Source organism: Gordionus sp. m RMFG-2023, chromosome 2 (genome assembly GCF_954871325.1).
Source record: "Gordionus sp. m RMFG-2023 chromosome 2, tfGorSpeb1-WG-v2, whole genome shotgun sequence".
Lineage (NCBI taxonomy): Eukaryota > Metazoa > Nematomorpha > Gordioida > Chordodea > Parachordodidae > Gordionus > Gordionus sp. m RMFG-2023.
This window is the reverse complement of record NC_088776.1, coordinates 24,652,467-24,758,752: the sequence shown is the minus strand read 5'-3', so window position 1 is coordinate 24,758,752 and position 106,286 is coordinate 24,652,467. Positions and strand designations below refer to the sequence as shown.

At 26.5% G+C, this 106,286-nt stretch overlaps 2 protein-coding genes across 3 annotated transcripts; one reads left to right on the top strand and one right to left on the bottom strand.

The window, feature by feature from the left end:
- Window positions 1–15,669: 15,669 nt before the first annotated feature.
- Window positions 15,670–20,395, top strand: LOC135923212 (collagen alpha-1(III) chain-like). The gene is made up of 12 exons (XM_065457847.1): window positions 15,670–16,012; window positions 16,069–16,195; window positions 16,313–16,470; window positions 16,721–16,849; window positions 16,981–17,106; window positions 17,301–17,426; window positions 17,529–17,654; window positions 17,870–18,250; window positions 18,368–18,547; window positions 18,808–19,066; window positions 19,154–19,429; window positions 20,020–20,395. The coding sequence occupies exons 1-12, from the start codon at window positions 15,752–15,754 to the stop codon at window positions 20,211–20,213; spliced, it is 2,343 nt and encodes a 780-aa protein (XP_065313919.1). The 5' UTR covers window positions 15,670–15,751; the 3' UTR covers window positions 20,214–20,395.
- An 11,094-nt stretch (window positions 20,396–31,489) lies between these two features.
- Window positions 31,490–97,199, bottom strand: LOC135925531 (myotubularin-related protein 13-like). 2 transcript variants are annotated; one of them, XM_065460912.1, is made up of 44 exons: window positions 97,113–97,199; window positions 93,598–93,683; window positions 81,910–82,082; window positions 81,583–81,751; window positions 81,371–81,485; window positions 76,222–76,338; window positions 75,151–75,283; window positions 74,682–74,790; window positions 74,374–74,487; window positions 74,139–74,216; window positions 73,916–74,029; window positions 73,723–73,851; window positions 68,490–68,567; window positions 68,015–68,149; window positions 67,568–67,759; window positions 67,339–67,491; window positions 61,643–61,711; window positions 59,576–59,713; window positions 59,451–59,516; window positions 58,215–58,380; window positions 57,874–57,997; window positions 50,906–51,105; window positions 50,042–50,115; window positions 49,689–49,872; window positions 49,124–49,338; window positions 48,607–48,869; window positions 48,034–48,537; window positions 47,677–47,757; window positions 47,484–47,614; window positions 46,975–47,187; window positions 45,814–45,894; window positions 44,285–44,418; window positions 43,908–44,178; window positions 43,290–43,459; window positions 43,052–43,156; window positions 40,561–40,749; window positions 40,063–40,452; window positions 39,666–39,908; window positions 36,147–36,549; window positions 35,629–35,787; window positions 32,978–33,208; window positions 32,629–32,888; window positions 32,302–32,457; window positions 31,490–31,700 (listed from the first exon to the last, which is right to left on the bottom strand). In XM_065460912.1, the coding sequence occupies exons 1-44, from the start codon at window positions 97,165–97,167 to the stop codon at window positions 31,611–31,613; spliced, it is 7,260 nt and encodes a 2,419-aa protein (XP_065316984.1). In that variant the 5' UTR covers window positions 97,168–97,199; the 3' UTR covers window positions 31,490–31,610. The 2 variants fall into 2 exon arrangements, 1 of the variants encoding a protein (XP_065316984.1); XR_010571664.1 differs by lacking the exons at window positions 31,490–31,700; window positions 32,302–32,457; window positions 32,629–32,888 and adding an exon at window positions 36,062–36,095 and having other exon boundaries at window positions 33,068–33,208.
- Window positions 97,200–106,286: the final 9,087 nt, after the last annotated feature.

Genomic DNA, 106,286 nt, shown 5'->3' with positions numbered 1-106,286 from the left:
ATATGTCAGTCATAAACGTCAATATCACTAAAAATGTAATATTTAATATATGCACGTCAGTCATAAACGTCAATATCACTAAATATAGGAGTATATAAAAAAACGGAGTATTTTTAATTGCCTTAAATATCATAGGTAATATTTATTATTCATACGTCAGTTATAAATGCCAATTGACTAAATTTATTATATTTAATATTTATATGTCAGTCATAAACGTCAATATCACTAAAAATGTAATATTTAATATATGTACGTCAGTCATAAACGTCAATATCACTAAATATTGGAGTATATAAAAAAATGGAGTATTTTTAAAACATTACACCGGCTTGGAATTTTTTAAAATTATATTCGACCTGGTATGTACAAAAATTCACCCATGAGGTATTTTACCATATTTTTCAGCGAGTATTATCGCTTATTATTTAAAAAATACATGAAAAAAGCTAATATTTTGAGAATATTATATTGAATTTATAAAAATTATAAAACTGTTATTTATAAAAATGGATATTTTGAATATTTTTTGCATTTATAAAAATAAAACTAATATTCATAAAAATGGTAATAATATTTTGAATATACTATATTTTATATTGCATTTAAAAAAAATAAAACTAATATTTAATTTATAAAAATGGAAAATATTTTGAGAATATAATATATTGTATTTAATTTACTATTTAATTTACTATTTAATTTACTATTTAATTTATAAAATAAAAATAAATCGCTATTTAAAAAAATGCATGTATAATAAATAGTATTTTGAAAATATAATCTAATTGCACAATATTAATATAATTTATTTTATAATTTTTAAATATTTTATATTACATTTATAGGTTGGTTTTTCAGGTGTAAAAAAAAATTATTAATTTTCATGGATTTACCATCACATTTATGTCTTTTTAGATGTGATGTACCATGTTTATAATTATAAGATAATATACTTGAACAATTCTTACATTGTACGTAGCCAATGTTTTTTTTATATTCATCTATGATGATGTTAAATTTAGCCCATATTTCAGATTTTAAATTATTATTTGTATTTCTAAAAGAATAAATATTATTTTTAATTTTATTAATTATATCATTAGTATTTTGTGCCATGATATTCCTTTATTTGATTGTTTTGGTAAATATTCAAAAAATTTAGATATGAATTATAAAAAATATATATTATTAATACTTGAATATTGGGGCTTATTTAAGATATTCCTTTATTTGATTGTTTTGGTAAAATATGTTGTAAAAATTTAGATATGAATTGCAAAAAAATATATTAATACTTTGTATAAATTTGCAGGAAATTAATAATTAGATCGATCTGTGGGTGTTAGGTGTGTTAACCATCACCCAATATTATATTAATCATAACTATAATATAATATAATCTTATAACCATTAACTCATAATGTAAAAATTTTTATAAAAAATATTAAGGCCCGGCCCGGGTTTAACAATCTTAGGCCCGGCCCGGATATATTTTTAAAAAAATTTTTTAGGCCCGGCCCGGATATATTTAAAAAAAATTTTCTTAGGCCAGGCCCGGCCCGGGTATATTTAAAAAATTTAAAATACGGCCGGGCCGGGCCGGGCCGGGTATAGGGCCGGGCCTGCAGGTCTCTGATATATATATATATTGGTGAGGTTAACTACCTAACACCCATATCATCTATTATAATGTGATATCAGACCCTACCTATTATTCGTATGTGTTATATGGATGAATAAATATTGTGTGCATACAATTATTCTATTTATAATATTGGCGCAGTTATGGGTGTAAATGTAAGTATGAATGGAATCTGATTTATTAAATTGACAAAGACGAGACTGTTATATAAATCTATTGATTGTTTTATGAAAATAAATATGGGGGATGATTGGGAAATATCAGGGTATGTATGAACTATTTTGTAAATGTGATACTTGTTTGAGTATGAATGTATTGGATATTTCATGAAATTAATATTGATAAAGATAAAATTGTGAATCAGAATCAAGTCAATAGAATAAATTATGGATAATTTGCAAAATATAATAAATTTATGTTGATAATAAACTTAATTTGGAAAATATATTAATGGTTCTGAATAGAATCAATTATTATAATTGCTGATAAAGAAAAATTGGTTGATGAATGAATTTTCAAAAGAAAGAAAATAATAAAACAAGTTATTTTTGTTGTAAATGATGATGTTAATGCTGCTTATATTAAATGAAATTGCAGAAGAATGAACACAATACAATTATTAAAATGAGAGTAATAAAATTATGATCATTAAATGATTTGTTTAAATTTGGGGAGTAATTTCATGTTATGAATAATTGTGATGATGATATGAAATTAATTTTGGATAATTGATGACACAGTAACTGGAATATTATGGGAAATAATATTATGAAAACATGGATACTAGTGATATAATGACATTTATATGACAAAAGAACCTAGCTTATTTGGACATTAGGAAAATGGATACTGATAAAGAAACCTGGTTAATTTAGACATAGAGATATAAGGACGTTGGTCTTTCAAATCACGTGACCTATGCACAAACTAATGGGGCATCCGGGAGCTAGGTTATAGCAGAAATTGGGAAAAGACTAATGATTATTTCTTGTACAAAGTAGGGGCGGGCATCTAAGGGTGATAGCGATCTCTTGGCCAGCTCTAAGTTAATAATGATCTAATGAGCCATCCAAGGATGATAGGGATCTCTTGGCCAGCGCGGATAAAAGTGACCTTGTGATTCTAGGATGCTAGCGATCCCTTGTCCAGCTCTAGATAGTACCTCGTGGGCCGTTCAAGCACAATGTCAACTAATTTACAATGAACTCGATAACCATATTCCGGTGTGAGATCTTCGAGATTGATATTCCGGTGAGAGATCAAGCATACAATGATTTGAATAAAGATACTCCGGTGGGAGCTCAAGCATACAGTGGTATCGATAACGATACTCCGGTGTGAGATCAAGCATAAAATAGAATCGATAAGAATAAATGGTGGGATATCTTTCGATAGTGATGCTTCAGTGGAAGATCAATTAACTAGGGAAACAATATCGATACTCTAAAAATGATACTCTAGGCGAGATCAAGAGCACCTAATATTGATGCTTTTTTGAGAGATCAAAATTTTAATAAGAGGGAGAAGAGTGAATTTAAAAAAGGACACGGTAAAGATAAATGGAGACCAAAGACAATGATTTTATAGGAGTAATTTTATGTCTTGGATGCCTCTAGGATTTGTAGGTTTCCTTTCAATTAATGAAGGGGAAATATAGTCATGTAGAAATATAATGTTATATACTATGTATACATTATGAATTATTAAATTCGTCATTTAAATATGGTTATAGTGATTTAATATAATATTGAGCGAGATTAACTACCTACACCCATATTATCGGTTACGATGTGATAATCCGGCCATTTATTTGTATGAGTTATATAGACGAATAAATATTGTGTTTGCAAATACTATTCTATTTATAATAATATATATAATTTGTTGGTGCTGAACTTTACTCAAAGACGTCATTTAACTTTACAATTCGGGGGGGGGGGCTCAACTAAAAAATTTTATGGGATGGGGGTTCACACCCCAAATCTCCATGACCGGTTTACTTTTAATATATTATGCTTTTTAAATTGAAATTTCTGAACTAGTATTCAAAATATCATTTTTTATCATTTATTATGCATAAATATTAATATGTACTAGTAAATATAAATAATGATAGCACAACAATACAAAACATTTGGTAAGCTAAAGGTAATATTTTTTAAAACAAAATATTTATCTATTTAATACAGTATGAAATTAACATAAAAAAGCAAAATATTTGTGATATAGATGATAAAAAAATTATGAAAGTAAAGAATTACAAAAGTGATAAAAAAGATATCCATTTTTTCCCACAATGAGTTGGGCAGGTCCTCCAGAAAAAATCTATATACAGATACAGATTCTTTATAAAAAAATGAATCTTAGATACAGATATTAATCTTTTTCATAATATCAAAAAGATAAAAGATACTTGTATCTTTTACTAAATTAGAGTATCTTAAATATAAGATACTTTTAAATTATCATTACCAATTAAATTAGAATAGTTTATAAAATACAGTTTTTATTATTTATTTGTGAAGAATATAGCATACACATATAAGAATGAATATTTACAATAATTAATAAAATATTTATTAATGAATTAATTATAATAACCAGGCCAGGGATTTTAATATTAGTTTTTGCCAATTAATTGCTTAAACAGGGAAGGGAGAGTAGTATAATGGGAGTTGAAAATTTGCAAATTAGAAAAAAAATTAAATTAAATGATTTATCCTCCACATTCTTTCAATAAGCTTTTGACAGATAAAAAAAGGCCAAGCTTATTGAAAATAAAATAAACCTATGCAATGTAAATTCAGCTATCAACATAGCCTGTTCAAGTGATTCTATGGCCCGCAATAATGATATAACTCTCATGGCCATGCAATCTAAACATCCTCAAGATTTTTCACAAATCATCCTTCTACTATCTATAATCTCATTCCACTAACCAAGATGGAAATATTGGAAGCAATATTCAAAAAAGATTCTTCATGAGGCATCGATGGCTTTCGAGCCAATTATCTCCAAGATATAATTAAACCAACAAATTCAAAACAATAGGGCAAAGGTTACGCTTAATCACAGATGACCCAAAAGAAAGCTTCTACCTTCGACAGAGAATATCAACTGAAATCTGCCGTTCTAATTGCATATCCATACATGGGTCTATAAGCCCCATTGATCATACCTAATTAAATGTTTAATTATTATATAATTTAATATAGTTTTTAAATAAATTTTATTTTACAAATAGTTTACATGTTATTTTAAATATATATAATTTTTAAAAAATAAAAGAAATACTATTATTAAATTTGCAGGTTATTTTCTATGTTGTTTTTAAATATTTATATTCGGAGTATATGGCTAAATGGCATCTCTAAAAAAAATATACTAGTTTTATTTTATTCATTATCTTTAATAAGTATTTATCATTACTTGGTTGTGATATTTAAGTATTTTTTAAATTAGTTTATTTTCTAATATTTTTTTTAAATATTTCTTACAAAATCATTAATTATATATAAAAAATATGAAAATAATGTACAACATTATATTATAATTATTAAATACATAACAATTTTCTTTAATGCATTTTAAATTGATTAAATTTTGTAAATAAATACTGTAATGTAATTTTATTTATATCATAAATAAATATAAGTAACTAATAATGTTAAATTCTACCTTATTATAGTTATTTTATTAAGAGCCTTTTAAAATTATCTAATGTTATATATCAATTGTAGCTTAAATATTTCCTCTAATAAGAACTTGCTAAAATAATTATATATAAAATATATTAGTGATGTGCCGATATTTACTATCGGATCGGGCCGATTTTACCCATTTTAAAATATCGGTTATCGGCCAATATTATAAAATTTGATCCGATATAAAATAGCTTTATTAACAAAAATAAAAACATACTTACTCAATTCACCATATTGCTTAATCATATCTTTCATAATAATACACCTAATCTCATTCAGCACATCATTTTTGGAACCCGCTTAATATCCTTAAATAAAACTAATTGGGACATCAGGCCTATTGCAATAGGGTCACTCTTCTGGCGAATCATCTCCAAAATAATTTGCTCCCGTATTATATCTAACCTATCCAATCTACTACAACCAAACCAGCTTAGTTTTAATGTTCCTGGAGGATGTGAGGCTCCATCCCACTCGACACGTGTCATCCTCCATAATACACATGATCAATGCATTCTCAAAATCGACCTACATAATGCCTTCAACTCACTTAAAAGGGAACATTTTATACCCTCCTTTTGTGAAACTTTCCCAGATTATACAAATGCATGTTACAACCAACCCACCTTTTTAAAATTTAATGATTCTATTATTCTCTATAAACAGGGCATCCAACAAGGACCTTTAGGTCCGGCATTATTCTGCCAAGGCATCTAATCAATTATAAAAGAGATCTCTTCCAATTGTGATCTTAAATTATTAGCAGGCCCTTATAACGAAATCATAAAAATTCCATCAATTATAAATCACTTAGCTCCTATTACAGGACTTTCACTAAACCCTCATAAGTGTGAATTATATTCCCCTTCTAAATCGGACTGCCCACCCGAAAATTTTATTTTAGTGGACAAAGCCAACTTTACCCATTTAGGTTCACCTATTGGAGGGGAAAAAGCTATATTTCATTTTAGAGATGAATTCCTTGCTAAATTTAATAGAATGAAAAATATTCTAAAATATTTACCTGCTCACCAGGCTTTCTATTTACTGAAAATATTTTTATTCATTCCAAAAATTTTACATGCCTTTCGTTCATCTACAATTTTCACATCCCCTGAGGTATTATTGGACCTCGAAGTCCACTTAAAAAATACTCTCGAATCCATATAAAATATCAAATTTTCATCATCCTCCTGGATGCAAGCCGCTCTTCCACCAAAGCTAGGCTGTATAGGCATACAATCCCCCATATACCTAAGCATTTCAGCTTTTCTATCCTCAGTGGCTAAATTTTGACACACACAGCAAAAAGACTGGAACTTTCCATTGATACAGCATTGCGTTGATTACTTACACTTCAATGCTGTTCAAAGAAAATCTCCATCGCTCTTTCTCCACCTAAACCCTAACCCAATTATACATAATGACAATAATATGACCCCTCTGCCAGATCCAATAATTCCAACTTCATCCATATACCATCTAGGATATGAATGGTTAGAAACTGTACCTAGTTCTAATCTAGACTTGCTATTTACCAACGAAGAACTCATAGCCATAGGCCTTCGCTTAGGATGTGAAATCGTAACATCTACATCATGCGTCTTATGTGAAACCCACATTGATAGTCTTGGACACCACCCCCTTCACTGTCGTTTCTCAAAAGACAGATTACCCAGACACCATGCTATCAATTCAATCATCAACAGAACCTTAAAATCCTCAAATATTCCCTCCACCCTGGAACCATTCGGCCTCAGCCCCGTCAATCAAACCGATGACGCTAGTCCCTTGGAACCAAGGTCTACCTCTCGCCTGGGATTATACTTGCGTGGATCGTTTTGCCAGATCTTTTTCTTCCAATTCTATCACGAAAGCCGAAAACACAAAAACAAACAAATATAGCAACCTTAATAATGTTTTGTTTGTTCCGGTAGTCTCAGATACCTGTGGATAATTTGGACCCCAAGCCCTAAAATTATTCAAAACAATAGGGCAAAGGTTACGCTTAATCACAGATGACCCAAAAGAAGGCTTCTACCTTCGACAGAGAATATCAACTGAAATCTGCCGTTCTAATTGCATATCCATACATGGGTCTATAAGCCCCATTGATCATACCTAATTAAATGTTTAATTATTATTTAATTTAATATAGTTTTTAAATAAATTTTATTTTACAAATAGTTTACATGTTATTTTAAATATATATAATTTTTAAAAAATAAAAGAAATAGTATTATTAAATTTGCAGGTTATTTTCTATGTTGTTTTTAAATATTTATATTCGGAGTATATGGCTAAATGGCATCTCTAAAAAAATATACTAATTTATTTTATTCATTATCTTTAATAAGTATTTATCATTACTTGGTTGTGATATTTAAGTATTTTTTAAATTAGTTTATTTTCTATTATTTTTTTTAAATATTTATTACAAAATCATTAATTATATATAAAAAATATGAAAATAATGTACAACATTATATTATAATAACAATTTTCATTAATGCATTTTAAATTGATTAAATTTTGTAAATAAATACTGTAATGTAATTTTATTTATATCATAAATAAATAAAAGTAACTAATAATGTTAAATTCTACCTTATTATAATTATTTTATTAAGAGCCTTTTAAAATTATCTAATGTTATATATCAATTGTAGCTTAAATATTTCCTCTAATAAGAACTTGCTAAAATAATTATATATAAAATATATTAGTGATGTGCCGATATTTACTATCGGATCGGGCCGATTTTACCCATTTTAAAATATCGGTTATCGGCCAATATTATAAAATTTGATCCGATATAAAATAGCTTTATTAACAAAAATAAAATGTTATAAAATATTTAAAAAAAGTTATATCTAAAATCATTTATTTTTATAAATAAAATCGAAACCCATTTTTATGTATATTTTTTTTAATATTAATAATTAATTAATAAACATTCTGACATATTGTTATTTTTTTTGCGCATTCTGTTTATAAAAGTGAGCGAGATTCTCTTCAGAATCTGTTTTTAGTGAAACTGGTGATATTGACAGTTATTATCGCCGCAAGCTGACCTCTGATAAATTGAAAATATACATTATGTTAAATATTATTTTAAATATTTATTTAAAATTTCATATAAATTTGTTTATTACTTATTATGTATATTGATTAATGTATTACTTATTATATAAAAGTGATTTAACAATAAAAATATTTTATATACTTTTAGAATTGCAAATGAATTGAATATAAACTATAACTGATCATTATAATATATTTAAATGACATAAGTTATGGTATAGTTAAATTATAGATGTTATACTAATAAAAAGTATATTAAAAATTAAAACCATTGGTATCTTTACAGAATACAAAATTAGATATGATATCGGATCGGTAATCGACCGATATAAATTAAATATCGGGAATATCGGATCGGCCTCCAAAAAGTGGTATCGATACACCCTTAAAAAATATATAAAAATGATTTTAATTTGATAATCAACCATCTTCTATTAAAATATTTAATAACAATTATCTAAGAGGACTTAAGTATAGGTATTATTATGTTAATAATTATAAATTAAAAATGTATAATATACTTAATATGTTTAACAAAGTTTGTAAAGGAGTTTGTTAAACCTTTAATAACTTTTTTACTTGTGCAAATTTGACATTCAGCTTGTACCTTGTTCTTTTTCACATGAATTACTTTATAAAATTTTCCATCTAGAATTTTAAGATTCGGATTTGATTTAGGAGAACCTATCTCCATAATTTAATCTTCACTACTATGATTGTTAAACATTCTACAAATTAAAAAATATTACATATAAAATATATCCTTCTCTTATTTAGTTTTGGTGTTGTTATTTTTAATCTATCTATCTTTGTGACCTGTAAAATTTCCAACTAATTTTGGTTATCAATATATTTAAAATATAGCGGGAAAATATAAAGAAAATAATACAAGATTTCACGAAGAAAATAAAGTTACATTGTGTGATATGTAAATGTTTTAAACATGAATATTAAAAAGAATCTGTATCTGTATCTTTTTAAAGAAAATGAAAAAGATACAAGATTCTTTTCAAAATAAAGAATCTTAGATACAGATACTAGTATCTTATTAAAAATGTCAATAAGATACTGAGTACAAGATACAAAAGGATCTTGTATCTTAGATACAAGTATTCGCGGTACTTCCCAACTCTGACAATGCTTTATTACATTATTAAATATTTGATATTGCAGATATATAAAATTTTGCAACTAATGAATTATATACAAGGTAATATATTTCTTAACAATTCATATTAACAAAAGGTCATATAATATATGACACTATAACTATTTTTTTTATATCTCTATCATTCATTATAAATCTTCTTTCTTTAATATTCAAAAAATCTAAATAAGATTAGTTTGAAAGTGTATTTCATTAAATGTACTTTGTTGAACTAACAAGCTTGACAGCGTCTACATGACAGAATTTTCACTGAATGCAACCTCCCCTTCAAAACCTATACCTACCACCCTAAAAAAAATTTACCGGGGTGATATTTTTACATTATTAATTATACCTTTTAATTCTAATGGTACTCGCTTAAATTTTAAAAAGAGTAACTAAATTATTAATGCTCTGCTACTAACTATCAAAAAATTGTGATGTAAAAGAGTTATTTTTTAGAAGATGAATTCAATTAAAAATCTCCCTTATTTACAATTGCATTATTATAGTATATTGTTTGGCATGAATATGAGTTTGCTCAGAATGTTTAGCCCTTTTAAATTACATTTAAAAATAGCAGAAAGTTTACTTTGCAAAATAATGTTTTTGACTGTATGCAATATATGGATTTGGTCGATGTTTAGCAATATCATTCTATTATAATAGGTCTATAATAAAAGTATTAATTTTAATAGCAATACATTTTGTTCTATTATATGTAAAAATTTAATAGTCAACCCCCAGTAAATTTATCCTACCCATAGCCTACAACCCTTAAAAGTCCATGAAAGTAACTGTTCATACCCCCCCCCCCTTGTTCATGCAAACGCTGAGCTTGACAATATCATTATAATTCATTTCAACTCAACTCCTTTCTTTTTCAATATAACTTATCAGACTTGCCATAACATCCTTATCAGATTCTGGACATATACCAATTTTATCTCCAGATTTAACCTCACATATAGCTTCTATTGCTTTACAAATAGAATATCTTAAATATAAATATTTACCTAATTTTTTCTCTTAACTTTTCTGCTTCTATTATTTATATCTCTCAACTACAGTTATTCTTCTTTTATTATCTAAAATATGGTTTGAAATTAAAAAACAGCATTTTAAATGTACTTTCTTGAACCCAAACTTTTTCATTATCTCCTCTTTTTCTATCTAAAATATCAACAACATTTAAAATATTCATTTCAAATTCAATATCTCTTCTTTCTTCACTATCTAATAAATATAAAATAAAATAAAAGATGTTTCAATTTAATATACTTCAGTGACGAAGTGTCAAGTTTAATACTAAAGAAGCAATTGAAATTTTTTTATTAATCAAACCATGCAAAAATTAAGATCTATAAATAATCTGAATTCGAGATCTGCAAATCACGACACGGTCTATATTCGGTTCGAACAGATTTTGGGCCGAACCTGGTCTATTAAAAACTTCGGGCCAGGTCGGGTTTAAATTCTTAAATATGTTATCATTACATTGTCAAATAAATTGATATATTTTAAAATTCTTGCAAGAAACAAGGTGCTAATATTTTTTATTTGTAAAATACTTTTTTTATAATCAAAATAAATATTAAATTTCCAGCACAAATTAAAAAAATTTGTTCGAGATCGGGCCATGTTGGACTATTTTTTAAAAAAAAATTTGGGCCGGGCTGAGCTTAAAAAATTAGGCCCGATGCAGATCAATCGGAATTCGTCTATGTTTTTAAATAAAATTTTGCTGTTATTTTGGACATCGAATCTATCATATTTTCAATTCTATTTTGCCAAATGATTGAACATCGACTGCAAATGAGTGGTTTAATCTTCATGCTGTTGAACTATCTTTAAAAAATTATTAATAACCGAAAATTATTTATCATTCCAAGCATATTTTTCTTTGAGAATAATAGGCATGAACAACAATATAGAGTAAGGAAATTCACATCCAGTGAGTCACTCATATTTTTCATATTTATCGATAATAAAGTTGGTTTTAGTCTTCCTTTTTGAATAATCAATTTCTTCATATCTAAATTTCTTGAGCTAAATGATATATTTAATCAATTTTTAATAATAAAGTTGCAATTATTAGACATAATTAATTAAATAATTCTTTTAAAAAAGTATGAATTATATTTAAAAAAGAAGAGATAAAAATAAAATATAAAAATTTTTTCTTCCTCTTTTATTTTTTTTAAAAATAAGCATTTTTTTATTTGCTTATATTATATATTTTTTAGCGTCATAAAAAAAATAACACCAAATATATATCGTATCCGAATGATTTTTTTCTTTCATTTATTCTAAAAAATAAGTAATATTTCTTTTACCTGAGGGTCTCGAATGATAGACTATGGGAAATATCAAAACATTGCCCAGTGCACGTGTCCATAAATAAAAAGCGGATTCAACTACTGGCTCATATTATATGAAACGCCAACCATAATATAGTCCACGTCTTTAATAAAAAAGCCTATAACAATTATAAAAAGAAATTTTATAGCAAAGTTTAAACACTCTTCTATAAATTTGGGAAAGTTTTGTGGGTATTTATTATATCTAGATATTATTTCAATCATGATTTGTCAATTTATAGCTAGCGGGGCTTGCTAAACCATGCATCTCAATTATGGCAGTTAAATAAAGAAAAAAATTTCAAAATCTTTAAAAGACAATTACATGGCTGTTTGTGATTGGTATTTAGGATTTATACTAAGAAATCATAATTTCTTCTTAAGATCCTTATATTTTATGTCCAAAATTTTTATTAAATTAACCAAAATTAAGTTTCAATTTTTGTAAATTAGCTTCAATTTATAAGTATTATGATATTTTGAAAAATAAAACAATAAAATTATTCTATACGTATCATTATTAATAAATAAAAATGCATTTCAATTTATTATGGCCTAAAAAAATCGATGGTTTAGGAAGCTCCTTAAAATGGTTGCCTCACCCCGCTATTGGAGTTTGTTGGATTAAAATTTTTACTTTTATAAAAAATAAAATTTAGAAAAAATGATTATATTCTTAAAATTTTTTATAAGGCACCTTTATAGAGTATAACTGTAGGTATCTAATCACATATAATTTTTTATGTTATTTAAAATGACCAGGGAGCTATTGCCAATTTTGTAAAAAATGGTTCTAACCTGAGTCTCCCCTACGTGTTTTTTTCAACTAAGTACGATTAGTATTAATATTTTAACATTATAAAGATTATAATAATTTTATTTAAGAATTTTTTAAGAATAATTTTATGGGAAGCATTCTTCCCTTGCTTCTATAGACGCTTCGTTACTGAGTTTAACAAATAAGTTTCCTATAATGGTTGGATCTTAAGAATTTTCTTAAGAAGAGGCATGGTAAATTAAATTTATAGTGATTGTGAACTCAACTAACACAAATCACAATATTAAATTGGAATAATTTTTTTTTTTAAGAATAAATGATTATATTAATTTAATTAGGATTGTAATATAATTTAAAAATCTATTAAGCTTCAATTGTTATGGCTGATTGATATTTAGACATAATGAGAGATATTAATATTCAATTTTTAACACAGAATTTTACAATTGTTATCATATTGAAATATAATTAATATTTAATCCATATTAATAAAAATAGCACTCATTTAACAAATATTTATATTGTCTTATTAATTTTTAAAAATAATATTAAATCTATACATAATGACCACACTAATTCAATTACGTTAAGACTCATGATTGATTTAATTATTAAATATATTTAATCAGTGTAAAGATAGTACCCCCCTCCCTCTACCCAAATTATTCTCTCAAGTGCATCTCCCTCCTCCAGTGTTAGAGGGTACAGTATCGACATATAAAATTGTAAAGCATAAGTCAAAGTTTATGTGTAAATATCATTCAGCGTATAATTAACTTCAATCTCCCAAACGTTGCTCTTCGAAATGTTTGTTCAATTCTATGCAAAACCACGCCTTTTAAAAATATATTTAATATTAACATCATGAAACGCTCGGTATCAGACTTGGTCGATCCTGGATTATAAGGCTTAAACATATAGATTTTATGATACTCATTTTATGAACCACAGTTATGAAATGAATCTTATGAAATAAATTTTACAAAATGCAACTATTTTATACTAAGCGGTAAGAATAATGATTTCTTTAATAAGCTTCCGTGTATACATAATGAAATGCGTTCCCATGTACATGTAACACTTGGAAACACATTTTATAAAAAGCATTTTATGTAACGCATGTAAGAACTATTTTGGACTATTGAATATAAGATAATATAAATTCATTTAAAAAACTTAAAGCCCATGCCTATGTTTTAGTTGAACCTAAGTTCTAGGATTCGAAAGGTCAGGTCAATTTTATTTTTGCTGAAATTAAGTGAAAATCTTTGCCCAAGTTTGGACATTAACCTTATACTGCTATGCCTCAATTCAAGCCTCTCACTATATAGACATTAATACTTATAGTTTCCCTCCAAATATAATATAATTAGAGCCTTAAAAACCACTATTCATACGATCCTCAAGCCTTATGAATTCTGTAGTTTCTACTCCGAAACACCTTAACAAATTAACCAGGACTTCCTGGAAGAATGTCAACTTTATAGCCTATAACTTCTCTCACGGCCCTTTCACACCTGAAGATGCCTTAATCAGACATCAATAAAACGCAGAGAATATTATTCCGCGTTACTTATTAGATACAATTTCATACATTTATTAGCAACTATTTTAACGGTTGGGCATTTTTTCTTCTTCTAAGAACTAGGACACTGAATAATTTATCAGAGGATTCCAGAGATACTATGGGAAAGATGGGCTATTAACATCATTCTTCTAGATAATATTTTAATTTATAAATCAAGATTATATTCAAAAAAATCTTTCTTATAATTATGCGAAACTAATTATTACTATTAATATCATATCATAAAATATGGCTCAAAGAGTATTTTAATCATAAATTATATAAATTCACTTAGTATCATTTAATATTGAAAGTATATTTGATTAAAATGGAGTAATTTAATTATATTGTAACTTTAACAAATTATTTGCGTGCTGTATATAATTAGAAGTAAAAGTAGTTTGTTTATATCATCTTATTTTAAATATAATTTTTTAAAACATTTTTATGACTATGAACTGTTTAAATTTTTTTTACCTTGACCTATATTTAAAAAATTATTAAACTTTTCGGCATGAAAATAATATTATATCGAACATTTAACACCATTCAGCAATTATTTAAAATTTCATAGTTGACAGAGTCACAAATAACCACTATAAGACATTTTGTGTAAAGAAAAGAAATCTGCTAATAATCATGATTTCTAACAATATTAGGATCCTATCCAATATTATCTCATGATAAATAATTTAAACATTTATAATGTAAGTAAAATTTAGAAATTATTTAACTTTCAATGGCCTTGTGAGCTATTATTATATGGGTGTACATTAAAAAAAAAATTAGGAATGCTAATTTTATGACAAATGGGAAATATTATAGACGTGCTAATAGTAAGTTTGCTTATTCTGAAGACATTTTTACCTCTCCTTAGACCTTAGTGATGCTATTAACTTATATTTGTCATTGACATGGTAGATAAATCATTAACCCCGTTTAATAATCATTTTAAATATTAATAAAAAACATTTTTAACATTTTATCATCTATAAAAATTTATGTCAGATCATGACACAATTATTTATATATTTTTTTTTAGATGAAAGGACATGAAATTTTTTTAAAAAGGCGAATTAAACAAAAAAATATATGATAAGATAAAAAATGGAAACTGAATATGTGACAAACAATGTTGGAATACCTAATTTAAATTTTAAATAAGTTTAATGCTTATTTTTTGGTTAAAATTAAGCCGATTCGATATTATGTTAACATGGGTATTATTATAAAGATAATTTAACTTTTTTAAAAATTAAAATAATAATGTTTTAAAAAGAAATAATACAAAAAATCATCTGATATACTTGAAAAATTCGTATATATAGAGCAAAAATTTAGGATATTTTTTCAGACATTCCATTTTTTAGAAATTTTTTAACGCTTTCTTTTATTACATAATAATAGTAAAATTTAAAAAAAATTATTATTAAATTTTTTAGAAAATTAAATTATAAAAAATAACGATGGGTAAATTTTTGGGCCTTGGAAGTTACTGTCAGCACCAGGAAGAAAAACATAACAATAACATATTTAGCGTTCTAGTAGTATCGTTCGTCTCATTTTTATGTATTGCCTTGGCATGTTGTGTCATGATACCAGTTTTTTATTATCAACTGGACAAAATAAAGCTAGAGCAAAATCAAATGGTGGAAACCTTGAAAGGCAAGATGCTTCAGAAGCAACAAGTCATAAATTTCTTGCATATGAAAATAACTGGACTCAAGGTAAGAGTTTAAAGCACCTCGATATATATTCTTTTAAATATTAATTTCAATACCAGGATGAATTAGGAAACAAGGTTGAAGATAAAATTAATATTAATGCTGCGGAAAACGATTTATATTTATCGAGGGACAAGAGAGATACATACGGTCGTCCAGTCAGCCCTTTTTCATACCATAAAGTCGGTATGTAAATTTCAATCATGAGTAGCTTATATACTATATACTTGTAAAATTAACCAATTAATAAAATTTAGTAAATAGAAAAGATATCTAAAAATATTTTAATTTACTGTATATTAGAGGCTTGCAGATCTTGCCCAGATGGAATCCCTGGTCATAGAGGAAAGGCTGGTAATCCTGGGAAACCTGGAAGATCAGGTAATTCGGGGAATAAGGGATCTGATGGCAGAGGAGGCTCGCCAGGAAATCCTGGATTAGCAGGAAGAGATGGCGCTTTAGTAATTTATCTTAAGTGTATTACTTAGATTTTTAGTTGATTTGAATCGTTAAATGAATCGTAGTAATTTGATGATTTTTACCGAGCCATATACCGAATAAAATACCACCGCGACCTTTATTTAATAATTACATATGAATTAATTTTTATAGTATTTACAAAAGTATTTATTGAGAATAGATAAAATTATTGATATCTTTTTTTTGTTGCTAGTATGTAGTACAATATTAGATAACATTTATTTACACCAGGGTCCAGCTGGGTATGCGGGCAAAGACGGAACACCTGGAAGAGATGGTAAACCAGGAGTAGCTGGTCGTAAAGGACTTGATGGTAAATCAGGTACCGACGGAACCCCTGGGAATAATGTTAACCAACCTGTAAGATATTTGAAAATTTTATGAAATTAGATGGCTTAGTCAATAAAAACCTTTTTTTTTGTCTTATTGCTTTAAAAAAAATATTCATCACAGTTATGATGAGTGCAAATATTATATTTATGTTTCAAAAGGGTCCGGCTGGTCAAAATGGTAAGTCAGGTGATGCAGGTACCCCTGGTAAAAGAGGTTACAATGGAAAACCTGGAGCAAGAGGCAACGATGGCAAACCAGGTAGTCCTGGATCCGCTGGACCACAAGTAAGAAATTTATTTAGCAAATGTTTTATTTATCATTAATATTTCAGGCTAAAATAGGCTTTCCATTATTATCAGCAACAATAAATATATAAATAAAATTACGAATTCTTTTTTTACATCAAATTTTAAAATCACGAGATATAGAGAATGTTAAGAATAATATTATTATAACAATTATATTTAACATTTTAAAGGGACCAGCTGGTTCCGCTGGCAAAAAAGGTAATGATGGACAACCAGGAGTATCTGGGAAGAATGGAGTTGATGGTCAAGATGGTGGCGCCGGAAAAGACGGGATACCCGGAAAAGCTGGACAAAAAGTTTATTTAAAGATACATATTTCATATTTTCAAAAAATAACATTTATAGAAATCAAGATAATGTAAGAATAACAATTTGTGAAAAAAATTAATAATCCTAAGGGGAGAAATGGAAATAATGGAGCTGACGGAACACCGGGAGTAGCGGGAAGTGCTGGAAACGATGGAAGTGCGGGAAAAGATGGAAATCCAGGATCTGCGGGAACACCTGGAATTGATGGTGCACCGGTATATTATTAAAATATTTAAGTTAAGTATTTCATTCCTTTATGATGAATTATACTTTCAAAGATAATGTTTACAAAATTTAAGTTATTGCTTTTAAAGTTTTATAATGCCTCCCCTTCCCTTTATTTCATCGCAAAATATCGGATTGATTATTTAAATTGTGTAAGATCTAATAACACCTTAACATCCAAATCATAAAATTGACAAATATGCAGGGTTCTAGCGGTTCTCCAGGCAAGGCAGGCTCTGATGGAAACCCTGGAAACGCAGGAAGCTCAGGTCAACGTGGATCTGATGGCAGTTCTGGAAATGATGGCTCGCAAGGTACTGATGGCCAACCAGGCCCCACCGGTCCTGCTGGATCCGATGGAATTCCTGGCAAAGATGGAAACAACGGTCAAGATGGTGCGCCAGGATCTGATGGATCTGCCGGGAACCCAGGAGTTCCTGGAAACAGTCCTGGACCAAAAGGACAGCCCGGAAAACCAGGAATAGATGGAAGATCTGGATCTGATGGCCAACCCGGCAATAGAGGATCCAACGGAAACGATGGAGTTCCAGGAAAAGATGGTACTCCTGGCGGCAATGGGGAAACGGTAAAAAAAATTAAATGAAAAATTATCATTTTAGTCTATATTTCTCAATTCTTTTTTTATATGCATAAATAATGGTAATAATAAGACCTTTATCTAACTGTAAAATAAATATTTAAGGGGCCCACCGGAATAAGAGGTTCACCCGGTAAACAAGGTACCCCAGGTAGAAATGGTATTCCAGGTGCCAGAGGTAATGCTGGAGATCGTGGTTCAGAAGGCGCCGCTGGATCTGATGGCAAAGCTGGAAGACATGGGAATGCTGGGAGAGATGGATCCAGAGGAAATCCTGGATATGCTGTATATAAATATTTTCTTATATAATCCATATTCATTACTTTGAATTTACAAGTTAGTAAGGAATAAACTCGCTTGAAAAGAAAATGAGCAGATAAATGTTGGGAAAAATAAGTATTATCTTCTATAATCTTTTGTTTAAAATAAAATTTATTTTTAAAGTAATGAAGATTTACAAAATGTTGTGTGAATAAAAAATGCATTTTTAAGAAAATATACTTTAATAATAAATATTATATTTATATGATTGAAAATAATAAAAGGGTGATGACGGAAGGCCAGGAAGTAATGGTAGACCGGGGTCAAAGGGTCAACCCGGTAGGAATGGTAATTCAGGAAGGAGAGGCAATCCTGGTAAATCGGGAAGACCAGGCAAAAAAGGTAGAGATGGAAATCCAGGTAAAAATGATCGTTGTGATTGTAAGAGCCACGGAGCTGGAAAAGGAGAAGGTGCATCTACTTACGTACGTTACGGACGATCTGACTGCCCCTCAGACCAAGGAACCTCATTGTTATATGATGGTATGAATCCTAAATTTCTTAAATAATATTAAAAAATGCATTATATATTTTTTAAATATTATATAATATTATACAAATAACAAATAGGAACGATCGCTAGCGGACATTTCTTCTACACAGGTAGCGGAGGCGGTTATATATGTTTACCAAACAACCCCGAATTCTTACAATTCACTGACAAATTCGATTCGAAATCCAAGTTGTTTGGAACAGTTTACAAAACTTCCCACAATTCTAACTTGAAATACGCGAATTTTGATTCACACATAGCTACATGTGCCGTATGTCACGTAAGGCGAAACGCTATTCTCATGATTCCTGGTTACACTAGCTGCCCTAATCCTTTCCACCAGGAATACAAAGGTTATATCGAAAAAGTTACCTTAAATAAAATAAATCAATTGAAAAAAAAAGATATGATATATATAATTTTAATGGGATTAAATCTAAATATATATTAAGGAAAATTTTTACCAATTATAAAATAAAAAAAAATCGTACTAGTTAAAAATGAAAAATAATAATTAAAATAATGGGAGTATTATCTTTGAAATAAATCACTATGAGTTTGAAAAATGACACTATGTCAACTAAAAAAAGTTTTATTTAGAATGGCTAGGATTAAATTTAAATTCATTAAAGAAATCTAGGTTGATTTCACCTGAACTAGGTGTAGGCTTCAGGGTTAATAAATTTTTTTTAAAAAAGTTGGAAATAGGCTTCATTGTCGAAGTTTATTTTCTTTAGATTTGTTCAACCTTTTTTTTTTTTGATAAAGTTGTTTTTTAAAAAAAATTTTTATATTAAATATATTTTTGTATATTTTACCTATAGGTTAAATAATGCCTAATCTAAAATAAAGTGTAAAAATTGAAAACAGAAACTAATCATTTACATTATTTTAACCAATACATTAATTTTTTATCAACATTTAAATTTTGAATGGTGCGAAGGTTATTTGATGTCGGCTAACACACAAAAAACTCGTACTAGTTACATTTGTGTTGACCAAGAACCTAATTCTGGAGGCTCTAATTATGACAAAGATATGTCGGTATTGACGGTTGTTGAAGCTGATTGCGGAATATTACCATGCGACAAATATCCCAGTGGGTGCGAGATCCCTTGCGTTGTTTGTTCTGCTTAAAAAAATGATATAATTTATAGAAGATTTTCGTTATGCTTAATCACATTTTTACTTATTTAAAAAAAATTACATATTTATAATTATCATTATTTTTAAAATACGAAAAATTATTTATATCGAGTTTTAACACTCGTCTCTTATTAATTAATCGGGTTTATTGTGTTTATTAAACAGAAATAAAATTTTCTTCAGTCTTGCATTAATTCGATGAATTTGTTTATGTGGTATATTAATGGATTTAAAATAAAAACCCTCGATCGCTGCACTGCGCTGCGCTACATTTGCGCTCTCACTCTGTTTCACAAAGAGCAAGACTCATTGGCATATAATCTCAGAGGGCATAATATTTGAGATGCTATTATATTTAGGGCTAAAAATCGTTAGGGTAAAAATATATAGTAAGCTTGAATTAATAAAAATATTAGGTATTTTGCTTAAATATATAGTGCATATTTAATTTTGTCTCAAATTAAAATAATTATTAATAGTATAATAAACAATTCATTGGCGATTTGTACTTGTAATATTTTTTTTAAAAGAAATGGAATAATTTGTTGCGTATAGTAAAATTTATTCTTATAAAGTTGTATATTTGTTGTGATAAAGTAGTCGATTAATATTAATTTCAGATTTACTTTAAAAATTTTCTAGGAAATTCAATTATTAGCGATTTTTGTTTTCGCGATTCAGAAAATTTTGATCACCGCTTTACCACATAAGCAGATGAATTATCTGCATGGCTCACGACCATATCTTTTATGGGTTTCCTCTGGAGTAATTTTATTCCTTTCAAAAAAGCATATATATATAAGACTTGCAGATGCGGTCCGGAAATGGTTAGAAAATGGTAAGATTTTTAAAAAATCCAGATTCGGATAAAAGATTTAAAAATTTGGGCTGGGCATAAAAAGTGAAAAAAAAATAAGAATTCTGGACGAGCTGCTTTTAAATAAATTAATAATCAGTTTGAAAGTTGGGTAAAATCGTATAATAGAGTATTCAATATTCATTTTCAATTTCCCCTGAAACAATGTGCAAAACTGTGCCAAAATTATATTAATTTAAAAAAAATTAAATGATAAAAAATAAAAATCCAGGTTGAGACTAAAATTGATTTAGGTCTCTTAAATACTTATATAGTTAATTTTACATGTCTGGAGCCCCATATCCTCTCCCAGTAGTAATCCCCCACCCCCCTCAGTTAATTAACACATGTCGATTATATTTCAATTTAATTAAACATTGGTCTAATTTTTTTTAAAAGTTATAACTCAACAAGAAGCTCATATATTGCAAAAATAGCTCAAAAATATTCCATCTTAAGTAAAGTTTGGCATATCACTAACAATAGCAGGAATATTATATTTCATCGTCAATAAACTTTACCAGAACAGTATGCACTCTCCTTTGGGAATATAAATAAATGGAACTCCCGTAATTAACTAACTTAACCATAAAAGTTATTTAAAAAATGTAACATGCACATTTGGCGAAAAATAATTTTATATATGTAAATCAATAATTAACGCAAAAAATTATATCTATATGTCCTATAAATCTGTACTTATTCACGATATTTAACACTTAACTAAATTTGATTTTTAATTTATTTAAATATTTTGTTTGAATCGAAAATGATATGATATATTATACTATTTATATTTAAATTTGTTTAATATTAAAATAATTTTGAAAAATATTATTAATTGACTGAGATGTGTAAATTTTTAAAAATATTTTATCATAAATCTATTTTCGAAGAATGAGTATAATATTTAAATTTCTATAGGGTTGGACCGGAAAAGATTTGAGAACTTTAATATTAATGATAAAACTAAGAGTATAGAAATAAATTATAGAATTTTGAATTATAAATGAATTTTTCTTTATTAAAATAGGTTTAACCAATTTGTTAGGCGGCGGCATATTCGGCATGCATACAATTGTCGATCAAAAAATACTAAACCACCGCCATTAATTTATACTTTAGCCAACAGGTTTATTCAGTGTCGTAGCCAGGATTTTATCATGGGGGGGGGGGGGGGGTTAAAAATTGTTGGGGGGCTTCGCCTCCAAAACCTCCCATTTTTTTGAACACGCCCCCCAAACCTCCCATTTTTTTTGAACACTTAATTGCTTATATTTTTGGATTTGTTAAAATTGTTTTATATTTTCATATAACAGAATTTTAGGGTATTTTATTATATATTTAACATTCCTTTATTTAATCATGTATATATTTTTATTAATTAAAATATTTTCAAAATGTTAATATTTTCAAAATGTTGATATTTTATATAATACAGATTTTAATATTAAAAATTATAATGTATAAAGACTCTATTTAAAAAAAAAGTAATTTTTTACAATTATATAAAATATGTGTAATTCTTATGCAAATAATGAAAAAAATATGATATATTATCTTATAAATAATACTTTTTTTACAAAATAAAATTGATTATATATTAAAACTAATTAAATTTTATTGTTATTTTTTGATTTGAATTTAAAAAGAGAGATCTACTTTTCTCTGAGATTTTGCTAATTCATCTAGAATCAAATTTTTATCTAAAATAATCTCCTTATAAATATTATTTAAACGTTTTTCACCGGTTGTGTTTCTTAAATAAGTTTTTAACCTTCTTAAAGTTGAAAAAGACCTTTAATTAGTGCAGGTACTAATTGGCAAGGTAGCTAAAATAATTAATAATGTTTAGATATTAGGCAGGGAATCTAAAATGCAATTACACATGGAAAGGGCCTGCAGAGCATTTTTTGGTCTCAAAGAATACCCTATTCTGTCAAGATTTTTATACCAAAATTCGACATCACAAAGTAACTTATCATATGAACCTACTAAATCATCAGCATAAAATTCTGAGATTTTTTATATCCTCTCGTGTTTCAAGTGTAATCAACAGTTTAGACTCAACCGGCAAAAGAAAATAAAAGCTTTTTAAAATATAATTATGACTAATAAATCTTTCTTTTAATTGAAATTAAAATGTATCAATAAGGGGAATAAAAATGATTTTATAAAAATCCTCAATCGTAGATGCATCAATATTTGATCGATTGGATTGTCTAGAGATTACTCTAGATGCATCAATATTTGATCGATTGGATTGTCTAGAGATTACTCTAGGTTTAAAAATTTCAATTCCAAACATATTAGCAATCTCCTTTACTTTTTCATATATTTCATGAAATTTTTCATCCACATTCTCTCTGATATTTGTTAATATTTCAACAATATCCTTTGCTCTATTCATAATCTCCCTTAAATCCAAATCACTTTTTTGTAGCATTTTGCTAAAATCATATGTATAATTAAATAAAAAATAAACACATTGAATTGAAATAAAAAACTGTGGCTTAATAATAGCCTGCAAAAGATTTTTGGCATCTGCTGAATCTTTTTCCTTGCTTGATATATAAAATTCTAGTGCTGCAAAGACAACATCATATAGTTCAATAAAAACTTTCACCGACTCCTGTCTTTCGATGAATCTGGTCGGACAATATCTTTTTAGTTTTTTTTTTGATTTTTTGAGTCAATATCATGATACGTTTGAATTAATAACTCCCTTTTTTTGGGTGGTGTGAAATTCATATTGAAAATGAGAAATATATATTTTTATAAAATGGAATATGACAAACTAGACAACTTCTAGGAAATGCAAAATAATATAAAATTTATTTAATAAATATAAAAATAATCAAATGTGTATATCTATTATTATTTATAATAAATTTAAAACATAAAAATTAAGCGTTTATTAAGAATTTATTAAATTAAAATTAAAAATTTTAAAAAAATTTTAAAAAATTTAAAAAATAAAATTTTAAAAATAAAATTTTAAAAAATAAAGGGTGATTATATGTTTCTATGTTAAATTTATTTGGTATAATATAATAGTAAGTATTAGAGAAACCTGGCATGACTTGTCAACCCGGTATATTTTTAATTTCTCGCCCGTTAAGAAAAGTCTGGACCCACCACGAGTATTTCGGCAAGAACATTTTTAATATCTAAATCTAATTTTTTTCCCAATATCTAAGGCTTTTATATTTCTCCTCTATGGTTATCTATTTCTTACAAGAACCCTTTCATAAATCGATGTATGATGTCTGTATTTTATATTTGTAATGGAATCTTTTCATATATAACTTGTTTAATATTTTGTGAATTTACAATATTATTTATAAATTTATTATTTTTATTAGAGAGCCCTTAAAGTAAAATACAAAGATAAACATATTGTAATTTATTTTCGAATAAAATAGTATAAACATAATATTAGTTTGAATTCAAATAATAGCATAAATGCCATCGAAATCAACTTGCGAGGAACTGTCTGGTTTTATATGTATAAATTGTCTGGCCTAAAAAATTTTATGTATAAATAAATTTTCAGAGATCTCTATTAACTATACAAAATATATTCTACGACTACATATAATTAGATTCTATAATATTTTGATTGTTATATTCAAGAAATAATATCTTGTTTTGATAGAGATTTATTACGGGTTCAATAATTTATAAACATTTTCTTTTATATTTTTAACTCTTTAAAAGTCCAACTTTTTTTTAATGAGTGAAAAAATTTTTTTAAATAAATTCTTTATTTATATATTCCTTAGATGGAAAATTTCTAGTTTAATTTTAAATTTATAAAAAGATAATACTATATGGCATCTATAGGCCCCTTCACACAAAAATTATGTTCTTAAGAATAAAAATGCTAAGCATTATGATTAGTCTTGTTAAACGACTCGATTTTTAAAAACGGCTAACCCAATATTTTAGCCAAAAAATACTACGCAAGCCTAGAGATTTCGTTAATAAATGTCATAACCCATCTACCATCTTTGAGTAAAATTGCCGGGTTAGCATAATATTTTTTGGCTAAAATATTGGATTAGCAGTTTTTAAAAATCGAGCCTTTAACAACACTAATTATAATAAATATTATCAGATTTTATAAGAAATAGAATGTTTATAATTTGACCAAAATCGGAACATAAAAATGAGGAAAAGTGAGAATGCAATAAAATACAAGCATAAGCCTATATTAATCTGAGAATTAATAAAATACGATCGAAATTATATAATTATATTGTAATGTCAAATTAAATCATTAAGCGTTCTTAGTGGTTACAAAATAACGCAAGTTAATGATGTCGTCAAATTAGCTAGCAGTACTTTAAAGGGTTAATTAATTGTAATTTATAACCAATTTTTCTATTAAATCATTAAGCGTTCTTAGTGGTTACAAAATAACGCAAGTTAATGATGTCGTCAAATTAGCTAGCAGTACTTTAAAGGGTTAATTAATTGTAATTTATAACCAATTTTTCTATAGTCAGTCATAGAACCGGATTCAAAATATTTTGCATAGCGATACCGCTTTTACATCGAAAATTTATTATATCAGCTAAAATGACTTAATTATCACTACCCTGCAGTATTCCTAATTCTTTTATTATATTATGATTCATCAAATCTCTTATTCGTAAAATGCCGATCATATTATGAAAATTAGATGACATTGTTTTGAGATTTTTTTTTCTATGAAACATGTTTTTAATTTCTTCTTCTTCTAGCAGAGATGTAGAACCATAACACGATTAAATAATATTATATTATTTGCTTTGAGTTAAAGTACATTTATTACAATGACATGACTAAACGGTTGAGTATATTTATAAACTTTAAATTCTTTTATCTAAAATTTTTCATCATCTAAGATATTACTATTTAATCTTGGGCACAATTAGCAATTTACCTAGGAGTTTTAGTTAAACTATCCAAATTTTAACCTTACTTACTCTAAACTCGTTCAAGGCTTCCAGCAGAAACTTTACCCGTGACAGGGACATATTTATAACTCTTTGATCACCAATCGATATGAGAAATTTACAAAAGGTAATTCATATGATGCTCATTGGCTTCTATCATATGCCATTTTTTTTATCCTGAACATATTACTTTTAATCATATTTTTTTTACTGATCAATAACCAAATAAATATTAATTTTATATTGGTAGAAATAATTATAAAATTTCGTATAAAATACTGAATGTTAATTATTCACCGTTAATATATATAAAATTTGACCTGCTGCTTTTAATCAAATTATTTAAAATTAATTAAGTTCATATTTTTGGACTTGTTTCTCTTACATCGGAGTTCATTAGTAATAAAATTCCTGGTTAAATTTATTTTTATTATTTTTTCTTCTAAAAATAAATATAAAAATAAAATTAAAGTTGTTTTTTCCGGAAAAACTCATATGATAAAAACAAACGCTACTTTTTGCTTATTTCTGCTTTAATCTAATAGAAAATATAATCTAACAATTTTGTTGGATATTTATTACTATCATTTTATAACCCTCACATTTTTTTAAATATTATCTTATCTAATTAACATTTTTTAATTTAATAAGTTTTAAATTGATTATCTGTTAATCTCAAAGGTACAAAAAGAATTATTTTGCTAATAAAAAAAATCATTACAGAAGTCAGCATCCTGCCTAATTTTATCTTCTTTTTTTAAATACTCTTTCTTTAGGGTATGGGGCTTAATTTGGATATTTAATTGATTTTTGATAGGTTTTATGTATAATTGTAATTAAAAAATTAGAAATAAAATGTTGGTGGATATAATTAGAAAAAAATATTTCTCCGGTTTTTTCATTTTTATTTTACTCAACATACGAGTAATTTTATTGAATGTCATAAATGATTTTATACATATTAAAATAAATTGCAAATTACTTAATAATCGGAAATAGCAACTTTTTTTTAATTACATAAAATAAAATTAAAGTAGGTTATATAAAAAAATTAGGTTATTAAAACGACACAATTTTTCTAGATATAAGTTATTTAATTAAAATTATATTAAAATTTCTTGCTTTTTAAATAGACATAGAATTTTAAATAATTTTTTTTTAGTATTTATACTAATATATCATTTTGATTAAGAAAATATTTAATGACACATCCCACCATGACATATACTGTTTCATTTATCATATAATCCATAATTATCATAGGAAAAACACCAACAAATATTTATAATTAATTTATGAGCCAATTCAATGTCATTATACCTCTAATAAAAAGCAAATTTATAGAAATTGTTTTTAATCTAGTCATGAAAGATAAAATTTTCATCTGGGGTAGAAACTAGAGTTGTTAAAAGATACTTAAATATAATGTTAACATATACATTGCTAATATATATCAAGATACAGATACAATTTACCCATGATATTTTTATTATTAACATGTGTGCATAATGTCAAAAATATATCGTTAAAAACTCAAATTGCGAAGAGATCCAAGCATTTTTATACATTGATATTTTATTCATGTAAAATATTATTGTTAATTTTTATTAATAAAATATTCTTGAATTTTCATCATTAAGATATCTCAGTTTATTCGTAATCACATTTTTATCCATACTAAAAAGTATTTTAACTGATGCGGTGGAAGATAGTGTTATACTTTATGAATTTCATCTTTAAAGTAGGATAATCTTTAAATAAATTAAAATCATAAGCACGATATTAATTTTTAAAATAATCGGACAATTGTTACATATTCTTTTAATTTGAATCTTCGGCAAATTCTTATTTATTTTCACCAAATGACATATTTAGCTTATCAGTAAATTCTTTTCTGATAAAGGATATACCAGAAAGAATCTCTATATCAATTTTGTTAACATTTAATCAAGTTATATTACCTTCATTTTTAAGGATATTCATTAGCCGCCTATATTACATTTTCCAGGGAAGCAGGGTCATGCTAAGATTATAGTGGGCCCTGGGCAAAAAGGTGCAAATGAATTTGCGGTCCTTTATAAACTTCAATTTTCCCCTAACCTTTATTTATATTTTCAAATTGATTAGCGTATAAGCATCTTAATATACGATAGCTAATATTTAGGCGAATGATAGTCACTACCAAGTCAACTAAACTACGGCAATTTTCTAAATACCAACCAAATTTGCTAGATAACGACCAAAATTTATTAAAATGTAATAAGTCCCTTATTATTTAACATATGGTCAAGTCCGGCTTCCTATATATCATCCCTCCAAGGACGGAACCACTAAGTTAGATTAAGAAAAAAACATGATTATTGCTGAGTTTCGAACCTATACATAACCATAGGATTGGTAAGCGACGCTCTTGCCGAATAGGCCACAAGAGTCTTTCCAACAATCACGATTTTTCAAATATATATTATAATTATAAATAAATTTGGTAGTGTCTATCTAAATGAAAAATAAACAAAATACATATTTTATAGGTATTACCTTAAGGTAATAACTAAGAGATCTGCAAAAATAGGCCTGGCCCGTACCTGGTCTGGCCCAAACGGGCTTCAGGCCGGGTTCGAGCCTAATTTTTTAAAAAAAACGGGCTCGGGCTGGGTTGATCCTAATATTTTTTATGAAAATTCGGGCCGGGCCTTAGAATTTTTTTTAAATATATCTATTTTATGTTGAATTTTTTATGTAAAATAAAAATATTTGATTTAATTTATAGGAACTAGACGCTATATAACATATATTTTTAATTATTTATAAAAATTAATTTCTATATTTATAATAAATTAGGGCAGGGCTGGTAAATTTTTTCAAAAATAATTTCGGGTCGGGCCGGCAAAATTATTTTAAAAAATCTCGGGTTCGGGCCGGGGCAAAACTTTTTTAAAAAAATTTCGGACCGGGCCGGGCTTGAAAAATTAGGCCCGATGCAGATCACTAATGACTATCATTAACCTAATATTTAAGCATATATTATATAGTAAAATACAAATAATTTATTGAATAAGGTAACTATAACCCCCTTGTTCCTCATTGGCATGGGCTTGCAGGGAGTTATAAATAGATTTGAATTTAATATTACAAGTGTTGATAAATTTTTTAATATAAATTTAGTTACTGAATCGAGCGACCTTAAATATTTTACATAATATTTGAATTATAAAAATTCAAGTCATTGCCTATTATGAATTAGAATCTGCAAAGTTAGACCCGGCCCGATCGGGCTTGGGCCGGGCCTAATTCAATTTAAAACAATCGGGTTCGGGCCGGGCCTAATATTTTAAAAAAAATTCGGGCCGGGTCGGGTTGGACCTTGAGATTTTTTTTAAATATATCTAAATTTATCAATTTTATATTGAATTTTTTATGTAAAATAAAAATATTTGATTTTATTTATTGAAACTAAACGACATATAACATATATCTTTTATTTTAAATAATTATAAAGATTAATTTCTATATTTAAATAAATTAGGGCTGGGCTGGGTCTGTAAATTTTTTTAAAAAAAATTTCGGGTTCGGGCCGGCAAAACCTTTTAAAAAAATTTCAGGTTCGGACCGGAGGCAAAACTTTTCTAAAAAAATTTCGGGCCGGGCCGGGCTTGAAAAATTAGGCCCGATGCAGATCACTATTATGAATATCCTTAAAGGATTGAATAACTTGCATGCTTCTTTTAATAATATTTATGCTCTGTATATGGTAATATTTTTGATTTGCAAGGCATGAATCATTTGAAATGACTTGCCCAGAAATATTTCTGCCAATTCAAGTCTGGTATAAGCATAAAGCTTGAATGGTCATTTAAGTTTAATAGCACGGGGTAGAGATCTGCAAAAATATGCCTATCTTTAAAAAAAGAAATTAGGTTCGGGCTAATATTTTTTAAAAAAATTCGGACCGGGTCGGGCTTTGGAAATTTTTTTAATATATCTAAATTTATCAATTTTATGTTGAATTTTCAATGTAAATAAAAATATTTGATTTTATTTATAGAAACTAGCCTATAACATATATCTTTTATTTTGAGTAATTATAAAAATTAATTTCTATAATTTAAATAAATTTGGCTGGACTGGTAAATTTTTTTAAAAAAAAATTCGGGTTCGGGCCGGCAAAACTTTTTAAAAAATATTTCGGGTTCGGGCCAGGCTTGAAAAATTAGGCACGATTAGATCACTAACACGGGGTACTTATTGCTTAAGCGTGTAATATCAATTGATTTCCAGTCATTATATTTATTTTATCTATAATAAGATTTATCTTTTTTGTTGTAAAATCGAAAATAAAGGTATTTGAAAGGCTGCAGCGATTCTTTCCTTCGTAATTTCAATTAAAATGCTTTACTGGAAATTGACGCCCTAAATTTAATATATAAAATGAATGCAGATTAATTTAAAGCTCGTCTAGTTACATATTGTAAAAAAATAACGGTAACTAGGTACTTATGAAAAAAATTAAATTTCTAATTTATTATGTTTAATATGATTTTCCAAATTAAAATGACTGTTTATTAAAAATAATGACCTACTTACATAAGGTTTACTGTAGAAACTTTGAAAAAAGTTTATTGTTAAAGTTAAATTAAAAATTATTAAGCTCAAATTTTTATGAATAATAAATATTATATTGTGGTATTTATATATTTTTTCGGAACAAACACTATATTATTTTATTTTTTTTCAACGCAAATTTATGTGGTAATTTTTTTCCGGGTAATTTCTTTGCTTAAATCGTGTTTTCTTAAATTTATTTTGATTAAAATTTGTAAAATTTTTATATAATGATGAGTTATATTATAGAACATTAAAAAATAAACCTGCATTTGAAATTTAACTAACTGTAAATAATAATTTTTCAAAAGTAACATTTAACAACACGAGTTGAATTGTAAACTTCTAATTAGTATTTATTCATTGACACTAAACTCTGCCTCATCGCTTTAAGCCATAAGTGGTAGATGATTCAGATTAAAACCTTCAACAATTTTTTTTTAATTAGACGAGAGTGCTCAGCTTCTCGCTAAATCTGATAGGGCTAAAAACCATAAATGACAATTCATAAACTTGTATATTAAAAGATATAATCTTATAATTATGTTGCATTGAAAAGCTAATTGCTCTAAAAGTTTCAGGTTGCCCAGCCCGGTTCGTAACATAATTATATTTTATGAAAGATAAAAAATTTGCATTATTTATAAAAAAAATAAGTTGCCCGGATTAAAACTATTTCTTAGCCTGGATCGCAAGCTTAGGGTGGTGCAGAATCTCTAGTAGAAACATCAAAATTCGAAAAAAAGAATATTTATTGCGATTTTAAATGTTATAATTTAAAGCATGATTGACATTTTTATACTATAATACAATTCTACTATGCAATACATGTATAAAAAATATAAAATACTGTTTTTCTAAAAAAAAGCCTATAGTACAAACAATTCACACTATATTATTACAAATGTTAATATATTAAATTTATAAAAGTATTCATTATAAAGTATATATGCACCTAATTAAAACTTATATAGCTTTAAATTTTTTTTATAGACAATTTAATATTTGTTGAATCCATTCTTTGGCTGAATATTCATCAGATGCCAAAAATGTGTACAATCTTTTCGTAGTCTTGAGCTAAAATCATAAATATTATTTTAGTGATTAAATCTATAAATTAAATAAACGCGCCTAAACAGGGATACAAATCGAAATATCGGCTCGGTTCCCGTATAAATAATGATTCGGGAATTTATCATATAGATTGTAACAAATTAACAATATTTTTTAACATAAAATAAAGAATTATTTTTAATATTTTCCTAAAAACTACTGAGCCTTGAGCCGTATAATTAAAATATTTTCAAGATTTACTTTTGTCAAATTATAAGGAGAATTTTTATAGTTTATGTCAAAAAGCATATACAAAGAATGTCGATTGATATTCAATAATCAAAAAAATTACAGTTCAAACTAATTTTTCGAACTTTTCAGAGGTACAAATGATTATATTTTTAAAGTTCAAGGTTCGGTAAGTAAAAACGGTTTATCGTATAGATACACTTAAGCTATAGTATAGAAAATTAAGATTTTTTTTTAATCTTCAGAGAAACAATAAACTCCTTGTATCAAATTTTACTAAACAAAAAAAAAGAGAAACAAAATTTTAAATATTTTAAATTATGGAATTTAATAAAACATTACAACATTGAAAAGAACGCATAATTTAATTTTTTACGTCAAAATAGGATTTTGCATTCCCAACACAATTATCATCCATAACCCTATGAGTATTTATACATTGAGAATAATTGGAAGGAGACACCGAGACAATTTCTTTTAATGAAATGATACCCTTGCAGCACCTGTCTTGATAACTATCGTAATATCTCAACTTTAATTTAATTTAAATAAATATAGTATATAAAGTAAAATAGTGATCTCAAACGTGCCTAAAATATTCCCCTAAAATGCCGAAATGAAAACAGCCTAAGATGCAAAGAGGGTTAAATAGAGGTTATATAGTAGTTGAAACAAAAGGCAGTAGATTGTATTAATTATAAACCTGATAAGCAACAGCGTCTAAAACAAACCAGCGTTGTTTCCAACCTTTGACTAATGAACCACATTTCTTGTATAAATACCCCTGGTAAGTGGTGAAGGATATAGTCGCTTGACTTACATGACCTGTATCATCTGTCGCATTAAAATCCTCCGATAATTTATTATTGTAATTATTAAAATTTTTAAAGGTCGATAAATGAGGATTGTTATTGTGTGACTCGTTGCACGTAATTCCAGCCCTGGTGCTAAGAGTGCTTATACCTTTATATATAATTCATTTTAATCTTGAGATGATATCCGTCCATCAATAATAAAAAAAATCATAAATATTTTTAAAAATACTAATTTACCAGAGGTGTTTATGGAGGATGTATCGCTTTTATCCACTAAACTCCCCGTGTAAGGGGATTTTGTGTGAATACTCAAGAATATATCATCAGTATCTTCTTCTATTTTGTGGTCTTCTAGGTGCTTTAAAATGTCCTTCAAATCGACAAATTTTGTTTCCGGTTTATCGCCATCCGATTTTTCATAAGATGTATTATTTTCAAAGGACTCTGAAAGGTGTGAATCAGCGTGAGCTATGGATTAATATTATTAATTATTTTTAAATTCTAAAATAAAATAATTGCTAAAATAAATTATTGAAGTTTTTTCAAAGTGTCTCAAATTTAGAGTTACCAAAAAAAAGATGGTAATAAAAAAAATCTCGTTTTGTATCTTTCCACGGAGTTTAAAGCCTCTCGAAGAATCCTGAGTTGGTGTACAACATTTAAAAAATTATGTTGCTTTCTTTTTTAATATAACATTTGATTAATATAGGTTTATAATTATAATTTCTAAATGATGAAAGGGGGGGGGTACAATTTTTTTATTTATTAATATTTGTGATTTGGACATAATCAATTTATATTTCATTTTAATTTATAAATTATGGTACGAATATTGTGAAATAAAACAAATTTTTAACAAATATTTTTTTACACTCGATCAGAGACCTTTATGGACCAGACCGGCCTGCAGCTTATGGGCAGTGTATGGGTAGAGCCCTGCGCGGGCTGTATGAAGTTTGATCCGACCCGAGCCTTAGGCGTGGTTAGGACATAGACTTTTTTTAGGCCTAAAAATTCTTCATTTAAATTTAGTTTATTTAAAACAGTTGATAACTTAAAAATTATTGCAATTTCTCTCTTTTAATAATGATAAATTGCAGAACTGCAAACAAAATGATTGTCTAAATACACTGAAATATTGCTTATTTTCATTTAATACAATAAACTAAATTTTTGGATACGGCCTGGGCAAGATTTTTGAAACTTATTATGTGCTTAGAAATTTTTTTAATACTAATGAACCGGGTTTAAGCCCATAAATTTTTTTACTAGTGGGCCTGGTCAAAAAATCTAGGCCCATAAAGGTTTATGACTTAAATATCTAAAACTAAATAAATTCAATTTAAACATCAATTTAATCTATGAATATGATGAAGTTCGTGCTAGAGGAGAGAATTTAATAGCGTCCAGGAATTTTCAAAAGAAAATGTAAAACAGCAATATATGTATATTTCCAAATTTCAATTCATGTTTTCTCTCTTCTGCATACCCATTAGTGGATGATGTAGACATTTTAATATCTGATCGAATCATTCTTTTTTTAAAAATAGGTTTAGCGGTTATTTGTTCTAAATTTACCGATCCAATATAATAGGGGTAAAAAATATATGGGAATTCTTTTTAAACTCTTAAATTTTATTTCATTAATTATTTTTCAATAAACGTGAAATCGATAGCACTTTATACGAATTTTACCTAAAAGGGACTCATTTTTTTTAAAGAAGTTGAGCTTAAAAGGGTTACTATGATTATCCACTTCACTAGAGTAAGGTGGCAAGATTTTCATCAAGCTTGATGCCGACATCTGATTAATGTATATAGATTTTACCTCATTCCACATATTTCCTATCAAGGTAATAGCTTTTACATCGAAAATTTAATATATCCGCCAAGATAAAATAATTACCACCCTGCAGAAATCCTATTTTTAAAAAATTAAATCATATGCTTATCAAATTTATTATTCGCAAGATGTTAGCCTTGATAATGAGGATGGAATAAGTAAGTAGCATTGGGGGTAATTGTAATGGGGTTTATTTCAAAATATTTTTATTTTTGGAATATAAGCGGGGTCCCTATTAAAATTAGGAGTATTCGGCTGGACAATATTTTTTAAAAGGCAGAGCTTGGTAAAGTTATTATTTATTTAAAATTTGTTCAATATATATTTATATATATTTTATTTAAATTTATTGTATTAAAGATATGAAAACTTCTTTTATAAATTAAATTTTTACATGCCTGGAGTAATCATATATTATTTATAGTCATTTATAAATACTATTGCAAATGAACACAAAAGCATTTTTCGCCAAATATTGATAATATTAACCTATAATCTTATTTTTATATGGATTTTTTAGATATAATTAATAACATAATGTTTGTTCTTATTTGAATTTCCAATCTTATCCATTATCATATGTAAATAAAGTATATAATTGGGGTTGTTTTGGTATTATGATATATTTGCCGTGGGCTTAAATATTTTTTTTATAAAACTCTTTCTAGGCTATATTTTCCAATTGCGCGTGATGCCTGAATTTTTTTTAATCATGGGGAGGGGGGGTATAAATTTTATTTTTCTAAGGGCCTGGTATAAAATTTTATATTAATGGACTAGATGAGTAATTTTCTTAGACTTAAGGTTGGTTTAATGCTTAATTTTATATTTTCGAGCCTTAAAAAATCTATTTTAAATGTTTTTTGTGCATTAAAATATAGTTCTTATTCCTCTATTAATATTCAAGATAGGGCATGTAAAAATTACTCTTCCGTAAATAAAATGATCGAAATGTTAAAAGCCTATAACAATAAAACGAAGTTATCCGATATAAAGTACACGTAGTAAATTACATGGATATATAAAATAGACTTTTTAATTTTACTGTTGTTAATATTGCCTTCTAAAGTTCTATCTTGCATAGATTTGGTTATTGCAGATAAAGAAGAACTATCGGAAACGCGTGGACAATGAGTTTTAATGAGTAGAATTGAATTTTTACATTTTTCGTGACATTTGTAAGCGCAATATTTGCATTGAAAACCTGCGAAATTGAAAATATTTTTTAAAAAAAATAATAATAAAATGTAAGTGGAAATCTCTTATAAGTATATTTAAATCTATTTCAGAAATCCATAGATAATTTAAAACCCGGTGGATTAAAAAATATTTTAAGGCGCGACCCGGATTTTTTTTAAGATTAATGATTGCCCCGGATTTTTACAATGTTAAATAAATTTGTATATTGTTCTACCCAGGTTTTGTAAAAAAAAAAATTATTTTTAGGTAAAGCATGGGCCGAATTTTAAAAATTATACCATTTTACGGCCCGCTCCAAGCTTGCTGATGTCTCTAAGGAAAATATTAAGTTGTCAATTTTATAAACATATATAAAAAATGTACCTGTCTTAATAACTCCCCACAAAAGTTCTGAGCAAGAATCGCAATATGTAGGTGTATTAAATTTGCACTTAACAAATACGTGTGTTTGAATGTATAGTGAACTTTCTTCCTCGCAAAAATTATGTTGAGTGTAGGCTATGAAAGGTTGAATGAAGCCACCTAACGGGTACTTAAGGTCCTGATAAAGTATACCTTGTGTCAGAGCTCTGATGAGATCCCAACCAGTTTTTGAGGAAGTACTTTTAGCAGCATAACCATTAGTATCAATGGATAAGGAGTCGACGAAACAGGTTAAATCCTTATCAAAATAATTGAAGGGACTGGTAAAATTGATGAGATCGTTCGATCTATTTGAAAGTTGACATCGCAGTTGGTTGCAAGTGGTCTCTAAACGACTTATTTTCTATAAATGGGAGGGGGGGGGGTTAATAAATATAATTCTGATATAATTTCATTCGAGTAAGCAACAGAGACCTTCATGGGCCAGGCTGGCCCGCGGTCTATATTATATTTTTTAGTGGGATGGAATTTTTAAAATTTTTTTTAAAAGAGCTTGGGCCTAAAATTATTAAATTTAGATTGTATAAAACAGTTGCTAATTTAAACAAATATTTTTCTTCTAATAATAATAAATTTCAGTATTGTAAACAAAATGATTGCCTAAATATATTTAAATATTGTTTATTTTCATTAATATAAAAAAGATTAAATTTTTAGATATGAGTTTGGGCCGGGTTTGGGAATTTTTTTAGAAACTTATCATGGGCTTGGGAATTTTTCTTAACATTAGATATGGGCCGGGCTTGGGTCTAGAAAAATTTTTTACTGCGGGCCTAGGCCGGGCTTTGTCAAAAAATTAAGGCCCATGAAGGCCTCTGTTTGTAATGAGAGTGCATGCTATAATTAACCTTAAAAAAATTATTAAATACCTTCGGCTATAAGTTAGTAATAACAGAAGGTTTGCATAATTTATTTTCAAATATTTCAGGAAATAATTAAGCTAGGGTAGTTATTCAAAATTTATTATATACAGCTAAACCTGTAGAATTTGGGCACAAGCGGGACCAAGATTTTGTCTAATTTAGACAGTTGCCGAATTTATCAAGACTTTTTATTTTTTTAAAAAAACATCTTGACATCTGTTACATTCTTAGTTTAGTAAAAAGTGAGATTATGTTCAACCATTAAAAAATAATTTTTTATTAAGTACAATATTTTTATATGCGGTTGTTTGGATTTATCAATATTGTCAATTGGTAAAAGCAGTGTCATATTATTACGGTTTAAAGTAATTTTATTAAGATTTAGCAAAAATTATATTACAGAAATTAAAAAGTTGTTTTAAATTGGTCAGTGTTTAATAATATGTTAGTTATTTCTAGTCTCAAATCAATTTTATTAGGAGGGGAGAAAATATAGTTCTAAACTTATTTATACATATTGCATTTGGGTTAAAAATGTGAGTTAGTTGTTAATAATATAGATCAAATAGCTGTACTTTAATTTGTATTGAATTAAAAGGTTTTCCAACTCCTTATGTGCCTAAAAGTTAGAAATTATTGAGTATACTTTAGTTTATAGTTTAGTTATAATTTAAGTTATTTGGAGAGTTAAAAAAAACCTTAGATGAATATGTGCTCATTTATATCTATTACCTTTCTATATAAGTTCATAAACTGTGCGAATGTATAATCTTTATAATTTCAAAATGCTTACTAGAGTCAAATAAACAAATGTTATTGAATTAAAGGATTGGTTTAAGTGTGTAAACCATAGATAACAAAAAATCAATTTATAGATAATATAAAATTAAATATAATAAATGTAATTTGAAATGTATATGTGTAAAGTAAATTTATCTAATAAACCTTAAACTTAATAGTCTATATTCATATAAGCTTATAAGAGAAAATTTTTTTTGGCCAGGTAACCCATACCATAGTTCCATTTAGACACAAGGTTATTAGAAAAAATTAAACTTGGGAGATCATCTGAAATGGATAACAATAAAAACCTTTGTAGCTATAGTAGTACACCAAGTAATGCTAATATGTAGAGATCCATTTCCATTTAAAATCCATATTACATCTGAAGTCCTGAGGTAGTTTAAACTTGTGAAACCATATATTTATTTGGTTCTTTGAGAATTAGGCATGATCCTTAATGATAACAACCACCGAATAATTTCATTTTAAAAACTGTGTTTGTGCTACAAAATTTAAAATTGGCCCTCTGACTATCTTAATACCCCTAACATCCGAAGCATCAACACCAAAACCATACAAATAAATTCTTTGGGAGTGTATAAAAATTAAGAGCATTCTAATAGTTTTTCCAGTTCTAGGTGCTCCATAAAATAAAAGATGAGGTAACTTATTCTCTTTAATAAATTTATGAATAGTTTCAACGATATCTTTATGTGCAATCACTTCATCGAAATTTTTAGGTCGATATTTCTCAATCCAGGGTTGTCAAATACGTGTATTGAAAAAGAAAAGTTATTTATAAATTTAAAAATAAACAGTTAATTTGTTAAGAAAATTGAAATGTTTAAATTGTAAAGGTAATTGGAAGGTTCAAATTGTAATCAAATTAAATGACAATTATATGAAATTATCAATGATATGTAAATTTTAGTAGTATACAAGTGAGATCGAAGATGTAATAATTGCAAGAAAAAGAAAAGAGAAAGATACATAATTTTTAATTTTTATTTTGATTTTATATCTTTACGTTTTAGTTAGAATAATTTTGATTAATATATATTTTAATAAATTAATTTATCATTTTCAATTTTGATCATAATGATCTCTAATGTTTTAAACAAGGGCAAATTATAGTATTGTTTACTTTACAAAATGCATAGGTGAATAAAAATTATATCTTTTCCGAACATAAAATTAAATAGATTAATAAAATCTGTCAATCTATTTCACAATCTCCAAATTTTTTTGAATCGTAAGAATAATATGAAAAATCAGTAAAAATAAGTTAATTATTAAAAACAAAAAATTATATAATAAAATATAAGTCATTGCTCTAGTCTAATTATTTTCCGAAATATTAAAAAGTAAATGATGTGATTTTTTTAGGAACCTTAATCTCCGGAAGTAAAAAATATTTTCTTTCATACTAATAGATTAGATACTATCATACAAAATTTTTAAAAAACTCCTAAGATATCAGGTTAAAAATCAACTTTTTTAGTTGATTTAAAATGAACTTCAAAATTATACATCTAAAGAAATTATATAAATCTAATATTTAATCACGTTTATCAAATATGAAATTTCAAATATCAGTAATTTATAGTTAGGAGGACTGATATAAAAAAATAATAGACAATTAAAAATTTCAGCATTTAGCATTTTTTTTAAAAAAAAGAAGTTCTCAAATGGATAACAATATTTTATATCGGATAGATTCTTTTGAATACTAATTTAAAGGTCGCTTCAATGCTAATACGCTATGATGTTAAGATATTGAAGAGACCCAAATAAATAAAAAAAAGATTATAACCCTTAATAAATAAGTGAATATGGTCGGCAGATAATCTTCAGAGGTTTGGTATAGAGAATTGAGAACAAAACTTTGATAAGGGTCTTTATTAGGGTCATCTTTAATAGTATCGTATTCGTAATCGTTGAGTTCCTGGAAAATAAGTTCTCTATCATAAGGGCTTCCATGGGCCAGGGTATTATTGTGCGTATAAAAAGACCAAACCTTTAAATCCGCGTGACTTAAAAAAACGGGTCTCAATATCTAAAAAAAATATTTATGTTAATAAAAAAAAAACTAATAGCCAATAATGACAAAAAAGATGACCTGGCCCTTAAAAAGTGTCAAATTTATTTTTGCAGAGAAAATAGGATTATAGATTAAATTATATTTTGGCCCCAATTTATTAGAATCATACTTCGTAGTTGAATTTATCGTCACAACCTGGTGTCAATTCGCCGACGGTTTCGTCCCTGTATTTAGATGGCCTAAAAGACGAGCGGTTGTATAAAAAATTACGAAAGAGGGTAGGATGACAGCGATTTAATTTGGAAACAGATGTCCAAATATGGAAGCATAGCCCATCTTCCATATCGCCTTTGGTTTTATTATTTTCCTCGACTGCACTAGTTTTACTAATAATGGCTGCTTTGGAGCTGAGATTGAAATTAAAGTCTCTCCAGACATCTAACTTATCTTTTTGGAAATTGGACACGAAATCAATATACCTTTTTGAAGAACTGTGGTATGCCAGGTAGCGGAGATAAAAATGGTTGAATTCGAAATGGGTGGTGTATTTATTCATGATCTTTATAAATAATTTGTGTAGAGATAATAATATGTAGTTTAAATTTATGTGAAGTTTTCACATAGTACATATTTTTTTTATTTTATTTTAATTTATAATATCGATCACTTGATGAATCAAGTCCAAAAATTGTAAAAATATGGGAACATATCCATCGTTTTGCGAATTGGAAGACTGAGTGACATTCCTACGATCAAATTTATGACCAAATGCGCCCCATTCTTTTTCGACCAAGACTTGAAATCCGTTAAAGGTTCGGTAATAAGGATCCATCATTATTTGAACTACGGATACTATCTGAATGTTATATAAGAGGTAGAAAAAAGTGATTGGAAAATTGCCCCCTCAAATTTTTTAATTATTCTTTAATACCCGAAAATGAATATATGGAATCTAAAGATATTAATAAAAACTATTTTAAATAGATATTCATATGTTCTTCGTAAAAAAAGTATTAATAGTATTAGGTGAAGATGCTTGAAATAGAGCAAATTAAAAACAAACAATTCATAAAATAGAGTCTATGATACAAGAAAAAGAAATCTCTAAATATTTCCCAAAGAAGTTTCTAAATTCGATAAAAATGCAGGCAAAATGCTAGCAGAGAAATCAGATAAAAGAATATCAAATAGCTAAATTTGAAGATATTTAAAATAATATTCATATATAAAGTGATTTGAAAAATTGTTCAGAAAATTATATCCGTTTATTTATGAGGCTTCACCGATCCCCAATTTTTTAATCGATCTGATATTTAAATTATTTTTTTGCAATTATTTTATATTTGGAATAATAAAAATCTTTGTATAAATTTTTTTAAAAAGCGTTTCATCCAAAACTGGCTCTTAAAAATCAAAAAAGTCATAAAGCTTTACAATTCTATAAATATATCTTATCTTTAAAATGGTAGAAAGGTTTGTATTTATAAAATAATTAGTAAATAATGTCTTATTTTAACAATAGCCTTTAGAGATTAATTGTACATATAGTTTCATGACAAATATAAATACACAAATTTTTTATTTCTTCTATCGTTAAAAAATGTAAAAATATATTAAACATTTTGATTTTATAAGACACTTTTGGAAGTTATGAAGATTTATTGCGAGGGAAATTGGTTCAAAAATAAATAAAAAATATATATATCGGCATCGGTTAAATTTTCAAAAAATATGGGCTGATCCAATATTCTCCTAAAAATCTAATATTGGCGCAGATCCACCGTTATTTAATATTAAAGCCTTGGTTTTTTCCTATCATACAACGAATATTTTTCTTACAGAAGAGATAATAATTTTTTAGAAAAAAATAATTCTTATAATCTCTACCCGAAATCGTATATTTGTATTATTGCAGACTGGGAAAAAATAAAAACCCAAGTCAAAAAAATACTAGAAATTATTTTAGCTAAGATCATAAACGAAATATTTTTCCAGATCTTTCAAATGTGGATATAGAAAAGCACGCGATGGCAGAAAATGATTAACAAGGGGAGACAAAATCTCAATTCATTGCACGTTGTGCTAAGTCAAGATATTGGCCTAAAAAAGGTAATGTATATAAAAATATGTTATCAGACGTAGATAAGATAAATAACTGGTGTAAAGGTTGGGATCGGTTTTCCTAGGATGCAAACTTCTCTATATCGCAGGACTCACTCAAAAGATGCGACGCGAAATTGGAGTGGATCAAATAAAATCGGAAAAATGGGGTATATTTATGCTGATGAATTAGAATAAAAAACGAGTAAGACATAACAAAACAGAAGGATATTTTAAAAAACTGCGAAGAATTTAGAGATGGGATTCCCACCTTACCGAATTTTCTGAGCCATTAAATTAAATTAAAGACGTGCAGGTCTACCCAAAAACTACCCAGTCTGGGGGTAGCCGTAGAGTGGTATTTTAAAATCCTGACCTGGATTAAAAATGAAAGAATTACAAACTCGGAGTGAAATAAGCTCAATTGTTTTGGCCGATTTTAAAAATATTATTATGTCAATTAATCAGCTGGAAAATCGTATAATAGATCGTTTAACATTCATTTACACTATATATATTTTAAATTTTCCTTTGAAATGATTTACAAAATACAGCCGATAATTTAAAATAGTGAAACTATAAAATCGAGGCCAAAAAATATTTATTTGATTGGCTTGAAAATTGAATGTTAAAATATGTTACACAATGTACGATAATATGTAGCACTGGCTTTGCCAAATAGTGTCCCTTTCCAGTTTCTTTAATGCTAACATACCTCTCGCGAATTCGTGGCGAATTATATAAAATATGTTGTACTTTTGTATTCTTCGCCGAGAATTCGAGCTAACAAATAAAATGCTTTTTTTGTCACGGTTGTTTAATTGTATTGTTTGCATTCTTAACTTAATAAAATCAAAAAATTTAGATTTTATTTTAAAGGAGTGAAGGGATTCGGAGGCCAATATTTTAGAAGGACAATTTTCTGGCATTTATAAAAAACATATACGCTATATTATTTTATAATACAATGTTCTAATAAATATAAAATAATTTCAAAAACAGGTTATAATTTTTGCCCGACATATGTATTTTACTTTTGTATGGCATATATATTATACTTGAGAGGTAATGTCTGAGCCATCTTCTAGACCTACAATGACAGACGATCCTATATCATTCAAAATTTCAACTATTATGTTAGAGATCCTGATAATATTGTAGAGCTATAAATAAAATATAATTTTTAATTAATTCCAATTATTAAATATAATTTCGGTTTTAGAATAGAATACTTAGTTAATTATAAAAACCGTTAATTGATCCCAATCGACTGTAATAAATGGATGAATAATTAACCTGTCGGAACCACCCTGAAGCCTCGATTCCTGAAAGAAATTTTCTGTGCGAACCAGGCTTAATATAGTTGTATTTGGAAGAATTGATTGTTTGTGTTTTAATTGGTCGAAGATTGTTGATTAACAATTTTTTTGTGTACGCGTCAATATAATTTAAACCTTTGATTTTAGCTTTTGACAAAATAGGTATAAATGAGAGTGTAGAATTAATTGAACGTGAAGCAAATTAATATGCTATATTTTAAATTTAATATCTCAACGCTATCTACTAGACAAATCAATTTTTTATTCAGGAGTATTAAATCCAGGTGTGTAGAGAACACTCCCCTCCACAGTATCTACCACTATTTTTAAAACAAAATAATTATAATCCTCTGCATATAATTCTCGAGCAAAAAGATGCATCTTAAAGGATCATTATTATTTTTATATTAGATTCTTAATACATTCGGTAATGAATCATAATCACAAATAAAAGATTATTTAAAAATTTTTGTTGGAGCCAAGGGGCACGTTACTACCATTATTTTCATAGGTTTGATGTGGGATAAGGTGAGTATATTATGAGATAACTAGGAATGAAAATCGCTGATAAATTTGTTATAAGAATAATCATTACAAGAATTTGACAAAGATGCATCGTCATCATTTAAGATGGGATTTGCGAGAAGGCTATTGTAGGAGCGAGAGATAGTTTTATCGTTGACGAGTTTAAAATCGCTATTCGGTTCTTGATTAGAGTTTAGATGATTTTGGTCGAGAAATGATTCGCTGGCCAAGCAAGCTTCCATTAATTTTTTAAAACTAGCTTTAACATTCCTAATACCTTCGTATTGAAATGGGATGAACTTAAATTCATTGGCGGGAAGTTGAGATTCCAGCTTAAGATTCTAAGAATAAATAAAAAATCTGTGTTTCCTTTTTGATAATTTTGTTGTATTAATTCATATAAAAATTCTATAAAATTCGTAATTAAAGAATTTAGTTTTTATATACTTTTATTTGAAATTTCTCCCCTACTATATAAATCAAGTGCGGCCTGTGATTGTTATCCATATTATAAGTACGACGAGTAAGAACGGGAGAAAAGTTGTTACATTGACTAGCGCTCATGGACGTGTTATTGATGGCTTGGTGGTCATAAATACAAAATATGCGATATGATAAGGAAGTAATTCCATGTGTCAAATAGATCATAATTCTTCGGAATCCTTGGGTTTAAGTGAAATTTTGTATACAAACTAAAACACAACTAAAGCTGTGTTTAGATATTAGAATCATTATTTATAATACTGTAGTTTTTATTATATTACACGCAAAATTAAGTTATTTTCATGCTTTGACTCTTGATATCTCTAAATATAAGAGCTCAGACGCTAATCCGAACACTGCTTTAGTTACGTGTACTTTAGTTTATAAAGAAAATTTCACCCAAATTCAAAGGGATCTTGTGAAAATCATATTTTTCATTGATTTGATATGGAATGATCCAGTGTGTAAAATGTTATTTATTATAATTTTAACATATGTTATATTCCATATCAAATCAACTGAAGATTCAACCCGACCCTCTTCGATTTTTAAAAAAATTTTTATGTTGGTAGTATACACACTAACTAATAAAAATGTAAAATTTTACTTTTCAAATCGGCTTACTTCATGAGATATGGACATCTTTAGAAACGCGAAAATTCCAAAATACACGATATTTAATTTTAAATATCTCAAAAAGAAATTAAGCTAAAAACACAATTTAAATCTTATTAAATAGCTCTAGAATAGCCCTTTAATATGATATAAAATTTATTTTATTGAAAATAAGTCTATTACCAAAAACCGGAAATGGCTATAAAATAAAAATTTCTCTTTTTTTTCCTTTCAAATTTTTTTACAGGTAGACATTATATTTCGTAATGTTTGTACAATCCTAGATTGTGACGAGTACTGGGTCAATAGTTATTACACTTTAAATATAAGTAGTATGGCTTAAATCCTATATTATACCAAATATAGAGTAATTATTTTTTTTTAAAAATGTGGGCAATATATGTGAATAATAGCATTAAAACTAAAATCCTAAAAAATCTTATTATTTTGCGTTTTTTAATATTTATAAACGCAAAATAACATTTACCAAATTGTAATGTCTAATTTTAAATTTAACGCAAAACGCCTTAAATTGGAAGGATTATAAGGAATAAATAATAAGATATTGTAAAAAGTAATAAAGTAAAAACAATATCATAAAACCAAGCAGGTCTCTGTAAAATATATCAGAGACCTGCAGAGGCCAAATTTTTAGAAATGGTACAAACTTAATCCCTACCCTGAATTCTAAAATATTTTTTGCCTGACCCAGAATTTTAAAAGCTTTATTTTATGGCTCGACCCAGGTTTTTTTTAAATTTGATTTAAAATCATTTCAACTGTATTTGGTAAGAAAACGATTTTAGCTGGCTATATTTTAAAATTGGGCCCGGCCTAGACAGCAATATATAATTATTAAAGAAAGAAATTAAAATTACATTTATCGGAACGGCCCTTAAGATTGTTTAATGCCCTGTAAAATGGTTTATACTTCTTCTTTTCGTCTAGTCTCGTATGTCCTAAAAAATTCAAAAAACCAAAGTTAAGTGACAATATCAATGATAATTAAAAAACAATCAATTTAATTTTTAACAGAAAAAGAATGTAGTTAGTTCTTTTCCTTTTATACATTTTTGAATATAAAAAAATAGTATTAAAATTAGCTCTAATTAATGAATAATTATTTGCAAAACTAATTTCACGGCTAGGGTTGGTTGATAAAATTACATTTGATTATAATCACTGTTTTTTTAAATTTTAATAATACGATTTTATTTAATAATTTTGATCAAAATACAATATAGTGAAATATAAATACTTAGATTACTTTAAAAGTTAATTTTTCTAAAATAAAAAATACCAAATCGCATTAGTAATAATTAATAGCCTCATGGTTCAGGTTTGTAAAAAATAATGATATCGGTTGATTTGAACCATTAAAATCGCTTCAAACCATCTTACCTACAAACTTAATAGAATTATGAGAAGCACATTAAAAAAAAATTTTTTATCATTCAAAAAATAATTTTGACTGTGATTTGCAATTAAAATATTTTAAAGTCTTGGCTGTCAAATAAACTCCATACGGAAAAAGAATAAATTATATGGTTGAAGACACTTCTATAAGCTAACTTGGATATCTAGCATCGCCAAATAGCAATATACTAAAATTCTATAAAATATTTACTGTTACTTATCAATCAAAAGTCAAAAATAACTAATAATAATCATTATAAGAGAAAAGGTTCAAATCTGTTCATAGACCATTATAAAAGTTCGGCTCAGATGACAAATTTCTTAATAATTCAAATTCAATTTAGGCTTTGAAAATAATACCGGTTTAAAAGTTCAGTTCGGATCCCTGTTTATAATATGTATAGAAACAATTATTAATTCTAATCTCAATGAAAGGAGAAATTATTTAATACTCTGAATTTGAAATAAAATATAACGTTTTAAGCTAATATCAATCTACATAAATTTCTTTAAAATTTTTTGCTCCTATTTTCAACGTGTTGATTAAAATCGCGTTTTAAATTGATCTTTTCTTAAAAATCACATTTTTTGCCAAACTTACAAGGATAAGAATTTTTATTTACCCATTTGCATCGAATTTATGCTGACATACGATCCCCTCATGTTATAAACCAAGGATGGTGCATAGTTTTGATCGTATTTTGATTCTGTACTTTTATTATATTTGCTACATTTAGAAGCATTGATAGAATCTAATAAGGCTCGAATGTATTTCCTCTGATCCCCAAACATGAAATTTGGCTCATTGTGAATCACCTTATTGGAGGAGTGGAGAGCTATTGTTAACCAAAAAAATTTACAAATGAAATGATCAAATTTTAAAGCGAATAAAATAAAATACTAAAGTTAAAACGAATAGTAATAGTACAAACGATGGGATGGATGACTAGAAAATTTAATCGCTATGCTCATTCGGGTTTTAAAATTTTATAAGGAAATTTTTATTATTTTTGGTTAATTTTTTTAGGTTCGGTTCTTTTAAGAATTTGTATCGATTAATAATCGGGAAATTATAAAAGTTCGTTCCGTTTAAAAGGAGGATTATGAACGATAGTTTTTCATAATTATGTACCGCTTTGTATGGAATTTAATGGGAGATGACTATGACTTTTGAAGAACTTGATTAGATTGTTGGAACTAAAACTGCCAGATCTCAGCAATAAAGCTCTATTTTGATGATTTTTCCATGAAACGACAGGGAAACTATTATGCAAGAAATATTTAAAAAAAATATATATAAATTTTTTAATATAATAATGTCTTACCGATTATGCTTATATCCTTTCGAAATTTTATACAAATCTTCGTTTGTTAAGGATGAAGGCATTACTAAATAAGCGGGATATCTGTTTAAAAATAATTATTTCAAAAGAATATTAATGATCGAATAAAATATAAAGTACAATATTTTCCCACAAGTCTTCCCAAGTTATTTATTTAAAAAAATAATAATAGCATTATTCCTAATTGAAGGTCAACGATTAAATCCATTTTTTGTCATAGGTTTTCCGTCAGGTATTTTAACAAAGACTTTGGTCCTGATCGTGAATTTCGTTAATTATCCCTGATTCTAGTCTTACAATATAATAAAAATTAAATAATAAATTGAAAAGGTTGATTACGTGGAACAAAGTTGAAAGGAGATATTCGTCTCGAATACCTTAAAATTATTTTCCTGGTTGTTACAGGTAACCTCGCTTCTGTTACTAGCGTCCAAGTTTTTATCCGTTTCAGAATAATTATTATTTGCTATCTTCTGATTGATGGACTTGATAAGGCCCAATCTTTCGCAGTCATTTAAGTAAGGTAGGTTTATTTCAGTTTTAAAAGCATCGAATTTATGCGAAAGAGAGTCTACCGGTGATAAACCAGTTTTCACGTCGCTATTTATAGAGGTTGTTGGGGAAGTTTTGTTGGAATCCCCGCTAGATTCATTATTATCTTTATTTTCTTTGTCATTTGAGATGAAATTATTTCTGGCTGTGACAAGGGGGGGAGGCAAAGTTTTGCTACCGTGAGATTGAGAAGCTAGGAAAGAGGAAGGATTGTGGATAGAGTTGCGTTTAGTATGGAGTAGAGTTTTTTTGGAAGAAGATATAAAATTGGTAGTTTTTTTGGCCAAATTTCTATTGAATAAAAATAAATAAATTTGATAATATGGTCGTATAATATTGGTAGAAGAATCACATGATTACTTCAATGTATGGGCCTTGTTTTTCTTGGGAAAATCATCTATTCCATTGAGATCCAATTGGACAACAGGAAAATTAATTTCCCTTTTATCGTTATTCAAACGTAAACTTTGGGAATTTGGAGAGTTTTCGTGATTTAAACAACTAAATGCGAAAGTAGATGACCTATTTTCGGGATATCTAAGAGTATTCAGAATTTTGCAAAGCCATTCTATAATGTTTTCCTGAGATGAGCAAATGTCGTTCTCAAAGGCAATGTTCATTACCTGAAGGATAAGTTTAGAGAAATTTTTTAACAAAATAAAAATTGTTTTCCTGTGCAAGATCAATTAATGAGTTTTAATTTAAATAAATGTCGCTGTTTAATATTATAAGGGCTTTCTTAATTTAGGGGGGTATGGGGGGGGGGGGAGTAAGAATAAAATCGTCCGTAAAGCAATTTCCAAAAAAAGTTAAGTAAAAACCCTATAATAATTAAAGGACGATTAAACTTTTTTATTAAAAAAAATATGAATATAACTTGAAAGGAGCAAGATTTTAACTGCAATACGTATCGTATATCTTGGTAGAACATTTTACCGTGATTTCCCAGATTAACTTGGTTATTTGACTCCTTGCGGTGGTTGAGAACAAATTTATTGGGGTTATTTATGATGTTGTAATGATTAAAGTCTAACTTTTTAATTTTTACTAGGGATGAGACAGGAAAGCTAACGATGATATTTGACTCGCATACTGCAAAAACAATAATATTATTATTAAGAGAAAGTTTATGGTGAAATCAACATGATGACGGAAAAACATTTTTCAAAATAAAAGTTATATGGGTTGAAAAATTATTTAAAAAAATAAAATTTTAAGTTCGCGAGTAAAAGTAATTTTTTACATATTCGCGTCAGGTCTGTAATAAGCAAATTCGAACTGGCCCTCACAGTTAAACAAAAGGTATTTTATTCAGATATTAAAATACCATATCAAATTTTTGATATTGTTTAGACGATATTAATATTTTTTTTTATTAAATTAATAGTTATGAATTTTTTTTTTAAAATTAAACACTAAAAATATTATTCAAATAAATTTACCCATTGTGTCACAGGGAATGCCTTTAAAAATTATGCGATAATTGGTAATGAAGAAAGCGCCTTGAGCCGGCAAATATCCATATATGTCGGAATCATGCAAGCTAGAAGGCATCAGATAGGATCTCAAACCATCTTTAATAATAATCTTCTCTCCGAGGAGTAGAAAAGGGTAGGTTATTTTTACCTATTTAATAAAAATGGATCATAAATTAAAAATAATTGATTGATGTTAAATTAATATCGGATAATTAAATGAATGTCCAAAAATTCTTATTATTAAAGGATTGAAATGCAACAAATATTAATAAAAAAATGTTACATTTCAATGTTGCAATAAAATATTATTTTAATACCTTGGTTGTAGGGTTTAAAGTAAGAATTTGACGTTGAACCGTTTCCAGTGTTTCTAAGTGCATAGTAATTAAGCCTAATGTACATAATAAAACTATTAGATAACTGAAAGTTTAAAATATTTTAACAAATGTATTAAAAATATTTAAGAATTGTTATCATAATAACTTTAGTAATTAAGATATAAGTAGAAAATTACTAAAGGACGATCAAAGAAGCTGTAGTTACCTTTATAGAAACTTTCACAAAGCATTTGATCCAATTCAAAGTGTCATTCTTTACAATTCCCCAAAAATAGAAAAAACACATGACTACTAATTAATTTTAAATGTGACAGGGGGTATTTTAAATGTAAAATGTGGAAAGTGACCTTGGCAATTCGGTAGATTGAGCCAATTTTACCCATTACCCAATTACAATAATCATCAATATTAACATTTTACCCATATTTCCTTATATTTTATTAACGAATCTGTGAAAGCTTCCTCCTCGCTCACTAATTAATGTTCTTTTACCTCTCAAAATCTTTGCGAAATCAAAAGCACAAAAAAATGATTTAACTTACAAGTTTTGGATATCAACTATACTATGATAATAATGAATAATAAGGGATTATGCAAAATATTTTCAAATTAAGTCAAAAAGTTTATGTGTGCGGGATTGTTGGAAATGTAGGAAAAATTATAGGAAACACAAGATATTTGGTAAGGTAAAATGGTGTATTTGTATATTCTCCACATCAGGATCAGTTAAAGAGTTGGTCAAATTGGTTGGAGGGAAATTTCAAAATTGGGAAGATGCAATGAATAGTTATTTTTTTAAATTTGATATAGTAGGTTCTTAGGCATATATATTTTTTAAAATACCCGGTATCATTTGATATAAGGCATTGATGTGTTCCTTCTTGACGGCCAAGTCGGGTCCACACACCTTATCTACGAAACGGAGAATAAAACGTTTTAACTCGAGCGCGCTATCGTGGTGATCACTAACGCTGTTCTTGTATGAAATAACGCCTCCTTCTTCAAATCCGCTTTCTATATCAAGGCTTTGACTACCGTTCATGCTTATTTATATTTAAATATTTTAAAAAAAATAATTATAAGAAATATTATATTTTGAACAATCATAACGTTATCAAATCCCTTCGTTAAAACTGGTTTACCAGGGTAAACCTAGGAAATCGCCAATAAACGATAAAGTTGTACTTGCAGCGGAAATATTTAATAACAGATATCGGTTTATATATTTGTTACCAACGATCATATTTTACAAACAAAATCAACCATAATATCATATATTTTTAAATAAGAAATTGAGCACAGAATTTCTAACATGAAGGGGTGGGTTATTTCATGAGAATTTTCTAAGTAAATACTTCAAGAGGGAGGTAAAAAAAATTAGCGACTTATTTTTTTCATAATTAATAAGTGTATTTCTTTATAAAAACTATTATAAATATTTATATTCATCCTACCCCTCTACATTCTATTTCTAATCCTAAATTTAACTTAATTTTCCATTATTGGCTAGAAAATTTTTAAACTCCGTTATTTTATTTATGCCGAGCAATACGACGCAAAACAAATATGCCTGGCGACTTATTTTTTTCATAATTAATAAGTGTATTTCTTTATAAAAACTATTATAAATATTTATATTCATCCTACCCCTCTACATTCTATTTCTAATCCTAAATTTAACTTAATTTTCCATTATTGGCTAGAAAATTTTTAAACTCCGTTATTTTATTTATGCCGAGCAATACGACGCAAAACAAATATGCCTGCCAAATATTGGTGAGGTGCATATCCAAGAATATTAAGTTTTGTTGGAGTCAATAGCAAAATCGATCAACGACTTCTACTTTTCTTTAGATTTAGTTATCATCAGTGTGTCAAGTCAAAAAATTTGCTAGAGGCTAACTCCCTCCAAAACTTACCTCCCCCTCCCACCCTCAAAAATCATTTTGCGGTCCGGTAATGTTATACAATAGCAAATTGATGATATCAATAAAAAAAATTCTTATCCTTTATAATAATCCTCAAAAAATGTCAATCAAATTTAGCCAATAGTATTCTTTTAAAAAATATTTGTCCAATAAAAATGATTATAGCGTATTAGGTCCAATGGTAATCATTATACCAAACTCAAACATTCATCCATTTAGCTACCATTTCTAACACATTTTACCATCTTCATAAGGTTTAATTTTTTAAAGTTATTCTTTTAGTCATATTATTTTTTTTAAACAATCAATTCATACTACGAAAATTAACTTTTATATACTCAACCCACTGAAGGCGTTAAGATATTGGGTTGCAGGCTAAATATTCATTTTTCATAACTATAAAATCTAACAAATTTTATTTAGATAAATTATCAATAAAAAGAAATCTATCAAATCAGAAAATTTAGCTTAGCTACTTGCATTTTGTATGATTATATATTTTTGCATGGTAATAGGAAAAAAACCCCCGGAAAAAAAATCCCCGGAAAATAAACCCCCAGGAAAAAAACCCCCGGAAAAAAACCCCCAGGAAATAAAACCCCCGGGAAAAAACCCCCAGGAAAAAAACCCCTTGGGATTATTTTTATACATTCTCATATTTAAGTATAATCTAGCAATAATTTATATTTAATTGGTATTTAGACAATTGCAAGTTAATAATTTGTTAAAAATATTATTGTTCAGCAACTAGTTAAATGAACAGATATTAAAATGTATTTTGATCATTAAGTTTTAAAATGTATTTTTAATCAAAAGAATAAAAATTGTTTATCAATTAAAAACGCTATAATTGGTATTTATTTATAAAATTAAACAATAATAATTTGGATCTTTATGCCGTATATAAAGACAAAAAAAATTTTTTAATTTACAAAAATATTTTATTCATATTCTTCTTTTAAATGCCGAGCAATACTTTTTTCAACACTCGATAATCAAGACCCGGTTCTTGATACAGCTCATAATCATCCATCAAATATTGATGGACTAGTAGCAATGAAATCCATTGCTAACATGAAGAAGCGATGTGCAGACTCTTTGGCAAAACCTCTTCAAATTTATGCAGAGGAAATTGTAAAATTAGACCAAAGAGTTCAGTCGCATATGTTATCAGAAGATTCTTTAAAAAGAACTCTAAGGAATCACAAAGCAATGCAACACCCTTCAAATCTTGAGAATTTGGAAGACCTAGTTATTGAAGGTATTAGTTTAAATATAATTATATTTTCATAAAAATTTAAATATTATAGGTGATTGGGCAAATTGTGGCTCCCAGAACTCAAAACGATTTTTATTATTTGATAATGGCCCACAAGCTGAAGAACGCATAATAATGTTCGCAACAGATGATTCCTTGAATCTAATATCTAATAGGACAGAGTGGTATATACAGGACCGATGAAACTAAGTTTTTTTTGTGGCATGATGGACGGCTTAGCATTTCCGTTATGTGATATGGGCAATGCAATGACATTCCTGAGATCGGTTACTCCGAGCAATGGTAAGGATATTCTTGATTATTTCGATAAAAATTATGTCAATGGAGTATCAAGGGAGGTCATAAGAAGCAATTCTCAATCCCAAACACGTCGAATTGAGCCTCGATTTCCTCCAGAAACCTGGAACGTGAATCAGAGCACTCTCTCAGATGAAGAACGAACAAATAATCAATGCGAAGGTTGGAATCATCGTTTTTCTGATCTGGTTAGGAATAAACACCCATCAATCTGGGTACTCATTAAAAAAATGAAATGCGAGGTGGCTGCCGATGAAACCAAACTTGAAAGATGGCGCATAGGTAGTTGGACATCGAAAACAAAATCGCAGAGTTCTAACAACCAGATTCGGCTAAAGAAACTTTGCGAAGAAGACCGTGATGGGGTGCGAAGCCTTCCAGATTTTATAAGAGCGATTTCCTTCAATATTCGATGTCAACCCATATAATTATTATTATAAAATTTGTATATACATAATCATGATTTACCAATAAAATGAACATTTCTTATTTTGTCAAATTTAGTCTATTTAATATCATATTTAAAGATTGTATTTTTACTATAGCAAAATTTTTTTACAATACATAGTTATTTTACTGAGGCATTTTTTCCCAGTACCAATTTGAACATCAGTTTTTCTTATTTAAGCATTTTTTTATGAAGAGTAGGCCAAATAAAAATATGCCTATATTATTAGGTCTTAATTAAATTCTATAAAAAGGAAAAAAAATTCTGGGGGTTTTTTTTCCTAAGAGTTTATTTACCGGGGGTTTATTTTCCGGGGGTTTTTTTTCCTGGGGTTTTTTTCCGGGATTCATTTTTGCATTTATATCATTCTCAGTTTAGTTACACCCTTGGAGTTGTTATATTAAAAACATCATAATTTATGAGTTATCACTTCTATGAAATATAATAGGTCTGTTATTTAGCGCTAATTGTTATTATTGGAAGCAGTTTGGATTTATTAAAATTAAGTCTTTTAAAATTGGCTTCAAAAAAATTTATACTTCAATTATTTTATTTTTGATGAGATCACGAACACCAAGGTGAAATAAGAGAGGACATGTGCCCCCTGCTGGATCCTTTCATCAGTCTATGACATGTGGGCTGAATAAAATTTAGGAGTAAACAATTAATGAAATGTTCTCGAAATTTGTTATTAAAAGTACTTTTAATATACTTTGATAATATCCATGTTAGGAGAGGATTCTGAATATAATACGAATGGCATGCTATTTTGACGTATCCCTTAAACACTTAATCCTAATTGCTATTATGCCTAATAAGTTAAGACCATGGGTTTTGACCCTTGGCAATTATTTTTGCTAATAATCTTAAATAGCCAATTGCAATGGGACAGATAATTTATTCCTCTCATTTGGCTACTGATTAAAGAAAAGATTATTTCAACGTTGGCATTATGAACTGATATAGAAAAAAAATAAAGCTTGCTATAATAGCAGTTAATTACATTTTTAAGGATAGGAATATAAGAGAAATCAGACCCATTTTTAGTGAAGAGCAGATTTTGCATATTCAACTATCGGATTTTATTTTTGACTACATGGGAACATTTTTAATTTCTATCCATTGGAAACATTCAATTCTTCTAGAGGTTCTGACTAAAGGGCAAAATATAAAATGCTATGTCTACATTTAATAAATTATCTTTCATTGCATCTATTTAATTTTTTGTCCATTTTTAACATTTGTTTCTGTTACTTATTAGTAACGATTTTATTTTGTTAATATATTGTAGATAATGAAGGTTTAAGGCTATCGTGTGATATATAGAATTAAACTTTTATTTTATATTAATTTTTATAGAAAACGTTATTTTATATAATATATAATTACATAATTGATTTACTTTGGATATAAAAAGAGATCTTATATTATAAATTCAGTTAACTTTTCATAATAAAAATTCTTATTCCTTACTACTCGCCTGAGAATTATATTATTCCATCTCCACTTTTCTCTGTATTTTGAATATTAGAAATGCTTTTTTAATTTTTTTTTTAATTTAAGGATGTGTATATTTAATACTCCTTATCACTTAATTATATAAAATACTATGATATATTTCTTAAAAAATCATTTTATTATTAAAAATATTATTCTATTCTCCAATCAACTTCTCTTTAAATCCAAAAATTCTATTTAAAAATAATAATTATTATTGTAAACAAGACAGATAAAATTTTATTTTAAAAATTTAAATAAAATATTTTAATGGAATGAAAAAATTTTGGTAATATTATTTATCTTAAAATAATAAAAAATATTCTTTTTAATTTTTTGAACCAGTAATATCAGGATCTTTATATAAAACCATACAATCAGGTAAAATAACACTTAATTTCATTTACATAATACTTGAAAACGTTTTAAAGGACCATGCTGGATGGATTGATTATTTTTTGTAAATGGAATAATATAATTTTAACAATAAGAAGAAATAGGGAGATAGAAAAATCTAATACTAGCTATAACTTATTTTATAAGTTAAATTTCTAAGATTTTTTTTGTAAATAGATTAATATATTCATAAATTTAATCTAACAAAAAAAATTATTTTTGACAAAAATGGAGATAGAATAACCTCTAACTCAGGTGACAAAATATTTTAATGATTTAAAATGGTTTAACATTTCAATCAGAGATCTTCATGGGGAGGCTTGCGGCCCATGAGGTGCCAGGTATAATATATTTACTAACGAGCCTGTGCCAGGACTGGGATTTTGACAAATAAAAAATTTTCATTAAATTTTGCCTATTAAACTGTGACTAACTTAAAAATATATTGCATTTTTTTTCTCTTCTGCACTCAAATATTGTATATTTTCATTTAAATAAATTAAATTTTGGGATATGGGCTTGGGTAAATTTTTGAAACTTATAATGGGCTTGGGTTTGAATTTTTTATTAAATATAGAATAGGCCTGCAAATTATATTTACTGCTGACCTGGGCTGGAGGCTAATGAATAAATCAAGGCCCATGAAGCTCTCTAATTTCAATAACTGAATTATTTTATTCCCATCTGACTTTATTTGAAATTAAAGGAACGGGCAAACCACAGATATGCCTTATTTAAATCATTTGCAAAAAAAATTCTGATAATTGCTGGATTCAAGAAATTGTTGGACACAAGGAAATAAAGAAAGCTATTGTGAAGTATATATATGGAGGAAATAATAACAAAAAAAAATGCCTGTTGTGACCTTGCTTTAAATTTAAATATATTTTAGGGATTTTATAATAACCCGTTATCAAAAATATAAGTTACTAGCTGATAGCCCGTCAAGAATGATGGGGAATCAGAATTTTCCTATCTTATGAGGTGTATTTAAATATACATTTTCGATTATTTTAATTTATGTGCACTATCAAAAATCTTTTAAACTAAATTTTTATTCATTTATATTGTAATTTATAATCTAAAATATATATTCTTGCTAGACATTAACATATAAAAAGTATGGAAAATTTTAGAATAACCCCTTATCTTAATAAATATAAATTTCTGAATAACAGCTCATAAGATAGGAAAATTTCTGATTTATCCATCATCAAATAAAGGATAAAATTCTGATTCCCCGTCATTCGTGACGGGCTATCAGCTAGTAATATATAATAAATACAATTCAATATCAAAATTATTTAAGGCATCATAAATTAGGATAGGAATAATAAATAACTATTGGTTGGTGATAATCAGCTGGTTATTATTAACCATAATCTAAAAATTAGTCCCGAGCGTGTCCCGTTTTTTGCTTCTTAGTCATTTCCATTTTTTTATTAAAAAATTTGCAATAAGCTTAAAGATTTTGAAATAATATAAAATTATTATTTTTTTATGAATTATAATATTTTTTGGATTATTTTCTATAAATTACTTTAAAAAATATATTATATTTGATACAGACAACTGTGCTATTAGGATATATATTTTAATGAAATATAACGAGATTGATTATGTTAAATTTTAGAAAAAAATCATATAGAAAGGGTTAATTTTTCACTTCATTGAGGCCCAGGGCGTGGGGTTCAAAAACCCTTAAAGCGTTGAATGTTTATTCTTATTATTCGTGACAGTTAAAATTAGTTATTGCTATATTTAAATTCTTCAGGTTAATCAGTATACTAGCTATAAACTGTAAACTAAGCTATAAAATGTATAGAGAAATAATTGTATAAAATTATTCATCTTATTCCATTTTTTTTAATGTCAAATTTAATTGATCCAAACGTTTTTACATTAATAAAAAATTTAAAACAGTTAAAGGAAATTATATTTTTCTCTGTAAAAATTAAATATAAACCTAGCTGTCATTAAGCTGGGCGAGCTTGTGGTGATCGTGGTAATGTTATCGTTGACCAGTAGATATCCACCATCATGCCACTCGTCATGTTCGATTTGCCGCTGTTCTTGATCGCCTATCAAACCTATAGGCATTTGTTTAAATTTGTATTTCGACTTTTGAAGAATAATATAAGCAAATTTGTTGCAAAACATTATATCTGGACTTCATGAGCTTGTAAGCGATTTAATTTTTTATCACATGATTAAAGCCATAGCAAATAACGTTATATTTTTTGTGCCAGTAATTATTAATTTAAATGTTTTATTAAATAAAAAAATAATATTTTAATTTTTTTTAACTTATTAAATTTTCGGAAGGAACCCGGCGAGAGATAGAAGGTAACAAAGGGAGACGCATGTATACCATTTGATTTACATGATGAATTGCCAAACTAAATATAATGGACTCCTCGGTGTCGGTAGCCTCAGATCCCAAGGCTAGACTTTCCTGTTCGGAAAATTTAATCTTTTTTGTAAAAAAATAGGGATTTGGCACCAAATACTAATAAAATTATTGAAATATTATCTCAATCAAAAAGGAGATTGCTGCATATACCTTTTCCGTAAATAAATACCTTGCCGGTTTATATATTTAAGCTTCTTTAGAATATTTTTGTGTATTAATCTATTATAAAAATATATCATAGTATTTTTAAAATACTTATCCCGATGACCCATTTCTATTGGCAGGAAGGTCAACGTTGGTTCTAACGGTCTTTGACTAAGACTAAACCGATTTTTGAGTTCAAATCCGACTAGTTATGGGCCGAGGTTCAGTCAGGTATTTGAATTTAAATCAAACCTAAAAACCGGAGGATGACCTCCCTATCCTTGTATTTAACAAAAAGTCAATGTCGAACATACAGGAATTTTAATCTAAGTTAAAAATGTTTTCCTAAAAATTTAACATTCGATGTCGTAAGGGCAAGGAATTCATTTTTTTTTGAATCTATATACTTATTTAAAAAATCATCATTTTGCATTGAAATAAAAAACCGACATTTAGATGATATTTTAGTTATCTTGTCAAGGAAACATAAAATTAAAAATTATAATGAAAATATTGAAATAAAAAAGGAAGAAAAAATTCTAAAATCAATAATAAAAGAAATAGGCAAAATAAATAATATAAATAAATAATATGGTAAAAAAAATAATGTTAAGTAGTAAATAAAAGTTATTCCAATTGGTAGGTTATGTTTATCTTCTCTGTTGCCTATTATTCCCTATCTAACCTAACATATTTTTTTTGCTACATTAATTATTTTGATTATTTCATTATTAATTTAAAGATTTCTTCTATTTTAATTTCTATACTTTATAGGAATTTTATGTGTCCTTGACAATGATAATTAATGTTAGAAACGTAGAAATAAATTTTAAATTTATTTTTCCAAACGGGTTTTACCATTAAAATAATTATTTTTAAATATAATATTAATGCACGTTAAAAATATAAACACTTTTAATTATCATTTTAATGTTTAAATAAAGCCTGTTAAATAAAAAAAAGGATTTATTTTGATATTCATTTACGTGTTGCGCTGCAATATCCAAAACAATTTTGCAATCTGATCCATTCTTATCAACAGTGTCGAAATTCTATATAAATAAATTTTTATAACCTATAATTTTTGTTATGAATAAAAAATGAAATATACCTTTAGGGAAGAATAGTGATTCTTCAACTGTTTCTGAACATCATTGTAAAATGCATACTCCCAAAATTGTAAATTTGTCCAAACTAAATGGTCTTGCAAACATGTATACGCGAATTGCAGAATACCAGTGCACAATTTCTAGATAAATAAATATTATTTTAAATATGTAAATATTGAATCTCAATGCTATCTAATTAAGACGTATTTTCTTTTTAAGGGTATTCCATAGGGGGTGTTATTTATATGATTCGAAATATTCAGTAACTTGTCAAATTAATCAATCTTTTAGTTGTTAAAATATTTTTTAATAACTAATTTATTAAATATTCTAATATTCCTTCCTTTATCATCAATTTGCTTTTGATATAAACATAATAAAAAAAAATTTTGATAAATTGTCCAAAAATCAAAATTATGTTACAATGATTAAGGCGTATATTTTAATCAAAATTAGAATTATGCCTATAACGAATTATGAAAATTCGAATCATAATATGAATAATGAGAAAAAATATTCGTCGAATAGTAAATTTTTATTATTCAATTCGAATTAGTAGAAATTATTTATAAATATTCATTTATATTCGTAATTTTTAGGAAATATTTTATTTTTTCGTTAGTATTAGTAAGTAAAAATATAAAGTAATTATTAAATTTTCCTAGTAGATTTTTTAAATTTTATTTCTTCTTTTTTTATCTTCATAAGAAGTAAAACATTTAATTGTTGTATATATGATAATATTAATTTTTTTAAATATTTATATTATTATATATTTGTTCGGATAAGGTTATGAAATCATTAGGTTTTATTTCGGTAATTTTCTGTAAATTTTAATATGCTAATGGCAATTAGCTTGGGTTTACTAGAATCCTTAAAGGTGTCATTTTAAGCATCCAAATCTGTATACAATTTTATTTACAAAATATAATCTATTTTTTATAAACATTATAAAAAATTTCTAATCAAATCGAATTGAATAATGATTTAAGTAATCGTAGAATATGAACAATGAATTATTCGATTCAAAAATTCAAATCGAATACGAATAATAGTGTTATTCGATAAGATTCTTTTTTTGTAGGCCTAATTAGAATATGAATTAATAATTATTTAGAACTCCAATTATATAAAAATTTTAATATTGGGGTCCATTATTTACCGGAAATGGTGGATTTAAGTTTTAGAAAAGGTTAATATCCAACCCATAATAATACATAATGGCAGTGACGAAGCATTCATAGAAGCAAGGAAAATATTGCTTGCCTTGTAATTTTTCTTCTAAAATTATCAAATGTAAATACTCTTTGGACCATAGGGGAATAATATAAAATTGCTTGTTTTTTTATTAAATAAAAAGAAAGTTTAGAAAAATTAATTATATATTTTTTTAAATCTTTAATTATTTTTCATACACCCTCAAGAAATTGATCATTGAAAAAAGAAGATCAACACCAACTTTACAAAATTTGGAAAATAATAAATTAAAAATTTTATTTGTAAATTTTTTTTTAGATGAATCAAAAATATGAGTGGCACACTGTCCAAATATTTCACGAAAAATTATCAAAAAAATTTATTGGTTATTTAAATGAAGCTTATTTTCAATTTTTAATTTACATAAACAGGTAACCGAATTAAAGGTAGTGTTTCGGGACGATGAATTTAAAAAGAATATCAATAAAATGCTGAAATTTATACACCGAATAGATTAAAACTTTCAATTTTGAAATTATGCAAATTCATCTTAACTTTGGCTCCAAAAACCGAAAATGAAGAGCAGGGCTTTTTATCTTTAAGTAATAAAAATTTATTGTGTAGACTCAGGATGAGTCAAAATTATGAATCCAATCCATCATTGATTTCAAGTGAAGAATTATAGAAAAATTTAAAAATAACTTTTAAAATTCAAGTAGTTAAATTTTACTCAAAAACAAAGATAATCTTAGCATTTTATAAAGTTTCACTAATAAAAAATTAATCTTCCTTAGTAGTAAACTTCTTCGTCACTGCATGGGGAGGGGAGAGAATATTACCCATGTTTTTTAAAGAAATAAAATATAATTTACCCGACAAAATATGGATGATAAAGGTAAAATAGCAGCTGCAACGTCATTTTCATCATTAATGGATTCGTACTGTTATTTTTTTATATATAAAGTATGATTTAAAAATAAAAAAAATTATTTAAAAAGATACATTTATTATATCGATACTCATGGTATTGGTTAATATTAATATCGGTCAATACTTCAAATTTATAACCTTCATATATTTTAGAAAAACTGTCTTACAATAAGCCATGAAAAAAAACTGGTCTATAAATTTCTAAACCGAAAAGAAATTTCATTTTTTCCCCTTTTTTTACTTGTAAAATTTAATTAATTGAATAGTAATAAAAAGGTACAGTGTTTGCCTTTGTTTTCGAGAAGCTTTTATAATGAGAACACAAAATATGTAAACAATATCCTTTAACATCATAAAAAATAAATAAATAAATGTTATTAACCCTATTTTTATCGTTCATCCGAATAAATTCTCATTTAAAACGAACATTTAATAAAAATAAGCTAGATATCTAAGATTATTTTAAAAAATTCAAAATAAATTTATTTGCTTAAAATAATCTTGCGCATCATTGGTAATACATAAAAATATATTTATAAAATACTCCAATCTATATTTTTTTTAATAAAAAGAATATATATAAACTTATTTTTGAATAAAAATAAGGTTGTGATTTTTTATAGAAAAGAATACTCAACGAGGATAAGTTTGCCTTATAAGATTTAGTAATATAGAATCAAATTCTTTTAATGAAGGAGGTTTAAAAGAATGGCATCAAGTAATTTTATTTTCTAGACCATCATTGTATAATCTTGGAAACACTAAAAGGAAATATTCATTGATATAAAAAATGTGAATCGCATATGCATAATTCATTCGAACTTGGAAGGAATCTATTTTATTGATGAATATTTACTTTTTATAAATATTTTTTTAAATCAATGATGAAAAAAAGAAAAATATCTATTATTAAATTGAAGGAATATATAAATCCATGCTAAGCCATGGCATCCATTAATTATTACTAAACAATATTAATTTTTTTAAGATTATTTCGATATTTTTATGCAATACCAATGGCGTATCCAGAATTTTCTTATGGGGGGGGGGGGGGGATTTATAATTATATTTCTATTTTTAACTATTATTTACTCATTCGTTCCTATGGATATTACAAGCCTTTTATTATTATTTTAAGATAGGTATATTATATTTAATAAAGTTTTTTTAAATGTAAAGTTGAAATAAAGTTTAATGCCATTTTTTTAATAAAATTTGCTTTAAAAACTAGCCTCAGCTTAAATTTTCATACAATATAAGTAGAATATAATTTTTTTATTGAAAATACTAATAGTAGTGTGTATAAAATATTGACTAGAAAATAATTTAAAAAACATGTTTTTGTTAACTTCTTATCAAATACAATATTATACAAAAATTTTTATTAAATACATTAATTATAATATGATTTTTAATTTTCGTGGGAATGTTGTCAATTCATCATGAATTTCGTTTGTCGTTGGAACCAAATCTCTGTGGATATTAGCGCTAACCCATTTAGTCGAGATTCGAAAGTAGTACTTCGTAAATATGTTTTCAACCTTCTCAAGTTGGAAAAAGTCCTTTCATTCGTACATGTTGTAATAGGTAAACATGCAAGAATATAAAACAACTTCAAAATATTAGGAAATTGAGCCAAGGTTTCTTTACACCGATTGAGCGCATCAATAGCATGATTAGGTAAAATAGATAAACGTAGTAAATATTTATACCACAATTTGAATTCACTGATTAAATTTATTTCAGTATCAATATCATAAGAATAAAAATTTGCTAAATATTTAATTTTACCAATAGTGGCATTAGAAAACGAAGAAGGATTTTTGGGTAATAAAACTTGAAGATTGCTAAAGACTTGTTTTTTTATCTAAAAACCGTACTTTTATTTGCGATAAAAATGTATCTAAGAATGGGATGAAAATGGATATATTATAATATTCTTCAGTTGAGCCAATATTTATTTTATATCTCAATAATTGCCTAGGTGCTAGACGAGGTTTAATTAGTGTTATATCATAAAATTTAGCCTTCGATTAAACGTCTAGAAAAATATTATGAAAATATTCGTCTACATTCATTCTTATTGTATCTACCTGTTCATATATATATTTTCCGCTAAATCAATAACCTGAACTAAATCTAAATTTGGTTCTTGTAAATTTCTACAAAGTAGTGAGCTATAGGTAAATAATTTATCGATGCTACTAGTAGCAATGATAAACTCTGATTGATCAATTGAATTATCGCTTCTGACGACACATTACTTTTTTTCATGCTAAGCCTTATTTAACTTTTGTATTTCTATTTCATTTGTTATATAAAATGGAAGTAAAAATGAAAAATATTTAAAAAATTATAAATATTTATTAATAATTAAAATATTATTAAAAATACTTATTAATTCTAACTCACTAATAATTATGAATTTAATAAAATAATTATAATATAATAATAAAATAAATTACCGTTTGATTTTAATCTCTTTGACTAAAAATTTTTCCATTTTATTAATATTTTTGAATAATGGCTAATGTACTCACAAGGAAAGGAATAGTTGGAAAATTGATATTCTAAGCCATGACATCCATTAATTATTACCAAACAATATTAATTTTAAGATTATTTCGATTATTTTTATGGAATACGATGCACAAAATTATTTTAAGCAAATAAATTTATTTAGAAAATTTTAAAATAATTTTACAGATCTTCAGCTGATTTTTATAAATAAATTATAAGTTTTATATTTTTTAATAGATGCTCGTTTTAAATGGGAATTTGTTTGAAAAGAATGGTAAAAATAGAGGTAATAACATTTTTTAAAATATTTTTTATAATTATAAAAAAAGGTCGTTTACGTATTTTCTGTTCTCATAATAAGAGTTCCTATTCGAAAACAACGGCAAACCCTGTAATATAATTTGCTAAATTAATTTATATATTTAATAAAATAGAAAAGATAAATTTATAATCTTTGAAATATTATAATTGCATGGTGGAGTTTATACAAATAAAGTTGAAGTTTCCCAATGATCGTGCAAATATGAATTTGATTGCTATGAACGATAAGACATGATATGATTTTAAAAAATCCATGAAATTATGCTAATTAAAAATTGACACGCCTTATTTAATTGTTCTCTTCCATTTGACTTATAAAATTCTTATTTTCAATTGATATTCATTGATCGAGAACATGAAGTTAATATAGTTTATTTTGAGGATGTTCGGTCATCCTCTGTTGTAGATAGTATCTCTCGTTGGGATCATTTGCTATAACTACTTAAAAAATACTAGGGTTAAGAGCCAAATTACGTTGCAATTACGGGCATGAATGTAAAGTTAGTAGGAAACTGGGAAATATTTGGCGAGTTTATTCATCTTAGCGTCCACGAGAGCATGACAATTTATATTGGATGGCGCAAGAAGATCAATGCCTGAAAAATCTCAGGCAAAAAACTCGATATTCGCCTTTTTTCCAAGAGATCATAGTAGATATTCATCTGTGTGTTTGCCATCGAAACTGTATAGTCGGAATGGCCTCATAGGTTGATGGAAAACCAGTGGATTTTGAGGTTCTGGCTATAGTGTGGTTACACTTTGAATTCCTGAGGATAGGATAGATTGCAATATAGGGAGTAGATGCCTTTGGAGACGATTATGACGCAACACTTCGTTGGTTAACAGCGAGGACAGATTTCTCGTTGGGAAGCGAAAAAGTCGTAACAGATCCCCGCAGAGATAAAAAAAAGATTAAGTTAGGCTCCTCGATTTATGATATGCAACGGAGTTGCAAACTAAAGGGCTATCCCAGTCCTATTGTCGTGTAGATGAGGGGGGGGGGGATCTAGCAAGGAAAGAGATTTCCAAAGATCCATTGCCTATTGAAACAAGAGGTCACGATGTGTATTTATGATGGGCTCACATGATTGGCGAGAGAAAATGAACGCGCGAATAAGTAAGGATGGCGACCTAATGCCAATGCCATCGGCTTTGGTCGGTAAGGCAGCCTGTAAACATGTTAGATCTCCAATTTAAGATTGAATATCTGTTTTCTTAGGCGCTTAATCTAAAGCTCATGTGTGGCAAGAATGGCACAATATTGAAAGATTCGTGAGATGGTAGTGTATACAGAATCTTTGGAATGAAAAGACAGTTCTTCAATAAGAAGAAAGCTTAGAAAGCAGGGAGGCGCGACAGGATATAGCAAGTGTTATCTCTTGTGTAGTTTTAGCAAGTATTGATAGACTCATTATTCCCTACCGGAATTCCCAGAGGAGTTAAAGAGTATAGGTTTGTGTGATTGAACCTAAGACATGATTAAGATCAAAGATGCCCAGGATAAAATATTCACTCATATCTGGATTAAGGCTTAGTCTCAGACTATTCTTGATGGATCAGATTATCTAACTGCCTTCTCCACTTCCACAAGTGGGCAACTTAATATGCCATCAATATACAAATAAGGACATTTTGCTCAAATTGGTTGTTGATTTCCCGAATCAGCTCTGAAGTCCAGGGAGAATAGATGAAACCCAGAGTGTCGCCCTGTTGGATTCTCTCGATAGAAGGAATCAATCTTTATCCGATCTTAAGGTGTGAGTGATTAGCTAGCAATCAAAAACAAATTGAGAACATTCTAAAATGAAGAATTTAGATTCTCTATCAGCTTAGGACTAAACTGGGCCATTGTAACACCTACTATCAGTTATATCTGCAAAAGTCTAGCAATAACCTCGAGTATCCCTTTTAATGTCACCTTTCAAGAGGCTTAGTACTTATAAACTTGGTCATACGGCTCATTTTGAGCGGATTTTTCAAAACGGCTAACTCAATATTTTAGCCAAAAAAATATTGGATAAGCCTCGAGATTTCGATAATATATGTCTAAACCTTTGTTCTTACTATGAGCAAAATCTTCAGTCCTAATATTTTTCTGGATGAAATATTGAGTTAGGCTTTTTTAAAAATCGGCTCAAAATTAGCCGTTTAACAACACTACATATAAATTTATTAATATCTATAACCTTGAGAACCACCAATATCCCATCCTCTTTTGAACCCTCCGGCCTCAGTTCTGTCAGTAAAACTAGACCGAATGGGATGACTCTCACCCCAAGGAATCAATGAGTACCCATTGCTTAGGTTTACATAAACGCAGATCGTTATGCGAAATCCTACCAACTACATCCTAAAACAAAAACTACAAAAAATTAACAAACACCTTATTTTCGTTCCGGTAGTCACTTACACCTGTGGTTCATTTAACAAGTCTTTCAAAATAAATGGAAAAAGTTATGTGTAGTAACAAGTGATCTAACGGAAGATTATTATTCGTGGGGAATATATTGAATTTCAATCCATAGATCATTAAATCCCTCCGTTTTAATTATCCTCAGGATTATACCCATACCCATGACTCTTCATGAATGGTTTAATTTCGAAGGGGAAATATTAGAAATCTACATAAGTCAAACCCATAATATAATTATTACTAACTATTATAAGCCAGAATTAAAAGCCAATTTTTTTAAAAAACATTCCTCATTAACTAAAATCCGGAGTTAATTTAAAAAAAGGTAAGGATATTCAAAAAAAATTAAAACCAAACCTTAATCTAAAATTTTAAAAAGATTACGTTTAAAGCGGTGTTCATAAGCTCGACAACCATATCGAATTGTTGGAAAGTTAATATACTCCGACTGTTGTTCTTAGAATGATATACCAACTGAGAACACAGAACGATTCTCACGTTAACGCTCCCTAGCATGCGAAGAGCGGACAAAAAAGTCTGTTTAATAAAAAAGAATATATAAATAAAATGCAATTTAATGTCAAAAGCCATCTTCCAAATCAACTTATATTACCTTTCTAGCTTGAACCAATTTATCTTTGAAGATATCATCCACGCACGCTCTAAATGTTATCAACCTTTTAACGTTAATGTTGTTACCATCCGGAGTATAATTAATCGATAATTCTGCATTAAAATCGGGGCCAAAGGGAACTTTTTGCATCAGAATCGTAGGAAAAGATGGGATAGGAAGATTTGATGATTCCTTGTGGTTGATATTGTATTAAAGTTTATATTTTAAGAAGTAAAAAAGATATTATTAAATATAATTAGATAAATTATATTAAAAAATTATCAAATAGTGGGGTATTGAAGAGAACTTTATATAGCCATCTTTAAATTTAAAATATCGCATATACGTTTATTTCAATTTTTACCGAATACTTATTAATTATGGCATTTATTAAAAAAATTCTACTTTGTGCCACAAATATTTAAAAATAAAAGGTATCGAACTCACTTCTTCATTTTCTCGCATAAAATCAGACACGCAATTCTCGCTAAGAACCGGGAAAGCCTTGCGGTCATAAAGACTGTCTGATAAGAGTCGGCCGGGTTTAGGAACTTTTTGAGTTACAGATGCATTAAGACATTCCTTTAAATGAATAAATGATATCGTATAATTGTTCGGTAAAAATTTTAATTGATTCTAAATATAGAGTTATTATGTAAATGCTATATATATAAATTCTTTTTAACAAATATATAAATATCCACTTTCATAATTATACCATAGGTTTTAAATTTGTTTATTATTCAACTTTTTCATTTATTAAACCACCTTTAATGAATATCTTAATAGTGAAATAAATAAAAAATTCATTCCTTTCCTTTCCATTTTACAGTTTGAAACTATTTCTTCCGAACCCCATCAATATTTATATTAGTTTGAAGATATGATTAATGTAAATAATTAATTAATACAGGTTTTTTACATTTTGTGAAAGCTGAAGAGCTAAATAACGGATTTCGTCCCCGATATATTTTTCATTTTTGTAAATATTGCCATGAACCTTTGATTCAAAATAAAAAATATTTGCAAAATAAGTATATCAGGCAAAAAAAAGCCCAGGAATTTGGTAAATGAGACTATCTTGATAAATCATATTTCAAAGTTTGATCAAAAAATAATAACTTGGTTACTCCAACATTTGTAAAATAATAATAACCGGAATGGATTGCTTTTTTTAAACCATTAATATCGAAGTATATTTAAAACAAAAAAGGCTTAATTTAATAATGAGGGTTAATTTTTTTAACTAAAATATTATGCGTATTTAAAAACTAAAAAAATATTGTTTTAGGGTCAACACATTTATAATTAAACAAAATAAATATATTTACAAAACTAAAATATTAATTGAGATCAAATTTACAAATAAAAATAATCTTCAGATGTGGGTAAAACTATTGGTACGTGATGTACAAATCTTTATTTGTCATTCTAAATTCGAACATAAAACAATCTTTTGATTTAGGTATGTCTTTGATTAGTAATATCATTATGAGTCTTAAATTCAAAGACCGAATCGAACTTTGACTTTTAATTATAGAAACGAATTATTTTTACACAAAATATCAATAAAGATAAGGTGATGATAATTAAATAATAATAAAAAAAAGTTGATGAAATTTTTTATTATTTATTAACACAATGGCTATTCTTTGCAGTTTTTCCCTGTTTTCTTTAAGGATCCTGTTCATCGTATTCGTGATATTTGGGAGGTGACTTGCTTCACCTAAGACGTATATTTACAGAATTTATCTACTCAATAATAGAATTTTCAGAACCTGGCGATATTTCAATAGCCTCTTATGATTTTAATGTTTCTTGAGTTGATCCATAATCTGGGTATTTCTCTGTTTAAGTGGCTCTGGATTTTACTTGATTACCTTCTATATTATACGCTAATTCCTATTTTTTGTGTTAAATGATTCGCGATATCCACCCAGTTAAATTTTCTTTCATAACAATATTGTATGATTTCCTCAAATCTCGATCTTAAGTCGGTTTGCCTAGTAGAACTTTTGTAACCATAGCTTTCCATATATGCTAGTCCGTAAATCTCAATCCAGATGGATTTCTGCGGGAGTACTGCCAGTGGTTTTATGGGCAGTATCTCGATTTCGGCATTATGATTATCAACGTTTTTCGATGGAAATCTCCATATATAGTAACGGGATTCTGAGACAGAAAGGTTTCACTTTCTTGTGATACAAATTGTCGAGTATTGCTTGAATCACAAATGGGAAAGCGGGCCAATAAAAATTATATTATACTATTTGAGGTAATCTACGTCATGATGGCTATTACAACCCATCTTGATCAATTAATAATATCTAACATTTTCTGCCTATGAGACCAGCGATATTATGTACTCTTACCCATACTGTCGTTTTATGTTCTATGAATAATGAGGTTATTTTATTTGCTACTGGTAAATTTTTCTGACAATCCTGGTATACTTAAATAATTTTTTTAATATCTTAATTTCAACCACACATAAAACCTAGATAGGCTTTTCATGTGATACCTGAGATCCTGAGTATCAACTAAAAACATCATTAGAGTATTTTAATTTGATTGCATAAAATGATTTCAACTTTTGGAGATAAAAATTGTTTAAAATTTGTAACATTCTGATGTATAGCGATTGGACGAATGCAAAGCAATCAATCTGCTTCCATAAAATAAGGGAATTGGGTGAGGTATCTCACCATTGGCTTATAGAACTTCATCAGTAGTTAATATGATAGAAGATATATTTAATAATGAAAATGAATTGTTAATATTTGCCGGATATATATGAAATCGTTTATAAATATATTACATCCTGTAACAGGAGCTATTGAATTATATTATAGTTAGAAAAATATTTTAAGTAGTGCTGTAAAGTAACGTCAAAAAAGTAACGTCTTTACCTTTTTGAAGAAATGGAAAAGCATTCGTTACCCTCTTCTAGAGGTAGCGAGTAACGGCGAATGTTAATCTAATTAATATTCAATCAAAATTCAAAGTAAATATTAATAATAATATTATCATTCTATTTTATAATTTATTTTAAGAATATTATATCCATAGTACTAATTTCTTCAGAAGATGATTTAAGACTTCCATTGCCCCAATTTGAAACATATTTTACATCAATAAAGAAAATTAAGGGTACAAAGTCTACACTTTGTAAATGTAAATTATGTCCTAACGCAAATATTTCAACCTCAATGTCCAGCAGTTCAAGCTTAAAAAAGCATATGAAGGAAAAAAGATGAATTAATATATTATTATTTTAAACATTACTTTAGTAATAGGATATTAAATCATGGGTAAGATAAAATAACCATTAAAAGAAGTATTCTTTCATAATATTTTGAAAAGTTTAATCATGAAATTAAAATATAAACAATTAAATTATACTATAGTATAGGGCTGGGAAACATTAAAAACCCAATATTAACAAAATATTGGTATTGGTTCAAAATATAATATTGGGTTTAAACAATATCTTCTATTTCTTGTTTTAGTATTGCTATTGGTTTAACTTCAAATTGTTAATAAATTTAAAAAATAAAAAGTGATTTTAAAAAACTTTGTTTAAATAAATATGTATTTTTAAATAAATATATATTATGAATAAAACTATGAAGTATTGTTTTAGAGAACTGAACCTAGATATTTTTCCTGATTCCTTTTAAAATAATTCTGAATAATGAAAAAGATAAGAAATTGAAAAATTATCTTTCGCAATAATAATTTCATTTTTCAATGTTTTCCTTGACAGTAAGCTTAGCTAGGGATTAAAAAATGCAATTAAATTTTTAAAAGATTTATCTTCAATTATTGAAAAGTTAAGTTATTTTTAATAAAAAATTCAGGAATTTATTTTAATTAAAAAATTATAGACTGTATATTCCTCAAAAATGAAAGATTATTGAACATTTGAATAGTAATAAAAAAAATTGAAGCCAATCATCTACATTAAAGATAAAAATAGCACAATCAGCTGTTGGTAAATTTATTTTAAATTTTGTAATTGAAGAATACAACAATTCTCAATTGTAGAAAGTAATGCATTTATTAATATTATCAAAAAATTGCAGCCAACTAAAAATATGATGTCTAAAATTACTCTCGTATTAAAAATTAACACATGATACCATGGCAAAGAAATTAGTGGATTTGTGTATCCCAAAATTGTCCATAGATAGTCTTATTAAGGAGAATTAAAAATTTGACGAATTTTGTGATAAATCTAAATTATAGAGATTTTCAGATAACGACAAGTCCTTCGTGGATGAATATTGTATGGTTAGTGCTAATTAAGAAATATGATATGTGTATATATGATTTTATAGGTTATGGATCCGATTGCTACGGTTTTTTCAATTTTAGAGAGGGGAGAAAAAATGCATTTGGGATATCTCACTCCCACCATAACTATTATAATACTAAAACTTAAAAAAATGGCTTTAAATTTACAAGTTTTGTAAGCCGCTTATTAATTCAATCCTGGAAGGCATTGATAAAATGTTTACAATTCAAATATTGCTTACAATTTATATTTTGATTATTATCTTCAATAGATTCAAACACATCTATAATGAATATATACTATCCGCAATAATTCATCCGATATTTAAATTGAATTGGCCCTGGCTAAAATTAGAGGTCAACAAAGGAAGAATGTTAGAACATATTTTCAGTTTGAGAAAATATCTTAATAAAGAAAGAGCAGACTTAATTCCTTTATCCAACACTCGCATCAGGATATTTTCTAATAAAGATAAAAAAAATTTGATGAGGAAATGAATGAAGATCCTAGGTAAATATGATCTATTAAGCTTTTTTCAAAATAAGGATAATTCTTTAAATATTTTTAATAAATTCCCCAAATTATTATTTAATTTATTAAATATAATACAACTTTCCCATCTGCGACAATTGAATATGTGTTTAACATGGCGAAAACTGTGTTGAACACTAAGCGCTCTTGTTTGTCTAATAAAAATTTTGAAAATCAATTGTTGCTTAAAATAAATTAAAAAATTGTTACAAAAAGATGTTATCTTATGAATAATATATATTTTTGTATAATTTTATTTATATTATATATTGTAAAAAATAAATATTTTTTTTGTATATAATATTTAATTTTTTAAATAACGATTAAGCCTTTTGAATAGTCAGTAACGCGCGTTCCTTTTTTCAGACGTAACGAGTAACGATAACGCATTTCTAACGTTTACAGCACTAATTTTAAGACTGTTGAAGTTAAAATTTTTATAGATAAGTTCAGCCAATGATTAGTCAGAATATTGTTTTCAATTGAATTTAGGTCTGAATTATTATTAAATATTTGAATTATATTATCTTATCTCTTTGGTAAATCTTGATATGGGACTTCTTCGTCTTCTGAAACCTTTAGGAATATGAAAAGAATGGGACTTCTTTGTTCTGAAACCTTTAGGAATATGAAAAGAGAACTAGGATTTTACTTATTTTGACATTTTTGCCCATTTTCATATCCATTATGATCAACATGAAATTGTTGAGAAATAAATTCAAAAATATTTCTAAATATCTATCAAGCGCATATTCCTGCCTATAGTTGTCTGAACTTCTTGACCATTTAGAAGAGAAACTCAATCATTCTTCAAACTTATTGGTCAGAGGAGAACAAAATCAAAAGCCACTAAGACCTTTTCAATTGAATAAAAAATAGTTTTGAAGCTATTAGTTATAATTTTAAATTATTTAAGGACTCCTAGCTATAGATTGTAGATGATTATCCGTTATTTTTAAATTTTATATAAATATTTTTAAAGCCTTTTTTAGTTATTTTGTATTAGAATTTTAAGTTGTTAAAAAATAATTCATTTTTTAAAAAAAATTAGATAATATAGGCGATTACAAAAATATTTACTAATCGATCGATATGGGCAAAACAATCTGGCATTGTGCATCTCTAATTTATTGGATATTGGTATAAAATTTTTAGTATATGTGTCAACACCTCGGTATTCCTTATGAATAGAGGGAGTACTGGTTTAAACCCTTAATAAAAGTTTTTATGGTTAATATCCTAATTTTAATAATATCATAGGTCGTTGTCAGGTGATGTTGCCTCGATATTTTATAAATAATATTATAATAAATATTGAAGTGGTTACTTGGTCAAAAATATCAGTCGTTCTATAAGGAAGTCCTCTCTCTGTGATAAAAAAGTTGAATGCCATACTATCGAAGAGCTTATTGATAAATTCATTTCCTATGAAATTCCGGAATTTCATAAACTTGAACTATATATTTTTTAAAAAAATTTTAAGTTAAAACGTTACACAATTCCAATAAGAAAAAACTAACTTTATTAAAAGTTATAAATGGATGAGGAACGATCCTACTAAGCATCAAACATGACCTATAGCCGTAAAATAATTGAGCGAAAAGTCTCAAGAATATAGCCCTTATTTCTTTATCCTAAGATATTTTTTTGTAAATATAAATTAATATATCATGCATAATTATATAAATATATTATAATAAATTTTTGCATGAATAAGCAATACAAAATAAAAGATCTACTTACTAATAGTGATGGAGGAGATGGGGAGGAGTATTCCTTTGGAAAAGCTTGATCGGCATATTCTAAACCTGGATTCATAATCTATTTAATTATTTTTTTTAAATAAAGATATAATATGAAAAAACGAATCAAATTTTAAATATATTTTTATTTAATAATAAATCCTAATATAATAAAAAATTAAGAATAAATTTATTATTATCTTAACAAGATTTTAATAGCTAAAAAATTAAAATACCAATGATAGTGAAGTGATAGCATTATGGTAAATAAATTTGGGCATGAATGATATAGTGACATTGTCAGGGATGATAACGTTACCAGCGTCCAAATCGCCAATTATTATGTCGAACTATATTGTTTATTATATATTTTTAAGAAATTTAATAAAATTATTCAAAAAATAAAATTGGCAATTTTTAAATCTAAAATTTGAGACATATGGAGATACATATTTATAGGACTAGTGCGGGTGTGGTGTACCCGAGCAGGTCTCTATTTTAAATAAAAAAGGTACGTCACACGTAAAAGGGAACATTTTATTACCATTTCGTTAGAGTCGTTTAAAAGTGAGGAGTGAACGCCAATCAAGAAAGGAGTAGGCGTACTAAGGACTTCGATTAAGGTAGCGGGTAATATCGGTATATAAACGTTGCTAAATAAAAAAAAATATTTAAAACTTTAATTATTGTAAATTTATTATTATGAATAAAAAAACGTTGCAGAAATATAATATATCTAATTTTATAAAATTTTACTCAAAAACTAGAAGAAATTATATAGCAGTAGCACATTCATGAAATCTTAAAAGGCCAATTTCCTTTATTAAGCAGTGACCAAAGAAATGTTTTGCTCAAATATAAAATATTTTTCGCATGAATTAAATTTTGAGCAAGCTTTTGCTCCTCGCTAGATACGCCCAAAATTAAAATAATAATTATTTTTCGGTTAAATTATGTCGATCCAAAAAAAGCAAATTAAAAAATGATAAAGGTCATTTATAAAAAAGATATACTTGTATTTTAAAGGAAAGAGAAGACAGCTTAATGCGTTGCAGGCATCGGTTAAACGCTGGTAGCTTATAGAATGCATAAGGATTTTATGATCGGTTAAGCACGCGTTTACCAACAGGATGGAGTTATAGATGCCTGAACATGATATTATGAAACAAAATTTGAGTCAAAAATTTAATTAAGAAGACACGAGTAAAAAATACCCCAATTTAATAAAGTGTTTAAAACTTTTTAAAAAACGAATTTAAATTGATGACTAGGGTTACTCTATTTTTAATATAAATAAGTAAATTGAAGCATTTCTTTATCATATATTTTTGCCCAATGTCACCTTTTCTCGGTGATATTTTTGTTAAAAAGAAATACAAATTAAAATCTCCTTTACATTGATTTATCTCCCCTACCTACTCCCATTTTATTCTGATAATGCTTCCCAACTTCCTATTCCCCCTTAAATTTCTTTGACGATCTTGTCCATATCCACTCTTCTTGGTATAGGTACCGGTGAGGATATGGAAATGATATAACCTATCAAATTTTTAATACCTTAAAAAAAATAAGTATAGTGATTTTACTATATTTAAAAACAATAGGACTTTTTAGTGTGTTTAAAAATTGTTTAAGGATAAACGGCGATGACTCACTGATATAAACATTCACGTTTTATTATTAAAAACTAACAATATTTTATATATCAAAAAAATATACACCTTATATCATTATAAATTTTATCTGTGTATCTTGTAAGAGTGTATCTAGATTTGAGGTCGTCGCCGCCCGGCAAGAACGGGTCTTGAAAATTTTTTTAAAGCTGACGATTAGGCAAATTTATGTGGTTTACTTTCATAAAAAATTGCTACGCTAAGTTGTACATTCCGGCCAGGCTGACCTCTAGTATAGATATATTTAAAGGTATCTTTAAATAACTCTGCCTACAAATCCGGCTCCATTTAATATCTGAACCTTATTTGGAAATCCGGCCTAAGCCGAAAAATAATATCATAGGAGCCTGACAAGATTATTTTTTTAAAAAAGCCTATTTATTTTCCATATGTATATATTTTAAAAGAAACCTAATTGTTTAAATAAGGTAGCGACGGCACAATGGCTTATAGGTAATGATGGAGACAATGCAGGTTGAATGATTTGCAAATCATTTTTTGTCAATGAAAAGGTTATTTGATTTCCACCTATATATTTTTTTTAAAATAATTTTATAGCAATTGTTATTTGTCTTTTTATTTATAGTGGGAAAATTTTATTAAAAAATTTAAATTATTTCCTTTTTTTGGTAAGATTTAAAACTTTGAAAGGCTAATTACACATTTGTGGTCTTCCTGTATTGTAAAAAATAGAACACAAGTCGAACTAATATTATAAACATTAGATTCTATCTGATATTCTCAATCAGTATATCTTTTATTTCAACTTTTAGATTCATTTATAAAATATTGAACGGAGGCTAATGAATTTATTTTGGAATGAAGGCTTAAAACTGTTATATTTATTTATTAAGGAATTTGCTTTATTATACTGTTTTTTACATATTTTATATGATTATTAGGTAATATGATAATTAAAATCCTTTTTTAAATGGATTTTACAAATACGTAACCCCAATCTGGTGCGATGGATATTGAATATGGAATGGATTATTGATTTCTAAGCGTAGATATAAGAACTATTATTGATAAGTGATGGTATTTGTATTTTGTATTGGTATTTTTATTTTAATTAATCCTAAGTTTTTCTAGGTTCTCACAATGCCAAATAAGAGTAAAATTAACATAGCCAACATAACCCTTCCTTAATTAAACCTTTTATTTAATAATGCATGGGCTTTTCCCCCTCTCTTCTTATTTCCCAGGGGGATTTAAATTTAAGTAAGTGGCTTTGCCTCTTGCGTGCAAAGATAACTGCAGCTTGCCCAAAAAATGTGGATGGCTTTTCTCTTATATTTTCCGTCTTTTTTATCCTAGTTTGATGGAATTTTTCAGGGAATCAAGCGTTAATCTGTTGAGCCTTATGTATATAACGCATATAGGACTAAATACTTAATATCATGTAAAATCGTTATTTTTTAAAAAATATAAATCGTTTATCAATCTGATTAGAGATACTAACATCTATAATCCTAGGTGATATATTTTTCTATTTATTCAGAATTATTCATGGCAGATTAAATCTCTTTTCATCGCCTATCATTATGTAAAACAAGATTGAAAACGCGGGTGGGTAATTGCATATTAAATTCCTTATAATAATTATTTAAAAAATCAACATATTTTTGCTTTTGGGCGATTTTCTAAAACCTTAGAGGCCCTTCCGAGCCGCGAGATCTTCTACACATATGTTAAACTACATTCTTGATCATAAAATACAATAAACAAATATTATTCCAAACTAAAACCAGAGAAATTATCAAAAATTGGATTAACTATTTCATTAAATTAAATGTATAGTTATAAATCTTGATAGTTTTTATTGATAGATATATGCTTATAAGTTATATTGGTGCATAAAGAAGATTAAAAAATAAATGGAGGTATAAGCAAAAAAAAATCACAAAATTACCCACATACCTTTTTAATCCTGTTTTACACATGATAGGTAGAATATATGTAAAGACATTGATAATACCATGAATAAGCAACGGACAATAACCGTAAATAAATAAAGAAATAGACTATTTTATAAGTTATTATCTTTAAATAGATGAATGGTTTAAAAAGTATAAAAATTTTGTCAACACTTATTTTAACCTAATAAATCATGTAAAATTATTTAACAAAGTCAATTTTCTAATATAATAAAGATTACAGCAATTCAAAATGAATTAGTTTCGGCTCAACATTTATAAAGAAATCGAAAATTGGAATACAAAATTTGATAATGCTTATATTATATTGCTTGAAAATATAGCATTCAATATTCATGGTTAAAATGTCATGGCTTCATTTTTAGTACCAGTGGTGTATGAACCTAAAGTATGTAATTTTTCAACGTAAAGATAATTTAAAATCCTCTTGGTAGTTTAATCTTAGGAGATTAAATAATTTTGATATGCATTGTGCTTATGATCTCCAAAAGACTACAATAAAATTTCGTAGCAATTTAGAAAAATCAAAAAATGATATTTTAAATTTTATTAATTAATATCTTTTGTAATAATAATGTAATCTAACTTTATATGATTTACAATAATTAAAATTTAATGCAAAAGGTTATATTTTTGCGTAAATTGGGTCATATTTGACTACTCTATATAAATATGTAAATTTTTAATTTGGGTAGGGTCTAGACCTGCCATATTCTACAAGTCAATTTGCGAGTCTAGTCTAAAATTAGTCTTTCGTTAACTAGGTGGGGTTTTATATGATCAAACATTCTTTAAAATTATTATAACATTAAAATTATTTTAATCCTGCATTATTCGTAGCTCATAATTTTATCTAAACAATATTCATGCAAAATTTAATACTTTTTGAGACATTATGGATTATTAAATTAAAAATTAAAATCCTATGATTTCAATAGGAATCAATATTTTGAACTAAAAGTAATTTTATTTAATAATAGGAATATATTCTGATATATTCGTGTTAAAATAATTTTTAATTTAGAAGACAAGTATTAATAAAATAACTGATTGTACTATTATTGAATAAAATTTTAAAATAATAATCATGTTAGATAAGACAAAATTTTATTTAATATATACAAAATATAAAATTTTATATCGAGATAAAGCATATTTAATTGTGTTTTCAAAAACCCCAAGAAAACACTTTTGAATTTTTCCTATTAATTAACGAAGAAGGGTTAAAAAGGTGGACTACGTGGGGAAAGCGTTATCACATTTTAGATAACACGTTTATATTAAATTTTTGTCTAATTACAAATTTATGTATCTTTACTTATATATAACTCTAATTAGGGATGTACCGATATTTTATATCAGATTGGGCCGATATTTCACCCATTTTTAAATATCGGTTATCGGCGAATATTATAGAATTTTCCGATTCGATCCGATATAAAATGGCGTCTTTAACAAAAATAAAATGTTATAAAATTTTAAAAAAAAGTTATATCTAAAATCATTTGTTTTTAATAAAATCGAAATCCATTTTATGTTTATTTTTTTAATAATAATAATTAATAAACATTCTGCCATATTTTTATTTTTTTTGGGGAATTCTATTTATAAAAGTGTGCGATAATCTCTTCAGAATCTGTTTTTAGTGAAGCTGGTGATATTGACAATTACCATCGCCGCAGGCTGACCTCTGATAAATTTGAAATTTTGGTATTTCTAAAAAGAAATCTTCAATATATTAATGTTAAATATTATTTTAAATATTTATTTCAAATTTCATAATATGTTTGTTTATTACTTATTAAGTATATAGATTTATATAAGTGATTTAACAATAAAAATATTTTATATACTTTTAGAATTGCAATTAAATTGAATATAAAATATAACTGATCATTATAATATATTTAAATGACATAAGTTATGTTATAGATAAATTATTGATGTTATACTAATAAAAAGTATATTAAAAATTAAAACCATTGGTATCTTTACAGAATACAAAATTAAATATGATATCGGATCGGTAATCGGCCGATATCAATTTAATATCGGGAAAATCGGATCGGCCTCCAAAAAGTGGTATCGGTACACCCCTAACTCTAATCATAAATTACAAATTGATTCCTTTATTTCACTATTAATCATATTTACGAGTCAAAATTTAAGAAACAAATTTCTATATATTTATACGATTAGTCTATTATATTTAACAGTGAATTTTTGGAAATTAATTTAACACTTCAAGAAATTATTAATTATTTATAATTTGTTTGCATTAATTAAACTTCTAACAAAAAATCCGTTTAATTTTTTTCCTTATTTAAGTAAATACAAATACAATTGAATCACATTTTTTTAAAACGATTTTATCTTCATGATCTAGTAATTAAGCCTAAAATGCGCTCTTGTGGCTTTTGAATGAGGAATTGGAAAACATGATCTAGTCGTTAATCTAAAAATGTGCTCTGGTGGCATTTGAACGAAGAATTGAAAATACAAAAATTACATCTTGTTAGGTATAAAGCTTTATATTATAATTTAAAAAATTTGTCCACATTAAATATATTGTATAATACTATTTTTTATATGCTTCAACTTAATATAGATAATATTACTTAATTAAAGATTCCACTTTATACAAAATCTATGTTAATATTGAACTGTTGCGATGTTAATCCAGGTGGGTGAATTTTCAAAAAATTGTATTAGAATATAAATATAAATGCATTTCGAGAGAAAAGTATTTTAAATAAAAATACTAATATAAATAATTTTGCAAAAATGTATATATTTTTGGAAATTAATTTTTGTCAGAAGCTTGACACTCATATTTTGACTAAGTTATAGGAAAATAAATGTTATAATGCATAATAAAAATACCAATAAGATAATAGTGAGAGCACCTATATATTGAAATAAAATAAGGGTTATAACAATGAGATAATAAGGATTCGAATTTATTATTAAATAACTGAATCTCATAATAAATTGAAACATTTTATTTATATTTAATTTATATTTCATTGAATACTTATTATGTCAGATTTCCCTTGCTACATCACTTGACAAATAGTTCATGAATAATATTTTTTGCCTTTTTTATAGTATCATTATGCAGCTTGTGGCAAAAATAGCCTACTGGCAAAATCAATTCATAATTTGTTGAGATTCAGTCATTATGTTAATTTTTACCAAAATGAACACTGACAAATTCTGCACAATAGACAACAATTTTAATTACTATATGTTCAACACTAATTAATATTTTTTATTAGAATATTTAAAGTTTCCAAATCAGAGTATAAAATTTGCAGCTAATTTTTTATAATGTATAAAAATAAAAAATATTTTATGAAATTTCATAATTTATAACAGTTAACGGTTGTAGGATTTTAACCATTTGGTGGGATATTTAGTCATGTTTTTCATGCTAGTCAAAAGTTCATTGGGACGGCGTAACCTACAGTGGAACGTATGGCAGGTCTCCTAGAAGTCCCAAATTTTTGTGGGAGGAACCCAAAAAAGTTGCTAGGCCACTAACTTAAGGTTATAAAGATTCAGTAAAGCTTAAAATTATACAGATTAGTTCAACCCCAAATATTATTAAATTAGATAAATACCTGTTTTAGGTATTTTGATTGTATTTAATAATTTGGCAACCAAGAATTCTAGATAATTTTCTCTTTGGCAGCTATGATTTTCTAGATGGACCATATATAAAATTCCCAGGCAATTCTTTACATATTTTTTTTAAATATATCATTTATAAACATTATATAAACTTATTTAACAATGGTTATAAAACAAGTTCTAAAACTAAATTAAGTTTTACTCTAAAAGTATCGAAAAAAGGCAAACGGGATACGATGACTAAGCATTTAGGAGCCAAATAGGATGGGCCAGTGAGATTCAATGAGGATTGAGTATTTAAGGCAATAGTGGAGATGGATAAATTTTTGTGTTGATGCGACAACGGGGATCTTCGATCCGGTGATCCATTCCTAAAAAATAAATATTAAATTAATCAACCGTTTTTAACTAAGATCAAATTCTGTTCTGATTATAAATATTAATTTCAAGATTCCCCGTATTTGATAGTTGATATTTATTAATTAAATTATACTAATTTTGACTTAGAATAATTATAAATTAATAATACTGAAGTGCTTCCATATTATCATCTTTAGGGAGGTTATAAGGTTCCAAGAAAGTAAGGCAAGCACAATAGTGTTTTTCAGCATCCATATCTGTCAAAACTGATACAAAAAATGTTGGAACATCCTTTTTGCCCAATTCGTGGGGTGTTAGGCTCCAACCTCTGGGTTGACAAAACTAATAAAAATTGAAAATAATAAATAAACATTATAAAAGTTAAAAGAGTGATAAGAACCTTAAATCTTATTATTTTTATCACCTATTGGACATATTTTGTAAATCTGAACAGAATCTATTTTAACACTATCGAACCCGAACTCAGCCTAAAAAAATTCAGTAAGTTTGGGTCGGATTATATTCAGTTATGAAATAAAATGCTATATAAAAAATATAGGCTACCAGCAAACTCTGATAAAATTATTCTATATCCATTTAAAACTTGAAAATATTTTTTAAACCAATAACAAAATGCTTTTAGGCAAGTTTGAAATATTTAAATATAGTTATATATATGTTGAGATTTAAATTCTCCTAATAGATAATCTCAAACTAAACTTGTTATTTATTATCGTGAATAGACTCCAGTTTATTCCTTAATTATGATCATTTAGTAATAGGGCTGTGAGAACTAAATTCAAATAATGTAGTGGCCGTTCTTTGACTATCTTTTATATATTGGCTTTGAATTATTTTTAAAAAAACTGTTTTGTTTTGATATTTTTTTGCTTTTAGATTTTTACATAGTATCATTATTTATATATCTTATGTTTCGAACAATAAATATATAAAATTATTAGAGTTATTTTGATTTTATTAATTTTTTGAAAATAATAACAATCCAAAGCAAAAATATTTTAAACATACTACAAAAGAACAGGATTCATAAACCTTTTAAGAAAAAAAATACTTGAACTTCCTATTACTTAGTATAGCCAGGTAAAGTTGTTTATATATATCAAAGACCTGCAGACCCGGGTACATGAGCAGAGCCAATTTAAAATTTTTAAATATATTCCGACCGGGTCTAAAAAATTTTTTAAAAATACCCGGGCCGGACCGGTGTAACGCGTGAAAGTGAAATCATGAGATTTTGATTTTTATGGCTTCAAATATATTGGAGATCATTTAAATTTACAAAATCTCACGAGATTTTTTTAAGATCTCACATTATGAATTTCAGAACGCTTAATAGCTTAAATTGTCTCAAATTTAAAACAGATTTGAAATAAATTATGATGTGCAATATAACCACAGAGATGATTAAAATGATAAATAATTACATTTTTGCATGAAATTTTTATAAAATATAAATTTAAAAAATTATGTATAAATAAATTTACATCAATAAAGTTCTTCGTCTATCTTCTTATTCTTTCATTGAATTTTTGTATAAGATGCCATATTATGAAGTTTATTTTAATATTGGTGACTAGTAAAAAAATAGAATAGAGATGAATTATCTTTAAAATATGTTTTTAAGCATTTGAATTGTTTCATATAATAATTTTTGTCGTAACCCAGAATTTCCGAAAAATAATATATTAATTCTTTTTGAATAATTCGTATTTATATATTCAAAAAAAAAATCCCCCAATTTTTAATAATTTTTCCGAAGGTAAACAAAATAAGCATTAATTAAATATAATTATATTTTAAGATTAGCCATTTAGGTAAAGATTTTTTCTTATTGTTTCTTTACAGTATACATGGAGAAGGGGGTGGGTTACTGATTTATAGAGGGTATGGTACAATTTAAAGAGGGTTTACTTCTAGTAAATTTTCTTAGAAACTATATCTATCGCATACTAATTTTTCTCAATAAATTAATGTCAATCGAGAAGATGTACCTTGTTAAGGAAATCTGAGGAGGAAATATTAAGACGCCAGGGTATAAATATGGGATCGGAGTCTTCTATTCTAGACTTACTTATTCAGCCCCGATTCTAGTTCCACCCATTTGGAGGTTGCAGGCAAAAATATAGGAAGGGACAGTTAAAAAAAAATTTTTAACATTATAGAACGAATTATTTGAACACAAAATTGAAATTAACAATAAGAGTAATATTAATATTTGCCAAGATAACACTCAATTGATTCCATTTTCTGAACCATATATACCCAGACACTTTTTGGTATAAAATATATAATACAAATGAGATATAAAATACAGACTAGAAATAAGCGGTATCGAGCTTTTAGATATAATAACTAGTTTAGTTTGGATAACTTAAAAAGCAAAACAATCTGATTTACAATTAAAATAAAAAAAAATTATATGGATGTACATGGATTCGAACCCAAATTTCAGGTTAGGTAAGGTAGACTGTCACCAATAAAGCAACCCATTACACTTATAAGGAGTAATTTTATTTGTTTATAATTATAAATAATCGTCTATTTAATTATATGCGATTTATATTAAAAAAAGTATATTATATCCTTTTTATTGCTTAATGATGTTTATTGATTTTATATCTCCCATTATTCGACCTAATAATCTAAAAATATAAAGATGAGCTCATGAAATGAAACAATATATCTCTTGCAAAGCATTATTAAAATATTATTCTTAGACATAGATTTTGATTTAACAGTTAGGTTTTATACCATTATTGTCTCTATATTATAATCTTAATAATTTAAAATTCATGTCATGAAAATTTTTACTCCAGATTTATCGCTTCAAAAACATTGGGGGCCATTCATATCAAAATCTCACAACCCATCCGTAGAATGTGTGATTTCGAAATCTCATAGATCACTTTCACATGTTACACTGTGCAAAAAAATTTTTTTATAAAAATAACTGGGTCGTGCCGGGAGGTATATTTTAAAACCAAATATCTTAAATCGCCATTAATAACTATAAAAATTAAAAATAATATATTTTTTAAAAAAATCTAAAAATATAAAACCCGGGCAGGGCCGAAATTTTTTTTAAAAAAAAATCCGGTGCAAATGATACCTATGCATGTCTCTGATATATATCTAAACCAACATATCCAGCGAAATAATCTTATCAATCAGTGGATTAATATTGATTGCCAAAACCTCATCTAAAGTCACAAATTTCAAAAAAATATAAGTAAATTTGATTCCTAATTATTAAAATATTCTTACCTTATATTTTTGTATTAAAATTTATAAATAAAATATTCTTAATCATGATTGATCCGTCACATCACAAGGGATGTAGTCGAGAGGCAAAAATTTGAGCATGCCTCAGAAATTTCAAAAAAGTTAGGGGGCATGGCATGCCCCTTCCAAAAAATTTTAATTTTTTATAATGGTAATTTAGTGTATTATTTTTTATCAAAAAATAAACTTAAAATATTTTATAAAGAAAATGTTGGTACATTATGTGATCGTGCATTTTTTAATTTAAAATTGGTTCTTAAAAAAGAATAGCCAATTTGTATTCGTTTGACTAGTCGTTTACTATCAGTTACCCCGCTTCCTCGCAAGGACTGAATATATCACTGAATAGTACAATTATGCAATTAATAACAATAATTTATAAGACGGTGGAATTTTTCTCCGAGGCTTCACATAGCAAAATCTTATTCCAAGAATTTAACATGTCTGCCTTTTATCGCATTCTTTCCGTGCCTTACAAAACCTAATCTATTTAGCAAAAAATAACTTACTCAACAATAGAGCTGTGCCGATCCACAAATTTTTCACTGATCCGATATTACTACAAAACCGATATTGATCTGATATTTGAACTGATTCTATTTATCACTATCTTTGAATCAATATTATAATAATTTTTTTAAACTAATTTCTAAGGATTATTAAGTGTATTTTGTTTTTTTATTATCAAAAAGTTAGTCATCTCATTTAAAATATGGGCAATGTGTATGGCCAAATAGTGTTACTAAACAACTCGATTTCGATTATTTTTAAATATGACTAGCAAAATTTTAAAATATTATTACCAAAACCATTGTCCAAACCTTTCTGCCAATGGACGAAATCTAAGCTTGGATAATTTACTTTTGGCTAAAATCTTAAGTTAGACCATTTCTAGACAGGTCGTTTTGCGATTATCTAAGCATGTTTCCAACTAATATTTTAATTATTTCCAAACAAATAATAATAATTTGTCGAATTAATTTTTTGCTTAATAAAATATTTGACCAAATCATACCTGCAGTCTCTCTCCGACACTATTTAATCAATAATATGACTTATATTGATGAAATAGTGGCAAATTTATAATATGAAAAAAATTAATTTAACCAAATTTTTTCTTTGTTTGGAAATAAATAAAAAAAATTGTTAGAAACATGATCGCTTTGAAAAAACAATGGCCTTTGATATTTTTAAAATCGGCTAAATCAAGCCGTTTAACAACACTAGCTAAATTTGAAAGTTAGATATTTTAAAATCCTTTTCTTGTTTTATATTATTTATGACGTTTTATAAAAAATATTTTATTTATAAGATCCTTTGGGGAAATAAATATTAATTCATATTTTGTAAAAATATTGTAATGGGGAAAAGGAAATGTAGAGAATAACTTTATAGAAGGGAATAAGTTACGCGGTTCAAGCTTTGATGGGGATAAAACTCTTGGGAAATATAGACTTATAAATTAGAATTTATAAAATAAGTTAAAAAACATAACATAAACTATATTATTAATTTTCATACAATATAAAATGAACTATTATGACATGAGCTTTTGAAATTATTATATTCTATTATAAAAATTATCAGGAAATAAAATTAGGATGGGATAGTAGCAAAATTAAACCGAACCTGATTTATTATTATTTACCGCGCCGTTAAAATTTGCCATCCTAACTTGAACTGAACTTCTTAAAATCTGCAAAACGGGTTGAACTTTTCGATATTCTAACTCTTAAAAATGATTAATAATAAATTTTGACTGATAAGTATCAGTAGATAGGTGCCAGCTACCCAAGTTAGCGTATAGAAGTGTTCTAAGCAGTAAGATTTATTCTCCCTCCTTATATAGATAATTTGACAATATAATATTGAAAATATTTCAATTGTGTACGATTCAATATTATTATATAGAGAATAGTATAAAATTTAAAAAAAATATGCTTTTCTACATAATTCTAATATGCTTGTATGAGAAAAGGTTTGAACCGGGGTTTAAAAGTTCAAACTGAACCGATATTATACAGAATTTGAACCACTATTTTTATCCGAACCTAATCCTAAACCGATATAGGAGTGTGTGCCCCTTGCCAAAGGTAATGCATCTTGGGATGCAAAATAAATTATAAAAATAAATTTCAGGCATAAGGATTTTTCTAGAGATATGCGATTTTTGATAATTTGTTTTACATAAAAAATAAGCCTCATAAGATGTAGAAGACCCTATTATTTCTTCTCGTTCTGATTGATAATTTTACAATTTATATATATTTGTTCTGATTTAGTTTTAGGAAATAATAACTCATTATCACAATAAAAAAAAATCAATGTCGCTACTTCCAAAAAAATAATATTTGATTGTCAGTGGCCCTAATTTTTTTTTTAAAATAATTACGAATAGTTTAAATTTATGATTGGTTCAAAAATTTAAGGAAATTTACGAATAATACAAATAATTTAAATTTAATTGAAAAAAATTCTGAAAAAGTTTAGGGGCTTTAAAAATAAAATTCAAATTACAAATCCGTTTATTGATATCAAGAATAATTTTAAACTTATCCCTGAAATCAAACAAGATTAGCTATGTCCTAACATAAAATACAATCCCGATTTAACTAACGTGGGCGTTTTAATCAAACCGAAAGTTTTTTCAAAATGTGTTTTATTAAAATACAATTGTGAGTGTGAGTGAAGCAATAATTAACCATATCGTGAATCCCGAAAACCAAATCGGAATTGTATTAATGAAGAACTTTAATATAATAGGATAGGCCAATAACTATGGGGAGAATAGTTGCCCGTGAACCCGGTTCCTGTAATATTTTTACGCTCTGCTCTTCCAAAGAAATTCGGCAATTACTCTCAAGATGCTTTATACTATCCTCATTCCTATTCTCAAATTGATGTGAAAATTAGGACTGTGGGTAATTCCATACCAAATCGATAACTTTTCAACCCGACCTTTTTAATTTCAATAAAATTTTGTATGCTGATAGAATATCATTAGAAAGCATCGAATCCAAAATTTTAGTCTGAGATATCAATGGTCAAAAGTGCCAAAAATGACCTTTTTTCGAAAAATACGATTTTTTAAAATGGAGATAAGTTTAAAAATAATGATTTTAAAAATATAAGTTATATGTCATTTTGTAACTCTATAGGCCTTTTATTAAATATTAAGGATTTTTTTGAAATAATATTGTTGCGGTTTTTATTTACGTTATAAATTTTAAACATGAAAACTCCAGGTGTTTCGCTTTCCAAATTTTTTTGAATTTAATATTTTTTTATTCTCTAACCTTATATCTATTCAAAAAAAATTTAAACTTGGGACAGCCATGGGTTTTTTTAGTTATTACGACTTAAAAAATCAAAAAATAAATATTTTTTTCAAAAATATATGGCGCTCCTTTATAAAATAACGTGTTTTATTAAGATTATTATTTTTTTAAACTTTTTTCATTTTTAAACATAAATAATAAGATTTTCCAGCATTACTATTATGAAAAAATAGTATATAGATAGTTTGATAGGCTTACTTATTATTATTATTATATTGATAACTTGTAAAAAATAGTTGTTTTTATAATAAATGATTAAATTTCCTAAAAATAAGTTAAGATTCCGATATCTCCTACAAGAAAATATATTAATTAATTGTTGAAAGATAAAAGCAAGTTTTCATGCACCTGCCCTAATATTAATTAATTTTTATTTTACAAATATTTTGATATTAATTATTTTTATTTTTAAAATTATTTATAATGTATAAATATAAATGCGTTAAATCCTTTTAAAGAATCTAAACACTTTAATTATAAAAAAAACCCGCGTAAAGTCATGACGTGGATCACACAATTTCCAAACATTGACGCGGAACACTATATTTGTGATAAATGTCGTAAACGGTTATCACAAAAAAATATTGAAAATATAACTATTCTGATAGCTAATATGTAAATAATATCAACACAGCATCAATATCAATAGATACAATCAATATAACTTTAAACGAAATTGGAATATCTCCTATAAGAAAAAAAATCTAACCGAAAAAAATTATCCAAAAAAAGGATAGCGAAAATATAAAAAGCTTATTTCAGATATAATAATTAACAATCCAGAATCGGGTACAAAAGATAATAATGATATTACAATAATATGAAATTACAATATCCTAATTTATCTAAAAATAAAAAAATATCAATTGCTGACCATTCTGCCTCTTAATCAGGGTTGCCAGATATTCTTCACTTGAAAACGTGAGTTTTTATTATTTTAGAATAATTAATGAAGAACTTCGCCCCCCATCTCCACCAATTTGCGGGTCTGGCCCGTTTTTAACCGGCCTTCGGCCGGGGTAATTGATGTAGCATACTCATCTAAGTTATTATGTTATATTTAATGTAACAAGATTTTAAAAACAATGAAAATTTTTTATTGATTTACTAATAACAATTATGATATATAATTTTCTCATTAAATATAGCATAATATTAATTATTATATTTTATGGATGATTTTAAAAGAGGCAATAAAGATTTCCCATCGGCACTGTAGAGATAGGCTGAAAACTCTTTGCATAATTAGTTATATTTTGTTTAACTATAAATTCAGCTTCCAATGATGACGTTCTTTTCGCCAAGCAGTAATCATTAGACTGAATATTCTCTCTGATGAAGCATTTGGATGTGGAATAGAAAATATAAAATTGCATATTTTCTCTATCAATGGTGAGTTTTTATTAAAGAAAATCCATCCATTTTTCTTGGGTATTCATGTGATTGATTGTGTTTTGATAATTTTTCTTCATAATAAGAATAAAATTGTGAATATTCCTCAAAGATAATTTCTGTATCTATGTTTGGTATTTTATAATTACTAATAATTTTTTTGTAATTGTTCTAATTCTGGACATTATTTTAATGTCATAGGGATAAGATATTTCCATATATTATCTATAATATCATAACGTTTTTCTACATACTATAATATTTTTTATAAATATCTTTGATTCATTTTTGAAATTTATTGCCTTTTCTACATCATTATTATGTTGTAAAATATTTTTAGAAATGCTCCTATAAAAATTTTGTTGAATTTTTAAATTTAATGAATTCTTTAGTTTTAGGATAAGATCATGTATATATATTGCTAATACATCTTCAGTTTGCAATTGTAAATTTACGTTATTGACTAAAGTGCCAACGTTAAGGACAACACCTAAATATGCCTCTGCAAAATCATCTCCAAAAATTATTTTCAAAATTGGTGGGGTTGCTGATAATGATAAAAAATATTTATTCTTTAAGGAGTTGAAAATACTTAAGTATCCGCTTAATCGCTGGGATTAGTGTAAGCCAACGTGTTGGAACATGGCGAAATAAATCTGACCATTTTAAGTTGCACCATTCTACCAATTCTTTTAAAATTGTAACTCTTTTTGTCGAGTTGCTAAATTCATTATAGCATTTAATTACTATATTCTCAATATCATATTTACGAAAAATTATGGCCTTTTTTAAACGAATTGTGAAGAATGTGGCATATACAATCCATTGGTATAATATTATTACTATGGCTTTTCAATTCTGTCCAAATACTTTAATTTTTCCCAAATTTTACAGATGCGTTATCTGCACAATAGGCCGATTTCAAGTTCAGCAAATTTTAAATTTTCTAGCAAGCATCTAGATATGTCTTTAGGGGTTTCACTGTCAGACGAAAAATTTTTAAGTAATTAAACATTTATTCCATTTTTTTTGTTGAAGTATCTAAGGTATTACCTTTATTCTATGCATCCATTAGTATTGATTGAAAACGGATGATGTTTTTTAGATCTTTTATAATATTTGCCCTTAATTTATTTCATTTAAAATTTTACGAGTTTTAATATAAGATTTATAAAATCCATAAAAGAAATGTATAGTTATTTACATATTATAATTATACTTGATAAACTTTTTAAAAATTGAATTTCTGTTGTGGGTAATTGATCAATGAATATGATTGGTTAGTTGGACTATTAACAAATACTACAATTTTTTTAAATATGTTAAAATAAAATTAATTTAAAATTTTATATTTGTTTTTAAAAATATTTAAAAAAATTTAAAAATATTTTAAAGAAATTTAAAAACGTGAGAAAAAGTGTGAGACTAAGTGTGATTATTTTAATTTACTCAAAAACGTGAGAAAAGCGTGAAGTGTGAGAAAACGTGGGTAAGTAAAAAATTAGGAATGAAATCGTGAGAATCACGGCTAAATCGTGACATCTGGCAATTCTGCTCCTAATTGGAGCGCAAATAATATAAAAACGACATTCAACGCTACATAATCATATGGCATATAATTCCAAAATCGTTTTAGAAGAAAAGGGGATTCTTTCAAAGCCAAATCGAAAGCCTGCAAAAATATCTCAATCAAAAAACAGTTGATATTGTTTAAAAAAATTTTGCAGTGATGAAGCTAGTAGGGTATTACCAGGAAAAAAGATTGCATAATCTAGCAATGAAAAGGGGGAACGAGTGAACACTCAAAAAAGGTTAGTTATTAATAATTTGAAAGCTATCGATTTGGTATGGAATTACCCCTGTGCCGATATTAAATATCGGATGGGCCCCGATATTTTGCGTTTTCAAAAAATATCGGATCAGGTATATTTTTAAAAAACCGATCTGATATTTTTTTATTGTTTTTTGTTATTTTATGATTGTATATATAATCATATCATTTTTTTATTTAAAAATTTTACACTATTTTTTGTTATATTATTAGCAACAAGAAAAGAATTTTAAAATATCTAACGAGTCACATTCAGTTAGTGTTGTTAAACGGCTCGATTTAGTTAATTTTAAAATGGAAGTAATTCAAGATTTTGGCCAAAAGTAAATTACTCAACCTTATTTATTTTGCGCACAGCTAGTAGAAAGGTTTGGGCTTCTATCGGCGAAATTTCGAGGCTTAGATAATAATATTTTAGCAAAAATCTTGATTTAGCCATTTATAAAAATCGGGTAAATGGAGCTGTTTAACAACATCACATACATTGCAAATATTTTAAATGGAGAATAAAGTACACTTTCGTGAAAGTTGGTTTTTTTTAAAAAATAGAAAATACGTATATTTTTATGAGATTGATATAAAAATTTGATGGTAAATATACCCACGAATTATTTGTTATTCGATTCGTATTTTACGAATACTAATATCACAATTATTCGATTAGAAATAAGGAAAATATATTATTCGTCGAATAATTTTTTATCTATTATTCGATTAAAATAACAATATTGAAAAATAATCATATATTATTAGTAGGAATTATTTGCAATTATTCCTATTTAATAAAATTTCCTAGTGGAATAATGAAGAAATATTTTATATTTCTAAAATTGTTGTTAATGGCTGTTTTTATTCGAATAACTTCATAATACAAAATTAACTTCCGAAAATTGTTTTATGATGGACGAAGAAAGTATTTATTTTTATATGCAATTTATAACACATATACAATTATAATAAACTAGTAGCCATCCCGTCAAGGATGACGGGCGAACCAGATATTTCTCCGTCGTTTGATGATGGAGAAATCATAAATTTTACTTTTTGCAAAAACTTTTGTTTAAAAAATTTGTTGTTGGTATATTTGTCTTCTACATGATATGAATATTATATTGATTTTACTACATTATATATAAAAATACTATATAATGCTTCTATAATATCTTACTAATAAAATTTGTTTGTCTTTTATCCATAGTTACATTTTACAAAATAAATTTAATATTCTATCTTTTTTAATTTATGGTTAAATAAAATTTTCGAATTGAATCGAATATTCGACGAATCAAAAATCATTTTATTATTCGTATGAATAAGAATAATGAATTATTCGATTCGTATTTTTGTAGGTATAATGGTAAATAAAAATCAATATAAATATCGGATAGGTATCGAATGGGATCGGTTTTTGGTAATATCGAAAAATATCGGATCGGTGAAAAATTTGTGAATCGGCACAGCCTTAGTGAAAATAACCAGTACAAATTAATAGTTAAATAAATTATTTTAGTCTAATATATACAGAATATAACTAAATTACAAAAAAAAATTGTGGCAAAAGTCATAGTTGCGGTCTTTAAGCAATCATGATGTGGTAATTATTATAATAAAAATTTTTATCTCCCAAGCAGCAGCGACTAATAAACACCCATCAAAAACAAGGCAATCGATACTTTCCAATTGGACGATAATAAATGATGTCATCCAATATTTTTTTTCTCTTTCTTTCCATCTATTTATTTATTATCTTCTGATCAATCTTTGACAAGTTTTGATTAGGTTGTTTTTAGATAAGCGTTAAACTTTTAGTTCTAAATTTTAGTCACTGTGGCTTGGGATGGGAAAAAAATTTAAAAAAATATATAAACAATCAGGTTAGCAAAATTTGGCTATTATATCTCTATATGAAATAAATATATTATTTCCTATGATGGAAATATGAAATTTGTAATTTCAAAATTTGTAAACATTAAAATTTTAAAAGTTATTATACCAATTCAATTCCATCGTTAAAAGGAGTGTCTTCCCAGTCTTTTTGCGGAAATTTCTGAATAATTTTGCCGAGTCCCATACCATTTTCTATGTTTTTATAATGGTAATATATTATTTAAATTTATTTGTTTGTGGGACAAGGTAGGTCAAGTAAATTTCTGCTTGAAATTTGATATTAGATGGATTTTACTATTTAACCGTGATTCTCATAATTGTATGCATCATATTAGCCGTTCTCGATTTCTTACATCCCAAATCCTTTTTCACTTATTTTAAATTAATTTAAAAAAATTTCTATCATCTCATACTCCTAACATTTTATAAAAAAATATCAAACAATTTGTAATTATTTATATAAAAAAATAAAATTATAAATAAATTTTTCAAATATTTAGAAGAAATTGTAGTATTTATTAGTAATAGATAGACCTATGCACCACCGCGCCATCCTCCCCGGACTTATTTGGCAATCGTAAAAAAAATTATTTTTGCTATTATTAATACAAACTAAATTAATATATCGTAAAATTATAAATACATTAATCTTAATTAATATAAAATTCAAAATTCATGGAAATACTATTTTATTAATTCAATCATTCTTTTCGCAATTAAAATATGTATTATTTCAGTAAGGTTTTAATTTTTGAGTTTTTAATTTTTACAGTGAAAGAGGGTATTTTAAACGTTATTTTACAAAATGACTCTATATTATATTTTTTGTAATATTTAAAAATTAGGGCTGTACCGATCCACATATTTTTTACCGATCCAATACCGATCTGATATTTATATTGATTTTTTACCACACCCCTTTGAACCAAATGTAATTATGAAATCAATATCTTTTATGCAAAAAATAGAATTATGCATTTAATTTAATTTAATTTTTTTTTTATTTCTACAATAATTAAAAAAAGTTTACGGATATTGGTAATATTAAATGAAATTTTCATTATTCACCCGTGAAATTAGAATTTGGCATATAACACATTTTGTAAAATATTTCCATAATTCAGTCAGATACCATATTTAAAAAAGTTCTTTTATTTAAAGTATAAATAATAAAATTGGCAAAGATTTAAAATAAATAAAACTTTGGGTGTTCCTTTCTATTTTTATAAAAAAACTTTTAAAATGCTATAAATATATTTTAAAAAATAAATAAAATTTAAGGGGTGTTGTGCATTTTCATTGTTTAAAAAATATATTTAGAAAATATTAATGTAAAATAAATACACATAAAATAACAAAAAAGAGAAAAGTAAAAGGATCGGGTTTTACAGGTATCGGATCGGTCCGATATTTTTGGAAAACGTTAAATAACGGTACCGATGCGATATTTAATATTGGCACAGCCCTATTAAAAATATAGGTTACTAATTAATTGATCAGATTTGGAAATGAAATGTTCAGAAAAAAATCCTTCACTCAGAATAAATACTTAAAGCTCAGATTAAAAAACGAATGGCTTAGAAGTAGTCATATAATTGCTAAGAATTTTTCTTGGTACTATTGGTTATAAGAATTTTTATGATTAAAAATTTTCAAGAAGATATTGGCTTCTTCCGGTTAGCCCCTAAGCAAATATTACTGTTTACAAAGACCTAGTGATGCGCTTCATTTTAGCCGATTTTCAAAAAATGACTAACTCAATATTTTAGCCAGAAAAATATTGCCTACGCCTCGAGATCTTGCGTATAGATGTCCAGACCTTTGTGCTATTAATAATCAAAATCTTCAAGCATATATAATATTTTTCTGAGGGACCTATTTTCAAAACTGAATCATTTGTTTTATAAATATTATAATGGTTAGATGAAATTGGGTAAAAAATTAATCATTCGAAATGCTATAACTCCTTAGAACATTTTTGAAACATAGGATCTTTTATTAAAATATTCGATTATGTTGTATATAAAATCTAAAAATGTGCCATATTTAAATTTTTAAAAATAATAGGAAATTTACCTATTCCGCCAATTTTATTTTTAATTTCTAGATACCAGGTCCCATTAGAATATAAAATAAATTCTAAATCAATAATTTTTTTTTATTTTTTATTATATTACTACATTGAATTATAGTCCCATGTCAATATATTTTAATCCCTAACTAACTATGGAGAGGGGCTATGATGCAAAATAGTCATTGAATTTGGAGAGGAGTAGGTATTTATGATGCTATCGTTATTGAAAGGGTGGGATACATTTTATAGGGAAAAATTTTGAGTGGGTGGGGATAGAATATTCAAGAGGGTAATACGGAGCATAGGGGATTTAAACTCTGACCACTCAAGATTAATGTTTCAAAGGCCTAGAGTGATTTTTAAATTAGTTCAATAAATCTCATTTGATACCCATATTAAAAATAAAAAAGTTATAAAAACCCCCTATCATGCATAACCTAGATTTGGAGATTAAAAACGATGATTAATATAGCAATCAAAAAAAATTTATTTTAAAATCCATGCCCAGATATTATGCTTAAAAAAATCTTTAAAAACCTGAACCTCTCCACATCTCATAATTTGTTAGTGATGCAAATGAAAACAGTCAAAAGGTTTTTTATTTTGAGAACCATATTGAGATATTATGTTAGTATTTTCATCCTCCAAAATTTTATCATAAATAATGTAAGTTAAATATAAATAAATAAATACTTAAGCTAAATGCACTTAATAATTAAAATATTTAAGGAACTATTTCTATGTTATTTATTATATCAAATACTGATAAAATAATTTTTGCATAGCAAAATTGTTTTATTATTAAAAAGCAATTAATTTGCAATTAAATCTCAGGCTCATCCCAGATTAATATTTTATCTTTATCTTTAATGAATTCTTATGATCCTGAATGAGATCTTTATAAATTTTTTTGGCCTAGCCTATTTTTTAAAATAATTTAGTAACTTCCTGAGAATTCTTAATATTTTATGTTTTTGAATAATTATAACTATATTTTAAACATTATTCCAAGGGGAACTAAAAATATGAACAGTAAATAAATCTTAAATGCTCCATAAAATAATTATTTTTAAATTGCCCAGGCCAGATTTTTTATTTTATAGCTTAGGGCCTGCAGTCTGATAAAAAAATATATATTTAATTATTCTGTTATAAAAACAACAATATAATATTTATTGTAATATATAGATTTTAAAAATATATATATTCACTGTTAGATATCAGATTTAATTTGGTTAATGTATGACATTTAAAATTTGGAAGCTAATATCTTACATAGCAAGGTTGAAGTAATATGTTTAAAATAGAGGCAAACATGCAGGTATAAATCAGGATTAAAATAAAATGGAGAAATCGATTTAAAATAAATTATTTTCATGTGAATCTCTACTTAACATAATGTCCATGCCAATGCATTTCCCTAATACGATACTTCCTATAAATTATTTTATAAACTTGTCATTTTAAGGGGTATGTTTTATGTATTGGTTTAAAATCCAGATGGGCACTTCTACCAAATATCATAAATTAATAAAATGTCATCATACTTTCTTTGTCAAAGTCGTATCCTACCACTACAAAATAATCTACCAATCTAGACATATGGACAAGACAAATTAAAACCGCACGTTGAAAATATGAGATCAATTAAAATTATTAAGTGATATATGTTAGCACTATCACCATACAACCTAAATAAAAAAATTAACTTGTTTGACAAATTTGAATGGTGGAAAATATTATAATCATGTTTAGATTACATAGTTATATTTTTAAAAAATAAAATGAGTAGGAGTTCTTAGTCAGGAATAGAATATACCAGACAAGGAAGTTTTTTTTAGAATTTGAATGGCTTTTTTAAGATAAAAGCCTTCTCTGTAGGTTATTAGTTGCAAAAATTTTTTGTGCATGCATTTCGAATATTGATATGGTTGGGGCAATGAGATAGAGAAATATTCATTGGGAATATCGTGATATCATCTTCTCAATAACCTTATTCTATTTCTACTATATCTGATTGGTTCAAGAAAAATATTTAGCCTGGAATACTTATATCTGATTTCACTCAAAATAATCAATTTTTTTTGTTATAAACAATAAAAATCTCATTCATCGGAAAATTATTAACAATAAAAAACAATTTTATAAAATCTTTCATTTTTAATACTATTATGCAGTAGCGTCACTCACTACTCACTAGGGTGGGGGGGGGCGTAGGAGCTATAGCTCCCTGAAAATTTTGAATAGCCCCCTGACGAAATAATTTTTTCTCTTATTGGCTCCCTACTAATATCCTCCTATACTAAAGTAAATTTTTTGATAGCCCCTTGAACGATTTCTTTTATAATTCTATTACATATTATACAATCAAAACCGGTTAATTGTGAAGCGTTGGGATTGAAAAAGTAATATTTACGCACTTATCCGACTTTTCGCATTTAAAAGGCTAAATTTTAATTATTTAGTATATAAACCAATTTTGTGTTGTTACTAGTAATATATTATATAAAAAGTTTAAATTTGTTGTAGAATTATACGATTATTATTATTAAGATATTTTTTAAATCACTAAAAATTTTTTTTTCCACTTTATATCTAATCTGTGAAACGACATTTGATAGTTAAAATTATTATTTTTATAAATATGGCTCGGGTGTAATACCACCCTCATATAACTTCATATCTGGGTTACAAGGTGTTAGTATTCTTGAGAAAAAAATTGGCATATTATATGTAGGATGGGTCTTCATATAATTCACTTACGCTCACTTTTCGGCAGGTCTATAACGAACGTGCTAATAAAGAAGAAATATTTTAAAGATAAATACACATATTCTAAGTATAAATACAAAGGCAAATTAATCCACATACAACAATATTACCCAAGCAACAAATTTTGAAAATCATGATTCTCAGAAAAATATAATCAATATTTTAAATTATAATCATCAAGCCAATTCTAATATTCAACAATTTCAGAAAACAAGGCTATCAAAAAAGAAATATTCCTTTAGACATGGAGAATTTACAAAAAATGAATCTAACAGCAGATTTTTTTTTCTTATATTTATGATTAATAATTTAACAAAATCACATAGAATTTTGCAAATAAAAATTTTACTTTGTATGAATAATAATAACAATTTTTTGCACAGATATGTATATTTATTATGGTAAAATTTGTAATTTTATCATAGGTACTTTTGTTTTATACTCTTTGCGCATTCGCATTTATAAGTATTTGCACTTAAGCGAGATGCAAAAACTGTAGATAAAATTAATACATATAAATTATATTTTATTATTTAAAAATTAATAAGACTATCTGTTAAATATGGATTTATATTTATAATTATTTTATTTATACTTTGTTTCATTCATTTATTATTAACATATTAAACATTTAACACAATTATATTTCATTCACATGACACAAGAAGAATTTGATTGATTGTAAAAGTATATATATACATATAATTTATAGTGTAGTGATATATATTTTACAGAGACTGCAGAGGTACCATTTGTACGGCCCGGCCCAGATTAAAAAATTTTCGGCCCTGCCCGGATTATTTTTTCAAAAATTTTTACGGCCCGGCCCGGATGTTTAAAAAAAAATTTTTGGGGCCCGGCCGAGCCTGATTTTTTTAAAATAATATTCGACCTGGTATATACAAAAAATTTATTATTTCGTATTTTATCATATTTTTCGACGAGTATTATCATTTAATAAGCAAATCTATTAGTTAATGTTGTTAAACGGCTCGTTTTGAGCTGATTTTTATATACTAGAAATTTCGATACTATATGTCTAGACCTATGCTTCTTCTGTGAGCAAAATTTTCAGGCTTGCATAATATTTTTCTGGATAAAAAACTGAGTTAGACGTTTTTAAAAATTGTCTCAAAACGAGCCATTTAACAACACTATAACATATTATATTTTTTTTTATTCTAAACAGATATTTAGTATATTACAAATTGATACTATAAAAAATTTGTGTAAATAATATTTTGAAAATATACTATGTATTTAAAAAAATAAAAATAATGATATTTTAATTAATAAAAAATATAACATATATTATATAATAATGTATTTAATCCTTTACGTATTTATTCCATGGTAGGAAAACTATAATTTTATCATGTAATAGATACTATGAGTGTTAGCTAGTGTTAACTTTCACAAAACATTATATTAATCATAACTATATATAATCATTATAGCCATATCTAATTGACGAATATAATAATTCATATTGTATAAATTTTTTAAAAAAATACGGCCCGGCCCGGGTTTTCTTTAAAAAAAAATTTTCAGGCCCGGCCCGGTTATATTTTAAAAATTCGGCCCGGCCTTGGTACCCGGGCCGGGCTTAAGGCCGGGACTGTAGGTCTCTGATATTTTAGAAAAATTAAATAAATATTCCATTGACAACTTTGTTGTATAGCACAAATGGTTATAAGTCTCATTCGTTCATTAACTTATTAAATATTTAACACAACCATAAACTTAATGAGATTATTTTCTTTCACGTGATGTATATTAATAATTTGATTCACTAAATTGAATTCAAAGAAGTATGTATAGAGATATTTTTTTTAGTTTGATAGTTATATATACATTATGAAATTAATTAATTAAAATTAGAAAATTTCCTTTGTATTTCTTTTTGATATTGATGATGGACGAAAGTACTTCAACTTAGAAAACTTGATGGCTTATCTGCTGGAATACTACATGGTAGCAGTTTTGCTATCGTAATTAAATAAATATGAAACAGATTCCCAATAGTAATGTTAATATAAATATTGAATTTCCAATATACTCAAGCAAAGCTACTTCAGAGATTTTTTTTAGATATTTTTCAGAGACAAATTTTAGATATGATTTTAGTTACTGGATCATAGTCAACTAGATGAAAGTTCTGGAATGTTATGTTTATTTCATTTTAAAAACACGTAAGAAATGATTAATATGAAAAAGTGAAAAATAATTTAAAATTTTTAATTATAAAATCTCTAAAATATGAATAAACTAATATGGGACCATAATGATAAAACCATAGACAAATTAGAAGATTATTTAATATTTTATGATAGTAAAAATACTTTAAGCTTAATATGTAATTTACCAGATGATTTATTTTTGGTTATGAAAGCAATGTTACCGAGAGAGATAAATTCAAGTTATGATGAAGCATTGTGTACATTAAAATGTTTATGTAATTATAAATAGGCTACGGAAATAAAAGAAAATCATCCTAATAAAAATTATAAATGTCAAAATTTTAAAAATAATCATAATAATAATTATTATAGTGACAAAGACAATTATTATAACAGAAATCAATATAATAAATCTAATAATAAAAATTATTATGAAAATAGAAAATTAGATAATAAATATGATAAAGAAACACATTACAATAAAAGAAAGGATCATTATAATTATAAATCTCATAGTAACAAAACTTGAAAAATATTGAATTAGTACCAAATATTCAAATTGAAATAGATTCTTATAAATTAAAAGAGATAAATTATATGATAAAATTTGAAGAAATATTTGTGATTATAGAAAATAATGAAATAAACATTAAAGAAAATAAAGAAATAAAAACTTTTATAATTGATAAAGAATTTAAAAAAACTTTGAAAATAAAGAAACGTAAAACAAATATTATAAAGAGAGGCAAAGTAAAAGTTAAATATCCTGATGTTAAAAAAGTTTTTCAGAATGTGATATGGAAAACATATGTTAAAAATGGAAGGCAAAATAATTTTTTTTTAGAAAGAACAATTTAAAGATAAATTATAATATGAAAAAGGTGTTTAAATTAAAAAATAAGGGAGTAAAATTAAAAAAATAAAAATAATTGAAATTTACTGTTAATAAAAAATTATTATATAAAATGCTACAATTCAAAATATTAAAAAAATAAATATAAATAAAAATAATTGAAATTTAATATTAAATGAAAAATTATTATATAAAACGCTATTTCAAAATATTATATGATTCTATATACCAAATTATGATTATTATTCTTATTCCATGAATGATTCCAATAAATTATTTATCCCATTATCGTTTCAATTATTCCAAAATTATTTTATTCGAGATAAATTGTTCATGATAATAATTTCAAGTGATAAATAAATACAAATGATAATAAATAACGAGATGATGATCAAGCAAATGATTAGACGATCAGGATAACAAGCCACAGACAAACCAAAATGATGAAGAAACCGAATAACCACTGAACCAAACATTCCAAACAACACTTCACTATCGATTACTTTTTGCAAAAGGTGAAATGTTATCGACCAAGATAATGACAGTCTAGCTGACGTTTAGAAGCCGAATAGAAATAAAACGTTGCCTGCGCGATATTAAGTTTATATCATGAACTAACCGTTATGCAAAGATTGAACAGCTAATGCACAAGATCAAAGACTTAGAACTACATTTTCTTGCCCAAGGAGAACCTTGGCGGAGTTCCTTTAAAGGTGGAATGTTAAATATGGATTTATATATATAATTATTTTATTTATACTAGTTGTTGTATAGCCCAAATTGTTATATGTCTCATTCGTTCATTAACATATTAAATATTTAACACAACCATTATCTTAATAAGATTATTTTCTTTCACGTGATGTATATTAATAATTTGATTCACTAAATTGAATTCAAAAAAGTATTTATAGAGATAATTTTTTGAGTTAGATTTATATACATTATGAAATAAATAAATTAATTAAAATTAGAAAATTTCCTTTATGTTTCTTTTTGATATTGATGATGGACGAAAGTACTTCAACTTAGAAAACTTCATGACCTGGACTACAACATGATTATCTGAATTTTTATTAAATGAGTGCAATTTTATTTATTAGATTAAATTAATAGATATAAATTAAATTTTTACTATGCCAGTTTGCAATCAAATTCTGTGTTAAAAATAGAATATAAACTTAACTCAAAATGTCTAAATATTAATTTAGCATTAACAGTTGAAATTGACTTTTATTATTTAAATTATTTAACCCTAATTAAATAAATAAATCATTTATTAATTAAAAATTAACAAATTAATATTGTAATTAGCCTAGTTCAAAATCACTAATCAGCTATATTATTCATTTTTAAATTTAATCACCATGCCACTACCTAAAAATATTTTCAAGTTACATTTATAAAAAGTAAGTAGAGTAGTAGATAATCCGGTATTAAATAAAAATGGTTATATAATATTAAGTAAAATGTCACTATTACAGACGTATATGACAGTATAGAATATATTACAGTTAATATTTTAATAAATTTTGATAATAAATGTTTTTGATAATAAATATAAGTAACAATATGCATTTATTTATTTACGCCATCTATTTGATAAAAAATATTATTAAGAATTAAACATCTTATTATTCATCCCACAAGAGATGTAATCTTTTAGATATTATTTTTTCCTTTTGTTTTTTTATGTATTTTTTGGAAAGCTATTTTTTTGAAAAATAGTTTTGAGTTAAATTTTTAATACGAGATTTTTGATTTTATTACAAACTACTATTATTTTAAGATATAATATACTAACTAGAGGTGGTGCGACAATATATAAAATCTTAATTGCTTTCATCATATCATTCTGGTCCTTATTTTATAGTTAAAAAATGTATTATTTCATATAGCATCATTGCAGTCTCAATAACTCAAATATTTGCATAATTATTTATTTCAAAGATTTTTAATGTTTTTATTTTATCAATTTATCTAACATAATAAATTCTGATATGAGTTTACATCGTGAGTGTCATGACTATGACTGAAAATTAACCAGCATCTTTTATTTGTATGGCTATGTAATTTAAGATTATAACTTCTGCTACTAAGAGCATTTGATTGCATAATTTAGATGAGCAATAATGGTCACCTCTCTAGTCGTTTATATATCATTAAAAATGGAAGATAATCTTTTAGAATTTTAATATCTCACAATAATTTACTCAATTACTTATCTAGCTTTATAATGTCATCCAGGTCTAACCACCATATAGTCTTATAATTTGAATTAGTCGTTTATATTATCCTCTTCATGAATTATTGATTTGAATAGGCCGGCCTACAAATTTTTCCTTATTAGTCAATTCTATAAAATATTGTCTAAATGGTATCACAACGTTATATTAGTTTAATGACTTTTTGTCAATGTAGGTTGCTAAGAATTATATCACTTTATGTGGTTTTTAAATACCATTATCAATTGTTAATTGTAATTCTTTAGACAAAAGAAAATTTTATATTTGCAATCGAAAATAATATTGTAATAAATGGATAAATATTTTGTATTAAAAAATATTATATTTAGAAATGTCTTGTATTGTTTTACTTTTATTATTTATATGCATAATATAAATAAGAAATTCAGAATAATTGCTAAGAGTTTGCAAATTTTAATTAAAAAGGTATAATATATTTTTATAAAATAGGGAATATGGGGGGGGCATACATTTTTTTTAGTGTGCCCCCTGAAATTGTAAAGGTTAGTCATGCCCCTGCTATCATGCCATAAATTAGTTTAGTTTTTTAAATATCTTTTATTTTTGTCAAGTATATTTCATAGATTTATAATAGTATATAGATTTAAATACTTCAAGTCAAATATTTTTTTTGATAATAATAATAATTTTTAGATTTGTATTTTTAGTATTTTACATATTTAAAAATCACCATTTTCAGCAAAATGGAGGGAAAATAAAGGGATTACGATCATATCTCAAATGGGTCTATTATTTAATACACTTAAATATTTATATTATAATTTTTCGATTGTATATACGTCATGTCCAATCAAAAAATGTAATGTTTCATTCAAAAAAGGAAGAGTTCGAAAGGCCATATCAATCAAAATAGGTAAATTTCCATTCAAAAACAGAAAATAGTTATTTTAAATATTTTTTAAATTTTTTTATTCTTAAAGATCTTATAGAATGCTTGCCAAAATGGTGCCCCAATAATATTTGTTTTTATTGGCATATACTTATTATTTTCATAATGTTAATTAATATTTGTATAATTTTTATTGTTCCTTCCTGCCCAATAAATTATCTACTGAAGATATAATGATTTATATTATGGAAATAGATAAATTAATAATATTTTTTTTTAATATACCTCGTCAGCCCATATCTATATTATATTTTTTGTTTAAACTCTTATATCTCATGATTTTTGATTCATCGCCATTTGTTACTCACCACACTTTGTGATTTACAATCAATTCTGATTCCGTGCCATTTGTGATTCCTAAGCCACACTCCCCCGAGCCGAAGGCCGAGGTAGGGCGTAACCCTACTATATCAAATTTTATTTATAGTCTAGGGAAGAATCTATCCATTTTTTTAGGAGGAGGGCTCAATTTTTTTAGATTCTGCCAAAGAAAAAACAAACATAAATTTTTTTACTTAGTATTTAATGGGAAAATAAATAACTAAAAAGGATGATAAACACCTTTTTATTCCAACTCCTAAATTTATAAACCAAAAAAGAAGCTAATAATGATATATGATATGAAACCAAACTACAATTTTGAAAATAATCTCTAAGGCCATTTCCAGGCAAATTTTTTATTTCCAAAAAAAAATATTAACTTCTCGAATTAATTTTTTTTATATAATATAATATAATATTTTAAAAAAAACAATCTAGATCCCCATTTTTTTTAATCGTAAATAGAAAACAACTGGTTTGATTTTAATAACGATTAAATGGCATTTTTTTGGAATAAATAAAAATTGCTGGTAACATTACCCAAAAACAGCTTTAAAAAAACGTTATGTCTGGAAATGCCCTAAGGATGAAAATAAATTTCTACATTAATTTTATAAACAAAAATATTAGGAAATGTATTTGTTTTTCGATTAAAAAAGTAAATAAAAATATCCCTAGAAAGTATAATTTCTAAGAATCTTGTTTAGAATTTATAAAAATCTGTGTGAATTTTTAAAGAAATCTTCATTTTTTTTTCCAACTTTTGTAAACAGTATCTAAATTGAAGGGGGGTGGTAGGTTTCAATTCATCAGGTATCTCGAAAAACTGATATTTCATAAACTTCAGTGAATCGGATTATCCAAAAAGAGTTGTAGCTAAAAAAAAGAAGTAAACCCAGTACCTAACCGATGAGAGTAAGATTGCCCGTCTGGTATATAACAAACAAATTATACGAAAATACACTATACGTTGCAATTTCAGTGCGAAAAAAAAGTTACAGCCAATCGATTGCTACTATAGCATTTGACTCAAATTAATTTTAATTTTATGTTTTTGTTTAATTGAAAAGTTTAATTTAGAAAAAAAATTTTAATGTTGGAAAGTTCAAATTTTGTTTGTTCAAATTAGAATGCGCACTTTAAAACCTGTTTATAGAATTCGGTGAAATTTGCAGAAAACATTGATAATTTATTCCTCTCTCAAATTATAAAATTTTATTGATGGCTTTTAAAATTGACAGATTTTACTGCCAAAACAAAGGGGTCTGAGTTTAATTGGATGCCAGTGTACTACCTTTGTGATTTTAAAATTCCTGTCGACGAACTTTAGATACATTCGTATCTTAAGGGTAGATTTAAAATATCCAAAGTGTAATTTTTGGAGCTACCGTTCTTTTAGCCATGGCCCTTTTTCAGTTATAAAGAAAACACAAGGAGAG

What these genes read in the sequence shown, in the direction of transcription:
- LOC135923212 (XM_065457847.1), top strand. Translation starts at nt 15,752, where the DNA reads ATGGGTAAATTTTTGGGCCTTGGAAGTTACTGTCAGCACCAGGAAGAA. An exon ending in CAGGAAGAGATGGCGCTTTA is followed by an intron (nt 16,471 to 16,720) that starts GTAATTTATCTT and finishes TATTTACACCAG; the next exon opens with GGTCCAGCTGGGTATGCGGG. An exon ending in GGAATAATGTTAACCAACCT is followed by an intron (nt 16,850 to 16,980) that starts GTAAGATATTTG and finishes ATGTTTCAAAAG; the next exon opens with GGTCCGGCTGGTCAAAATGG.
- LOC135925531 (XM_065460912.1), bottom strand. Translation starts at nt 97,167, where the DNA reads ATGTCTAGATTGGTAGATTATTTTGTAGTGGTAGGATACGACTTTGAC. An exon ending in CGACTGATATTTTTGACCAA is followed by an intron (nt 68,568 to 73,722) that starts GTAACCACTTCA and finishes TTTGAATCAAAG; the next exon opens with GTTCATGGCAATATTTACAA. An exon ending in TGCATCTTTGTCAAATTCTT is followed by an intron (nt 43,460 to 43,907) that starts GTAATGATTATT and finishes TTTTGTCAAAAG; the next exon opens with CTAAAATCAAAGGTTTAAAT.